This window comes from Cnephaeus nilssonii (assembly GCF_951640355.1).
Source record: "Cnephaeus nilssonii genome assembly, chromosome: 9".
Taxonomy (NCBI): Eukaryota; Metazoa; Chordata; class Mammalia; order Chiroptera; family Vespertilionidae; genus Cnephaeus; species Cnephaeus nilssonii.
The window spans coordinates 44903046-45047224 of NC_137080.1; the positions used below are offsets into that span (position 1 = coordinate 44903046).

Below are 144179 nucleotides of genomic sequence, written 5' to 3' on the forward strand. Positions count from 1 at the left end.
TATGCTTGCATTACATGTAGTTATACTTATTGCATTGCCTGGTTATAGTACAATATTATTGTCTATATCCATTACACTGTGCATTAAGTCTCTATGGCTTATTTACTACTTGTTACATGTGTTTACCCTTAAACACCATCACTTTACCCCTCTCCTATCCCCTGGTAGCTGCCATTTTCTCTCTATTTTTTACAGATTTAACTTTTTTAGATTCCACATATAAATGATGCACAGTACTTGTCTTTCTCTATCTGACTTATCTCACTTGTGCTTAAGGTCCATCCATGGTGTAACAAATGGGAGGATTTCTTCCTTTCTCATACCTGAATAGTATCCCATTGCACATTAAAGTTTGAGAAGTATTGGCCCATATGACTTCTACTATTTTTTACTGTAAGTAGTGTTTGTCAGGTATTCCACATAAAAGAATACCTGCTTAGCCCAGCCCTGTGGCTCAGTGGTTGAGCATCAACCCATGAACCAGGAGGTCATGGTTCGTTTCCCGGCAGGGGAGGGAGGTTGGGAGCTTGATCCCCAGTGGGGGATACAGGAGGCAGCCAATCAATGATTCTCTCTCATCACTGATGTTTCTATCTCTCTCTCTCCCTTCCTCTCTGAAATCAATAAAAATATTTTTTAAAGTTAAAAAATTAAAAAAGAATACCTGCTTAGATTCCCATCTGTAGTTGGAGGTACAGACAAAACTGGAATAGAAAAAACACAATTTGTTATGTGAAGTCCAACCCTTGATCAAAATGAACATAAATTCAAGGGAGAGAAAAATACTGATATTGTCCTTAAAAAAGGGCCCCTCCCATTCTCAAAATATGACCTTCAAAGAAAGCAGCTCAAACACCCACTCTTCTGAATTTCAAATACTTGTGTTGGTTTCCTAAAGAGATACTTCTGAGTGATTGCATTAAGCTTGCTTTCTAGCTATACTAAAGGCTATGGAAAAATATTCATTATTAGGGAAATAGGACACACAAATATGAAATTGGCTTAAGACCTCTCATCCTATAAAATAGTCCAACACCGTATGAGTAGCAATCTATTTAGTAAATAGTAAATAAAGTGCCCAGTTCCATAACAGATCGATCCCAATTGACCACTGTTAAATCTTGTCTGGCCCACCTCCAAGTTGTTTGTGCTGTCCTGGCAGCCGCAGGCATTCCCAGGGGGAGGAAGCCAGGAGGCGGGCGGAAGGGGGCACGCTGCCAGCAACCCATCCTGGCTTCTCACCCTCTGCTCTTAGTGACTTTCTTTGTGAGTCATTTGACTTGGAGGAAAAGACCCTTCCTCTAAAGCAATCAATTATCTCAACATTAAAGGCTGAAATGATAAGCAAGGAAAAATAACGAGAGAATAGTATATAATAGAGAGCTTTATCTTTGGTAACATTTTGAGAAACCATTAGAGAGGAAAGCCAATTGCTCCTCAAAATTTAGAAAACCTTTTATATCAATTTATAACCAACTGGGGGGGGGGGCGTGTAAGCCTTATTTTAAATTTGTTTTCTATATTTCTTTTTAAATGTCTTTCTATTGTTTGTTTCCATTTTCATGGAATATCTTTTTCCATCCTTTTACTTTCAGTCCGTGTGTGTCTTTCTATCTGAAGTGAGTTTCTTGTTGACAACACGTGTAAGGGTCTTCTTGTTTGGATACACTTCTTTATGTTCCAAAGCACATGGATAACCCAGAAAATCCCATTATCCATTTTTTGTTTTGTTTTAAATATACAGATTATGTTACAATGGGGAAGGGACAGTGACAGTTGTGCAAGGGTGCAAATAAATGGGTGAATATTGCTTGTTTATCTGGATAATCTAATTCCCTTAAATTTTCCTCTGAGGACAAAACAATTATGAGAGATTGAAGGCTTTGAATTACATGGAACATTATTATTGAAACTCTCAGATAATCACATATCACTTTTGCTTTACTTGTATGGATAGAAAATCTTTGCTTTTTTTTTTTTCTGTTGATTATTGTGTCACTCTGTGAGTAGACTATAGGGATTTGCCTAATACAGATACACAGGAACTCTCAAAAGTTCACTTGCACCCTAGTCAGTTTGGCTCAGTGGATAGAGCATTGGCCCAAAGACTGAAGTGTCCGGGGTTTGATTCTGGTTAAGGGCACATACCTTGGTTATAGGCTGGATCCCCGGTCCTGGTCGGGGAACGTGCAGGAGGCAACCAATTGATGTGTCGCTCTCATATCAATGTTTCTATCTCTGTGTCTCTCCCCGTCCCTTCCACTCTCTCTAAAAATCAATGGGAAAATATCCTTTGGTAAGGATTAACAACAACAAAAAGTTCACTTGAAAAATGAAAACGTATTAAGACGAGGGATTACCTGGGGCAATGGGCACAAGGTTCATTTTCACAGCTATGTGTTCCAGCCATTAAAGAACCATAGGCATGAAGTTACTTCAGGAAGAGATCTATTCTGCCCACTGTCTCCAGGTAGTATTTCTCCTACGTTATTCTTGACCACTGAAACTCTTTCATTATACTAAGTTTTCAAGTAAATGATCCAAGCTACATAAAAAAGGAATAGTACAAGTCAAAACAGTACAAACTATGTTAGTTTTTATTTTTAAAATATTTTAAAAACTATTTCGTGATATTCCTACGAGACCTGTGCAAATTCAGTCTAAAGTTTTTTTCAGATTATTTTAAGCCATATATTTGGTTTCTAGTTTGTACTCACTTACCAAAGATATTAGACATTATTCATTGGAAGCCACAAGTTAAGAGACCTACATTTGAGTCTTGGCTTTGCAAGCAACTTGCCATAAATTTTGGGGTAAATTATCTAGTCTTTCTAGGCTTTTCTCTCCTCTGATAACAATTGAAAGGCTTAGTCTAGAATAAACTTGAAAGTTCTATTCTGACAATTTGTACTGGAAAGACTCAATTTCTGGTCTTCAACACGTTTCAATCCTATATAATAAAAGCCTAATATGCTAAGTGTCCGGTCATCCAGTTGGCCATTCAACCAATCAAAGTGTAATATGCTAATGATATGCTAAGGCCGCTCAACTGCTCGCTAAGACCACCAGGGGGCAGACAGTCGACTGGTCGACCAGTTGCTATGACTTGCACTGACCACCAGGGGGCAGACGCTCCAACCGGTAGGTTAGCCGCTGGGGTCTGGCCGATTGGGACTGAGCAAGATGGGCCGGACATGCCCTGGAGTCCTCCTGTGGCCCCTCCCCAGCTGGCCAACCTCCCCCATGCCCCTCCCCAGCCTCGATCATGCACTGGTGGGGTCCCTCGGCCTGACCTGCACCCTCTTGCAATCCAGCACCCCTCAGGGGATATCAGAGAGCTGGTTTCGGCCCAATCCCACAGGCCAGGCTAAGGGACCCCACTGGTGCATGAATTCATGCACCGGGCCTCTAGTAATAGTAATAATATTCATACATTTGCATACTACTTTATAGCTCACAAAGTGCTTTCACATATATGATCTCTTTTAAATCTCTCCCATGCCTGTGAGTTGAGCACAGTTCACAGAACTGAGAACAAGTTCAGAGAAGTTGTAACTAATCCAAGATCACAGAGTTCCGTTCATGGCAGAGCAGCATAGACAGGTCCTCCTACCCCTACATTCAATTTTCTTTCTACTGTATTCAGCTACTTCAAGGTGATGGGGAAATGGGAGCATGATGAGTTCCGTTTTTGTTAAATCATAAAGTAATGTGATATCATTTTTTAAAACGTACTGATTTAAAGTCAGAGAATTAGGTTTCATTGACAGTTCTAACACTGATTTGGGGAAGTCACTTAACCTGTCTAAGCCTCATATTCCTCATCTGTAAAAAAGGGGTTTGGACTTCATGACTTTTGGATTTATTTCTTGCTTAAAATTTTTATTTTCTCCTTCATGACTGTAACTGTTTCTAGATTAATATTAGGACAGATCAGTATTAAAATGAAACTTTTTTATTGACTTCAAGAGGTTTAAAAAAGTACACTGAGAGATCACTCGTACTGGCTATTATTCATGCATTTTGGCCACTGGTATTAAAAACCTTGGACTAACATTACTGACTGGACACCCCTTTCCAACAAACTAGTTAACTTAAAATCTCACAGAGAGGTAAGTTATTTTCACTGAGTTGTGTAGGAAGTGTATGGAGTTGCATTTTCTGAGCGGTCTTGACTTGATAGAAAAACTTACTTGGGAACCAATGATAGAAAACCTCATTGTGAAGACATTTTTGGCCCTTTCGGCAGTGTGCTGAATGATGGTATCTCTTTTCCCTGACATAGTATCTTATTGTCATGCATACTCCTCACCCCGAAAGTTTCTAATTGGTAGACATTTCATTTTAAAATTTAAAAAAGCATTTGAAAATAGTGAAAGGTTATGATGATGAGTGTTTCAAGATTAGAAACAAAGAAGAGTTTTGAACCTGCTCCTTCTTTGCCCGCCTCCCCGTCTGAGTAGAACATTGTAACTTTTGAAGCTAACATAGAATGGATCATAACCAGCTTGCTGAGCTGGTGACTTTATGCACAATTAAGCTTTGTTTGGACTTACTTTATTTGTCATAGTGCTGTTAAGGCGTGGGATGCTATTCAGCTGCAAACAACATTCCATTTAATAACTAGGCATTAGTTCCCCCATTAAATCAGTGCCATCACTAACTGATAAGTATCGCCCTTTTCCGTGGCCTCACTTCACTCTTCTGCCCAGCGAACAAAGCATGGCAATGGCACAGACCTTGGGACAAGAACATTGGAGAGAGGGTAGATTGTGCAATGAAGGCCCAAATTCCATCTAGTCACAGAAATGGAACTTTGCCCTAGTCTTTTCTTTTCCTTAAATATAAACTTTCATACTTTATGAGCAGCACTTTAAGTGCCTTTAAAAACAAAACCTAAACAAGCACACTAAATAAAATAACAGCACCAACTACTACATCTCTTAAACACCAGAGATGAAAATGGATGGAGGGTCATGCACTAAAAGATATACATAAAAATGTTCATAGCAGCATTGTTTGTAACAAGCGAAATTAAAAACAGCTCAGTGCCCATCAGGAGAATAGATAAATAAATTATGGTCTATTTATACAATAGAAACTCAAGATGCTACCGCTACACTCAATGACATAAATAACTGTCACAAGACTAATGTTGAGAGAGAGAAGCTAGACTCAAAAGAGTGTATATTGTATGAATCCATCTTTTTAAAGGCCAAGAACTTAGCAAAATTAATCTGATATTAAAAGTCAGAACAGTGGTTACCCTTGGGGAGGAGTAAAGGTTATACATGTAGGAGAGCACGTGGGGGGTTCTAAGTGTTAGTAGTTATCATTTTTTTTTTAAATCTGAGTGCTGAATACATCAAACTATACTCATATTTTGGTCATTTTCTGAATATATTTTATACTTCATTGAAAAGTTTATTTGGAATTATGTTAGAAATGAGAAACTGCTTTAGGTAGATTGGGTCTGGGTGCCCTGAAGGCATCAACTCAATTAAGTCTCACCTGCAACCATGAAAGGGTCAGTTTTATTAACTATTTGTAATCCACTTTTGACTTTAGAATAGACTGAGATTTATAGAAAAGTTGCGATGAGGGTACCCTAGAGGGTTCATGTATACCACTCACCCATTTCCCCCTTATTCTTAACGTCTTCCACTATAATAGTACATTTGTTACAACTAAGAAACCAACATTGGTACATACATTACTATTAGCTAAATTCCACTCTTTATTCCAGTTTCACTAGTTTTCCCACCAATGTCCTTTTCATATTTCAGGATCCCATGCAAATTACCATATTACATTTACTGATCCTGTCTCCTAAGTCCCCCTCTGGTCTGAGAATTTCTCAGCTTCCCTTCCCTTCCCTCCCCTCCCCTTCCCTTCCCTTTCTTTATCTCATTAACTTGACAATTTGTTCAGGCATTTTGTAGGATATCTGGGTATTCTGATGTTATCTCAAGGTTAGAATGAGTTCATGGGTTTTAAGGAAGAATATCACAGGGAGGAAGTGCCCTTCTCATCACACCACGTCAGGGTGCATGTTATCAGCTTGGCTTATCACTAAAGCTGTTCACTTTCATCTGGCCTAGGTGCTTGCCAGGTTTCTCCACAATAAAGCTACTTTGCACTCCTCCATCGTCTTTGGAAGCAAGTCACCAAGTGCTGCCCTCACTCAAGGGAGGTTGACGATTAAGCTTCAATTCCTTTTTAAAATGTACTGTTTTGCAAACAATTTATACTGCACATCACATATCAGCTCAGTTCATATATATAATTTATAAATAAGTATCATTATTTTGCCTCTTTAGGAGCAATCAGAAAGCAAGTATGTGTAGTTCAACATCTCGTCATGATTAAATGTGTTGCTATCTTAACAGAAACCTTGTAATAAGATAAATATTGCAAACTTTTTAGAAGGTGATATTACCTGGTATATATACTGAAAATAAATTAACAAACGACCAAAGGAGACCAGGAGAGCATCTTCATCAGAGGTAAGGATCCCGGGCTTCTGAATGTTGGGAGGGAAGTGAGCCTGCAGGATTGATTTTTATCTGGGGAGTAGAAATTTGCATAGCTTTGGGGAGGAGTAAAGGGTATATACATTTAGTAGAAAACATAACTTTGTTCTACTTTTCCTCTTAGGATTTATCACCTGCAATCCCTGTGCATCACCCGATCCACCCACCCTGGACTGAGGAAGCCCTCGCAGGCCTGCACTGCAGATGACAGGGCGGTAGGAGAAAGGTTATTCCCGCCCCGGACTTGCAACCGCTGCCCACCCGGAGGAACGGGACCATTTATGGGGCCCGCCCAGGCCTGGGAACCCTCCGCCTAGGAGAGCGCGGTCTCGGCGCCTCCAAGGGCCCCCAGCGAGAGCCCCGCCTCCCGGCCGCGCCCCGCCTCCCCGCCTTTGGCCCCGCCCCCTCCGGGCTTCCGTGTCTGTCTTCCGGGTCGCGCTGGGCCGGGCCCGCCGCGGTGGTGCCGCAGCGCGGGAGTTTGGGGGCCGCCCTCGCGCCCGCGCCTCCCCGCGCCGCCTGGTCGCTGGCGAAGCCCACGGCGCGCGCCCTCCCGGACCCTGCAGGGTACGGCCCTTTCTTTACTTCTCCCTCCTGCGGGTCTCCATTTTCCTCCTTTGGCGCTGGGGCTGGGCCTGGGCCTGGGCCTGGCCCGGGCGGAGCGCCGCGCTGGGGGCGCCTGGGGGCGCCTCCGAGGTCCCGCCCGTCTCCCCTCCCCTCCCCTGCCGCCCACGCCGCGCTGGCGGGGCTCGTTCGGGGCCCTGAGAACAGCCCGCGGCCCTCGGGCGCTGCCTGTCTCACTGGTCTGCCCGCGGCAGGAGCGTCGCCGCGGTGTGCGAGCGGGCCGGGTGGTGTACCCCGGCGTCTGCGGGCCCTGGGGACCCCCGGCCCCTGGGAGGCCCTGCAGCCCCGCGTCCGCCGCCTGCGCGTCTGTACTGGCTGCTCCTGTCTGTGCTTCCTCGGTTTTCCTCTGGCGGCCGATGGTTGTTGCCTGACCTAGCCCCGGGTCTTTACCCAGGACGGCCACGGGATAGCCGGCAGCAGCCTTGTTTCTGTTTAGGGGTGTCCTAGAGTGCAGTGGTGATGGACACCCGCTTTGCTCCCTGTCAACACGTTAGCAGGGGGAGCGGTTTTGGATTTCCTTGATGGTTTTCCCAGGTACTCACGGCCTCAGTGTCGGGATGCTTTCACCAGTTGAAATAGACACATACTTAGGAAGTCAAGACCGTGTAAACCTGTGGTCAGGTAGTGGCGTGGCAGGGTCTGTGTCTGACTTGAAACCTTGGAGGACTCATTGAACACCAGGTGTGGGACCTGGCTTGTTCTGGTCTGTTCCAGGACGCAGGCTGCCTTCACTGCTTTCTGGAGTACACTCCTCTCTAGGTTTCTTAAGTTCGGATCATAGGCACATTTTTTTCCCCCCTTAAAGCTCACTTTTTTATGCTTCTGTTGTCCGAATTACATGTTGTATCTGTCGGTTGAGTAGAGGGAGATTTTCTGATACATCAGCACTTTATTAGAAACTAGAGGCCAGCTGCACAAATTCTTGCACTGGTGGGATCCCCCGCCTGGCCAGCGATCAGTGCCTATGGGGGAGGGGGCAGGGAGGTTGGCTGTCCGCCCCCCCCCCCCCCCCCCCAGTTGGGACCTGTTATGGGGAGGATGGGGAGGTTGGTTGTGGGAGTGCACTGACCACCAAGGGACAGCTCCTGCGTTGAGCATCTGCCCCCTGGTGGTCAGTGTGCCTCATAGAGACTGGTCGACCCATAGTTCGGTCATAACTGTCACTTAGGCTTTTATATATAGGCTTTTACATATAGATTAAGTTCTTGGGGGGGGGGGCAATATTTATATTTCCAGTGGCAATGTGCATCCCCTCATAGTAGGCACTCTAATTGTTCATTGAATTGGACTCTTCTTTCCACACCTCTTTTCGAGTACCAAGTTTAAAAAGTTTTTTAACTGCTATCCCAAATTTTGGCTTTTCTTGAACCCTGTATTTTCATGCTGTTCCTTTTTGTTATGGATTTGAAAATCGGTTAATTTCTTTTTACTAATGCCATGATCCAGTAAAGTGATCATAGCCCTCTGTATAATGGCAACTTAAAATGTTGCTAACTGGGTATCTTTTATTTTGAAATATGGTCAATTAACAAACACTGCCCCTTTTTGTGTTACTTTCATTGCCTCATCTTCTTACATAATCTATTTTAACTTCATGGTTCTAACTGATACCTTCTTAGACTGTTATGTAAATTGTGTATATCCACCTCTGTTTTCTTCTAGCATTTTTTAATGGTCTTATTCTTCATGTTCAAATCTTTAACCTACATCAACAATATTTAGGGTAAGAAAGAAAGTAAGTCTCTAACTCCCCCCCAAAAAAAAATTGTTAGCCAGTGACCCCATCATTATTTGTTGAATTCTATTTTTCCCAGCTGATAACAGATACTATATTTATCCTAGATCATAATCCTTCTTTATCCTTGGAACCTCAAAATTGTTCATTTATTTCTGACTTTCTTTGCTGATACCATGCTGCTCTTATTACTCTGACTTTATAATGTGTCTTTTTAAAAAAATATATATATTATTGATTTTTTATAGAGAGGAAGGGAGAGGGATAAAGAGTTAGAAACATCGATGAGAGAGAAACATCGATCAGCTGCCTCCTGCACACCCCCTACTGGGGATGTGCCCGCAACCAAGGTACATGCCCTTGACCGGAATCGAAACTGGGACCCTTGAGTCCGCAGGCCGACACTCTATCCACTGAGCCAAACCAGTTAGGGCTTTATAATGTGTTTTAATGTCTTGGGATTCAAACAATGTCTGGCATATTGTAGACACCACTAAATATTTTTGGAATGAGTGCATTTAGTGGGGTAAGTTGATTTACTATTTTAACCCTTTCTTTGAAGTTTCTTGCCTATTCCTGAAACTAGAAGCCCAGTGCACGAAATTTGTGCACGGCAGGGGGTTGTCCCTCAGCCCAGCCTATACCCTCTCCAATCTGGGACTGCTGGAGGGATGTCCGACTGCCCGTTTAGGCCCGATCCTGGTGGGATTGGGCCTAAACGGGCAGTCGGACATCCCTCTCACAATCCAGGACTGCTGGCTCCAACTGCTTGCCTGCCTGCCTTCCTGATTGCCCCTAACCGCTTCTGCCTGCCAGCCTGATCACCCCCTAACCACTCTGCTGCCAGCCTGGTTGATGCTTATCTGCTCCCCTGCCAGCCTATTTGCCCCCAACTTCCCTCCTCTGCCAGCCTGGTCACCCCTAACTGCCCTCTCCTGCAGGGTTGATCACCTCCATCTGCTCTCCATTGCAAGCCTGGTCCCTCTCAACTGCCCTCCCTTGCAGGCCGGGTGCCTCCCAACTGCCCTCTCCTGCTGGCCATCTTGTGGTGGCCATCTTGTGTCCACATGGGGGCAGCTATATTGTGTGTTGCAGTGATGATCAATCTGTATATTACTCTTTTATGAGATAGGATAGAGGCCTGGTACAGGGGTGGGGGCCAGCTGGTTTGCCCTGAAGGGTGTCACAGATAAGGGTGGGGGTTCCCTTGGGATGTGGGGCGGCCTGAGCGAGGGGCCTGTGGTGGTTTGCAGGCCGGCCATGCCCCCTGGCAACCCAAGGGGAGGCCCTGGTATTTGGAATTTATTTTCCTTCTACAATTGAAACTTTGTAGCCTGGAGCGGAGCCAAGCCTGGGGCTCCAGCAGCCATTTCTGTGGCAGTTAATTCACCTTCTACAATTGAAAATTTGTAGCCTTAAGCGGGTGAGCCCGGCCAGGGTGTGTGGAAAGCTTTGCTTCCCCTGTTGCCGCCGGCAACCCTGGCCTGCTCTCTCAAGCTCCATTCTGCCGCCATTTGTTTGAATTTGTTTACCTTCTATAATTGAAACTTTGTAGCTTGAGTGGAGGCTTAGGCCTGCAACGGCTATGGAAAGCTTGGCTTCCTCTGTTACCTGGGAAACCTTGCTCACTGTGGCTGTAGCCATCTTGGATTGGGGTTAATTTGCATACTCGCCCTGATTGGCTGGTGGGTGTGGCTTGGCTGGTGGGCGTGGTTTATGTAGCGGAGTGATGGTTAATTTGCATATTACCATTTTATTAGAGAGGATAATTTTTTAGCTTGCTTTTCTTATGGTCACTTGAATCATTAACTGTTGTTAAATCCTTGTTAACTCAGAACTCTCTAGAGTTGCTCCTCAGAGCTGTACTTGGAGAAGCATGTCTTTTGATTTGCACTGTGCATTATAAGTATTGTGTTTCTCTCCTCATCAGCTCTTACTCTGGACATTATGTACCTAGTTTCAGCAACTCTAAGGGATAAACTTCTATAGAGTGATCCCTGGAATAGCCCATGTCTGTTTGTATTTTACGATCCCAACTGGACATCTTAAATATAATAAATTTTCAAGTGTTGTTATAATAGACTAGAGGCCTGGTGCACAAATTTGTGCACAGGTGGGGTTCCTTGGCCTGGCCAGCGATCAGGGCCAATCGGGGCCAGCCGGCAGGGGGGAGGGGCTGTGGGAGGTTGGCCGGCCATGGGAGGTTGGCTGTGGGAGTGCACTGACCACCAGAGGGCAGTTCCTGCATTGAGCGTCTTCCCCCTGGTGGTCAGTGTGCGTCATAGCAACCGGTTGACCAGTCGTTTGGTTGTTTGGTGGTTTAGGTTTTTATATATATAGATACTTAGAAACTTTATGAGATCATAAAATAAATGTATACTTTTTAAAAAGTCAAAAATATGTACAGAAATAGCCAAAGGAGAAAGTAAATATGTTGTGTGTCCACCAGCCAGTAACCCCATTCCTTAGAGATTATTACCATTCATTTGTTCTTCTCCCAGACATTAGAAATAAATGTATATAAGTCTACATGTTTCATAAATGGCAGCGTAACTATATATAATTCCAGTTAGTAATAATTGATGACAATCTATGTTACTGCATATAACATTCTTTTTAAACTTAGTTTTTGGTATTTCACTGTAGGAATAAACCCAAAATCTTAATATATAACCAATCCCCTATTGATATTTAGCCAATTCCAAATTTATTTCTATTACAAACAAAACTACAGAGATCATTTTTGTATGTACATATGCACATTTGTTTATTTCTTTAGTGTAAATGTTTAGATGTGGGATTGCTGGGTCAAAGGCTATTTTTAAATGTTGATAGATTGTTCCATGTTGCTCTTCTAAAAGATGTAAGAGCAAATTTACACAATTTATGAGAACAGTGCTGCTGCCATATCATTGCCAAGAATGGTCAAAGCTGAGATTTTGCCCTACATGCTAGTTAACAATCTCATGGATGCTGGAAGAAGACATGAGACTCCTGGGTCAGAGGCAAAGCACGGAAATAAAAGTAGTCAGAGGATCATCATTTTCTTGTGCTGCTTCCTTGAGCCCTAATTTACACTGGGTGATGTGATGAGTGCCAGATGATTCTAGCACATGCAGTAGATGAGGAGAGGAACCCCGTGCTTAGGGAATCTGAATCTTTCATAATAGGCTGCAAGTAAACCTGCCTAACCTTTGCCCTAGGTCGAGACATTATCTTTATTATGCTAGACTAGAGTCCAGGTGCATGAAATTCATGCATGGAGGGCAGGGGTTCCTCAGCCCGGACTGCACCCTCTCCAATCTGGGACCTCTCCGGGGATGTCTGACTGCCAGCAGTTGGACATCCCTCTCGCAATCCGGGACCGCTGACTCCTAACTGCTCACCTGCCTGCCTGCCTGATTGCCCCTAACCCCTCTGCCTGCCGGCCTGATCGCCCCTATCTTGCCCCCCTGTCGGCCTGATTTCCCCTACCTTTCCCCCCTGCCTGCCTGATTGCCCCTAACTGCCTTGGCCTCAGCTCCCAGTCTGGCCTCCCCCTGCAGGAGATGACCTGGTGGATCAGGGGAAGGCACCACCCCCATTACCCCGCTGCTGCTGCCATTGCTGGCCTGAGCCTTGGCCCTCGCAGCCGCTGCGGCTTTGTCTGGAAGGACGTCCAGAAGATGTTCACTCTAATTAGCATATTACCCTTTTATTAGTATAAATTTGGGGACCATTACAACCATGCAGAACTTAAAGGAAACATGGTCCTGGCCGGTTTGGCTTAATGGAGAGAGCATTGGCCTGTGGACTGAAGGGTCCCAGGTTTGATTCTGGTTAGGGGCACATGCCTGGGTTGCGGGCTCGATACCCAGTAGGGGACCTGTGGGAGGCAGCTGATCAGGGGAGGCCTCCTAACTGAGGACGCCCAAGTCTTTTCTGGACCTAGGGCTGCGCTCTCCCCGCAAGCCACTCAGAAGCCACCAGTGTCTAACTGCCACGCCCCCAATCCAGGCGGGGCTTCCCTCATGGTGACTGTTTGTCCCGCTCCCTCAGCTCTCTAGCCTGCTGTTCAGTCGTCCGTCCGGTCGTTTTGTTCGTTATGGCTCCTGGCTTTTTATATATTAAGATAGTGAACAAACCTGCCCTCTCTTTCACAGGGAGACCTTTCTTTATCTATGGAGGATATTTGCTGTAGAAATACCCTTAAAATGACAGTCTGGAACAATGGCTCTCAGTGCCCCTGCTTATAAAACTGGTGAAGAATTGTCTCAGAATCATTGCTGCTAAGATGATACAATCACTTTTTACATTTTTGTAATTTTATGGATGAAAAATATTATTTTAGTACTGCTTTAACCCTTTGCACTCGCTTGCTTTTTTCTCGATTCCTTTATTCTAATGCTAACCGTGTCGAGTCATACTCGACATCCGAGTGCAAAAGGTTAATTGTGCATTTTTTTTGCTTATTGACAGAGTTGAATATCTCTAAATATTTATTAGCCATTTGTATTATTTACCTGTTTATATTCTTTGCTTAGTTTTCTGTGGAAGTGTTCTTTCACTTATTGATTTGTAATAGATATTTACATGTAATAGCTATTAATGACTTGGTATATCATTTACTAGTATTTCTTAGTATATTCTTTTAATGCTGTTTCTGGGAGCTTCTGCTGCATGGAAATCTTTACTATATATGTTGTGAGTTCTGCTATTCTCTTTATGGCCTCTGAATTTCCCCGCAAGGTTATTAAAATACTGGTGTCCCAGTGCACAAAATTTATGCACATTAAAAGGGAATTAATTAGAGGAAATATTTTAATATTGCTATTTGCCCTTCCTCTTTAATAGAAGTGTCAGAGATGAAAGAAAATTAGTAAAATCCTATCTAATAAAAGAGTAATATGCAGATTGATCATCACTGCAACACACAATATAGCTTCCCCCATGTGGGCACAAGATGGCCACCACAAGATGGCCAGCAGGAGAGGGCAGTTGGGAGGTACCCAGCCTGCAAGGGAGGGCAGTTGGAGGTGATCAACCCTGCAGGAGAGGGCAGTTAGGGGTGATCAGGCCGGCAGAGGAGGGAAGTTGGGGGCAAACAGGCTGGCAGGGGAGCAGTTAAGCATCAACCAGGCTGGCAGCGGAGTGGTTAGGGGGTGATCAGGCTGGCAGGCAGAAGCGGTTAGGGGCAATCAGGAAGTCAGGCAGGCAAGCAGTTGGGAGCCAGCAGTCCTGGATTGTGAGAGGGATGTCCGACTGCCCGTTTAGGGATCCGACTGCCCACCGGGATCGGGCCTAAACGGGCAGTCAGACATCCCTCGAGGGGTCCCATATTGGAGAGGGTACAGGATGGGCTGAGGGACAACCCCCCCCCTCCGTGCACGAATTTCGTGCACTGGGCCTCTAGTGTATATGAAAATCTTCCTCCTGTCAGAGTCTGGAGCACACCGCGGGACTCAGAGTCAAGTCCCCACCCACCCGCGCTTGCCTCAAAATTGCGTGAGACCCAGACCCGGCTGGCCCCACCCCCATTGGGTGAGATCCAGACCCGGCTGGCCCCACCCCTGTCAAGCCCTGCCAGGCGGAGGGTGCAGCCTCTGGTCCCCCGGTGCACGCCGGGCGGGGGGCATGGTCTGAAGGCTCCGGCCCGGCGCCAGGGCGGGGGACGTGCCTTGAGGTCCCCTGTCAAGCCCTGCTGGGCAGGCGGGGGCTGCAGCCTCAGGTCCTTTGCCCCAGCCCGGCACCACACAGCCTAAGGTCCCTGATGATTGCTCGTTACAGGAACCCCGCCTCTGCTGTGGGCGCAGCCATCTTGTGACGGCTTTATGGCATGAGGGTCAATTTGTATATTACCTCTTTATTATATAGGATTCTTTGTATATATTCTTTTATTGGATATTTTGTATTATGTACTTAGACTTTTTTAAAAAATGGTTGTTATGATAATATTCTAAATTTACTTTTCTAAATGTCTGCGCATTTTCCTAAGACATTTTTGATAAGCCATTCTTTCCCTGTTGTTTTGATTTGACACATCCATTATAACATACTATATCCTTATTATTTTCTCAAAACTGACAAATCAGTAAGCAAAATGTGTTTGTCTCCTACAGTGAGTATGAATTTGATTGAATCCATCTTATAGTTTACTATATGTAGTTATTTGTTCTTAGTGGATTTTAATCTTACGAAATATAAAATGTCTTTTTTTGCCCTATTTAATGATTTTTGCCTTGGAGTCTACATTGTCTGAGATTACTGTTGCCATCTGTGTCAGTTTTGTGTATACCAGATAGATCTTTATTGCCCATATGTTGATTTTCAATCTTTCTATATCATTTTGCTTTACTTGCCTCTCTTATACACCAAACATCATACAGCTGGACTTTCATTATCCTTTTAATCTTCACTCCTTCCAATTTGAAAGTATGCCTTTATTTATTTATTTGCATTATAAAAAAATCTGTTTTTAAAAAGATTATAGATTCACACGCAGTTATAAGAAATGGTACAGAGGGATCCTGTGTAGACTTCATCCAGTTTCCTCCAATGGTAACATCTTGCATAAAACTATAGCATATTATACCTAGGAAATTGACACTGATAGAATTGACAGACCATACTCAGATTTCATCAGTTTTATATGCCCACGTGTGTTTAGTTCTCTGCAGTTTTATGTAGATCTTGTGACTATAACCAAAGCCAAAATACAGAACCATTCTATCACAAGGATCCCTTGTGCGAAAGGGTTTATCTTTTAATAGGAAATTTTAACTTATTCATATTTACTTTTTTTTCTCCCCTGCAAGTTTTCAAATCTAGAACCATGTGTAATTGACTTTCTGTTACTCTCACACCTCTATTTAATAAGGTGAAACCTTCACTCCTTGGCTTCCCCCTTCTTGGCTCTATTGATTTTATTTCCTTTGTACATTACTTATCTTCTGTTTTTCTCTAACCATCCCTTTCAACTTTACCATTACTGTTTCAGTAATGATTTAGATTTAACTATAAGGTCACTGGTTACTTTTTATATTCTATCTTCCCCTTTTAAAATTATTTATTATTTATTTTAATTTCTTTGTTGACTAGTATACTTTGTTTTTATCCTCACCCAACGTTATGTGTGTGTTTTTTTAAATTGACTTTAGAGAGAGAGGAAGGGGGAGAGAAACAGACAGACAGACATTAATGTGAGAAACATGGATCAGTTGCCTCCCGTACGTGCCCCAACCAGGGATTGAACCCGTAACCTTTTTGGTATATGGATGATGCTTCAACCAACTGAGCCCCACAGCCAGGGCTTGGGTAATGTTTTTAAGAAGAGTTATGGGAAGTTTACTTGCATGTCCAGAAATATTTTTATTTTGTTGTTTGTTTTTAATGGGAATAAGAGTTTTAGTCTGTTTTAATCCTTTAGACTTTCTATAGTATTACATGATCTTCTAGCATTTTCTTGAATTTTTGTCAGAGTCAGTCTCTTCTTGAATTTATTTTTGGTAGATATTTGATTTCTTGCCTCTGTGTTCTAAGTCACTTATCTTTTTTTTTTTTTCTTCATTTTAACATTTAATTTATTTGGCCATTACATCTTTAATTTCTAAGAACTTTTTAATTGTGTTTTTTAAATTAGCTTGTTCTTATTTATGGATCCTATACCCTGTTGATTCCCACTAAAGATAATAGTTATTTTAAAACGATTTTCCTATATTTTGCTTTAACTTTTATTAGAGACCATTTGCACTAATTACCCAACTTGTTCCTCCTGTCTTTAAGATAGGTAATTCTACTCATCTTCATTAGTGCAGATTTATGTTGACTGATGTGGTCCTGGTCAGGAATCTCTCTCAAGTCGTAAAAGTCACTATTCTCTTTTCCAGACAGGTAGTTCCCTAAGGCCAGATGACTAGTTGAGGCTCTGTGATCAGGCAGGACATGGAAACTGGTAGATATCTTTCAGGATGTACTGGTCAAGAACAGACTAATAACCTAGGACACCCACAACAAGCCAGGACCAGGATATCAGATCTCCAGCTTGACTTGTTTTGGTCCAAAACAAAGATGGAAGACAAAAGCAGACAGGATAGTTCCATTCCCTAAGAATTCCTTTATGTGGCTCCTTTTCAGTTATTGTAGTCAGCCCAGTCTTTTCTCATGACTTCCTGCCAACCACTGATCTGATTGCCTTCTCTGTAGCTTTGGCTTTTCCAAAGTATCATGTAAATGAAATTGAACAATCTGTAGTCTTTGGGTCTGGCTTTTTTCATTTACAAAATACATCTTAAGATTTATCTATGCTGTTGCCTGAATCAGTGTTCATTCCTTGAGTAGTAGTACTTCATTGTATGGTTGTACCACTGTTTATCCATTTGTCTGTGGAAGTACATTTTGGATGTTGCCAGGTTGAAGTGATTATGAGTAAATCTATAAAATTTGTGTACAAATTTCTGTTTAAATGTAGGTTTTTGATACACTCGGGTAAATACCTAGGAGTGGAATCACTGGATGATTTGGTGAGTGTATGGCTTGGTAATAGACTGCCAAACTTTTCCAAAGTGACTATAATTTTGCATTCCCACTGGAAGTGTTTGCAGCATCCAATTTGATATCACCTTAAAATTTTATTAATCTGTAATTAACTTCCCAGATGTAAGATATTAAATACTATCTGTCCCTGAGTTTGCCCTTTGAAACTATTCTTGATACTACCTACTCAAGTGAAATGTTTGCTAGGACATACAAAAATAAGCCAAAAAAAAAAAAAAAGGTAAGTTGGACTTAATAAAAATTGGAAAACTTTTAAAAAATATTATCAAATAGATGAAAAGGCAAGTACAGACTGGAAGAAAATATTTGTTAAACATTTATCTTTTAAATATTGTATTTAAAATTTATAAAGCACTCTTACAAATCAATAATAAGAAAAAAACTGATTTAAACAATGAGCAAAATAGATGTTTCACTAAAGAAGATATAAATGGTAATTAAGGAGATAAAAGATGCTCCACATCACTATTTAGTCAATTGATAACTGCAAATGAAAACCACAAGATATCTAGGCCCACCCACTGGAATGGCTAAAGTCTGACAATATTAACTATTGGTAAGGTTGTGGAGCAGCTAGAACTTTCATATATTGCTGGTAGAAATGTGAAATGCTATAGCCCAGGGGTCCTCAAACTTTTTAAACAGGGGGCCAGTTCACTGTCCCTCAGACAGTTGGAGGGCCAGACTACAGTTTAAAAAAAACTATGAACAAATTCCTATGCATACTGCACATATCTTATTTTGAAGTAAAAAAACAAAACGGCAAAAACACCCGCATGTGGCCCGTGGGCCGTAGTTTGAGGATGTCTGCTATAGCCATTTTGGAAGCATTTTGGCACTAGTAACAACCGAAATGTCTGTGAACAGGTGGATGCATATGCCCCCATATAATGCAGATGATTCAGCAATAAAAAGGAACAAATGGCTGATACACATAACAGAGATAAATCTCAAAAATACACTGAGCAAAATAAACTAGACACACACAAAAATACAAATTTCACTAATATCTAACTCTAGAATAAAAGACAATCTTATTTATAGTGACAGGAAGATCAGTATTTACTAGGTGCAAAGAGTAGATGGGTGTCTGGGAGGTGACACCGGGGAAACTTTTGGGCTAATAGAAATATTCTGTGTCTTGGTTCTGGTGGTGGTTACATTGGTATATGATATGCCTTTGTCAAAACTCATTGAACTGTGCACTTAAAATGGAGTACATTTTTTGGAATGTAAATATACCGCAAAGTTAATTTAACAGTTTACACAATTTTAGTTCATTGCTCTTTTAGTTTGAATGGCTAGCTGTGACATACCTATGATCTTGTGCTTGGACTTTTGTTAGGAAAGCTAACTAAATTCAGTATATTTTTATTATGTAAAATGTGCTTTATTTTAATTTACAAAAATGGATAGCTAGTATTTGGCTAAAGTCAATTTATATTTACTTGATAATTTTAATAGAGACTTTTTTTCTTTTTGATGAATCCACTAAAATTATCCTCAACCAGATATCCCTCATTTTTAATATTCCAGGTTTTAGTTAAATATAAACTGTATGTCTGCCAAAGATTTGGGTTATTCTAATTGCGTAGTTCTTCCCATTCAGATGGTTTATTTGTACCCATCATTAAACAGTGAAGAAAAAGGTAAATACGGTATAGATCATGTAGCATAGTGACATTTGTACATAAAGTATTTTATATTATCAAAACTGTAATTAGAAACATGTTCTTCCCTGTTACTTTGTGATGTAGTACATTGGGCAGGAAGAAGATTTCCAAATTCCATTGTATGAGAACATCACAATTCACTTATTCTATAGCTCTGCTTTGTTTTTTAAAAAAATTGACTTAATTCTTTTTTTTTGCTACTAAAGATTATTATATTAACATCCCTTGCCAGCTTGGAAAAGGCCCCTGCAATATTTCATAAATTTAGATATGCTTGTTAAAGAAAGTCTAGAAAAGAGAGAAAACATTTTGCAAAACTGACCATTATTAATTTCTAGTTTAAATTAATTCTAAATCTTATCTCTTATTTCTGACAAGTCCATTGCTAGTTTGACTTACCACTTCTTCTTCAGTCCTCGCCATTTGTTCATTAACTCATCAGAAGTTTTGAAGTGCCCATTGTATCCCAATACTCTTTGTATATTCCTGAAAGAGAGAGGTGCTGTTTGCCTCTTTGGTTTTCAAGCTTTTCAGAGAGAGGTACTGTTTGCCTCTGTGTTTCAAGCTTTTCCTCGGCCCTTGTGTTGTTGTTTTTTCCGCATGTGCCCTGCCTTCTGCTTTACTTGCCTGGATTTCCAGGAGCTTTAAAGCTGCATCGGAGGCTGTATTCTCCTTTTTTATCCACCTGGTTCAGTTAAGAACTCTACCTATTTATCCTATATTGGGGACTTGTGATTAAAAACTATAACCCCAGTAAAAATGTTTTGACTAAAGGAGAATTTGCTTAGAGGAAGAGAAGCGCATAAAGTCATAATATTCCATCCCAGAACTCTTCTTACTGACCTTGTTACATTTCTCTTAATATAGCACATTGGAATGTAAATAATTATAATGAAGGAAAAGGATGCTTTTGCTAATAACAATATCAACCTGTTTTTTCACCCTTGCTTGAACTGCCTTTCTTGAACTGTTTTTCTCTCTCGTTCTTAAGTTATCTCCTTTTTTGAGAATTTTTTTTCAGCTATAATTTTTCTAGTTCTCCATAATCACCCTATGGTCTTAACACAGATTTGGAGTGTTAAAAAACAATACATTGTATTTGAGAAAATAACTTTCTTTTACCTCTCCAATCATCTCTTTCATGAATCTTTCTTAATTTCAATCAGAGCTTCTTTGTGACCAAGGCCAAGTCTTTTACATATTCAGGGGCTGCTTTTATACTAAGAGAAGTTACTACTATTTTTTTTTTTTACCTTCTCTCTGAACAATATGTGTATACTATTTTTTATTGGATGGCTTCAATGAAAGTCATACATTTGATTCTCACCTATTGTGCTTTGTTTTTTTTATTGTTTTCCCCTTTTTTTCTATATCAAGAACTTTTTTTGCTTCATTTTTTGGTCTACATGTGCCTTATCTTGAAGAGTCACTGACTTTATTTCTGTGTTTATTTTAAATGTCTTCTGCCATCTACTCTGCCAGTCTTCAAAAAAAAAAAACAAACAACAACAACACACACACACACGAAAAGAACAAATGTTTATTGACATGTACTAGGTCCTAAGGGTATAGTTATAATTAAGACACATTCTCTGAACTTGAGGAATTTATTATCTGCTAGGATAGAAAATTATCTCAGCATATAGGGAATGATACATTATTTGCAAGAGCAAAGAAAAAGTAGGTGATAGATAAGGTCTAAACCTGACTAAAGGATGGATAAGAGGGTGCCAAGCTGAGGAAGAGCAAGGGTGTTCCAGGGAAACCCAGCCTTAGTGGCAAAGCCTAAGTGCAATCTGGTGGTTGAAGCAAATGTGGGAGAAGACTGGTGCCAGGCAGGTGGAATGTTGTAGTGTATTATTTTATCAGAAAGAGAGCCTTCCTTTAATGGTACCTTAATACACTTGAGAATGAGGAAGAAGAAGACCCAAGAGGAGATTGAGAAGCAGTTATTTAAGCGATGGAAGGAGATACAAGAGCATGTGGTGCCATAGAAACCCAGAGAGGGGGCAGGCCTGCAAAGAGGGCTGGTTATGAGTGTCAGCTCTGCACCAAATTCAACCATAATCCACTCTTCTTGATCATTTCTTCCATTTGCCCATGTCTTGATTTCTATACTCAACCAGAAAAGTCCTTTCCTCAAAATAGTGTCTCTTGATCAGTTTCAGCAGTATACAGAAATAACAATTAAGATTCGGCCTGTTTTCTTGATTTGGTACCATATTATACACTCTTACCTTTTGGTACTATGCTACAAAGCTGCCTAAATGCTCTTTTTATCTCTCACTTCATTGACATGTCTCTGTGGGATATTTTGCAAGTAAGTATTGTGTTACGACTGCCTTCAATAAATGACACTGCCTTATTGCCTGTCCTTTTTATCTTTTTTTCTGTGTCTTCACTTTAAGTCGAGAATCCTCTTGAGTTTTCAACTTGTTTTCCAGGTTCCTTTATCACACTATGAACCTAGCCTTTGTGTGGTCCTGGCTCAAGTTCATTCCCATTGCCTCCTTTTGCTTATTTCATGAAAAGTCCTTTTCCTTCCTCCCTTTTTAAGCACAAGCCGTCTTCTCTGCAGTTCCTGCCATCCTGTTTCTCTCCACCTCATCGACTCCCCATCTCACTTCAAATCTCCGTGGTAAACATATGTTCTCCCTTGTCTGTACTGCTTAATTTCTCTTTCCCACTGTTACTGCTCTCTCTGTAATGGTATTATTTAACTTTGGTAAGCAGTTTATAATATGAAAGACGTAGTTGAAAATAAAGCATTATAATAAAATCATGTCCTATAAAGCAAGTTGTTTCCCAAGGAGTATGAGGGTCTCATGATACAAGTTAAATGTCTTTTGTTTTGTATTCCTTGATTATGTGAGTATAAAAGTTCATTGTGTTGCCGAGAAATTCTCACTTCATAACCATTGCAGATAAATGATTGGATTAAACAAGTAATAAAATAAAGGTCACTCTATTTTTAATTCAGACTTTTTGTTAAATGGAAAATGATATTTTTATATGTTGCAAGAGTCTTTAGAGAAGCATTTTGAATGAACTAAAAAGAAAATGTCTCCCAAAGATATATATTTTATAAGCGTCCTTTTGGAAAAATTTAATGTACCAGACTAATATTTACATATTTGCACCAGGTGGAAAAATAATTTTGTTTTTAAATCCCATTCTCTTAACAAAATAGAGTTATTGTATCTTGTGCATTGGTTTATTGCCCATTAGGATATACATTGGTTATCACAAATCACCTCCACTCCTTGGCAAAGGTCCAAACAATACATGGACAGTTTGGACTTCTGCGTTGGTCACTGCTGTCCACATGTGTCCCGAGACTATGACTCTGTTCCCCCTTTTCAGCTTCATTTCCCAGGGAAAAGTAGAATGAGTTATCCTCTCTCTTCCATATGTTCTTCTCCACCACCAGAACACTTTTATGTGTGATCTTAGTTATAGAAAGGAGTTTAGAATCAGTGAAAGATGTTAGTAACAATGGGTTTGCACATTTTTTTCTATACCTAGTTTATTTTCAAAAACAGATTTTTAATTTTATTTTTTTGAATAGTGTTGCTGTTTGCTTTTTCATTTTTTTTGGTATTTTTAGCTTTATCTCACAAAAAACTCTAAAGATTATTTATTGTTGGAAAAAATAAAGCATCCATTTACATTTCTCTTGTACACTGAAGATATTTGAACATGTAATACATATATTTATAGTTTGTAACTCACTTTTATATATGTTGCCTCAATGTGAAATTTTATTTAACAGCCTAAAAATGACATTGCACATATGACACTTGCTGCTTTTGCTAGTATCCCATCTCCATAGTGGTAAAAGCTAGCTGGGAAACAGTTGTAAAGTTTGTGGTTTGTATGTCAAATAGAATTTGATGACTTTAACAATTTGTCTCAATCTTTTCATCAAGAATATGAACACATGAATGATATCTAATTTGCAGATGTTTCTTTGGTTTTATAGAACTTTTGCTTTCTGATAAATGCTGTTTTATAAAGAGAGTGAAAAGAGCTTGGGTGAGCAATTTATAGGCTGTGGAGTGAGCAGTGATGTCCAAAGATTATACAGTCCCCTTCCACCTTGGCAAATGGTATTTCCTTCTCTGGAAGATTTCTAGGAATAAAGCATCTAGTCTCCCAAATTAGCTGACCAGTCAATTGAGTTGGATACTTATACATTGTTGTTTATTTCCTAAATTTCATTTTTGTAATTTAAATTTATTTCATTACTTTTTTTCCTTTAAGAAAGAGAGTGACTAAGTAACTTTTTGGAAAATTATTCCTCTTAATTTATCTGGGGACTTATTTTAAAATAAAATATACATGGTAAAAGAAAGAGCTGTGTCATTTCACATTTTGGTGTAAAAGATTTGATATTTGTGCAGTTGTAAAAAATCTTTTTACTTGACAGATTTATACTTGTGGTAGGTGAGATGTTTGCATAAGCAAGTGATCTACTATGTAATTATTTCCCCCCCCCCCCCCCACACACACACATTTATAACATGACCTGTTCTTCAGCACTGTAAATCTTTAGAAAGGGTTTAACCTCTGTCCTGTGTTGTGGAAGCATCCCTGCAAAGATGGTTCCCATCTGCCCCTAACAGGCCCTGAAGTATTACCAGGTCAGGACAACTTCTTTTTAAAGTTTTTGACTTGGGGATGGAGTAGGGACTCTAAACCATGAAGGAGGTATGAACTTAGTTTCACACTGTGTGCATAGTACATGCCTAATAAGGGTCTGATTTTACTCTGGTGACTTTCCCCCATTGCCTAGGTTGATATCACATCTTGGGATTCCTGGCCAGTGAGCTAAGTTTTCATATTCCTGGTTTCATGGATAGGGTGATCTTTGCTGAGTTTTGGCTTTCCAAATGGCACCTGTGGCACCTTATAACCACTAAGGCCTGTAACTGGTGCCATGAGTCATATTAGCTTCAGCTCCTGCTCTCTGTCTTTGATTTCCTCTGTTTCTCACAACTGTGGATTTTCCTCACTTGTTTCAAGCTCAGCTATTTATTTACTGTTTTACTTGTTACCTTTTGTCAAGCATTTCACTGGGTTTGGGTCTGGCTGGGATTGAGAAATAGAAGGATGCTGTTAGGTAATTTTAAATTATTTTAGACATAAATTCTTTGTGTGCTTATTACCTTTTCTGTCAACAAGTCAGATACTTTGTTTTTACTATGTGCTGAGTACTTTGAGAACTGAAGATCTTTGGCTAGATTCCCTCCTTCAAGAAATTTAGTTCTATGTAGACCCTTGTGGAACTAGGTTATATATCTGATACAAAGATGGTACCAGCAGAGAGCAGAAAATAAGCCTACTTATCCTACCTAATAAAAGAGTAATATGCAAATTGACTGCACCTTCGCCACGCCCACCAGCCAATTAGGGTAAGTATGCAAATTAACCCAACCAACATGGCAGTTAATTTGCATACATACCTGGGTCCAGGAAACCTCCTTGGCACCCAGGTCACTCCCAGCCGGCCATCAGGCAGAGGCTTTAGGCTTGGGAAGGGGCCGAGCCTGTGATCAGAGGTTCCGGGTGGGGGGTGAGGTAGACAACCCCTTCCCAAGCCTAAACCTGGGGAGGAGGCTTTAGGCTTGGAAAGGGGCCGAGCCTGTGATTGGAGGTGCGGGTGGGAAACCCCTTCCTAAGCCTAAACCTGGGGCGGAGGCTTTAGGCTTGGGAAAGGGCCAAGCCTGCGATCGGGGGGAAGGGGGGGACCCCTTCCCAAGCCTAAAGCCTGGGGTGGAGGCTTTAGGCTTGGGGAAGTGCTGGGGGGAACCCCTTCCCAGGCCTAAACCTGGGGCGGAGGCTTTAGGCTTGGGAAAGGGCCAAGCCTGCGATCGGGGGGAACGGGGGGACCCCTTCCCAAGCCTAAACCTGGGGAGGAGGCGTTTGGCTTGGGAAGGGGCTGAGCTTGGGATCAGAGGGAAGGGGAAAAAATCAATGGAAACGTATCCTCAGGTGAGGATAAAAAGAAAAATGAAGAAATGTCATATTCTATGAAAGACACATCTTGAAAATGCTTAAAGAAAGTTGTCATTTTTTCATGGTGAAGGGACTGGGGTCTGTGTTGATGAAAATACCTGGGCGGCTGCGGTGACTGGCAGTGGCTGCAGCAGAGGGTTGATGGGCGGGCACCTTCCCCTGATTAGCCCTGTCGCCTCAAGCAAAGGGAAGCCAGACTGTGGCTTGGGTCCGCTCCCAATGGGGAGTGGGCTTAAGCCATCCATAGGACATCCCCTGATGGCTCCCAGTATGTGACAGAGGGCAGGCTGGGCTTAGGGACCCCTCCCCAGTGCACGAATTTTGTGCACCGGGCCCCTAGTGTGTTTTATAAATTATAATATTTTATAATCTTAGAGCTAAAGTTTTAAAAGGCTAGCACATTGCTCTACTAAAGAGACGTTAGTACATTCCTCTTCTTTTATTTAGGAGAAGTTAAGCTCCAGACTTTACAGGTACAAAAATAAGCATGTTTGATTTCCTTGTTTGTGTAGATAAGAGGTTAACTACTCAATGTGGGCAGGGTCAGGCCTGGGCTGTGAGCTGGTAGAGCTGGCCAGGAATAATGGCAGATATGCAGAGAGCTCAGACCTCTTACTGGGGTCCTCTTGATTGTTAAAAATTGCAAACTAGTCATATTTTAAAAAACACTATCTGGTCCCAATAAAATGTCTGTTGGCATAGTTTGACTCATAAGCTCTGGGTTTACAGTCTCTATTTAGAAAGGATTCATTATTATATTTTTATACATTCTTTCATAAAATTAACAAGATATATTAGTTATTCATAATAGTCCACAAATTCAGAAAAGTGTGACCTATTCAGTTTGAAAGTTCTTTCTAACAAGTAGCTGTTTATCAATGATAAATCTTTTGGGATAGTTGACTTCCTAAGTTGAAAATTGAAATATATTTTTAAATTCTTATTTTACAGGTAAAAGAATGTCACATGTCAACATTTGTACCTGAAGTCAACATGCCATTTTCAGGCTGCATGGATGAGTGCCAACTTTTGCATATCCTGTGACCTTTCTATCTGGGGGTGAGTGATTTCTAAGAGTGGCTGGCAACAAACCAGATGCCAGCCAGCCGTAGACCGCCCTAACAAATAATGCTAAGAGCTATAAATTAAACACTGTCTGGTGATCTGTGATGTGTAAGGCAGTTAATTTAGTTGGTCTGGATTAACTGTCAGCTCCAGAAAACTATATTCCCATAATGTGAGATCTGTACTCCGCATGTTTTGGCATGAATAATAATTAACAATAGGGAATCACTTGTTAAAAAGTGAAATTAAAAATGTCTAAGATTTTTTGGATTTACAGCAATATTTTAGTGGTTTACCATATACTTTAAATAATTTTAATTTTTAAAGTTTAAACTAGTATTTCTTGAAGGATAGTTATAATTTTGTATAAAATGGGAGTTTTGAGGTGATACATCTTCCATTGTTTTATAATATTAGTTTTGCTTCTCATATAGCATAAAATTGTATCCATTTCAATATTTAGATTTCTTAAAAATACATTAGGTAGATTATACTAGAGATTCACATTTACAGTGAATTTTTTTTTCAGTTTCATTTTCGGAAATTACATTGGGTAAAAAGCCTGCTTATTACCTCATTTTTATGCATTTTTATGCTTATTTAAATTATTTTACTTTATCAAGCCATTCAATTTTTTTAGAACATCCTTCAGAGAGTTTATGCATCTTATGGAAGATACCTGACCTTTTGAAGCTTCATAATTCACATCTGCATGCCACCAGTCTTCCCCATGTTAACAGTTCTGACCATGTTTTATTATCTATGCCTGCGGCGCCGAGCCAGGACAGCTGCGAGGGGAGAAATGATGAACAGCCATAGAGCCATAGAATCAAACAGCCGGACTTCCCCTCTGAATGCAGAGGTGGTCCAGTATGCCAAAGAAGTGGTGGATTTCAGTTCCCATTATGGAAGTGAGAATAGTATGACCTATACCATGTGGAATTTGGCAGGTGTCCCAAATGTATTCCCAAGTTCTGGTGACTTCACTCAGACAGCTGTGTTTCGAACTTATGGAACATGGTGGGATCAGTGTCCCAGTGCTTCCTTGCCATTCAAGAGGACGCCGCCTAATTTTCAGAGCCAAGACTATGTGGAACTTACTTTTGAACAACAGGTGTATCCTACAGCTGTTCATGTTCTGGAAACCTATCATCCTGGAGCGGTCATTAGAATCCTAGCTTGCTCTGCGAATCCCTATTCCCCAAGTCCACCGGCTGAAGTAAGGTAGGACTCATTTTGTAATGATCATGTCATATGGCTGAAAGGTGTTGGTTGTTTTAATGTTGCAGGGTTTGTTTTATTGGAAGCATTCTCTTACGTAATTTAAACAGATTTGATTTTAAAAATGTTCCTTAGTTTTCTGATGGCAAAAGAAAGATCACATATATGAAGATTTAATACATTCTTCATACCCTTAACACCTCACATCATAATATTCAGAGATTGTGCAATTTGTGTGTCACAGAATTTACTATTTACATAATTAATTTGCATAGCAGTGCCTCTTTATTTCTCTTTCTCTTGTTTTTGTAGTTCAACCTGCTGGCTTTTTAATATATAATTATTTGACTAGTATATTCACATGTTTCATTAACCTAAAAAGTGCATAATTTTAAAAAGTACCCTGTTCTCCACGAGCCTGGGACTCATCTCTCCCTCCCTGAAAAAATACAAGAAATTCCACTTTTATCCACTTCCTTTGCATTTTTCCAGAGTTTATTTATATAAATACAAGCAAATACAAATATAGTCGTATTCTCTTTATACACAAAAATAAGCACACTGTTCATATTGTTTTGTACCTTGTTTCATTTAGTAGTACATATTGGATCTTTTCATAGAAGTGCAAAGAGTGCTTACTCATTCTTTTCTACAGTTGCAAGTAATGCACAATGTATGTGTACCCCACCTTGTTAACTACTCCCCTATTGATGAGTGCTCAGTTGTTTCCATACTTTTGCTGTTATAAACTTCAAGACAGTATATAACCTTGTCATGAGTCACTTCACATGTGTGCACATGTGTGATAAATTCCCAGGGTTGCTGGGCCAAGTTTCTCTGCATTTGTAATTTTAATATATAGGGTCAACTCTACCTCCAAAGAGGCTCTACCTATTTATATTTCCAGTAGCAATTTATGTGCATACATGTTTTGCCAAAGCCCCACCTACAGAGTGTGTTAATACATTTTAATATTTTTGTCAATTTGGTAAGTAAAAAAGTCTCATGTTAATTTTAAGTTAAAATTATTATCTGAGATTGAATATCTTCTTATGTTTAAGAATCGTTGATATTTCCTTTTCCTTGAGCTATCCGATTATATTATTTGCCCATTTTTCTATTACTTGTTGATATTATCACTTTTTAGATCTTTATTTCACTTTATTAATTTATTCATTAAATATTTGTGTGTCTACCATGTATTAAGCATTATGCTGGTTATTAAGGTACAACAAAGAACCAAATAGACAGAATCCCTGCCCTTGAGTTTATTCTAGCCCCAGAGCAGTTTGTTGGCACCTGTTAAATTGTAGGACCCCAGGTGCCAGTGGAGAAGCAGTAGGGGCAGGGATCAGCTGCCCCCTGACATACTGCTTCTTTGACTTCCCTGTCCCCTCAACTCCGAGGAACAACTCCCAGCCACCCAGGAAACAAATGCAGAGCACAGCTCAACTGAAGCTGGAGACTGCTGGTATGATCTTTATTGTTCTTTTCAGAACTGCCTTGATAATTCATTGTGAAGGATATTATTAATGAATCAAATTACTTTAAAAAAATCTTTGTTATTGAAAGTATTACACATGTCCCCTTTTTTCCCCCATTGACCCCTTCTAGTTTACCCTCACCCCCCACCCTAGATCTTCACCACACTGTTGTCTGTGTCCATGGGTTAAACATATAAGCATACAAGTCCTTTGGTTGATCTCTTCCCACATACCCACCCACCCCTGCTTTTCCTCTGAGATTCGACAGTCTGAATCAAATTATTTTAAACACAAAAAAACAGCATCTTTTAATATACAGGTGTGTTTTTTTTTCTAAGAGGAAATAAAATTACTTTGGGCAGAATCCTTTCTTATATAAGAATTGGTTTTTTGGACTCTGTCATTCTTTGCCTTGTTCCTACAAAGTTATCCACCTTTTTCTTAAAATGCTAACCAAATTTAGAGATTAAAAATCTATGAAACATGTAATGTCTTTCCTCTAATCTTTATGCTCTTGGTTCTTAGGTGAGAGCTCTAATGTGTGATAGTGACTAAAGTGACAGCTTTATTTACAGTGATATCTAATGTACTTAACTCATTTTTAGCTTTATTCTACAGAAAATACCATTACATTTTAGGAGAGAAAGAATCTAACCAACATTTATTATTGCAGAATAGAAGCGGTTCTTTTTAATTTTCCTGATTATGAAATCAATAGATGTTTCATTGTTTAAAAAGCTTGTTAGGAAATAGAAAAAAAAAGAAAAGAAAAGAAAAAATATACAGGGGCAAAAACACTTCACAATCTTCTGCCTGGATTCGGTAACTGTTCTCATTTTGTTGAATTTTTTTTTGGACAGTCAGAAACATTGTTTGCTCTGCCAGTTCAGTCTGAGAACAAAACAGAAAGCCAGACAAATATGGCTTGTGTTTTTTTGAGTTTACAGGCCAGCATGGAAGAGGACCCTGAGATTATAGAGAACATGTGTTGGTGGAAGAGCCTCATTCATTGGGCTCAGGGAAGTTTTCACCGCGGAAGTGACTTTGAGACTGAGGATCGAGGAGGCTTTAGTTTGGATGGGAAAGGTGACTTTGAGACTGAGGATCGAGGAGGCTTTAGTTTGGATGAGAGAGAAGAGCACATGCAAAGGTGAAATAATGAGCTGAGCTCTTGGGGTTTGAAGAAGTGAGAGTCCCAGAGTGTAGGAAATGAACTATTGAAGTGCCACAAGCATGGAAGTGCCATTCTTAAGCTCTAGAGTCGTGACTTCCAGACTTTGGGATGTCATAGAGTGCTTGGGTCCAGTTTCCCAGAAGCAGACCTTGAGAAGACTATTCCTATGCAAGTGATTTGTTATGGAAATCCTCTTGGAGAGACCAGTATGGGAGTGGGAAAAACGCTTTGGGGAAGGGAAGAAGTCAAGCAAGGATGCAATTTCATGTGTGCAGTCCCAGTCAGCCTGGAGGCAAAGTTTCTAGAGAGATGGGCTCTCACATTGCTGCACCTGTCTGTGTCAGCTATAGGCTATGGGAATGGAAATCTTTCAGGCACAGACCACACCCTGGCTGAAGAGCCTCCCCCAGTCAGTTCTCTGAAGGCTGGAGGTAGAAGCCCTTAGTTGAAGCAAGCAGAGCACAGGTAGGAAAAGTCAGCTACGAGAGTGAACCTAATAGTAATGATAATAAAAATTAGAGAACTGATACAGGGTTGTCAGATTATTTACTTAGCTAAATAAACATGTATTAAAAAGGCAAACAAATGAAATACCAACATCATTTATTATCACCATCATCTCATAGTAAAACCTCAGTTTATACTAAGAAATTAGCACAATCAGAATCTTGAAAAAAGAACAGTTGGCAATTTTACATGTATATATGTGCATATATATATATATATATATATATATATATAATCTTTATTTTTTACATTTAGCCATGGAAACCTCCATCACACACTATTGTTTGGGAATTGCTGGACTATACTGCCTATAATTAATTGAGCACCTGGTTTTATGCCAACCTTAGGAGGTAGTAACTGAGAGTGTGAATTGGAGTAGCTCAGGAGTTTGTTTGCAGAAAATGGACTTGTAGTCCCAGGACATTAAGAATTTAAAAGCAGCCTTTCCCCATTTCGTCCAGTTGCATTTCCTTGTTCAAAGAGTAAAGTAGAAAAGTTAGAGTCTATAAGGTCTCAAAGTCTTCTGACTTCTTGCCTAGCGCCCTATTAAGGGGAAAGAAAATAAGGTAGTATAGAGTGTCCTGATCCTGAGGATAAGATCTTCATGGGCGCTGGTGTAAGAGGCAGAAAATAGGCTAGCGCAGGGTTACACACTGGAAGAAAGATACAGAGGAATAAAATGACTAATTGAGGTCAGTAAAAAACTGATGGGAATAAAGTTATTTGGGGATAAAATTTAGTGGTATGGATCTCTTCTGGGTGTTTTTTGTTTTTTAGTATTAAAAGCATTTTAACCACATAATAGTGAAGTTAAGAAAGCAAGGAGAAAGAAAGTGGCTGTTGTGCAGAGAATGTACTGCCAAAAGGAGTTGCTTAATGAAGCAACGATTTCATGAATTGGTAATGGGATAATCTCATTGACTTTGTGGGCCAACAAGCATGATCTTGCCATTTAAGTCAGAGTTGACCAGACCCTTTACTGGTTGATTCTTTTTAAAGCAGCTGCCAGTTTGTTAGTTCCAATTAGAGATGGGCTGGGAGGCAAGGAGTGAGTAGGTACACCCATCAGAGTACTATTCCTTTTTCCTTGTTGTGTTCCTGTCCTTTCCTGTTGCTTTCACTTGCGCCTGGTGAAATAGAAGAGCCTTGGCAAGAGAACTTTCTTTTTGCTGGCGACTAGATATGCTTACTAATCAGGAGAACGTTTGGTTATATGGAAGCTTTTTGCATTTATATGCTGGGCTTCCAACCTGAATACATAGGAAACTTGCTTTCATGTGTTTCTATTAATCAACATCTCTCTTCCTCTCTTCTCTACCTGCTGCTTCCAGTGAACCCTAGAGAGACTTTCTCAGTGGGGTCACAACAGGTCAGGAGTCACACAGAGTGGCTTGTTTCTTAATTTCCAACCACTGGACACATAGTAGGCATTTAGTGCAACCAACAGAAGGAGAAATAGGTGTGCTGGTGAAGAGAGTGCTGTTGGTTATCATTCCAGAATTAAGTGCTCTGAATGCAGATTGAAGCAGAGCCTGAAAGGGATTCCAAGCTGAGTTCTGCATGTGTGTTATTATAGACTAGTGGCCCGGTGCACGAAATTCGTGCACATTAAAAGGGAATTAATTAGAGGAAATATTTTAATATTGCTATTTGCCCTTTCTCGTAATAGAAATGTCAGAGATGAAAGAAAATTAGTAAAATGTATATGAAAATCTTCCTCCTGTCAAAGTCTGGGGTGCATCGTGGGACCCAGAATCAAGTCCCTGCTCACCCATGCATGCCTCAAAATTGCGCGAGACCTGACCTGGCTGGCCCCACCCCCGTCAAGTCCTGCTGGGCGGGGGGCGCAGCCTCAGGTCCCCTGGCCTGGCGCTGGCTGGGCGGGGGGCGCAGCCTCAGGTCCCCCAGCACACCTTCAGGTTCCCCAGCCCAGTAACCGTGGCGGGGGATGTGGCCTCAGGTCTCCCAGCCCAGCACCAGGGCGGAGGGCATGGCCTGAGGTCCCCAGGCCTGGGCCGGGGCAGGGAGCATGCTTTGAGGTCCCCTGTCAAGCCCTTCCAGGCAGGGGACGCGGCCTGAGGTCCCCCGGCCCAGCACCAGGGTGGGGGGCGCACCTTGAGGTCTCCCGTGAAGCCCCGCTGTGTGGGCGGTGTGGCCTGAGGTCCCCTGTCAAGCCCTGGCCCGGTGCCGGGGCAAGGGGCGTGGCCCGAGGTCCCCCGGCCTGGTGCCGGGACAGGGGGCGTGGCCTGAGCTCCCCTGTCAAGCCCCACCGGGCGGGGGATGCAGCCTCAGATCCCCTGCCCTGGCCCAGCGCCACGTAGCCTCAGGTCCCTGTTGATTGCTCCTTAAGGCTGGTTACAGGAACTCGGCCTCTGCTGTGGGTGCAGCCATCTTGTGTTACGGAAACTCCCACCCCCCACCCCCCCAACCCCACCCCCACCTTGGCTGTGGGCGCCGCCATCTTTGTTGCGGCATGATGGTCAGTTTGCATATTCCCTCTTTATTAGATTAGATTTAAAATACTTACATAGAACGTTAGAGTTTGGCAGGTTTGTCCAGTAGATAAATATATTGTGTGAGCATATATAGTAAGCATGTAAATATACAGACTACAAAGGTCATGACTTAAAGCAGTTTCATCACATCAACACTTATTAAAAACATTGGTACTTTCTCGTAGAAAAGTGTATGTATGTATCTGTGTATGCATATGTACATTTGTTTACATTTGCTTGCTTGTTCTCACTACTCTTCAAGATTCTGACTTGAGTTTTCTGGAATAAAAAATATTGTTATATTCTTGTTTGATAAAATAGATACCTTTCTCTTTCTAACTTTGAAATAATGTATTCTAGTTCTATCAGGAATTTTAAACAAAAGTTCACTTTAATTCAGTATTCCCAAATCAATTTCTGTTTTGTCTCATAGTTAATGTTAATTTAATCAAATGGCACAAACCTATAAAATAATTTTTCCATCTTTTAAATCATTTTTCTTTACTTTGTAGGTTATCAAGAAAGTTCAAAAAATGTATAAATAAACTAATGATACTTGAAAGTTTTTTTATGTTTAGGTACAATTTTAAATATTTCTAAAAACTGATAGGATATATTGTTCTACTTTAAGTATGCTACCATATTTACAATTTATGATATGTGTATAACTAAATACAGGGTGGGTCAAAAGTGGGTTTAGATTTCATATGGAAAATAATCCAATAATTAATAATAATACAAGAATAAACTCTGTTTTGCATACTCACAACTGTAAACCTATGTTTGCCTCACCCTGTATATAATGTTCATGCTACATAGAAGTCAGAAGCAAGAATGGTGCTAAAATAACATTAACCCTGATATACTAGACATGTTAAGGAAGTCTATTTAAAGCATCATCTTTACATCCCTGTGACTATTTTGTAACTACCAATTTGTACTTCTTATATCCCTTCACTTTTTTCTTCCATACAGTATATGGCTCACTATGAAATTAGAGATTATTTTTAAATATAAATAATGATTTCATTGATCATTGTTATATACAATTGGCATATGCTTCTTTGAAAGCAGTTTGTTGTCTTTATTGAGAGACCTAAAAATGTTCTTAGTCTTTGACATAAAATAGTCAATATAGTCAGTAATATTGTGATAACTATGTACGGTGCCAGTGGGTACTAGAAATATCAGGGGGAACACTGTGTAAAATAGAGGATTATCTAACTACTTTGCTGTGCACCTGAAACTAATATAAAACCATATTGAAAATAAACTATAATTGAAAAATAAAAACTTTAAAAATTATTTTTAAATGTTAAAAAATAAAAGTAAAGCATCATTTTCACATTGTCTATTCTACAAGGTAGATAGAGAGGACTAGTACATTATTATTATTAGTTTAATCCTCACCCAAAGATATTTTTTCATTGATTTTCAGAGAGATTGTAAAGGAGGGGGGAAAGAGGAAAGAGAGAGCGAAGGGAAAGAGAAACATTGATGTGAGAGACACACATCGATTGGTTGCCTCCTGCACGTGCCCTGACCCCTATGGGGGGTGGAGGGAGGTGGGGGAATCGAACCTGCAACCCAAGCATGTGCCCTTGACCAGGAATCTAACACTCCATTCTTCTGTGTGCAGGCCAAGGCTCTAACCACTGAGCCATGCCAGACTGGGCTATTTTTTTAATTTAAATTTTATTTTTCAGTTACATTTTACATTTAATATTATTTTGTATTAGTTTCAGGTGTACAGCATAGAGGTCAGATGATCATATACTTTACAAAGTGTTTCCCCCATATTTCTAATATCACATGGCTCCATACATAGTTATTACAATATTATTGACTATATTCCCTATGTTGTATTTTATATCCCCATGACTATTTTAATACATTATTAAAATAGCATATTTCTGTTCTAATCACTGCTTTTCTTTAAGCTTATATTTGTGATTTTATAATGTAATTTACATTATACTGCAAATCAAGCTATACATGAAGAACATGCTCATGTATTTATTGCAAAGGACCTGGCAGAGGTGATTTCTGTATTAAATTTTCAATGTTTCTATTAAGCCTCATAAAAACTCACTGAAGCTAAAAACTAGGCTGGTTTAGTCCACATGTACTGTGAACCAGTACAGGCAATTATTTCAGATTCCTCAGTGGTCCTTATTTCTTGGACATGAGTTGTTCCTCCAGCATCATCTGATATCATTTTACAGTAGCAAGAAAAAGATGAGTAAAACCAAAGTTTGAATTTTCTCATGCATTCCACCATTTACCTCACGATTCTTGGAAATATACTGTCCAGAAATAGGAATACATTCTCCCACCAACATGGTTTTAAATGTTTAATACTTCTGTTCCCTTGTACCTATATGGCTAGCTCTGTTTAACCACGGAGATTTACATTAGAGTGTTCAAATAATTGCATTGTTAAGAACCCTCAAGATTTTTGCAGTTAACATTTGGGATCATGTCTTAGGTTTAGACAGGCATTCCAAATTTGCTTTCCTACCTTGTCACAGGAAGAAGAAAATGCCTAGCCTGCTTTCCTTTTCTCTTTAAATCTGCCACAACCGGCTTTATTCCCTAGAATTCTTCCCCTGCCCCCAACACTGGGTATAGAGTGGGAACAATCTCTGGATACAAATATTGTCTCTGAATACAAATAGTAACAGGTTCTTTATGTTTGATGAGTTTTATTACTAATTTTCAGTAAAGAATCAACAAAATTAGCAAATATGGGGGGTTAAAACGTTTCTAGAAACTGCAAAAGTTCCTATTGTTATGATTAGTGTTATCTTTGCTAAAATCCCCATTGAGGTTCTGTCTTATGCTTTTATTCTTAAAGTTAGAAATTACCATACTTGCCCTTCTTGCTCCCATCATGACCTGAAGACCATCAGGATTCCTGCGTCTATTTCAGTTTCCTAAACACCTTTCCATAATCAGTTTTTACTTAGATATAATAGGTCATTTACTTAAATAAACGGGAAAAGGGGAAAATCTTCATATGATTAATAAGTGTATAAAACAGTTTAAGTGTTAATAATCACTGAATTGTATATTAGGTAATACAAAGCTATGTCTCACTATGAAAGTAAAGATTATTTTTAAACATAAATAATGATTTCATTGGTCATTGTTATATACTATGGTATATGCTTCTTTGAAAGCAGTTTGTTGTATATATTGAGAAACTTAAAAATATTGTTAGCCTTTGACATAAAATCTTTGTTAAAAAATTCTGCTACCTAAAGTAAATTAGAAATAGAGGAAAGGTGTTTATTGAAGTATTTTCTATATTTCTAACTTTCTCTGATATATTAGAAAACAATATTAGAGAAATGGTTACATATGACAAATATGAAAATATTATAATAGTATATACTTAATGGTGATATGTTATAAGAAATCTTTAAGTAATTTTGGAAAATAGTTTTATAAGAAGACTTATGTGCTGTAATACTTTCAACAATAAAGATAAATTTTAAAAAACCTGACGACTTATATGAAGAGATGGAATAGGAGTTGGGCCTTGAATATAGGATAATCTGTAGGTTGGGTATTTCATTGGGGGTAGACAACATGAGTAAAGACACAAAGTTGGAAATAAGTTTATTTTCTGGAAAGTAATGATTAATCTCGCAGTAAAGGAGGGGTTCATTTGGGAGAAATTGGAGAAAATGTTACTCATCATTACATGTTAGATACTTGCTAAGTACTGAGGGTACAAGTATGACTAAGAGGAAAATTAAGACTTTAGGTAAAGGCACTCTGTACCTGCCTACACCAAAAATTATAGCTAGTTAGTAGGATATTGTATCATAGAGGGCTCTGTGGGTTTTACCAAGAAGTTTGCATTTTATCCCTTCAGCCAGTGGTCCTCAGGGTGCCTGGTTACTCCACACTCCTCTCTTTCCCCAACTCAAAATTTATAGCTAGTTAGAAGGATATTGTATAAACAATTCAGACTATCTCCCTTCCAAATTGGTGGGTATTTCAGGTAATGGCAATTTAAAAGAAGGACATATGTAAAAGACAATTTCATGAAAATTAAAAAAAAAACACACAATGAGTGGATAAAAATATCAAAGATAATGAAAGTTTTGATTTTATATGATATTAGTAACAGAAATGGTAAAGCTGGAAAAGAAGACCTTTGTGAGGCAAGATGATCAGTTTAGTTTTCACAGTTGGTTGAAGACTTGCACACAGGAGAGCTGTATTTATCCTGTGTGCTTTATTCTTACTTAGCTTTTTCTAGAAAAATGAATGTTGTTCTTCCTATACCTCTAACTATTCCAGTTTTTAATGTGAAATCTCCAAAAAAGACTTTCCAGGGAGTTGTAAAAGTAACTTAAGTAGTAAAAATATTTAAGCAATAAGGTCTATGGCATTTAGTTCTTAAGTTTTTTTTTCATGTACTGGAAACAGTACTTGTATTTGATTCTCTTCACCTTATTTAATGTCTTTGCTTCACACTGTAACATATTGGGCATGGGACCATAACCTTAAGGTAACAGTAAATCTCATTCTAAACTCTATTATAGGGAAGTTTCTTTCTTTAGCAGATGGGAGATTCTTTGGTCAGAGAGACCTACGAAGGTGAATGCTTCCCAGGCTCGCCAGTTTAAACCTTGTATTAAGCAGATAAATTTTCCCACAAATCTTATACGGCTGGAAGTAAATAGTTCTCTTCTGGATTATTACACTGAATTAGATGCAGTTGTATTGCATGGTATGAAGGACAAGCCAGTACTTTCTCTCAAGACTTCACTTATTGACATGAATGATCTAGAAGAAGATGACTATGAAGAAAACAATGATTGTGGAATGGACAATCTTAACAAAAAGCTTAGCAGCACTGCCCTCAGGGAAGGGCCAAATAATGGATATTTTGACAAACTACCTTATGAGGTAAGTCAAATTTATTCAGTAGCCATATTGCAAATAACACAATAATTTTTTAAAGTTTAGGTATTAATATTTATTTTGCTAGATACTAGAGAAATAGAAGTATTGGTGAGGTATACATAACCTGATATTGTATATTTTGATTTTGGAAAAACTAGACAAAATTATGTTGAGTAATTTCACCACTTTGGTTTTGGATTGACTTTAATAATTTTGGTTAAACTACTAAAAATATGTTGTTATATCACTGATTAAAAATAAGCAAACTACATAAACCAGTAATAAATTATATTCCACTACAATTCATAATTATACAATATAAATATGGACAATATGTGCTTAACTTTATACCAGTTAAGTTAAAGATGATTTGCAATTAAAAATAAGAGGACTAATAAGATTGCAAGAGGAATGCTTAATCTATTTAATAGTCCGAAGTTTCTCCAAGTGTCATTTATTTTTCTATGCCAACTCTATTCTGTATCCTTCTAACTAGCTATAATTTTTGATCTGGGCAGGTACAGAGTGCCTTTACCTAATGTCTTGTTTTCTGTGTGTCTCTGTAAGGGCATTTCTGCGGTATATTTAACATCCCTGGCTCCCAGGCATCAAATGCCAGTAGCATACCCTCTGGGGGTGGGAGTAGGGCCTGGCATTTCGGTACCTGGCTGAGAACTGCTGTGTGGTTAAAAATAATACAATAAAAAAATTTTTTTAAAGAAAAATTTATAACCTCAAATTTTAACCATTTCAGACTATCTCCCAAATTGGTGGTTATTTCAGGTTTCATTGTAATGACACATGTAGCTTAACTTGTGTAGAACAATAAGATAACCTCTCGAATGCCTCTCAGTAACTATAATGCCTGTGTAACATTCTATAGTTAAAATGATATTTTACAGTTACTTCCTGAGAAGTAGCTAAAATTTCCACATAAAGGCAAATTAAAGGATCCAAGATAATTCAGTCCATAAGCCATGGGACCAGGATCCAACCCAGGCCTTCTAGGTCAAGCTTTGTGTTATGGGAAGGAAACTTCTCAGATTGGACAAGACCCTCTGGCCCTTACCGGAAGGGAGAGGGGAAGATGAAGGGAGAGTTAAGTTGGGGAAGGAGAGGAGTTTGGGATAGTGACAGTGTTGTTCCCCAGGGATCCCATGAGAATTTGTCCTGGCAGCAGTGGGAGCAGTTCATCTGGAGGAAACGAAATCACTTCTTTGATTCTTACCCATTTCCTAAAACTACAAAATAGAAATTTAAATTCAGCAAATCTGTTTTAAACAGTTTATTGAATTTTATCCAGACCTGACAAAATGCTTGACACATAGCATTTAAATGAATAAGTGAGAGGAAGTTCAGAGAGAAGGAAGAGAATTCACAGAGGTAAGAAGTGAAAGTGTGTGACCTGTTTGGGAACTCCAGCATTTCAGTAGGGCTGGATCAGGATTAGATAGCAGAAGCTATAAGAGATGAAATTGGATGCAGGCTCAGGGCTGCCTCCCTGCAGAACTCCACAGGACACCATTCCCACCGAAGACAGTGATTGGGACATCCTAGCCTTGGCTGTGTCCAGCCTACTCTGCTGTTTCATAGAGGGCCCTGTGGGTTTTACCAAGAGGTTTGCATTTTCTCCTTTTAGCCAGGGATCCTCAGAGTGCCCTGTTATTCCAGTACACAGCAACATCAGTTGGGGAAGTCATTCATACTTTAAACTTTATAAATAATTCACTTTTCTGTATTTGTAATTTCACACTCACTTTCTTGTATTCTTTTGTAGTCTTCATAGGCTTTTTTTTTTTTTTTGAGTGGGAGAGAAAGTGTAGAATACTAACTAACATTCCAGGAATTATCTTTACTATGTAGACACTTTTGCATATGCTTTGGCCCACAATTATGTAATTGCCCAGGAGTTCAGTATCATGTAAACTTTGTGTTTCATATGTGTCATGATATAAAAAAAGATTGTGGACATTTTCTGTAGTCAGTAGGAAACATTGAAGGTTTTATTTATTTAAAAAGGGGGAATAACAAAATGAGATTTCTGTCTTAGATTACTCTGTTGGTAAATGAAGAATAGACCAAAAGGGGATCAGGGACACCAGTTAGGAAGCTGCTGCAGTAATTTGGGCAAGAAATTATGAAGCCTTGTGTATTGGAAGTTTTGGAAAGGAGATGAGTGGGAAAAGTACTCCAGAGATGTAGAAGGTAGAAATCATAGGTAACTAGTGAATATGGAGACGAAAGAGAACATCAGAGGGACTTAAGGTTTCTGGTTGAAATGACTCAGTGGGTGGACATGCCATTAATCACAAAACAGTGGGTGAAGGTGGGAAGGACATCCTAACTTTGAGGTGCCTGTGATTCATCAAAGCAGGCTTGTTGGGTTGGGGACAATAGTTTGAAACTCAGGAGGAAGGTCTGATTTTATATTTGAGTGATTCTACTCAAGAGAGGAAAGGGACACCATCCTATATAATAAAAGCCTAATATGCTAAGTATCTGGTCATCCAGGCAGCCGTTCAACTAATCAAAGCGTAATACACTAATAATATGCTAAGGCCACTCAACTGCTCGCTATGACGTGCACTGACCACCAGGGGGCAGACAGTCGACTGGTCGATCAGTCGCTATGACGTGCACTGACCACTAGGGGGCAGACACTCCGACCAGTAGGTTAGCTTGCTGCTGGGGTCCAGCCAATCAGGACTGAGCGAGACAGGCCGGACACGCCCTATAGCCCTCCCGCGGTCCCTCCCCGGCTGGCCAACCTCCTGTGTCCCTCCCCGGTCCCAGTTGTGCACTGGTGGAGTCCCTCGGCCTGGCCTGTGCCCTCTTGAAATTTGGGACCCCTCAGGCGATGTTGGAGAGCCAGTTTTGGCCCAATCCCACAGGCCAGGCAGAGGGACACCACTGGTGCATGAATTTAGTGCACCGGGCCTCTAGTGGTAGTTAAAATTGACCAATGAAACTCTGTAAAGTGTGAACAAAGGACCAAGAATAGAATTCTGGGATACTAACATCTAAGAATCTCGTAGAGGAAGACAAGTCAGAAAAGGCACTTAGGACAAATATGAGATTGTCTTAAAAACAAAGTGCTAGGAAGCTAAGTATAGAAAACAAGTGCCCACAGGCTTTGGTTGTTGAGGGGTCTTTGATAATCCTTTACCATGATCAGTTTAGTGGAGCCATGCCATAGGGTGAAAATGAGAAAACCTTACTATATTTGGTTAAGGCTTCAAGGAGGGAGGAAGGAGCAGAGACAAAACTTGCCAAGTCTCTACATTTAAGCAGAAAAAATAATTCTGTTAATATACTGTAACTGTGGGCTGTAACATGGGTAAGACTGTCTTATAATGACTAATGACTAATACTGGCATGCTAACACTCCACCCTTTTGTGTCACACTCAAAAAAGGGCATATCAACATGAGGGAGTGTATGTAGTTATGGGTATATCTCTTCTAACTTACCTTTTAAAAGGAGAAAAAACAGGTGAGTGGTATGGTAGAGGATGCAGCAGAGAGAGAAAGTTTCCATTTGTGATGTAGGTTGGGAGAGCTTTCAGCATGTTTATATGCTGAAGGGAAGGAGCAATAGAGAGGGAAAGCTTCCCAAACATGCAGGGGGTTTAATCAAAACTACGAAGTCATGTAGAGGAAACCCGGAGATAGAAGCAGTAGTCCTCGAGGTCATTAATTAGCCATGATGAAAGCAGTGTGCCATGTACAGAGGGAATGATCTCACGGTGAATAAAAAGAAAAACTCTTTAAAAAAAATGTTACCCAAATTATTTAAAGGTAATGCAGATTATTTCAAGGGGGGAAATCATACTTAAATATGTCAAGTGATCTAATGTTTTTATAGTTGAAAATAATTGTATTATGAGTAGAGTGGGTTTGAGGGCAGATAAATTGTGTTTTGGGAGTCGTTCCCAACACATCATGTCCTACATTCACTGTGGTATCAAATGGTACTTTATTCAGGCACACTCCAATGTAAAAGCACATTTTGACAGACACTAGATACTAGATTAGTAATGATTAATGGATGTTGTCTTGTAGGCCTGAAACCTGTTATCTTTTATTTAATCAAAATCCAAAAGTGTTTTTTCACATGTCACATGTCAATGTCATAGTCCCAGTGACTTTTCATTATTCTTTTTCTATTCTGATATTTGCTTAAAATGTAATATTAATTGTCATAGAGTGTTTTCACATAGTACACATCTTTTAATATTGGTGACTTTTGTTTGGAACAATGCCAGAAATTGCTGAGAGTTATTTAAATTACAAATCATCTGGAAAAAGTAAATTATGTATCCTCTGATACAGGGATATATTTAACTTTTAATGCCTCTTTGCACTAACTGCTTAAAATTATACTGAAATAACTTTTAACACTGTGGTTAAAAAAACAAATTTTTAATTCATTTTACAAATATTTAAGGTCCTACTGTTGCTGAGCTCAGGTAGCTCATAAGTTCTTTCAAACATTTAAGAAACAGATAAATCTATATTATTTCAACTCTTTTATAACATAAAGAAAAATAAAAGTTGTCACTGTTTTTAATGAAGCCAGTTTAACACTGTGGCACATAGAAAGAAAACTATTATCTATGTGGTCATCCCTCAGTATCCTCTGGGGATTGGTTCCAGCCCACCCCTCCATACCAAAATTCTCAGATGCTCAAGTCCCTTATATAAAATGGCATAGTATTTGCATATAACCTAAACACACCTTCTCATATACTTTAAATTACCTCTAGGTTACTTTTCCCCTTGGAGAGTATTATGCTAAGTGAAATAAGCCAGTCAGAGGAAGACCTATCTGTCTGTCTTTTCACCTAGTTTGCCTCTCACCCTTTAAGGCTGAACCTTCCTGATACAAGTCCTCTTTCATTTTGTGATGAGGCCCCTGTCTTGTGTTAGGCTCTAGTGGCAGCCTGTGCTTCTCTCTATCAAAGCTATTAAAACATGTCACTGTATTTACCAGTCCCCACTGTACTCTGAAAACTTTGAAAGTGGGAACTCTTTTCTCTCTATCACCAGTGTTTGATGTTTAGTAAATAGTGAATCTATGAAAATTTGTATTTTTCAACAGATTACCAAAATACATCTTTGCATTATAAAAAAATTAGTCTACTTGAGCTGAGTGTACTTTGAACATTTTGAAATGTAATTAAGTCTTAAGTAGGTATGGTTTCTTCTGTTTTGGATAATTCAGTTCAATGTTGATCTTTTTAGTATGTGAAAATAGTGTTATAAAATACATGATACTGTTGTTCTGTTTTTCAGTCTTGATGATACTGGTTTCTTTGTTTTATGTAGCTCATTCAACTGATTCTGAATCATCTTACACTACCAGACCTCTGCAGATTAGCACAGACTTGCAAACTGCTGAACCAGCATTGCTACGATCCTCTCCAGTACATCCATCTCAATCTGCAGCCTTACTGGGCAAAACTCAACGACACCTCCCTGGAGTTTCTGCAGGCTCGCTGCACTCTCGTCCAGTGGCTTAACTTATCTTGGACTGGCAATAGGGGCTTCATCTCTGTTGCAGGATTCAGCAGGTTAGTGCCAAGTTGTTGAGGTTATTTCACCAGCAGGCTGTACTTACTATGTAGTAGTTTCCACAATTAAGTTTGAAATCATATACTTTACAGAAATACAAAAGAAATACATTTTGTGCATCATCCTGTTCAGAATGCTTCTGCTTATAAAAGTGAATGAGTTTCACCTTTTCAGCTACACTTCATGATATAGGAAGGGAAACTATGCCCTTTACCTCATATTTTTAAAATCCCAAATAACTTTTAACAGAGCTCCTTTTTTTATTTCTATTTTTCCAGGACAGATGATTAACACATTTAAAAAACTATTTCTAAATCAAAATCCACCTCTCTAATGTGATTTGTCAGAAATGGAAAACAATTTATTATAGAACATTTTTAATTAAATCTTAATTACATGTGCAATACATCACCCAAATTTAGAAGCACATTTAAACTAATTATGTTGAAAATGCAATTGCATGCTAAAGAGGCGACCACACTTGCAGACCTGCCCAGGTGTTTCTGCTCCTTTCTATTTAAGCATTTAGTTTCTTTGCTATTAAATGTCACCTGTTAAACATGGTAAAGCTTGCATAAGTGCATATTCATTTAGTAATGCCAGAGTAATTTTTCTTATGGTACAAACAGGTGTTTTTCTCTTAACCTTGATGATGGTTATTCTCAGAGTGTGTTACAATCTAATCCCATCATTTCATTAAGCTAAATAATGAATAAGTAGAAACTTTGGGAAAACTACCTATTATTTTTGATTAATGAATAATCTCCTACCCTGTTTTTAGAAGTTAAAAATGAACTTCAGTTCTCCCAACACACATCCCTAGTGGCCAAATTCTTGAACAGTGGTTTATGAATTAGAAATTTATATATTGAGCCTTGTTTCCCCTTGACTTACATTATAAAAATAAGCATGAAGTTCCATAAAATAAAATAAATATTTGATACCATTATATTCAGATGCAATAATAATGTTTGAAATAATAAAAATGTGTTCAAAATGCTAACATTGATAGTTTATGCAATAAAGTGAAAAATTGACACAAGTATTTAATAGCTTATTAACACATGTTGAAACCATGGATGTACTGACTGCCTGTCTTTTCTGCCAGAAATAGAGCCAGGGGAAGTGGTTCTTCAATAAAATATTTTGGTATTGTGGGTCAGAGATTCTAAAGACTTTATAACATGCTCTGTACACGAAATTCTTTTTCATTAGGAGGAAATATCTGTAGTAGAAAAATAAAGCATTTATTTTAGCAGTGTGGTTTTGGTGAATTTTTTTAAGTTGCTAGACAATGACAACTATTTAGTGGAACACCATTTAGTCCTTTCTACTCACCCTTGCCCAAACACACACTTCATTCACAAATTTTTCTTTCTGCTAATAGGATCAAGAAGAATTGAAGCTAATGATGACTATGGGTATTTAGAGCATACACTATGGATTATAAACCAAGACAAACTGAGAGCAGATAGAACAGTTGGTGTCAGTAAGCATTATTTTACATTATAAGGACCTTTCCGGTATTTTAAATAGACATTAAAAGAAACATTGGTAGTGAATAGCTAAACTCCAGCTTCTTTGGCAAAATGTTGCCTATAAAAATGTTATAATGAGTGAAAGGTAAAGGTAATATTAAATCAATTTTTAAAAACTCTCTGAATGTAACTCATTCTGATGCATGAACAGAAACATAAGTTGTGAGAAGAAAACTTAGGAATGCTATTTTTAAAATTTTAGACTCATAATGACTAAAGATCTTCTTTTACAAGGTTAAAGCCCCAATCTACTTTCTCACCAGCAATTTCTGTTTCATTTTCAATCCAGCCATGTTAGTTGCTGTGGGGCTGTTCGAATAATCACAAAAGTACACATACATAAATTTAAGTTTTCCATATTTTACTGTAGTTTTCAGCCAGTAAAACCATAAATCTTGATGGCATTCCTTTAAGCATAGTCATTTTTCCCTTTAAGAAAAGAAAATGTTTAAATAACAAGGAGGGAATCTTTTTGGGGGAACGGAAGATGCTGAAGTTTTGCCTCCTGATTGCTGTTGGCCCCCATGACTTGACTGCTGAATTGATAGTCATTATGGCTTGTAGGCAGCATTCCCAGAATAAACAATAAATATTCATGGCTTGATTATTAATGAATAACCTATGAATAAGTATGGCCTATTTGTGCTCATTACTGTGAAGAAGAATTATTTATAATACTTTAAAGACAAAAGTACATTTTTAGACTAGAGACCAATGATGATGAGTTGCTATTTTAGCAAGTCTTTGGGAAAAGTTTGATACAGTTTATTTTTGTTGCCTAAAAACCGAATCCTCACAAGTTGGAACTGTTTAACTGGATTTTAAAGAATTTTTTAGGAGTTCATATTATTCAAAATAGCAGGGAAATAGGTTAAATTGAAATAACAAGAATTTAAAACTTTTAATCAGTTATTAAAATCCTGTTCTAGCTATAGATTTATGATTTGCAACTTCAAGTACTGCTTATGCATATTATTATTCATTAAAATCACATATATTATAATTCTACTTTTCTTTTATAATACAGTTCCCTAAAGTCTTGGCTATTCCTTAATCATATCATTCTGATGTTCAAAAGCCTAGGTACTATTTTTCTTCAGATAGTTACCCAAACTGATCACCTTGATCTCCACCTCAGTTAGGCAGAGATTTTTACTCTAACCTTCCACTTGTTTCCCTCAGAAACATTCTTGAATACTTTCTAGATTCAAGAACTTTATTAGATGTTTGACACAGAGCTACAGTTTTATGGGATAAAGAGCTTACTGCCTGTTTACATATTAGTTTATTCAATTGCTTGCCTGTACTTCAAACAGTTGTCTCTTGGCGATTGTCAATATCTAGAGATTAGAGATGACTTACTGACTTTCTTCTACTATTACCAGATAGTACCGTACACAGTTAGGCAGGAAGTCTTGTTTTAATGGCTTTATTTTGGACTAGATGTAATAAATAATGTTCCAAGTTATTTGAGATTAAAAATGATCTTAAATGTGCTATTTTATAAAATTCCATGAGGGTCAGCTAACAAAGCATAAGATTAGGAATCAGGGCGATGGATATTTATACCTAATTCTCCCCTTACCTTTCTATATCAGGAGGATTGTGGGGATTAGTGCCTTCTATTTTTGTGATGAGTAAACTCAGATTAAATCATTCATTCATGTGATGTTAATTATTTTAGGATGTAAGTTACAATTTAGTAAATTACTTCTTATGTGCTTACATTACTCTGGACAAATTAATTCACCTCATAAGGATAAGCAATTTATTTCTCTCTCCAGAGACTCCTTTTCTTATAGCAGGAGACCTAGTTTGGGATTGTTTATCTGAATTTAGGTCTTCTCATAATACCTTCAAATCAAGAAATACTTTATGAGAATTCATAACCTGGAATGAATAGGCTATAGGAATTAAGGAAGCTGTAGTTCTCTGTTCAGGTGACCAGTATCACAATTGAGATGAATAAATAGAGGATCATGTAATTATGCATTAAAATAAGACGTACATGAGCAGCATTAAGGAAGGAAATGAGTTATATTCAGCTAATTAATTGGGTCTGCTGCTACTTCTGCCTTCTTGGAATGGACATGCTATGAAAAAGTAGGTAATGTAGATCTTGTACATTTAGGAAGAGAGACTGGGGATGTTGACCAAATAATCTGCTCAGAGTAAAAATATGCACTGTAGGGAAAGAGAGACAGAAAGGCAGTATAGGCATGGCTATTACTGTGCTTTCAAATTCTGTCATACATAAATCAGTTTGGCAAGTTTTCTAGTCTCTTTATAGTTGGCTTTCTGGTGATTGGCTTGATGTCACTGTAAATTCTTTAGAGGGAAAAGTTCAATAATGAGAGCAAGGAGAAAAGGGATGTTAAAGTATCCCAAGTCCAATATGAAAAAGAATTGTAGAACAAAGTGCTTTGTTCTCTAAATAATGAAAACCTTTAAGAGATAAGATGCTTAAACATTTTAATTTTAAGAGAGCTAATATACTCATTTAACTTCTGTGAGCTACAGTTAATTTCAGAAGTATCAAATCAAAATAGGATATCATTAGTTCTCTGAAACTTTATGTCCATTTATTTCTAGATTGCTAGCTTATAAATAATGAAGAACTACCCAAAACTACTAAGTATACTAAAAAAAAAAGTAAAAATGCTAATTTTGTCATATTCCTTGGGAGTAATTTGACCCTATTGAGGGAAGAATACCCTGAATTCGTAGAACTTTGTCTGTCCCAGCATAGAGGGAACTTAAATTCTTCAAGTGAATTTTCATAATTGGAAGATTCATGTAACAGTTCTGATCAAATAAATTTGTAGCAACTGTTTTTATTGTTTGAATATGAGTTGGCCAAGATTTAACTTTTATTTTAGTGTTTGTGGGGAGCTTTGACCTTTTCAAACTGCTTTCACATATTATTTGATGTTCAAAACCATGAGATAGTGTGGTGAGTGCCATTAGATAGTTCTAGTCTGCCTTTTCCAGGCGAGGAAATGCTGGGTAAGTGCATTTTCCAAGGTTACACGCTAGGAAGTAGTGGAACGGGACAAAAAAAAATCCAACTTTTGATTTAAAAGTCCAGTGTTACTTCCTTTACTTACTTGATTGATTTAGTCAATTTTATTTTGTATGTGTATTTAATCATTAAATCATTTAGGAAAGAGATTGGCATAAATAAACGATTAGTATGTAACTAATGTGACACTGAATAGGCAAGAGGATGTCCAGAGATCTGGATAGGGGTGATTGGTGCACTGTTTAAGGATTCAATTTGCTTAGCTGATAGTTTCATGGATTCAGACACTCCTAGACTCACATTTACTTTTAGATTATTTTCAGATGATGATTATGGTCAGGACTGTTTTCCCCTATCTGGAATGTAACTAAGATAAAGATTGTTATTTTTATTCTAAGAAGGAACTTTGGGTCCTCCAGGTTGAATTGTTTCTGTGTATTTTATGTGAAGCTGCAATTGAATATCTTGTAGTAATTTCAGTGTCAGTCCAACTGCTAAATAGTAACAGTTACAAGGAGCATATCACAGCAGTACCGTTAAGCCAACCCAGAAATTTATTGAGTAAGAGTAGGCTAGTCTGATTTGTTTTGAGGTCATTTAATTAAAACGGTCACTTTACATACTACATGCAAAATAAGTTATCTAGTGTTGATTGGGTACTGTCTAGGGGGAAATATCTTCCAAGAGATTGGAGTTTTGTAATGTTTTGTTTTTTGGCTCTACTAACTTAGATGCAAATTTCATGTACGTTGGAGAAACACATACTCTGCTTTCTTAATTTTTCACTTAGCATTAGTTGAAGTTTTTTGTGATATGAGTCCATTTTATCTTCTCAGGTTGCTTTATTTTAGCCTAACCATGCCTATTTTAGTATGTATTAAATGAGGATTTGAGTGAAACAAGTTTTACATTTTTCCTCATGGAAATCCATTCTTCTGAAGGTATCTGCTTAGAGTTGATATAATTCCAAATACTTGCAGAAATACTTTTACTTTTATGAAATTCACAGAGAACATTATTTTTACAGGTTTCTCAAGGTTTGTGGATCCGAATTGGTGCGCCTTGAATTATCTTGCAGCCACTTCCTAAATGAAACTTGCTTGGAGATCATTTCTGAGATGTGTCCACATCTACAGGAGTTAAATCTCTCATCCTGTGATAAGCTACCACCTCAAGCTTTCAACCATATTGCCAAATTATGTGGCCTTAAACGACTTGTTCTCTATCGAACTAAAGTAGAGGTAAGATAACTCATTTACATCTTTGCTAGTGTCACAGGCAACTGCATATTTAGTTACTCATAATAATGTGATTTCTGGTTTTTAAATAGATTAAGTTTATGATGCCACCTGGCTATTCAAAAATCATTAGAACTGATTCAGTCATTTCAAAACTATTTAGCATCTTTTGTGTTATTTTTTTAGTTATAAGAAAATGTTCTTCTCTGTGCTCTTAAAATTTTTGTAATGCTGTTCATGTTTCTAGGTCAAAAAATAAGCAATGGGCTGGGGTGAGCTGAAATGCTGGCAGGGAATGAATTAGAGAAAGGAGTAGGAGCATGGTATGCAGGAGGACATTTGCTTGGAGCAGGAGGAAACAAAGTGGAATTTTTCCAGGGCCAGACTTAGAGTTAAAATTCCTGATGCCATAGCTCAGTGGTCAGCAAACTCATTAGTCAACAGAGCCAAATATCAACAGTACAACGATTGAAATTTCTTTTGAGAGCCGAAAACCGACTTCTGCACATGGGCCACAAAGTTTCAATCGCACTGTACGTGCGCGCCCGCACGTGGTATTTTGTGGAAGAGCCACACTCAAGGGGCCTAAGAGCCGCATGTGGCTCGCGAGCTGCAGTTTGCCGACCACTGCCATAGCTCATGAGTCTCATTAAAGAAAAATGGAATTATGTCATATATATTGATCTACTGGCTTTTTCCAAATAATATCTCTGTGACATCTTTCCAGGCCATTGCATATACCAGCTGACTGTTTTCATTAACTGTGTGGTATATGTTATGCAATCTTCTATTCAACTGTTCCCCAAATGATCAACATTTAGGTTTTCCCAGTCATTTGTTTTTACAAACGATCACAAAATTTTACGTATACAAGCTATCATTGCTGTGGGATAGAGTTCTGTAAGAGGTATTGCCAGGTCAGAATATGTGCCGGGCCCCTGCAGTCGACACCCTCTAATTGTTCTATGCTTGTTCCCTCTACTCCAGTCTTGCTGGTCTTCTTTCTATTCCTTGACATTCTGATCTGGTGCCAACTCATGGCTTTTCCTCTTCTGCCTGTGTGTAATATTCTTCAAGCTTATTACATGGCTGCCCTCTTCTTAGCTTGATGTTCAACTTAAATTGTTTTTTTCAGAGTTGGCTTCTTAGACATTGATAAAAGGTAGGCCCCTCCCCCCCATCTAGGTTGTCTCTTTTGTATCGCCCGGTGTTTTTTTCTTTCCCGCAACTTTATTACTCTGAAATTATTTGTTTTCTTGCTATTTTCTGTCTCCTTACAGTAGGAGGTAAGTTTCACGAAGGTAAGAGCTTTTATCTGTTTTTCTAATGGCCATCTTTCTAGCATCTAGAATAGACTTGTAAAGATTGGCCATTCAGTAAATGTTTATTTACCTTGATCAATGTATTCAGTCTCTCAATATTTCAGTTTCCTCATCTCTAAAATGTAGATAATAAAAATACAGATCTCATATCATCATTGTGAGGATTAAATTACATGTAAAGTGCTTACAGAGTGCCTCGCACATAGGAAACTCAGTATTAGCTGCTAATAACAGTAGTAGTAGTGACATATCATCATGGCAGTTTTGTAGAATGTTTTGCCATGTGGTAGGGGAAATCTCCTCTCTAGTCTTTTTGAATGTTTTTTTTTTTTCATAAATCCTTATATATTATTCTTCCAGATATATCTTTCCTCAAGAATTTTATTAGAAGTACATTCATTATATTTCATTTGCTCTTTAATAAGGCTTTTTTATCTGTTCATGTAGGTCTTGTTTTATACATCCAAGAGCATGTTATAGTTTTCTTCACCTAAGTTTTGTATTTTACTGTTTAAATTTATTTCTTGCATTTTATAGTCTCAAAAACTGATTTCTCTTCTATTTAATTTTAACTTATTATTAGTATAAGAGAAAATTTGGTTTTTGTGTTTTTATATTGTATCTGCTAACCTTACTAAATACTTATAATTGTTGTAACTTTTTACTTATGTCTTTTGTATTTTCTAATCATGTAGTTATATAATCTGGAAATAAATATACTTTCTTTTTCAGTATTTAAAGCATTACTACGTTAGATAGAGCTTCGTAGATAATGTGGAATAATAGAGACACAACAAGTATACCGGTCTTATTTCTAATATAATGGGATGTCTGCAATGCTTTATGTTTTTTATATTTATCCAAAAAGTACTTAGAACATATTACGTGCCAGGCACTAGTAGGCACTGGGACTTCAATAGTGAACTAAACAGACAACTCCTCATGCAGCTTACTAATTTCATTTGTTGTATTTGCAGATAAGTAGTCTTTATCGTTCTTGTTTAAGAATTTTTTTAAAATTATATATTGATTTCAGAGAAGAGGGGAGAGGGAGAGTTAGAAACATCAGTGATGAGAGAGAATCATCAATTGGCAGCTTCCTACACACCCTCCACTGAGGATCAAGTCCACAACCTGGGCATGTGCCCCTGACCAGAATTGAACCTGGGACCCTTCAGTCCGCAGGCCGACTCTCTATCCCCTAAGCCAAACCAGCTAGGGCTTGTTTAAGAATCCTATCTAATAAAGAGGTAATATGCAAATTGACCATCACTCCAACACACAAGATGGCGGCCCCCATGTGGTCAAAGATGGCTGCCCCCATGTGGACACAAGATAGTCACCACAAGATAGCTGGCAGGGGAGGGCAGTTGTGGGCAATCAGGCAAGCAGGGGAGGGCACTTGGGAGGGACCAGGCCTGCAAGGGAGGGCAGTTGGGGGCGATCAGGCCAGCAGGGGAGGACAGTTAGGGGTGACCAGGCCTGCAGGGGAGGGCAGTTGGGGGGGACCCAGGCCGGTAGAGGGGGGCAGTTGGGACCAGGACAGCAGGAGAGAGCAGTTAGGGGTGACCAGGCCTGCAGGAGAGGGCAGTTGGGGTGACCAGGCCTTCAGGGGAGGGCAGTTGGGGGTAACCAGGCCTGCAGGGGAGAGCAGTTGGTGGGGACCAGGACAGCAAAAGAGGGCAGTTAGGGGCAATCAGGCCAGCAGAGGAGCAGTTAGGTGTTGATCAGGCTGGCAGGGGAGTAGTTAGGGGGTGATCAGACTGGCAGGCAGAAGCAGTTAGGAACAATCAGGCAGGCAGGCAGGCAGGCAGTTGGGAGCCAGCAGTCCTGAATTGTGAGAGGGATGTCCGACTGCCCGTTTAGGCCCAATTGGGCCTAAACGGGCAGTCGGACATCCCTCGAGGGGGCCCAGATTGGAGAGCGTGCAGGCTGGGCTGAAGGACACGCCCCCCCATGCACGAATTTCGTGCACCGGGCCTCTAGTTCTAATATAAAAAAGCCAGGGGCCATCACGACCTAAATGACTGGATGGACGACCGAACACCAGGCTAGGGTCCCAGCTGGCACAGCGGGAGTGAGTCTGGGTCCCGGCCAGCGTGTCGGGAGTCAGTCCTGGGTCCCAGCCAGCGCGTTGGGAGTCAGTCCCGGCCAGCGTGGCGGGAGTCAGTCCTGGGTCCCAGCCAGCTCGTTGGGAGTCAGTCCCGGCTGGCATGGCGGCAACAGGGAGCTCTGGGCCCCAGGTTTGAAGGCAGGCCACGCCCCTGATCTCAGGAGACCCAGAGTTCCTCTGCGACCTGGCTGGGGCCCAGAGCTCCCTTCCGCCGCCACGCCCCGGAGGGAGGGAACTCAGCCTCGGTTGAGGCGTGGCGGCAACAGGGAGCTCTGGGCCCCGGGTTTGAAGGCCAGCCACATCCCCAATTGCGGGAGACCCAGAGTTCCGTTGCACCCTGACCAGGGCCCAGAGCTTCCTTCCGCCACTGCGCCCGGGCAGGAGGAGCTCTGAGCCCCCACTGGGGTGCAGCGGCAACAGGGAGCTCTGGGCCCCGGGGAACTGGAGCCATGCTGCAATCAAACTGGCCTCTGGGTCCCTCCTCCCCGCCCGCAGGCTCTGGGGAACCAGAGCCATGCTGCAATCTGGGAATCTTGGTCCCTACCCCAGGCCTGCAGGCTCCAGGGAACTGGAGCCATGCTGTGATGGGACTGGACCCTATCCGAGGGGTCCCAGATTGTGAGACCGTGCAGGCTGGGCTGAGAGACCCCTCGAGTGCACGAATTTTCGTGTACTGGGCCTCTAGTATTTTATAAGAAATGTATCCTTTTAAATTTTTAAAGCTTCTGTTAACACACTTATCTTTTTTCTTCTTTTATTTATTAACTAGAGGCCCAATGCATGAAATTTGTGCAAGAGTAGGCCTTCGCAGCCGCGGCTGCCTGGATCCCTCCCTCCAGCCATGGCTGGCTACCTGGATCCCTCCCTCACAGCCATGGCAACTGCAGCCCCAGCTTCATCCCAGAAGGATGTCCGGTCTAATTAGCATATTACGCTTTTATTATTATAGATTTATAGATATAATGGTTTGTGTTGACAATCCTTGCTTTCCCGGACTAATCCCTACATATTTTTAATATAATACATAGCTAGGTTAATTTCCCAACATTTTGGAGCCAAACTGTTTGGATTTAGATTCTAGTTTTATCACTTTCTAATCATGTTCCCTTTTGGATGTTACTTGATCCCCTGTGCTTCAGCTTTCCCTTCTATAAAATGGAGATAATAATAGTATGCATCTGAAAGATTTGTTGTGAGGATTAAATTATTTAATACACGTAAATTGTCTATAACAGTGTCTGATTCACAGTGAATATTTCTTTTTTTAAAAAGAATAGTTTATTGGTTTTTAGAGAGAGGGTAAGGGAGAAAAGAGAGACATTGATAGGAGATCAAAACATTGATGGGCTGCCTCTTCACACCTCTTACTGGGGATTGAGCTGGCAATCCAGGTGTGTACCCTGACTGGGAATCGAACCAGCAGCCTTTCAGTGCATGGGACGATGCCCAACCGAGGCACACCAGCCAAGGCCATAGTAAACATTCTTTAAGGGTTTACATGTATAAATACTTTTCATCTGCTTCCTGAAATGAGATTGAACTGTGGTTTTCCTTTCCATGTTCTCTTATTAGGTATGGGGCTAGGATTGTGACAGCATAGCAAAATGATTTGGGAAACGCCCATATTTTTATCTGATCTGTAATAACTTGAATAAATGGGAATTATCTGTTAGATAAAATTTACCTATAGAACCACCTGGGTTTATAGCTCTTCTTTTTTTTTTAATTGGCAGATCAGATTAGATACCTTTTTCTAGGCATAGCTTTTTTTCCTAATCCATAGAAGCCTGAAAGTGTGTGAGTACAAGAGCTTCTTTGTAATGCAGCATTCCTGATTTGGGGGAAAATGTTTAGCTAGAATTTAACTGGTGACCTGGTGTGGTGGAAAAAAGGCTGATTCTAGTGATGACCCTGCCAGTAACAAGCTTAATGATCTAGATTAAGTCACATTGTCTCTCACATTCCTAGATTCTTTATGTGTAAAACGAGAAAACTGTTGTCCCTGGGTGCCAGTGTAAAGATAATGTTAGTCCATGTTTCTATTGGTCTGTAAAATAGTGTATTATTGATGTCTAGGTGGTATGTTCTGAAGTGGTTAGGCATGGCCGGCATTAGCAGGTGTGATTACCAATATGAGTGAACATGTAGTAGCAGAGTCCGAATTGCCATATATGCTGGTAGGTAGGACCTGGCATGCTGATGTGGCTCCTTTGGTGAAATGGGCACTGGGCACAGGGGACTGGGCTTCTCTTACCTATAGATTTCACCAACATGGCTGCTGCGTTGACCACTGAGCCTCATGTGTAACTTTGTCAGGAACTGGGGATATATCCCAGTGCTTTATTGCTGCTTTGGTAGTAAGTAAAATAAGAGCAACCTTAAAACAAGTCCCATTGTCACCAACTTTTGGTCCAACATTTTATGGTGTACACGGCCTAGATCATTAAGAGTTTTCTCCCCAGCCCCGCCAATGTGGCTCAGTGGTTGAGCGTCGACCCATGCACCTCATCTTGGCTTTCCACGATTTATATGCTTGGGTAAATCACTTATACTAAGCTAAAAATTTTTTGTCTGTTAAATAAAAACACCACACCTTGCCCTTTCACATAGGCTATTGAGAAGACCAAATTAGGTCAAACATGTAAAAAAACAAACCACTCTATACATTAAATGGATTTGTGTAAATGCAAAAATGATTGTATAGAATTTATTCAGTATATTTTTACACAATTATCCTCACCTTCACAAACTATTCTTATAGATCTTCCTAAATAGGAATATATTTTCTATCATGTGCTAAGAGAGATTTAGGCTTCATTATTACTTTCACTATTAGGATTTGTTTCTGGTAAAAGAAATGTTCATTCCTAAATTGTAAACTTCATAATGGGAGGGACCATGTTTGACTGTTTACTTCTTTACAGCTAGTACATAGAACAGTGTCTGTTATTCACGATAGTGTATAGTAGTATATATTTAGCAAACGTGTTTTTCTCATTATTAGATAAGTTATAAGTTTGTCTTTCTACAGTATAACCCAGTGATGGGCAACCTTTTGAGCTTGGTGTGTCAAACTTCGCCAAAAAACTGAGCATAACTCGGGTAGTGTGTCACTTTGAGGAAAAAACATTGTTTCGCAAATGTTTCATCCTCAGGAGCAGCAAATGTTTCATCCTCGGCATGCGGCCGCCTCAGTGGCCGCGTGTCATCAGAAATGGCTACATGTGTCAGTGCTGACACGCGTGTCATAGGTTCGCCATCACTGGTATAACCACATTTACTAAGCAGATGGGTGGGTAGATCAGCAACTTGAAAAACTTGTAAGAAAATATGTGAACTGTATTTGTTCAGAATTTTAATCTTAAAAGATAGTGAAATATAGTTCACTGTGGTTTTGTTAATTTACTTCATGAGATCTTTTTCTTTCTTTAGATGTGTCTAAGATTACTGAAAAAATCACTTTTATCAGATAAATAACAATTGTCTTATCAAACAAAATAAAATGTCATCACTAAGTAAGGTATTCATTTGTAGAATTTAGGTAGATGCAGAGCAGTAAATATATGCCTAGTAAAGAATAAGGTACTAGTACATTAAAGAGAGATAAGTGGACTGTCTTTATAAGAAGCCCAATGCATGTTAACAATGTCACAGGTTTGTACTTGGTTTGAGAATGGTCCATGTTGGGAAAACATTTTAGAAGAAATGACCCTAGAGCTGAGATTTAGGCCTTGTTTACTGTGTGATCCCAGAATAATTAGTGAAATGGGTTGGTAAATAGGGTAGTTTCCTTTTCACTGAATTTGGGGATCTTTTAGGGTTGTATAGGCAACACTTTAGGGAAAAGATGGGAACTTAGAGAAGAAAACGACTTTTGTACTTAGTTTCTTCTACTGTCTGTGACAAGGAAGTAATTATAGTAGCGTTAGATGTATAATGATTGGAAGGACTTTGTTTCAATTCCTTTGTTCCTTTACATCTGTATTCACAAGATTCTTATGTATGATAAACATTGATTGCAAGTACTTCTTTAGCCCTACGTGATGGTGTATTTTCATGAGAGGAGTGATGTAAAATTTAACTCATTAATTAGGAAAAGCTTTTATTTTGAAATAATTGACTTAAAAAATAAAAAACGTTTTATGCAAAAAGTTGCATAAAAAGTAGGTTCCTCTACTATGTGCATTTTTTTTCCCTGAACCACTTGAAAATAAGTAGAAGATATAATTGTCCTTTACCCCTATGGGGCATATGTCTGCAACCTACATACTCTTTTTTTTTTTTTTAATATATTTTAATGATTTTTTACAGAGAGGAAGGGAGAGGGATAGAGAGTTAGAAACATCGATGAGAGAGAAACATCGACCAGCTGCCTCCTGCACAACCCCCACCGGGGATGTACCCACAACCAAGGTACAGGCCCTTGACCAGAATCGAACCCGGGACCCTTCAGTCCACAGACCGACGCTCCATCCACTGAGCCAAACCGGTTTCGGCACCTACATACTCTTAAATACTGTGTTATGGACTGAATTGTGTTACCCTAATATTCATATATTGAAGTTTTAACTCCTAGTATCTCATAATGTATTGAAGATAAGGTCTTTAAAGAGGTAATTAAGGTTAAGTGAGGTCATTAGTGTAAGCTCTAATCCAGTATGACTGGTGTCTTTATCAGAAGAGGAGATGAGGACACAGATACACATAGAGGGAAGACCATGTAAAGACTCTGGAAGATGGTCAGTTTCAAGCCAAGAAGTGAGGCCTTAGAAGAAACTAACCCTGCTGACACCTTGATCTCAGACTTCTAGCCTCCAGAATTATGAAAAAATTAATTTCTGTTGCTTAAGCTACATAGCCTGTGGTACTCTGTTCTATCAGCCCTAGCAAACTATTACAACCTGTAAAGGATGGCATAAGAATAACTTTTTAACATACTCCCTAAAAGTGTCTTTAAGGGAAGTCCTGTGCTTTTTACTAAACCAATGGGGATTAGTGTTAGAAGTTGGAGCCTGTTTAACTTTTCTTTGTTTGGAAAAAAAAAAATCTGGGGTAGGGGTGAGATGGGGCATGACAGGTAACTCAGTAAGAATATCGTTCTGTTGCTTAGCAGCAGACAAGAAAACCAAGAGTGTTTTTTTAAAAGTTGGAGTTATAAATGGAACACCTGCATCCAGTTTTGATTGCCTCACTTCAAGAATGATAGAGCATAAATTGAAAGAATCTGAAGAAGTGAAAAAACTGATTACAGGTATTGTGGGGGACTAGTATCTGACAGTAATCCCTAAATGTGGTTTAGCAGCTGTTTACTGGCTGGGACAACAGTTTCAAGGACCCTGCTGCCTTCATCTTCATGAACCAGAAGACAACAAAAGTAGTTGATCTTTACTTCTGTTGGATATCAACACTGCCCTCCTATTTTCTTCTTTCTGTGACAGTTTATTTGGCAGAATGCATATCTATAAATTAAGTAAGTAAAAATGCAAACCACCCTGCCTGTTGATGAAAAGCACCTGGGCTTTCCTATGAAAGACATATAAACTGTCATATTATAAAGTCCTGATTCTGAGTGGGGCAATCTGCGAGGTCCCTAGACAGGGAAGAATAAAGACTGAAAGGGGTTGGAGTTCAAAGAAATAAATGAAAACATATTTTTAAATAGAACAAGAAAAAATATTTTTAAAATAAACATAAGAAATTATGGACTATAAATAGACTAAAACAGCAAGATAAGTAGGTGTGAAAAAGAACGATTAGAAATCTAGAAAATAAATGGTAGTCATTATAATAAAAAGTAAGTTGATAAATTCTAAATTAGATACAAAAAACTGCTAAGTTGGAAGAGAAGTCTGAGGAATGCACTTAAATTTGTAAAAGCCTTGAATATCAGGCACTGCTGTAAGTAGCTTATATCTTATTTATTTATCTATTGCTGTCTGTCAGTTGCCCCCAAACTTAGTGATTTAAAAAAAATCCATGTTCACGATCGCACACAATTTCTGTAAGTCAGGAGCCTGGGAGTGTTTGCCTGGGCAGTTTTGGCTCAGGGTTCCCAACAGGGTAGCAGCCTTTTTTGCTGAGGTTGCGGTCATCTCAGGGCTTGGCTGCACCTGAAGAATCAGCTTCTAAGCTCACACATGTGGCTATTGGCAGAGTTCCTCTTAGAGCTGTTGGCCAGAGGCCTCTTTCTCTCTTCATGGGCCTCCCTTCTCCTGCCTGAGTGTTCTCACGTCATGACAGCTGGCTTTTCCTAAATGAGCAATGGTGGAGGCAGCCACAGCCCTCTTATAACTATTAGTTAGAGTTTTCCAGGAAAGCAGGAATGAGAGGGAGTGTATGTGTGTATCTTTATTGTAAGAAATTGGCTCATGTGGTTATGGAGGCTGGCAAGTCCCAAGTCCTACACAGTGAGTTGGGAAGCCAGAGACTCATTGTCAGGGGAGACAATGATATAGCTCCAGTGTAAAGGCCTACAGACTGAGACCCAGGAAGCTCTGTTTCAGTTTGAGTCTGAAATCGGGAGTGAGGGGATGTCCCAATTTACAGGGAGAATTCTCCCTTACCTGGGGGAGTGTCAGCCTTTTTGTTCTATTCAGATCTTTGACTGATGGGATGAGGTCCACCAACGTTAGAGAATAATCTGCTTTCCTTGGTATACTGATTAAACATTAATCTCACCCCAAAACACCCTCACAAAAACGGCCAGAATAGTGTTGGACCAAGTATCTGGGCACTCTTTGGCCTAGTCAGATTGATACATAGTATTAGCCATCACAGTAACCTAACATACTGTCACTTCTATGTTTTGTTTGTTAGAAGTAAATCACTAAGTCCATCCCACCCACAAAGGGGGAAGAATTACATTTCACCTCTGGGAGGAAGGAGTATAGACCAATCTGTGAGCATATTTTTAACACTACTATAGGCACTGGTACTTGAGTGACTCCAAAATTCATTATTTAATAAGAGTTCCAGAAGAAAAAATGGAGGAAATGTTGGAGAAGCCATATTTGAAGAGAGAATTGTTAAGAATCTTGATTGTTCATGAAAAAAGATGTAAGTCTTCAAATAAATGTTCACTTGGGATACCAAACAGAATAAATGAAAATAAATTTTTACCTAGACATGTCATGAAATTGCAGAATATAAATGAGAAAGGGACAAGAGCTATCAGAGAGAAAAGACATTACTTACAGAGGAAGATAATTAGACTGACAGTAGACTTCTTATCAAAAATAATTGAGGCTGATAGGTAATGGAGCAAAACTTTCAAAATGATGAAAGAAGATAACTGGAATCCATGTTATGCCTGGCTAACCTTTCATTCAAGATTGAGGAGATATATAAAGGCTCAACATATTATTTAACTTTCTGTGACTCAGATTCCTTATCTATAAATGGGAATAATGATGTGTACCTTATAGGTTATTTTCTGCCATGTAGATTGATATATCCCAAGTGCCAGAATAGTGCTTAACACATAGTAGGTATTCAATAAATATTTATTAAATGAATGAACAGGATGTTGTGAGGATTAATGTATATAAAGAATTTATAGCACCAATCAGAGAAAGACAAATATCACATAATATCACTTATTTGTGGAATCTAATGAACAAATGAATTGACCAACAAAATAAAAGACCTGAATCAGGGAGGCATGAAACAGACTGACATACCTTGATGTACGGGTCGGGGGACGAGGAGAGATAAACCAAATATATTTATATGCACAGCCCATGGACACAGACATTAGGGTGGTGAAGCCCTGGGGATGGGGGGTAGGGGCTGGGCAGAGGGGGGTAAAGGGGAGGAAATGGGAGATATCTGTAATACTGTCAACAATTTAAAGAATATTTTAAGGAAAAGAATTTACAGCAATGCTGACATATTAATAACTACTCAGTAAATGTTTGTTGTTAAGATTTTACCACTCATGGATGCTCACTAAAAGAACTATTAAAAATAGTTTTCAACAAGAACATTTCAGGAAGAGGGTATCAGATATAATAAATAATTATGACACAGAAATTGATAAAGTGCCAGTAAATTAAATAATGATCATGGGGAAGAAAGAAAAATGAATCCTTCATATTTTTTAAAAGGTAAACTAAAAACTTTAAGGTGATTCTAAAATATGAAAGAGCAAAAGGCTCTTTAGTGTTTTACAGAATTAAAAAAGGGTATTTTCCTTACTAGATTTATAGACTTATTACAAACTATAATAATTAAGACTAAAGTGTCAGCGTAGGAAAAGGCAAGTAGACCAGTGAAACACAATGACCCAGAAGTAGACTTACACATACAAGGGAACTTGATATATGACAGAAAGCATCACAAATCAGTGGATAAGATAGACTCTTCAGTAAATTGAATTGGGACAAGTGGTTATTCCTAAGGAGAAAGCATGAAATTTGGTACCTTACCATGTATAAAAATCAATTTCAGTTGGGTTAAAACCTAAGTGCAAAAAAGAAAAAATTTAAAGTTGTCATTCAAAAAATAATAGAAGAATATCCTTCTGTGGGCAAAGAGGGACTTTTTCGAAAAGACAACAGAGTACACATGTAAAGATTGATGTGACTTATTAAAATTTAAAATTTCATGTCTCAGAAGATTCTATAAACAAAGCAAAAAGACAAGTCTTAGATTTAGGGAAGATATTTGTAATGCATGTAACTGACAAAGATTGGTATTCAGCATAAAAAGAGAATTCCTACAAGTCAAGAAGGAAGAAACAATCTAATGGAAACATCAGTAAAGAATATGATTAAGGAATGGCTGCGGAGGGGGAGAGGGTCAATTAGGGAAAAAGAAGACATACGTAAAACTTTAGACACTAAAAAAAAAGAATATGATTAAACAGTTTACAGAAGAGGAAATATGACTGGCCCATAAACATGAAGATTTTCAAACTCACTAGGAATTATACTAATGCAAATTATACCATTCCATACTCATCAGACAGATAATAAAAAGGATGAGAAGACTATATGTTGGCAGAAATGTGGGGACCCCACACTCTTACACAGCTGGTGGAGTGTCAATTAATACAATCACTCCGGAGTGCTATTTTGGAAAATCTAATAACGTCGGCCACACATAAACACCTGGAAATTCTTCCTGTAGTATGTGCTCTAGTGAAATACTCTTCTATAAATGCACAGGAAGCACTATAAGAATGTTTATTCTAACATTCTTTGTTATGGTAGAACTTGTAAGCAAACTAAACATTCCTTGAGTGAAAGTGTATGCTGTATTATATTTGCATAATGGAATAGTAGACAATTAAAAAGTCAGAACTAAAGCTGTGAGTATCAACATGGACAAATCCCTCACAAACACTGTTAAGGAGGAAGCAGAAGTACATGCATAATAAAATGCCGTTTATATAAAAACCATGGAGAACAATATTATATGCTATTTATGGACACCTACTGTATAATAAAATTATATAATCTTCAGGCATGTTTTTAAACACTGAATCCTGATAAAGGTTACCTCTGAGGAAGTATGTGAATGGATGGAGAGATACACAAATAGAGAAAGATAAGCCAAGAAGGCAAAACGGATGTTTGTTATATGGACTCTATACTTGTCTGTATATTTGAAATTATTTGTAATAAGTAATTTAAAAATACATTACCAAACAAGTTCCATGATGAAGTGTGTGTGTGCGCACGCGTGTTAATTTAAATTTTCTTACAAGAATATGTGGAATCCTCTAAAAATTCTCTAATATGTTCTGGATCTTGCTCATGGGAAAATCTTACAAAGCATCATTGTTGTAAGGATCTGATACTTTAGTAAAAACAAACCATGTCATTTCCCCATCTGTTAATAAGTTAAAATAGCTAAGTATTATGGAGAATCTGAAAATTAACTTACCTTCATATATCTCTTCTATTGCCAACATTCTGAGAGCTACATGGGATTGCCTTTTATGTTATAAGTTGTGTTAAAACTTAAGCATGAAATCAATATAAACTTTTTTCTTAAATTTAAAGAAACACCCAACAGTGAACCAGTCTTAAGTCTAGTATCTCTCTAGGGCCGATTATAACTAGGGTTATTTTATTTTTGCCTTACGTTTATTTTATCTGAAATATTTCACTACTTTATTTTCTTATTGAAAATCTTATTTGGGGTCGAACCGATGTTTTGTATTGTCATTGACATATTGGTCATCCTCTCCCCAATTAATGTTTTTCAGATTCTGGACACTTGCAACAGATTAAACATAGGTTTTATAGTATCTTAACTTTCTTAGATATGATTTAGTTCAAATGTGTAGAAAGAAATTTTGCCACAAAGTTGGAGTAGCCTTTTTCTTCATTTAGAATATAAAAATTAGAAATTTGAATGTTTTGCATTGTTTTTTACAAGTTTTCATGGCAGACATGTCATCAAATGAAGTTATGACTTTAGAAATATTTTAGTTATCAGGATTATGTCACAGTCTAGCATTTCTTTGGCTTTCTTGAGTGATGAGAGTGTTTCATTGTATTGCACAGGATAGATGGGCTGAAATGGCAGGAACATAACTAGAAAGTGCACGTTATATATGTTTCAGTCAGCATGTTGCTAGTGACAGGTGTTCAATGGTTGTTGGGATCCTTGTCAGTGGAGAGAATCCTTTGACATTAAAGTCACCAGCTCAATCCTGATTTCGGGCAACTCTATTGGCAGTTCCATCAGGCTGCTGCTGATCGGTGAATGTCAGAGCTGCCACTGTTCCTCACAGTGTCACCAGCCCACTGTGGGTTTTTTTTATTTGTTTGTTTTTGGACGGGGAGGTTGTTTAGCTTGTCTTGTTGTTCAGCCTTAACCAGACTTTCAAATTGCTTACGTTTGGGAAATGAAATGAGAGGTCATGGGGAATATAGGTATCTTTAGGGCATGCAAAACCACATGCAGAGTGACAACTTACTTGGAGACTGGTAATGATTACCTTGACTCCCAGCCAATCAATGGTGGGAGCACCTGGGGACTCATTAAATGGCATTTGTGGTGTCTTGTAACCTAGGTTTTGAGCTCTGTTTCAGGAGAAGTAGTGACAGCCTTTAATGTCTAATTGACCTCTTCTCTTTGTTTCACTTTCTTTCACTTTCTGTGTTTGCCTCTGATGTGGTCCCTGGGGCAGCAAACAGCACTGCTCAGCATTTTGAACTTCTGCTCAGAGCTTCAACACCTCAGTTTGGGTAGTTGTGTAATGGTAAGTATTTGAAAATTCGTTATTCTCAGTTGCTCATTCTCTTTTTCTTCCCTTGGGTGAATTTTTTCCTGACTCATCCCACCCCACCCCCACCCACAGCTTTTCTGATTTACAGTTAACTATTGGACCCCACTTTCAAACATTTTTCTTAAAGTGGAGAGTATGTCTTTGAAACGTTGACATTATTTAGCCACGAGAGCAAGAAGGAGAAGTATAGTGTGGCAGAAAGAGTTTGGTTCTGCCTCAAGTCAGATGTTATTTCAGACAAGTTATCTTCTTCTCTGGTTTCTATATAAAATAAATGATCAATCATACCCAAATGTCAGTAGTTGAGTGAGTTTTTCACAAAGCTTAATTAATTTTTTAAGTTCTGAGATTATTTCTGGAAATGTTGATGATAGTAGATTTATTTTGTGTTTTGTTTGTTTGTTTTACTGGCCTTACTGGGTCAGATAAAAGAGTGGTTATTCTGTGTTGGAACTCAGGTGTGTTTTGTTTGTTTGTTTGTTTTTTTACTGGTCCATGAAATCCAAAAGCCTAGGGACTGTATGAGTAGATAGTCTCTACAGTCCTTCCAGATTTAAAATTAGTACTTTAGGGGTCATTGAAAGAGCTCATGGGATGAGTGAAATCTTTTTCATCTAAATTACATGACTTATAAATAATATTGACACTCAAGGGACTATAGAATTCTTCGTTGTGTTTGTGTGGCATGCATGTATGCTCACATTTCCAGGAAATGCATCTCCCAGTATAGTTGTGAGCAATCCATTCCTCTTCAAGGCAGATTTAGAGGATCCCCAACTATTTCAGTTTTGCATCCACTTACTAGGAAGATCAGAATAAGCAGGATGGTTGCAAGATTCCAGAGCGGTTCCTAGACTTGGCATCAACAGGGACAGTCACTGACCAAAAAATAGATCCCATTGAACATCTTTTAGAGCTCAGCAGTGGCTTCAGAGATGCCTCAGGGTTTGGCAATGTAGGCTAGAGAGGCCAATTAAAATGACATATTAGTCTCCATGTCCCTGTAGTTTTAAATTCTGGTGATTAGGCCTGATTAAAGCCTAACTATGGGCTCAGGCCCACCGTGGTCTCTGGAAACAGTGTTGTGAGCCCACTAATTCAGCCTTAGATTTTCCTTCTATTAATATGTAATACACTATGGTAAATGCTCTTTTAGAAAAATAAGCTACTTTTAAATTAAAGTATGTAATTACTAATAAAATATTGTTACCATTGATATTTGTTGTCAGGAAATTAAATATTAAGGACTTGACATTAAAGTTCAGAAATAAGACTAATATTGCTACTGCTATCCTAATCAAAATATTTCATGCCTGCCATAGTTCTTACTTCACAGCAGGTCTAGAGTTTACCAGGACAGCAACAGAGATAGCTCTTCGTTGATACTTTAGTACTATGTTTATCTCAGTTTCTTTTCTGTCAATTGACTAAAAGGTCAGTTTGCTATTTTATTTCTGACTATCAAAATAATAGCAATCAGAATCATGGGTTTCAGAAAGTTTTGAATGTTTCTTTCTAAAGAAGAAATCTCCTGCAGTTGCTAAAGACCAGAGACTATCACCACTATATCTAGTCCATAAGCCTTAGGTTCTGACTCAAGATATAGCCCCAAATCTGACTACTTCTCCAGTTCCTCTGTTATTTCCTTAACCCAAACCTGTCATCTCTCCTCTAAGCTAGTGCAGGCTTTTTCACTGGGCCTCCTCCCCCATTCTTATCCACCATAGACCCTCTTTCAGATAGAATAAAGAAGGATTTTTGTTTGTTTTCATATAAATTATATTTGTTTCTAACCCTCCATTGATTTCCTTAGCACTTAAAGTAAAAATCAAATGCTTTCATGGCCTAATGGCCTGGCCCCAGCATAACTCTCTGCCCTCCCAGCCTGTCCTGTCTTTCACTACCCAGGCCCACACCGATCTCTTTTCTGTTCCTGGAATGCACTGAGCTCACCCTGGAGGTCACAGCAGCACCTCGCCCTCCCTCAGCTAACTCCTGACTCTCCGATTGCTCTCACATCACCCTCTTTTACTACCTTCACACCACTTACCACTCTCTGAATTTATTTTGCTCATTATTTGTATGTCTTTCCCAAAAATGTGAACAGAGTGTTTGTTGGTTCACTGTTGTTCCTAGCATCTGGAGTGGTGCTGGCGAGTAGTAATGGAGAATATGATTAGCAAATAAACAAAAGGAAATTATCTGAGTGTTTGTTATTTTGTTTCCTTTTGACTTCTGGTGACAATTTTGATACCTGATTATAACAAAATCAAATGAACCTCTTAAAATGTAAGCACCTATTTAAAGAAACATTATTAAAGCATGTAAAGCCCATGAACTTAAATGTTTAATCCTTGGTTAGTAAAGGCTTATCCTGTGATATTGAGCTAAATCATTGGATACCTCCTGTAAATGACAGTGATTAACATACATAATCTAAGTTTTGTGTGTGTTGTATATCCAGTCCCCAAATGTCTACTTTTACCCAAAACTAATATACTTATTAGTACTATCAGATACTATTCACATACTGTTTTAGAGCCTAGTAAAGTGTACACCTTTATCAGGGAGATCTTATGTATCTCCCAAAGTTGATTAATTATATCTAAAATATAAGAAGCTAGACCTTGTCATCAAGTAGCAGCAGCAAGATCAAACTGGGAGGCATCCAGGAACAGCTCAGAATCCTCAAATTCTTCATGAGAGACTGAGGGTTTCAAACTGCTTTGGGATTTCATTCATTAACGTCCTCTGTCTGGAATTCTGTTAAATAGATTTTTAAGTAAGTGATTACTCTTGCTGTCTTATGAAACAGTGGCAGGTCTGTGAGATGAGTGGGCAGATCTATATTAATGAGAATGTGGGTATGTTTACATGGAAGCAAACAATAGGGGATGATTAAGAATGTTTTAACTTGCTCTCTAAACTGTTCGTATTTCTGAGCATAATATGTGAAAGATGGGAATTATTTGACTTCCAGATTGAAGACTATGATGTGATTGCCAGCATGATAGGGGCCAAGTGTAAAAAACTGCGCACCCTGGATCTATGGCGTTGCAAGAACATTACTGAGAATGGGATAGCGGAGCTGGCATCTGGGTGTCCGCTCCTGGAGGAACTTGACCTCGGTTGGTGTCCTACTCTGCAGAGCAGCACTGGGTGCTTTGCCAAACTGGCACGACAGCTCCCAAACTTGCAAAAACTCTTTCTTACGGCCAACAGGTCTGTGTGTGACACAGACATTGAGGAACTGGCATGTAATTGTACCAGATTACGGCAACTGGACATACTAGGTAAGGATGCAATATATCAGTTTGTTTTAAAGCCTTGACATAAGAGCTGATCTCAGACTTTTTGCAAAAAAAAAAACACACACCAAAAAACATAAAATTGGTTACAATAAAAATTTTGTCCTGATAAGACTGCTTGGTTTGATAGGAAATGCTCTGGAAGTCTAGGATGGGGACCCTAGCCCAGTTACTTCTTCACTCTCCAACTTCCTTCCCTGGCATTCTTTTAGGAGCTTCTAACTCACCAGGAAACTCAGATTGTAATGACCAAGACTGGCAAAGATAAAATAAACATGATCCTAGGTAAAAACAAAACAAAACAAAAACCACATAGCCAAGTGTCTTAGTTGACGTTCTCTGTTCTTACATAACAGAAACCTACTCAAGATAGCTTAAGCATAAGAAAAAAATTATTATGAAGATACATGTGTCTCCCTCGGGTCCCATCTCCCTCAGAATCATGCAATGGTAAATCCAGCATCAGTAGGAGCTTGCTATGGTCCAACCTCAGGAGGGACTGGAAAACCATCAAAAAGCTGGGAAGCTATTTTCTGTTTTCCCTTCCTTTTCCCCTGCCCCCATCCCTGCCTCTGCAGCTGTATGCACACAGTCTTTTATGTCTGCTTCTCGCTTTGGTTTGCCTTTTTCTTTCGTCTTGCGTGTTATCTCTGCTTCTCTAAGTAGACATGGCCAAATATAACAGACCCAACCCAGTTCTCCATGTCTTTAGTTTGAGGGATCTCTGGACACGGAAGGCTTTACTGAATTCCAATGATAAATTTTCAGGAGAATCTTTATTGGTTTGGTGAGGGGCCAGTCACAGCCTGGGTAGCAGTGTAGTTGCAGCTTCCACAGCTCATGTCAGGGAGAGGAGGAGAAAGAAGTTCTCAGAAAAAAGGCCTGGGTTAACATTTCAGAAACTGTAATCCCCATCCCAGTAGACGTATTATGTAATACAATTGTGATATTTTCCCCCTAGTAAAGCTGTAGTTAAAGAAAGGCATGTTCCAACAGATGACATCTTATAGCCTAGTGATAATTTAGCTTCCATCTGAATATCCCATAATTACTTCAAATTTAACATGGGCTAACTAGTACTCATCATCTATCATCTGTTTCCAGTACTGCCATTTTACACCCACCACTTGCCGTAAAACTTACCAAGTCGTGTTGTAGTTAATAGCCTTCAACCCTGGTCACTGAGTTCCTTGAATCTCCAGTGCTTGAAACAGAAGTTTCTACAGGGTAGTTGCTCAGTAATTGCATTGCATGGAATTAGAGGTTGAATCTAATTGGAGGTTGTAAGCATAGCTGCTATGGATGAAGAAAAAGAGATTCAAATGGTTTTGAACTGGGGTGACAGAAATAGGAAAGTCTGGAGGAGCTGATTAGAAGGGGCAGGAGGTGGGAATGAGGATAGTGGGTAAAGTGTTGACAGGAGATGCCAAATTGTCTGGGAAAATTCAGTGTGTATTTCTTTACAGGACTATTTCTATATGAAGTCTTTTAAGAAATGCTTTTAATTTTTAAAAAGCAATTTATTTGAAGTGTATTTTAAACAATCAGTAATAAAGGGACTCTTTATCAGAACATTATATAAATATTCTATTTAAAGTGTTTTATGTGGTTTTGTTTTTTTGAACAGGAACAAGAATGGTAAGTCCGGTGTCCTTAAGAAAACTCCTGGAATCATGCAAAGATCTTTCCCTACTTGATGTGTCCTTCTGCTCTCAGATTGACAATAGAGCTGTGCTCGAGTTCAATGGGAGCTTTCCAAACGTGTTCATAAAAAAGAGCTTTACTCAGTGACTTAATGTATGTTCTATAATAAAATCAGTGTGCTTTTGTGGGGTTATATGTTAGAATTGATTTTGTTTTGTTGTGTTGTGTGGTTTTTATAATGGTGGAAATGTCTTAACCTATTAAGACATTTGTAGTTTTAAAGAAAAATATGAAATATTATGAAATACAGATAGGTATTGCCAAATACATATGTTAATTCATGAGAAGAATATGATTCTCATTTAGCATATTTATCACTTGGAAGGCATTGATAGAATTCTATTACATTCCTTCTCCTGATAATTTTCTTTTAGCATGTTATTACATTGCAGATTAATCACTCCCAATTGAAGGTTAGGTTGGGGCTCCTTGATTTCACAACTAAATGGTTATTGGGAAATGGAAATTTCCTTTGTACTTGCATCAGGGTCCAAAAAATCCACTTGGACCTATAGTTTGAGCTTAGAAAACCTGATGCAGATTTATGTGAAAACAGAGAGCTCGCTTATTGTCTTACGTTTTGATAGCACAGGAAGTATATAAAGCAGCTTGATGTTACTTCATAATTCAAACAATGTAGTTGTCATCAGAATTACATAAGTATGTTTCATATATAAACACTGTTTAGCTCTACTCCCAGAACTTTCAATTCAGTAGAATTTGTGATTCTAATAAGTAGTCAGTCAGGTGCGGTTGCTGGTGGTGGTGGTCTGAGGGCTCCCTTTTGAGAATCACGGCTCTAGAACTTTCCTTGAGTCTGGAGGCTTTCCCTGAATCCCAGTGAATCCCACATACAGTGGGGATAACTGTTCTCATTATGCTGAACTGGTTAAATTTTGGGTTGAATTAATAAAAAAGCATTGTCAAGTCTGCAACAAAAGCTAAATTCCGAAGCCCTTTAGTGTTTCAGATAGTGGTTGAGGGTATTTCTTCTCCTTCAGAAAAATTTCAATATCAGCTCTGAGCTCAAAAACAATAAAACTACCACTGCTAAGCCAGCAAATTGCTGGGTGACAGTACTAGTTGAATAACACAAGATTGAGTCAAATATATTCCACAAAGTACCTGCTGATAAATAATACATAAATAGCCATGAATTTGAACACTTTATATTTTTATAAGCTTTGTAAATTTGACCAACTAAGTCTTCTTTTTGCTCCACATGTATTTTTACCATCACCAGTTCTAACACATCTTAGCAAATTCTACTTCAGATTGTCCTGAAACCATGTTTTCTTAACTTCTTAGAAAATATTCTTGCCTTTAATTGTTCCACACATAGTACTCATGGACACTAACTCTTCAGACACTTCAACCTTGGCATTGACTTATCAAATAAACAACAATCACTAGGTAGTATCAGTAACATCTTTGATTCATCAAGAACCATGGGAAACCACTCAGAATCATTTGATTTGCCTTGTTTGTTTTTATTGACTACATTGATGTTCCCAGTGTTCTCAATTCTTTCAAGCAACTGTTCTTGACAAACAGCTAATAGTCTTAAGCAAGTTTATTTTGGATACATCTCTTCAGCTGATGAATCAAAAATAATGTAATGAACTTACCATTGGTGAAAAGGCTTTCTTTGCTTGGCTAACAGATGAGCCACTCCGAAACTTACTTTACAGCTTTATTTTCATTTTTGTAAATAAATTCTGCTGTGATGAGATACCTTGTTTTAATTTTCTAATTTCTCTGGTCACTGCATTCTGTAAATTGAGAATACTTAGTTTGGTAATTCCAGTGTGTGTGTGTGTGTGTGTGTGTGTGTGTGTGTGTGTGTGTGTATACATATATATATATATATATTCTTTCAGAACAGCTACAGTGTCACTGCATGTTAAACAATGCTTTGCCATCTAATGCAATAACAAAATAATCCATCGTTCACTGTGCCTTAAACTTAACATGACACTTGAAGTTCTCTCTCTCTCATATTCTGACATTGGTATGCACTGAAAACTTTAAAATGTTGTGGTATGACAATCTATGTGCCATTCAAAATGCTAGTAGTTATAAACTGCATCACTATAATTTGTAACGTGCTAGGCAGCAATGCAAAGCAATGAGAGCACCATGTAGGTCTCTGTTGCAGTTACTCAGCTCTGCCATTGTAGTGTGGAAGCAACCATAGACAATACATACATGAATGCGTGTGGCCAGGGACCAATAAAAGTCTATTTTCTTATGGACACAAAAAGTTAAATTTCATATAATTTTCATGTATCACAAAATAATCTTCCTTTGATTTTTTTTTTGCCATTAGAAAATGTAAAAAAAACATATTTAAGGGGCAGACTGGGTTTGGGTTGTGGAGTGAATTTGTAACACCTGTTCTAAGATATTTTCAAATCAATTAGTAAACCCATGTTTGTCCATTCCTAATTTTATAAACCATGTTCAAACCTGTTCTTAGCCTTTATCTTTCTCATTTTACCATTCAGATTTTAAAATGAAGTACAGTATTTTATTGACTTAGAGAAAACCAAACTTGTTACCATAATATAAGAGTTTTGACATTTTTATGAGATATATTTGATAATTGTATATATTGTATACATTTATATTAATAATTGTCTATATTAAGGTATACAAATTGATGATTTAATATACATTTACATTGTGAAATAATAACCACATTCAAGCTAATTAACATTTATCTCTTCAGATAGGTATTACTTTTTTTTTTGTAGTGACACTTAAGATCTACCTTCTTAACAAATTTCAGTACAATAAAGTATTGTTAACTATAGCCACATTGTTATGCATTAGGATTCCAGAACTTACTCATCTTACATAACTGAAACTTTGTACCTTTTGATCAACATCTCCCCATGTCCCCCTCCCTCAGTCTCTGGTAACCACCATTATACTCTCTGTTTCTATGCATGTGACTATTTTAGATTCCATATATAATTAAGATCATACTTTGTCTTTCTGTGTCTGGTATATTTCACTTAGCACAATGTTCTCAAGGCTCTTTCATATTGTTGCAAATGTTAGTATTTCCTCCTTTTTAAGGCTGAGTAATAATAATCCATTATAATGGTATATATAATGGTATTCACACAGACACATACCATATTTATCCATTCATCTGTTGACTGACATTTAGGTTGTTTACATAACTAAATGTCTGAATATGGGAGGGTAGGTATCTCTTTGAGATCCTAATTTTATATATATATATATATTCCCAAAAGTTTGATTGCTGGGTCATATGGTATTTTCTTTTTAATTTTTTAAGGAACCTCCATAATGTTTTTCATAATGGCTGTACCAGTTTACATTCCCACCAACATTGTACCAGGATTTCCTTAACAAGAGAGAACATGCAGACTATCCATTAAAATTTGAAACCAGATGACCCATTGTTACTAGTATTGTCAACTGACTTAGTTTTTTATAATTATTTTATCTTAGCATTTTGGTAAGATAAATGATCTTCCCAGTGGCTAGTAATAGATAAAGACATGCCCCTGACTTCTGTGAGCACAATTACAGGAACCTCTCAATTTAAATTGCTTGAAATACGACCCTAAAAATACACATTTAGACAGTTAATATTCTTCCTTTCCTTTGGAGTGATTAGATTTGAGCCAATATATAACAAAAAATTGGCAGAAGTATTGTTATTTTTTTGGTGCTTTCCAGGAATTAACTAAATACCAAAACTCGTATTTGCAAGTGTAATAATACTAACCAGGGAGTCAATAAAAATTACACTTGGTTACCATATACTGTATGTTAATAATGAATGTTTGGCTTTTCATTTTCTACTTGAAGGTATTAAAAGAATACTATTAATGACAGTCATTTTCATTTTCACAGCCATTTACACACATTTATCAGTGCTTCATCTAGTTCCCCAGTCCTCTTTAGCACATTTAATATTGGTACTTCAGAAGAGTGTTGGTTTTTTTTTAGCCACTATGAAAATTTTGTCAGTGACCCTTAACAGAATATTAGCTATTGCCAAAACACTATTTTAGCATCTATCATTTTATACTTGGAGCCTAGTTCTCTAGCACTACATTAACGTCAATAAACAAATGAGGCGATGTTTGCTAGCAATAGGTAGAAGTCAAAAGGTAAAGGATAAATTAATCAGAGATAATGATATATATTTTTTATAAATATGAAAAGAGACCAAAATATTTCTTTGGTCACAGCAGAAATAATGTTAAAATGTTTGCCTATAAATTAATTTCTGGCTTAAATTTTAGTATATTTGAATACTATTAATGGTTTGAAAGAAAAAAGGTGCCATGGCCAGTGTGACTCAGTTGAGCGTCATCCTGGGCACTGAAGGGTTGTAGGTTCAATTCCCAGTCTGAGCACATATCCAGGCTGTAGATTCAGTCCTGGTGAAGAGGCAAGCAATTGATGTTTCTCTTTCACATCATTGTCCCTCCCCCATTCCCTTAAACTCCTCTCCCTTCCTCCCTCTCCAAAATTAATTAAAAAAATTTTTTTTAAAGAAAGGAAAAAATAATTGTGACATTTTAAGAGGAAGATTATTATCAACTAGTAGCCCTGCACACAAATCCGTGTGCCAGTAGCTTGCTGCCGCCCTCCAGTAGCTCTCCGCCTGCTGCCCCGCCCTCCTGTAGCTCCCCCCGCCCCCCATCATAGCTTGCTGCCCTGTCCCCTCCTGTAGCTCTCCGCTGCCCGCTTGTAGCCAGTAGCTCGCTGCTGCCCTCCTATAACTCTCTGCCAGCTGCCCCGCCCTCCTGTAGCTCCCTCAACCCCCCCCCCCCCCCCATAGCTTGTTGCCCTGCTCCCTCCTGTAGCTCTCTGCCGCCTGCTTGTAGCTCGCTGCCCCACCCTCCTGCTGATCTGTGATCCAGTCGTTACGCAGTAGGTCGTTAACGCTTCACGGCATAATGACCATTTGCATATTACATCTTTATTATATAGGATGTATTTGGTAAAGTAAATTAGTGCAGTCTTGGCTATAAAATTTTTAAGGAAAAATGTAAAAGCAAAGCAGATAAATTGAGTAGGTAGTCTTTCTGTTACAAGTGGGAATCTGTACAGTGTTTTAAATTTTATTTGTATAAAAATGCTGTTCTATATCTAATGGTTTTCATTGTTTATATTATTTTGTACTTTAGAATAATAAGATAAGCTTGAGTATCTCATTAGCTCACTTTCAAAATGGATCATGTCAAGACACTGCTGTATATAATGGAAGGTTTGAGTAAATATGTTTGTGTCACAGCTTCTATGAAATGAGACGAGGATAAGCCTGGAAGATGAGCCATCATCTGTGCTCTGAACACTAACAATCCATCCTCATGTTATGAAATGACATCAGCTGAGATGCATTTTAAACTCTAAAATTACACAAGTCTGCAATTAAACTACTAGTAAACTGAGTTCACACTGTTATTTACTTCTTTCTCCTTTCTCTAATTCCACCAAATCGGATTTATTGACTTAAAGTTTGGTTTGTCACATAAAACAAACCAAAATTTGATATAGTGTTTTCCTACTTTTACTTGTAAGGTATCATGTACTGTGGTTTATTTGATTTTTGTAGAAGCCAGTTCTTTCATTACTAATTAGCTCCTAAGTTGTCTCACAGTTCTTAGTCATGCCCAGTTTGCTTTTGGTGAGCTAGAGTGGCATAAATGGCAACAAATAAGACACATTCATCTATCCATTTAGTTCACAATAATATAGACAACAAATAAGTATTGACATCTGTGTCTAGGCACAGATTGGGATGGGGGATGGGTTTACAGAATGCATGTCTAATAACAGAGCAATTTTCAAAAATTGTTAGTGCCAAGAAAAAATTCTGTTATGATGAAATAAGCATGGGATACAATGGACTAAGCAATGTTAGGCATATTTCTTTACTGCTGAACTTCAAAACCAGTAATCTAATGGACATTGTGAAGGTGAGATGAGTTAAGGTCTGTAGTGTTTCCTAATTTTTGGTGGAATGCCTGTCAATGTGCTTTTGAAAACTTTAGTTTCTCAGAACACAGTTTGGAAGATGCAGCTAAGAAGCACTAAATGGTATATTTTGGAAGGTATTCACTACAGTGACTTTTAATATACTTGCTAAAGATTATGCATTGTAATTTGTTCCTAACAGATATTTTAAATTTATTTAAGAAGATGAGGAAGTTAAATGATACTTTGGTGATGTGATTTAAAAAAAATGTTTCTGAGCATGATTACTCTTTTTGGCCCATAATTTCTAACTCAACTTTTATTCTTATATTAGAGGCCCAATGCGTAAAATTCATGCAAGAGTAGGCCTTCCTTCCCCCGGCTGCCAGCACCAGCTTCCCTCGCAGCCCCAGCTTCGTCCGAAGTTCGTCCAGAAGGCTGTCTGGTCTAATTAGCATATTATGCTTTTATTATTATAGACTAGACTTTTAGAATTTTTGCTTACTTTTCTCTAAAATATAAACCATGTCTAGTCACTGGGAATGCCTAAAGGAACTGCCATACCATCTGTTGTTTTTTAATATTTGTAGGATTCCAGTCTCACATTGCTTTATTTATTACTAGAGGTCTGGTGCATGAAAATTCATGCACTGGAGTGGGGGTCCCTCAGCCCAACCTGCCCCCTCTCATGGTCTGGGAGCCCTCAGGGGCAAATGGCAACCGGAGATCAGTGGAAGGCGACAACCCATCACACCTCTGCTGCTGCCATTGCTGGCAGTGCTAGCCTCGGCCGGCCCTGGTTACCTGCACCTCGGGCCAGCCCTGAGCGGCTGGGCAGCTGCCATCCGAGGCTTGCCTGCACCTCAGGCAGGCCCTGGGAGGCTGGGGGGCTGAGGGGACTGCCATCTTTGAGGGCATGGCAGTCAATTAGCATATTCCCTCCTTATTAGCTTTGGGTGCTGCCATTATTGAGGGTGTGGCAGTCAATTAGCATATTCCCTCCTTATTGGCTGTGGGTGCTGCCATCTTTGAGGGCAGGGCAGTCAATTAGCATATTCCCTCCTTATTAGCTTTGGGTGCCGCCATCATTGAGGGTGTAGCAGTCAATTAGCATATTCCCTCCTTATTGGCCGTGGGTGCCACCATCTTTGTGATGGTATGAGGGTCAATTAGCATATTCCCTCTTTATTAGGATTTGTATGTTGTGCTAGTCCACCAACTATTCTAAAAAATAAATTGTGCATTTTTAAAAGTAAAAATTTTAAATTAACTTCTGATCAGTGACTTTTAAATTTGATATGTAATTTTTAAAAAATGGGTATAGTAATGACAATATATTACTAGCATTTATTTTCTGAAGTCTGTGAATGAAGGAAGGTGTTAATTTATTACAAGAATCATACTTTTGTGTGAACCCTGTATATGTGCAGTCATATATATATATATATATATATATATATATATATATATATATATTTCAGTCTCTCAAGTAAATGTGTTTCATTTATATTGTTAAACATTTTTAGGTGCAAATTTTATTGCACACATTTCTGCAATATGTGCTATAGAATATTTACAAATTGCTGCTAAGATTATAACAAAAGCTAGAGAATTGTTAATATGAACAAATATTGGCACACCATTTTTCATACTTGAGATGTTTTTGTGGATAGATACTTCAAATAAAGGATTGATAGTATTGAAGCCCTGTTTTCTTTGTTTAAAAGTCTAAGAAATAAACCTACATAGTAAAACCTAAACTATTTATAAGTCTTTATAAAGAGAAAAACTGAAAAACCTTAAGATGTGTGTACCTCGCATGTTATCCTTACAGTTTGTCAGCATTGTGTCTGACCACATGTAACTACCCAGAGAACAGAAACACTATTCAACTCTGACTGCTGTTCTGCTTCTGCCTTTCAAGTCTTCTGAGTTCCCATCTATATCACTCCTGCCAAAGCCAAGAGTCTCATTTCCTTCTGTAGGTGCATCTGTTTTACCTGGGCCTAGAGTCTGAGCAGAGCAGTGTTCCTGCACCAGCACCAGGCCTCATTCCTCCGCACTTTCAGTCCTTCTCGGCCTCTAAGAAGCCACTAGCCTCAGTTTTATGTATGCAGCCTTAAATCCTCCCTCATAAATCAAATTAGGCCATCTATTTTTTATGCTATGATATTAAAGTATCAAATGTTAAAGAAGGTGAATAGCCCTATCCGGTTTGGCTCAGTGGATAGAGCATCGGCCTGCGGACTGAAGGGTCCCAGGTTCGATTCCGGTCAAGGGCACATGCCCGGGTTGTGGGCTTGATCCCCAGTGGGGTCGTGCAGGAGGCAGCCAATCGATGACTCTCTCTCATCATTAATGTTTCTATCTCTCCCTCTTCCTTCCTCTCTGAAATCAATAAAAATATATTTAAAAAAAAAAAAAAGGTGAATGTTTAAGCCTACTGGTACATGGAAAAACGTTTAACCACCAACTCTGGTGGAGGAAAAAGCCCTAATTTGTAGTGCCTTCCAATTATCGTGTAAATTCTTCCACTATGACCAGTTTAAGCTACCAATGTGAAGTCAGTCAATGCTGAGTTCGGATGAAATGCACACACTTTGCTCTTTCAAGTTGATAGGAACTGGCTCTAGCTCACCACTGCCAAATGAAATTATTAAACATTGCATAATTTCTGAAAAAAATAGACATAATAATCTATAGCTAGATTTCCCCAAGTTTGTGTTATCTGTAGTCAAATCCTTCAGCATTATATGAAATTCTTCCTAGCCACTGAATATATTAAAAGAATAAAATTAAATTTCCTAAACATTCAATAATCATTAGTAGGAAATTTAAGAATGGTAAGGAGGAAAACTTTTTAAAAGTTAAGGGGAAGTAAATTATATTTGCTGATGTAAATCTGACATTGTTCATATAAATTGATAGATATCCCAAATATGTGTTTGTGGGATTATAATTTTCCCATATATAAACACATTCCCATATATTTCCATGGACTTTGAAATTACATCCCTAGATAAATTGTGACATTTTCTTTCTGCACATTGGTGCAATTTTACATTACAAAATTGTCATGTAGATTCATTACTCCTATTTTCCAAACACAAATGACCATAACTCAAATCCATACCTGTCATATACCAAAGTCTAAAACACATAAAAACATTCTATCACTAATGTTTATACAGGCACATTGATAAGATACTTACATGTCTTTATAACAAAGATTCTTGGCTTAGGGACTTCAGAACTTTTACTTTTGATATCTTTCTGGCTCAGGTACCAGATTTTTGATCCAGATTTGAGAGCAGAGTAACAATCTCCAAAATTTCAATGGCTTTCAGTAACATATATTTCTCACTCACGTGGCCTGTTGGCTGCTGGAAGTTGGTTGCTGGATTCCAGGTCAGGTCTGCTCCATCCAGGACCCAGGCTGAAAGAGAAGGCCTGACCCGGGCTGTGCCCTTCCAGTGGCAGGGGCAGATGCAAGAGAATTGGCAGCAATGTGAAATGGATCTAAAAGTTTTTAAGTGGATATACTAATCACCTAATCTGTTCACACCTGATAGCCAAGACAAGTCATGTGGCCAAGCCCAGTCACTGAGCAACAAGACTACTCTTCATACAGGGGGCCATTATGAGTTATAGCCAAAGGTATTGGGAAAAAATAATTCTGAACACTAATACCCTGGGTACCACAAATATTTGAGCTTATTCTGAGTAGCTATAGTGTGTCAAAATAATGAAAGGAAATCTTTTAATTTCTTTTAAAAAGAAAAATATAAACCTAGTTTAATAATGTAATAATGGGTTTTAGAATATAAACCTACTTAATAGGTTAGTTCAGAATTTTTTAGAAGGTTCTTCACTCTTTGTATTTTGCTTTTTGGAAAACAAAGAGATTTTCCCAAATATTACTGTTACCTGATCTGTGGTGAATAAAAAATATGATAAACTAATAGAAATGTTCCTAGATAATGGATGGTGTAGTCATGGTATCAATAGAGGGGAGACAGGATCATGAGGAGTCCATAAGCAGGACTGTGCTACTTTTTGACTGTTACTTAACTTTTCTGAATCTCAATTTACTCATTTGTCAAATAAGAAAGTTGTTCTACCAACTTCCTAAGGTCAGTCTTACTGTAAATCTTTTATTCTAGTGCTTTTTATATTGCCATCTAATTAAGCATATTCTTATGCAATTTTTGTTATAGTTTAACTCATTGTTTTTCTTAGAATTATCACAGAGCAATGGAATTTTAATTTTCCTTTAGATATATCCTATCCTATTCAAAAATGGATTTGAGATAAATAGACTATAATCCTCCCTGTTTTTAATCTTAATGTCAAACTAATACTCTTCAATTACTCTGAGATTTGCAGGTTTAAACATCATTATATATTAGAATCATCTGGGAGCTTGTTTAAAATGTAAATTTCCAGTCCCCAAACCCTTGGAGATTTTTAGACTAGATAGAACCCAGAACACTACATTTTAACAAGCACCCCAAGGTGTCTAAACCAGTCTAAACACAAGCCCTATAAATTATTTTGGTAATAATAATAAAAAAGCACCACATACTGGGATACTCTATACTTAGTATGATAGTTTAAAACTAGTTGTTAATATCATGTTTCTCAGTTATACATTGTTTATTTGGAGTGTGCATTTCGTCTTCAGGAACTTGATTTTTTATTTGTTACCACATTTAGTGTATTGGACCTCTGTAAGTGATGGACTTAGGTTCATGTATAAATTTTAGAAATGTGCAAACCAAAATATCTCAGTATTCCTTTGAAGTGAAAGTGCTTTGATTACTATTAGTGTTCTCCAAATGCATACAGAGTGGATTTATCTCAGAATGAAATATTACAATATTAGAACTACTGTTGGATCATTGCATCTAGTCTCCCTGCTTCTAAGGAAAGACGGTTTCCTTACCGTCTAAGCTCCACAGCCTTCGTATGCCTTTTAAAACACACTCAGATGTCATTTCTCTGCTTGAAAACCTCCAAAGCCCTTGTCCTGTAGGGTCCTGCCCCTTCCTGCTCCTTGCCCTCTACGCCTTGCTCCTTGCTGCAATGTTCTCCTTATGTCGTCACTATGCTAGCTTTCACTTTCTTCAGGTCTCTACTCCAATATTGCCTACCCAGAGAGGCCCTTGTTGACCATCCAAAATAAAATGGGATATTCCCTTCCACCCATCAACCATTAGCCTTTGCACACTGCTATATTTTTATTGATAGCACTTATGACTAGATGACATATTATGTATTGATTTATGTTTGCGCCTTTATAATTTTTAGTTCTGTAAGGACTTTGTTTCGTTCACTGCTATGTCTCCAGGACTTAGAATAATACCTGGCACATAGTAGGTACTCAGTTAACACTTGTTGAACTTTTTTTTTTTTTTCTGGAAAGTAACCACAGGTTGGTTTGTCTTTAGTATACAAAATAAGTAATATTTTTAAAGGCAGTTTTATTTTCTTTTAATTTCTCATCTATTTTGAAAGTCATTTTAATGTATTACTTTCAGATTTATCATCCCTTTTGCAAACTCTTTTCTTTCCGTGTTTTTCTAGTCTACTTTAAAATTATGTGTGATACTTTGTTTTGAATTATGGCTATTTAAAGTTGATATTTTATTTCAACAAGTTTTAATTACCTAATTGAGCTATGAAACTCCAACTAAGAATTCAGTTTTGGTGGAAGGAACCAGATTTACATCCCCATAAAACGGAGCACTTACCTTCATGTGATACATGTATGGGGTAGGTGTATGAATAAGCAATAGCATTCAGGATTTCCTCTGCAAGCTAGAAATCTTCTTGATTAAAAAACAAAGCTAAAGGATAATATATTCCTCAGCATCCTCTGATACATGCCCTCTAACACCAACTTACGTACAGGTAGAGGCTTTTATGCCATAAAACTATGCTTGACTGGAGCAGAACTGAGGTAATTTAGACAGTAGGTTCAAAACACTTTGAAAACTAAATGGGGGGGGTGGGGAGTGGCTGTTGCAATGCAATGGTTACAACATTTTTAGTAAAGTAAGATTAAACCACATTCAAACAGTGTACTTATTTGGACATTCTCTCCTCTCTGGCCTAAACTTGCCTACTTTGTTACTTACTCCCTGGTCTGGTGCCTAGAAATGCCCCTTGTGCCAGTAGCCTGTCAGGAATGAAGATTTGGGTCACCTCACCAGGTAACGAACAGGGACCAGCACTGAGTAGTGGAAGGAGGTAGTCATGAATACCAGCTGTAATCATGTGACCAGTTACAAAAACAAGGACTAATTCTCATGAATATTTACTCCTTATTTTGTTATGAATGTGTGTTTGTTTAGCAAATATCTTTATCTTCCTCCCCTTTTTATCCCCTTTTCGTGTAAATCAGATGCATTGGCCTATCATAGTGTTTACGTATTGTTAACTTTCCATCACAGTATTTAAATCATGGTCATCAAGAAGAGTAAACATCATTGAAGAACGTTTTGCATCCTCTTCTGGGGAAAGGGTTAGGGCATTTTTGTTTTTGTATGCAAAATAGTTGTATCTTAGGTGGAATTATGACCCTCTTATTCTCTTTATTTGAAGACTAATAATGGAGATTATGTGGGGGTTAATAATATATGGGATTCAGGAGATGTGTATGACTGCCAAGTTGACAAGGAGTGCACTTGAGATGGTCAACTTTATGTATCAATTTGGCACCACAGAGTGCCCAGATACTTGGTCAAACATTATTCTGGGTATATTCTGTGTTTGGATGAAATTAACATTTAAATAGGTGGACTTCAATAAAAGATAATGCCCTCCCTCATGTAGGTGGGCCTTATCCAAACAGTTGAAGGCCTGAATAGAACAAAATGCTTGGCCTCCCTCCAGCAAGAGAGAATTTTCCAGCAGGCCATGTTTGGACTTCATTTACAACACTAGCTCTTCCTGCTCCTGTTGCAGCCTGCTGATGGATTCGAAGGAACATTGAGTTCTGCTGAGTCTTCAGCCTGACAGCCTACCTTGGAGATTTTGGATTTGCCAGCCTCCATAATCCCAGGAGCCAATTCCTTATAATATTGTATAAATATATATATACATACATGCATACGTATACATCCTATTGGTTCTGTTTCTCTGGAGAACCCTAATACACTTCTCAACAAGGCCCAAAACCCTTGTGATCTACAAATTATAAAGGAAATGAAGAGATTTTACTCACTGGATTGAAAACATTTTATCAAAGCCAGTAGAAGTTTGTATTAAATATACTTTATTGAAGAGATCTAGTTATTCATTGAGCTTCAAGTGTAGATTTCAATACCTTGTTACCTGCTTTGTTAATTAACATAACTTTTATAGGACTTTCACTTTTTTATGAACTTGAGGCCCAGAATATTTCAATTAAATACTTTATCACTGCCAATAATTTTTGTAAATTCTGTTAGTTAACATAACACTGATGCACAATAAAACCTATTTTCAATATGTATTACTGATAATGATAATTTATTTCTTATCAAATAGTACAAAATGTTTTTGTTGTTTATGGTGCTACCTAGTATCTGTAGGCTGACTACAAGCCAGGAAGACAAAAAATCATTTAAATATGTTGGCTACTGTATTAAATTAATTACATATGAAATTGGGCCACAGAAGAAAGTACAAAATGATGAGATATACTTTCAGGATCATTTCAGAAACTTCTGTGGGATATTGAGGCTCTGTAGAACAGTTTACAACACAACATACAAGAAATTAGAGTATAGCATTAATAGGCTTCCTACAAGAAAAAAAAACACAATTTTTGAAGTTCCTTCAAGGACAAAAGATAATGGATGTTTTTATAGTTTGCATCTGGACTAACTCTATTAGCATCATTAGTGGTAATGTATTCCAGAAGCCATTTAATGTAATTATGCAGATAATATTTTTTTCATTAAGAATGTTGTGGAATTTCAAATAAGTACATTTTTAGATGAAATCTTTAATCTTCTAGGAGTAGTTTCCTATAAAGATCTATTACAGTAAAATATAAAGGAACTATAGGTTGAGACTAACAATCTTCACTTTTGTAACTCACTTAAATATTATATAACCTATTTAAGATGCTAAGTCAAGATAGAAAAGAAAAAGAGCTCCCCAAGTACCCTTACTTTCAGTTCTTAGACTAGAGGTGTGTAAAATATAAGCATTACTGTATTACAAGTACATTAATTATAGTAGACACATTTTTCTATTTAAAAATATTTATTATTTTTTGCCTATCCAGCCACTTTTTTTTTTTGGTATCTGAATTTCTTTTTTATTTTTATTTTAATAAATCTTTATTCAGATTATTACAATTGTTCCTCTTTTTTCCCCCATAGCTCCCCTCCACCCAGTTCCCACCCCACCCTCTGCCCTTACCCCTCACCACTGTCCTCATCCATAGGTGTACGATTTTTGTCCAGTCTCTTCCCGCACCCCCCACACCCCTTTCCCCCTGAGAATTGTCAGTCCACTCCCTTTCTATGTCCCTGGTTCTATTATATTCACCAGTTTATTCTGTTCATCAGATTTTTTTATTCACTTGATTTTTAGATTCACTTGTTGATAGATATGTATTTGTTGTTCATAATTTTTATCTTTACTTTTTTCTTCTTCTTCCTCTTCTTAAAGAATACCTTTCAGCATTTCATATAATACTGGTTTGGCGGTGATGAACTCCTTTAGTTTTTTCTTATCTGTGAAGCTCTTTATCTGACCTTCAATTCTGAATGATAGGTTTGCTGGGTAGAGTAATCTTGGTTGTAGGTTCTTGCTATTCATCACTTTGAATATTTCTTGCCACTCCCTTCTGGCCTGCATAGTTTCTGTTGAGAAATCAGCTGACAATCGTATGGGTGCTCCCTTGTAGGTAATTAACTGTTTTTCTCTTGCTGCTTTTAATATTCTCTCTTTGTCTTTTGCTCTTGGCATTTTAATTATGATGTGTCTAGGTGTGGTCCTCTTTAGATTCCTTTTGTTTGGGGTTCTCTGCACGTCCTGGACTTGTAAGTCTATTTCTTTCACCAGGTGGGGGAAGTTTTCGGTCATTATTTCTTCAAATAGGTTTTCAGTATCTTGCTCTCTCTCTTCTTCTGGCACCCCCATAATTCTGATGTTGGTATGCTTGAAGTTATCCCAGAGGCTCCTTACACTATCTTCATATTTTTGGATTTTTTTTTCTTTTTTCTTTTTCAGTTGGGTGTTTTTTGCTTCTTTGTATTTCCAATCTTTGACTTGATTCTTGCAATCCTCTAGTCTGCTGTTGGATCTCTGTATATTATTTTTTATTTCAGTCAGTGTATGCTTAATTTCTAGTTGGTTCTTTTTCATATCCTCAAGGGTCTCACTAAATTTATTGGCCTTTTCTAGAAAATTCTTGAAAAACCTTATAACCGTGGTTTTGAACTCTATATCCAGTCATTTGCTTTCCTCCATTTCTTTCATTTGTGACCTGTTTCTTTGTCTCCACATTTGGCTGCTTCCCTGTGTTGATAGAGTGGCTTTGTGTGCTAGGTGTCCTATAGGGCCCAGTGGCTCAGCCTCCCCAGTTACCTAAGGTGGACACTCTTGGTGCACCCTTTGTGGGCTGTGTGCATAGTCTTGTTGTAGTTAAGCCTTGATTGTTGTTGGTATCACTGGGAGGAATTGACCTCCAGGCCAATTGGCTGTGAGGATCAGCTGTGTCTACGCTGGGAGAACTTCTGTGCTGGAGACACCCTTATGAGGCAAGACTTGCTTCAGTGGGGCTTTGGTGCTCACTGAGTCTGCCCCCTCAGTGTGTCCCTTATGGATCTGAGGAGTTGTAATCTGGATGGTCCCACTTTGACCCCTGGGTACACTGGCTCTTGGATCACCAAGGAGGTGCTAATTTAGCCTCTGCCTGAGGCCACCCAGCAGGAGCTACGGAGAGATCTGCAGATTCCTCTTCTTTATTTGGGTTTTGGAGGTGCCCAGATGAGGCCCAGCTGTGAAGCAATGCAAGCTGTTGTGGGGCCTTGGGCCTTCTTTTGAATGTTCTGGGTCTCACTGACTCAGCTGCAGTTTGTTAGATAAGTTTAGAATTCAAAGGACCAGGCTATTCATATGCAAAAGCCTCTGTGCTCAGCTTGGATGGGGCAGAATCTCAGGGCGGAGCAAGCAGCAATTGCTTCATGGGGCGGAATCTCAGGGCAGAGCAAACAGCAATGGCTTCCCATCAGCCCTGCCCTAAGAGGCCCCTGGGTCTCAGTGTCCCACAGTAATTGCTGCAAGCCCCTCTGAGAGAAAGCTGCCCTCAAGTTCTGCCCACTGCCAGACAGTCCAGTTTCTCCCCATATGAGTCTGGGTCCCCAGAGACTCGCCCAGAACTGGAGTTCGGAGCAGTTGGGAGCTTTTGTCTCCCTCCCGATTGAGAAAGCCAGCTGCGTACTCAGTTGCCAGCCCTCTCCGTGCACGCGCACCTCCGTACCTCTGCCTTCCGCAGCTCCTGTGAGTCTCAGTGTGCTTTTCTCTTTCCTTCTAGTTGTCGAATTTCCACTCAGCCAGCCTTCCTGTGGTTCTGGATGATGTCCCTTTTGTCTTTTAGTTGTAGTTTGGAAATTGTTGTGCGAGGCAGCAGTTCAGGTGTTTACCTATGCCGCCATCTTGGTTTCTCCCCCTATCCAGCCACTTTTTAACCCTTCTTGAACCACTGCCCTGACTTTCTTTTGGGAAATACCCCTCTCAAACTCTCAGGACACGTTGTTTGAATGGAGCTGATGCCTTGGTTTTAAAAGTTGGCATGTGAACTCAGAACTGATCAATCAGAGCATTGCAACCTCACACGCAGGTAAACAAAGGTACATACACATCCTGGTTATTTAAAAAGATGGGCAATGAGATTCTGGGCCTTCAGTGGGACTCTTTAAGCTGGGGCCTCTTATAGTACAGAGTACAAACCTAACATGGTTAAGATCACGCCAGCAGTCCCAGGCACCAGAGAGAGTTCACCTGCCAGGAGATCCGGAGAGCCTGGCTCAGTCCTGATGATGCCCTTGTCCCCCTGGGTGAGGTCATTTCAGAAGCTTTGTGTTGCATGAGCCAATGAATTCCCTTTTCGTTTTGTTTATTTGTTTTTTATTTGTTAAGCCTGTTAGATTTAGTTTTAGTTACTTGCAAATGAAAGAGTCCTACTAGTCATAGACAATTGTTTTTTAATATATTTTTATTGACTTCAGAGAGAGGAAGGGAGAGAGAAAAAGAGATAGAAACATCAATGATGAGAGAGAATCATTGATCCACTAGCCTCCTGCATGCCCCCTACTGGGGATCCAGCCCACAACCTGGGCATGTGCCCTGATTGGGAATTGAATCCTGAACTCCTGGTTCATAGGTGGACACTCAGCCACTGAACCACACCAGCTGGGCTCCTGTACAACTCTTTTTTAAAATATATTCTTACAAGCAACTCATTCTCTCACGCATTTCCTATAAAGGGTAGGTTCCCTCTGTCTATTCCAGTGTTCGCTCTTAGGAGTACCATCCCTCTTCTTCTTGCCAGATCACATCTTCTCACTTTATTCAATACTGATAACACATTTTCTTGCATTACCCTTTCCAGCTTTGATCCTCCAACTAACAATTCTAATTGAGTCAGCTTACACAATACTCATATGCTTCTGTTGTGCTGGAAATTGGTATGTACTTGTATACTTGGATTATAAACTGGCAATTATAAATAATACCAATATCAGAGTAGCTCAGGGTTCTCCACATATTTAATAACAAGTACAGTTACTAAATATGTGGAGAATATCTGGATTGGTTGTTTGAAATTCTTCATTTAGTATAAAGTACCTCATTGACATTTGACATACCTCGGGGACTGTGAGTTGGGCAGGAATGACACCCAAGAACCTTTAAATACTAAATTTTACTGTGATGCAGAACTACTAAGACTTCCCTTTGTGGACATTTTCTTATGACTTTACCTTACAGTGCAAATATGCCAGACCTACAGCACAAACCTATCTCATATTATTCTTTCCCCCCAGTTGTTTATTGCATTGTAACCACTTCAAAATGTATGGCTCAAAACAATAATGATTTATTATTTTCCATAACTCTGTGGATGTTTGGGCAATGCTGTTCTTGCCTGAGCTCAGTACTGGCTGCATTCAGCTAGCTGGTTGGCTGGCCTGAGGTTCAGCTAGGTTGTTTGTTAAGGCATGTCTCTCCCATTCCCTCAGTGATTCCATTAGTGCAACAATAGAGTTTCAAGGTCTCTTAAAGTTTAGCCTTGCAGGCCATGTACTCATTTCTATGGCTGCATTTTCTTGAAAGTAAGGACCAATCCATCTTATCAGGGCTGAGCAAAAGTAGGTTTACAATTTTGAGTACATGATACAGTTCATTCTTGAATTATTTATTTGTTAATTATTGTATTATTAATTATTATTATCCTACCTTTGCCCACCCTGTATAGAACTAGTGGGGGAGAAAGGAATAGCTACCATTCGATGAGAGAAGTAGCAAAATCTCATTGCAGAATGTGTGCAGGACAAGGGCTATGGTGACCATCTTTGGAAACAATCTACTTCACTGTTGTTTTTTATTATTGGAGAATGAAACCAGCATGCCTTTTATTTCCATATCCTCTTGATGCATATAGTAGAATCCTTTCTGAACCATTTAATACATATAAAAGTACTCACAATGAAAAAGAAATGGTTTTCATTGGAAGCAAATATTTCTGAAGTGGCAAGTAGTAGGACACAGTCATTTATAAGTACACACATATGTGAGGCTATGTTCTTTGGCTTATATACACAACTAAGCTGATAATTGTTTAGGTTTTGCTCTTATTGAAAAAGGCAAAACATAAATATTGTAGTTACTATCCATTCTATCTTTTACTCTCCTCTATAGAGCTTCAGTTTTTGAAAACCTAAGAGCCATACAGGCCTTGGAGTCTATATATTGCATTATATAGTTCTAAAAAATGTAGCAGTGTATCCATGATGCCTGTCTTTTGTATTTGAGATAGTTAACATTGTTTCTACGACATGTGGTCTATCCAACAGTTTTATGTAACTTATATAGCGTTTTAAAATATGAAAAACTCTTAAGAATAAAAATATGTATAAGAACATAAAGAAATCCATGGATGATAAATACTAAATTCAGGATGATGATTATCTCTGGTGTGGGAGAGAGAAGCCATTAAGTAGCCATAACAGAGGAGCAAATAACATATTACAATGTTTTCTTCTTTTTAACAAATTTTTTATTGATTTCAGAGAGAAAGAGAAAGGGAGAGGGAGATAGAAAAATCAATGATGAGGGAGAATAATGGATTGGCTTCCTCCTGCATGCCCCCTCTTGGGGATTGAGCTGCATGTGCCCTGACCAGAAATCAAACCGTGATCTCCTGGTTCACAGATGGATGCTCAACCACTGAGCCATGCCAGCCGGGCACAAAGTTTTATTTCTTAAATGGTATGGTAGGAATTCAGGTATTTGTTATATTTTCTTTTAGATGAAATGCTGCAAAATTATAAAAAACAATTTTATACTTCCTATTTATTACCTGATTGAGATACCATTATAATCTGTGATACCTGAGATTTTCAGAAATAATTTCTTATTGGTTTCTAAAGTGTTGCCTTACTATACAGGTAGTTCTGATCATTCAGCCCCCAATACAGGCCCATTTCATAATACCTTTTTTTTTCTTCTTTCCAAATTAATTATGATAGTGACAAGCACAGAGCTAGGTAGCATCCAGCAGCTCCTCCACTATTCACATACACCTTCTAATTCGGAGCCAATAGCCCCTGCAGTCCACTTTGTTGCACCTAAGAGGATTTTCAGGTGGTACATTTTGTAAAATATGGCAAGGGGGGTGGGCTGGCACTAGTATGTCTGCAAGTGGGAGGAAAAGTGCGTGAAAAAAGACTCCAGAAAACTTTAATTCCCTTAACTAATTAAGGCTAAATCTCATTCTGACAAATACTGCAGAAAATAGTTTCTAATTTTTCCCCAGGATCCCAAAAATATTAATTTCTGACAAACATTTTTAGGTGAAAAGTCCTTTTCTGAATACTATGTAGGAAGCTTTGAGCCAGACAACAACAAAACAAAACAAGGTCTCCTAGTTAGCTTGACTTAAAATGGAAAGAAAATAGAACCAATGTAAGGTGACTATCTGTGGTATACAAAAGAAGAAGAGAAATTATATATGCAAGTCAGTTCATGCTCTGTCTTTTAAGTCGGCCGTCTCTGTTACTTTAAACTGTTTTCAAGAGAATATGGACATACTTGTGTTCTGTTGGCCTCTGTTCACATTGCCTTCCTTTTTTCCTAACTCAGAGTACTCCAGTGTGCCATTCCGGTCTTTTGAAGACTAGAAAATATTAAAGAGGGGGGTTTGCCCTTTAATTGGGAAATAATATTTATATAAACAAATATATTATCCCAAAATCTAACCCCTCATAGTTTTAGTTGACATGTTAAATAAGGAAAGTTTAATGTATATCTGAATTTCTTTAAAATAGATTCCTTCCTTTAACTCCCTTAGAAGCAAACAAAGATTTAGATAAAAATATGTGGTAGAAGACACTTGAAAAGAGAGGTACCATGGCTCAAGCAGGCCTCCCTTTGGGAAGTGACACGAAGCCTGGCTGTGGTCCTTCTTAAGGGTTTCTCAACACAGGACAGTGCCTACTTCCCACGAAAGAAGGTGGCCGCTGGTTTGTGTTCATTTTCTCTCCCTTCCTATTTTCCCCATCTCTGTCAAAGAAACACCACTGAGGAAAAGGGCTTAGCACATGGTAGGTACTTAATAACAATTTCCTGAATTGAAATTAAATTGATTTTTACTAGGCTCAGCCTTACATCTAGGTTCAATAAATAGATAAATGTTGCTGAAAACCTGCTGTCATGATGGCTTTATGATACTCGGTGTGTGTGTGTGTGTGTGTGTGTGTGTGTGTGTGTGTGTGTCAGAGAGACGGAAACAGAGAAACTAGTGAAGCCACCACATCTGAAACTGAGTCAGTGTCTACAATTCTCCTTTGTTCTCATCTCTGTCCCTGTCCAAAGGTAATCCTGGTCTCACCATTCTTTCCATCTCCTGTTTAGCCCCCTACAGCCATTCTGGCACCATCACCTGCCTCTCCTTTTCAGACTTCTCCCACCACTCTGCCAGGACTGTTTGCCCAGCCTTCTCCCCAACCTCCCAGCTTTTCATCCTCTCCAGCCTTTAAGGTGCACTGCACCGCCCCCCCCCCCCCCCCCCCCGCTCCCTGAAGTATGATTTTCATCGGATCACTCCTCTACAATGGCCCTTAATTGCCTTTTGAATCTAATTAAAACTTCAAGACCCTCTACCAATTAACTCTGTACGCAGGGCCCCTTAGCAGCCTTCCAGGCCTGGTGCCGGCTGTGTTCTCCGGCCCAGCAGACCAAACCCGCTCATCCTCTGCCTTTTCCTGCTCCCCCGCCTCACACTGGGCCGGATGCCCCTACTTAGAGTGCCCACTCCACCTCTTCCCGCGTTCTGCCAAAGGACTCCCTCTCCCTCTAACAAAACAAACAAACACAAAAAACTAAATCACCTTTCCTTCCACCTTGGATTATTCTAAGTAAGAATCCTAATGGATTACATTTGTGTCTGTCCTTTGGAAATGCGTGTGGGCTCATGTACCTGCATCATCAACGCCCTGTTACGGGGAGCAGCACCCACACAGCTCGGGCTCCAGCCTGTGGCAGAGATCCTGTCCTCGGGCTAGCGGTCTGGCTTTTCCTACAGGCAGGTGCAGGTGCGTCTGGTGCTTAGTCCTTGGCTCTTGCCTGGACAGTCAAGCTGGGGGGCTGCCCTCTCCCCCTACCCCGGGGCGGCGGCTGGGCAGGGGGAGCCTCGGGGGCTCCAGGCTGTCAGAGGGAAACCAACCAGGTGGAGTGCAGCGGAGAGCGGACCGGACCTTAGGCTGCAAGGCATTCCGAACCGGGCCACCTCGTGGTCCCTTGTCCGGCTGGGTCCCGGGGTGCTGTGGCGGCTCCATCCCCCGACCGCCTTTGGCCTCCCTGGGAGAACTTACGGGGGGAGGGGGGAGACAACGTGCTTGTGGAACAAACTGGCACAGCCCAGCCGCCCCCGCAAAGCCAGCCGGAAGAGGGAGGTCAGCCCCGGAGCGCCCAGGCTACTCCGTCCTCCGCCGCGTTCCTGCTTCCCCGCGCCTTCCGGGAGCCGGCGGGGACTCACGCGTAGCTGCCCCCCTCGCCTGCGCCCCATCCGCGCAGGGGTCCAGGGCTTCAGCACCGCGGGGTGGGGGAACCCCCAGAACCTCTCTCTCCAGCCGCACCCGGGTAGGTGCCCTAAGGGGACCTCTTGGCGCAAGCGAAGGGAGGGTCCTCTGGAGTGGCGCAGGGAGGCCGCCGGTGGAAGGACTGGAAGGACGTAGGAAGGACGCTCTGAGTGGGATAGGACCGCCTGGGTGGCGGAGGGTACCCAAGAGTGGGGGACTAGCTTCTGCCACAGCGCCCCTCCGGGCAACTCCGGGGGGTGTCCCCGAGCGCCTATTGGGGTCCAAACTGCATTTCCAAGCCCAGAGCCTGGATGTGGCCTTGGACCCTGGAGCTCTCCACAGGTGGGAGGCCTGGATCGGTTCAGGAGGAGCTGCTGCTGATCAGTGCTGTCGTTGCTGCTGCCATTGCTCTGTGGGTGTGTGATTGGTGTTACCTGTGTGGCCCCATTATCCCTTCCGGACTAATGCAGGCTGCCCTACATGACACCCAGAGAGGGACGCCAGACACGTAAGGCAGGGAGTGGTTCGCAGGAGTACAGGCCCTCGCATCACAGACGCGCTGCCATTCGTCCCTAAGGGCAGTCTAGCTACAAGCCAGGGCCTGGACCACCTAAATGCAAACTGTCCCACAGCCCGCGGTGGCCGCCCTGACCTAAAGCTCATCAGAGCCCTGGCGCCTTTCCGGGATGATGCCGCTGAGATGGCTGTGCGTGCACCTCTCTGTCCCCACGCTGGTAGCCATAAGGCAGCTCCATGATGGTTGAGCTAAAAACATTTCTCGCTGGACAGTCACAGCAGAGGCCTCCACGGGAGCTGGCAACAACGGCGCTTCCCATTGGACCGCCTTTGTGTGCTTTCGTGTACATCACTCCACGTGAGCTTTACTTAACTACTGCAGGGGAGAAAGAAGTGTTATCCCCGTTCTGCGCACGGAGAAACTGAGACTTGCAGGTGTCAGCTGACTCCCCCCCCCCCCCCCGGGGGACTCACACCTAAGGGCAGGGCTGGCACACGTTGTGGGTGTTCTGATGGCAATCCAGTTTCCAGTTCCGTCTCTACTGCAGGGAGCCGCGCCGGGGTGCTGGTTCTCTCCTCTCTCCCCTTGTCGTGTGAGGTGGGGTGAAGGCAGAGGGAGCGATCGTTCGCGGTGAGAATGCCTGTAGTGTGGGAAAGGGGCTAATTAACCAGGCTCTGAAGGGAGCGAAGTTCAGCTCCACGTGCTGAATTGATACTTTTGGCAGATGTTGGCGGAGGGGAGGGGCGGGGGGCGCTTGTTCTGGAAAGTTCTTCCCATGGATAGGTCTCTCTACAGTGACAGCTGGAAACTCCGTGTTGAACCCTAAAACGGAACAAAGCTACTCCACAGGAAGAAGTCACAGGTGGGCCCTGGGCTGAATTAAAGCTGCACTCCCTTCTTCCCGAGGAGGCGTTCTGCCTGTTGTTAAAGCTTTGTTTCTGGCCCGCTATTCCGCTATTCCGGTCTTGATGCTCCCGGAAAAGCCGGGGCTCCTCCGAGAGCCTGGAGACTTACCTATCACAGTCCCAACAGGTAGGAACCAAGGAGTGGGGAGCTAGTCTTTCCTCTTACCTTCGGGCACTTTTCTGCTGTAGAAAGTTTGGTCTATCCAGTCAAAGCTTTTCAAATCCCTACTCAGGAGCCATCTAGACCTGGCTGTGTAGACACCTTTGAATGAGTCCTGTGCAGAGAGTCACCTTCGTAAGTATTTGTCTAGGAGGAGTTGAGGGAACAAATGCAGAGTGAGGAGAGAGAGGGAGTGGAGGGGGCAGGACACTGGAAATCTGAAACAAAATATTTGAACAGATTAGGCTGTAAAATCAACAGTAATTCCGAGCCCGCTCCACTGTGGGGCGCCAAAGTTCTACTGGGCTTAGGCCTGCGGCGGTCCTGGGTGCCAGGACAGAAGTCCCGGGGAACAGTTGCGCTGGGGGACCAGCCGGGGGAGGAAAGGGGGGAGGGACAGGAAGGGAGGGGTGGGGCTAGGGTGTTCTTCAGTCTCCAGTTAAAGTCGCCTGGGAGACTTTGTTACATAACACGGCTGTGCGTGGAGGAGGAAGCCTTCGTTAGGAGGAAGGGAGGGTGTGAGTTGGGAAAAGCTCTTCGGAAAGAAACTCTCGGACCGCCGAGCTGACCAAGGAGCACAGATGCTCCTCTTGCTTCAGAAATTCTTGGGCTTCTCACACTGGGGCCCTGACCTCTTTTAGGGGGCATGCGAGGAGGGGACAGAGATTTGGAGAGGATCTGCTCCCCACAAGCTCAGCAGCTCCCTCGCCCAACGTCCCCCGCTTCCCACCCTTATTCGGGGTCTCCCCTGCGGCCTCAGGGTAGCCGGGCTATTTCCCCTGCTGGGCGCCGCGGGGCTGCCCAGTCCCAGCTGCAGCCCCGGAGGGCTCCTCGGCCGGGATCAAGGGCGGCTTCCCCCGTCCCGAGCGCCCTGGATGCTCAGCCCTCCGCTGCGGGAGGCGCTGATTTCATTCCTGAGCGGCTTTCCTTGCGGGCGGCGAAGGGCGGAGGGCGGAGGCCGGCGGGGGCGGGGGTGGGGGTGGCGGGGTGCCGACTGGAGGCGCCCTACGCGACCAGGGGAAGCTGAGCCCACCGGGGTTTATTACATCCCAGCCACCCGCAAAGGTTAGGAACGCGCATTTAGAGACGGGATAATCCGAGTTTAAATATTAACAGTAAAAGCAGAACCGGTGGAATATTTACCTAGAAACTGAGCAGATCTCTTTTGCCCGGGGAGAGGAGGCCGGCTGCGAGCCCGCGGCGCGGCGAGGCGCTGCCCGGTGGCACCGCTGTCAGGCCCAGACCCACGTGGGAGCCTCCTCGGGTGGCGGTTCAGGGGGGAGGCCTCGGACCCCCTCGCTCGGCCGAGTCGATGGGAGTCTGCGGGGTGCAGTCCAAATCTTCTGCTTTGTCATATTCTTCTTTTTAAGGGCCTCCCCGGCCCACACAAAAGGTGGCGGAAAGTACGTTGGATCAATAGCAAAGATTGTTATTTAGATAACGAATTAATCTCCCTGTTATAATACTTTTTATAGTGAACTTTGCACCCCTTCCATAAGAAAAAGGAATTTAAAGGGAAAAAGTCTCAAACAGGATTAAGGTTTTAATTACAATTCCCTATCGAAATAGTATGTTTGATGAGCTGATCTTATCAATTAATAGTAACATTAAAGCTCAAGAAACAGATTCACAGGAAATATGCTTAAGGGCGTCTTTTAAAAGTAATCACACCCGGGGAACCGGCAGGGCAGCGGGCCAGCGAGGCGGCCGGCCCAGCGGGCTGCGGCTCGGACTTGGCCGGGCCGGCGCGCGGCGCGCAAGTGGGGCTCGGGCTGGGGCTGGGCGGGGGCTGCTGCCTGAAGCTGGGGGACTTGACCTCGGAGTTGGGAGGGAAATGACGGGCGCCTCTTCCAAGCCGAGACCCACATCAAAGTTGGGGCCCCACAAGGGCCGTGCAGTTCACTGCGTTTGGGTCAGCGTTATATTCCAGGGGCACATAAAGTAATTTGAACATGCACCAACAGTTTTCCATAAAATACGAGTTAAAAGAAGTAATAGAACTAATCACTGTCTCCTCAAATCAAGTAGAAAACATTTCAATGCACTAATTAGAGTAATTAGAATAATAAGCCTCTGCCTATATGTGGTAAGACAATGTGTACAAACAACTTTATTTAATGTATACTGGTAATCAGCGATGCGTGCCTGCTTGAATGCTTAGCGCAATAAAACTACCCTCCGTCCGCCCAAACAATCAAATACAAATTAGTTTAATGATTGTGCCTGCTGAATGTCTTAGAAATCTTCCCGGCAGAGGCGAGTAAATAGAAGCATCCTTGTTTGCGTGCGTCCCCGGCCGGCTGGCCGCGGGGCCGGAGAGTGGCCGTAGGCGGGCTCGGCGGGGAGCGGGCAGGAGGCCCGGCGCGCGGGGCGGAGGCCGGGCCCGGCGCCAGCACAGACCCGCGCCCCCGCAGAACCCCTGCTTCTGCGCTGGCCGCCTGCCCACCCTCCCCAGCCGGCCTCCTGCCTCGGTGGCCTCATCGCGCACCCCAGGACCCAAGAGCCCTTTGTCCCCCATCAGGCCTCACCTCCTCCGGAGGCAAAAGGCCGCCTTAGAACTCCCAGCGAAGGTTCTAAGAATCGATTTCCGACCACCCGCGCCTCCTCCCCGGGACGCGGGGAGGATAGCGGGAGGGGGAGGCGGGGGCGGGGGCGCTGCCGTCTGCGCCGCTGGTGCCCAGGCCGGGGAGATCCCTAGGCCTCGGCTGGGGGAAGCGGCTCCTCCCTGCTCGCTGCCCTCAGCTCTGACTTGGGATGATGGGGTGTCCAGCGGGGCTCCCAGCCTCCCGTCACTGGGGGGCTGCCGGTCCTCCAGTGTAGACCGAAGAGCGACTTGAGGCCCCGCAGGGAGAGGTCGGTTGCGGAGGGGTGTCTGGCTCCTTGTCCTTCTGGCTTCAGAGCTGGGAGAGGAGGTTCCTCTCCGCTGGAGGCCGGGAGCTGAGGTCCCCTCCCGAGCGGGCAGAAGTTGGGTGGGTGTGAGCTGAGGGGAGCAGGCTTCAGAACTTGGCTTGCCAGCTCCGCTCCCTCGCTCCGGGCCTTGGCCCTCACCAACCTCGGACCCCTACTGCCCCCAAACAAACAGAAAAAGGACGCGTTAGTCCACTGGCCGCCGGCTTTCTTTCCTCCCCGGGTGTCCTGCACTTGCCTCTCTACCCTCTTCTCCTGGGGCACCTTCTCCCACGGTTGCCTCTCGAATGCAGAAAACAATGTCCTGGGACCAACTTTGCAAAGTCCCACGGAAAAGCCACGCAGCAGAAAGCTAGGAGATTGAGCCCTCAGTCCCCGTCCCAGGTTACACGTGTCCCCAGCGAGGCCCAGCCAACTCACTAGGACTCTAACCAACTGCCCCAGGGGTGGCGACCAAACCCACGGTCCCCACTCTTCTCCCAACAGCCACCTCTACCAACCATCCCTGCCTCCCCCCACCTCCCTGGAGGGGGAAAGGGCCCGAATGACCCAAGGCGTTGGGGCTGTCCAACTCCCCCCTAAGAGCTGGGCGGCAGAGAGTCCGGGTTCTGGGCAAACACTCAGGGACCTGGGCTGGAGTACTGGGGACGCCGGATCCTCCGGCCTCTCTCCCCTCCCAGCCCGGCCAGCAGGGCCGTCTGGGACTCCCCGTCAGCGGCCAGGGCTCCCCCAGGTGGGGCCCGGCCAGGCTGGACTCCCTCCTTTGCAAGCCGGCAGCCGTCACCGGCCTGGGCCAGGGGCGCCAACAACTTTGAAAGAATATTTTGTTAGGGGAGCAAACAAACAAAAAGTTATTAATGCCAAATCATTCTCTTCAAAACCATGTGCTGTGTGTGGGTCATAAAAACTGAGGTTTATTAAGGCATGCGATTTCTCAAGAGGAGGAGGGAAAGAACTCCAAACACTTCCTACCAGGATTTGCCTTAACCTTAAAGCCTGGTGATTTACAAGGGCTAATTTGTGTTACAAACCCGCAAGAAACTTTTTCTTTTTCCTACTCTCCTATGTCAAACTCGCCATGTGGCTTTTTTCCCCCTTTTTTAAACAAACCCGGAGGACACGTTGGTGGGAGGAAAAATATATGCTCCAAATAAAAAAAGGATGCAGATCCAAATTTACTCCACAGCAAGGTTTGTATCGCCTGAGTCCTGTACACCGAGAGTTAATCGTACACAATTTATAACAATCAAAATCCTCTCCGTATTGCTCAGATGGGGTCCTAAGCCCCCCTGTCTTTTTAAAATCAGTGACAAGTGAATCTTTGCGGGGCATTTACTTCCTGTTTTGTGGATGACAGCCCCCCGTTCTGCGAGCAGAGAGCGGTTTGCCGCAGCTCCCCACCCCGCCAGAGCCCAGGCTCTTCGCGCAGGAACCGCAGATGGAGGTCCCCCACCCTCCAAGCCCCAGACAAAGAGCTATAAAAACTCAGAAAGACGTGGAAGGAATAAACTTTAAGATATAGGTGCACTTTTACTGGTGTATTAAATAACATTTCAGACATTTTTAAAAAAGAAATACATCTTAATGTTATCAACAACCAGAATTATAGGAACAATAAGAGAGGCCAGGGTTGTTTTGATGGGGTATAATATTGTTTCTAAAACCTCTAAAAGCTAAGCCAAGCAGAGTTGTTATTAAGGTAAAGGAAAAGTACTACATGATAAAGTTAATTAACTTTTTTCTTAAAAAAAAAAAGAGAGAAAGAAACAAATTTCCTAGCTTCCCACCAAATACAAGAACAACGTGGAAATATTCTGATTGTTTCTTTATCTCCGTAACTAAGCAAAGCCTTCAAGAAAACAGAAAAGCCATTTTCTGGCACTCCTGTGCCCACACGATAAGGGGGTATTGAAATAGCTCTGGCCCAAGTTCTACAAAGGTGGGCAAGTTTATTCCATGATTTGCTAGTGGCGAGCCCCTGCCACTTTGAATTATTTCCCATCCTGAATCCAGTGTTGGGAATAGGAACCAGGAGCCCTGGTTCCCTCCTACCACCCACGGCCCCCTGTTCATAGATTATGTATCACTGAAAAAGTAAACTTTACTGGATAGAGAAAATGTTTGTGTAAAATTTAGGTGTACATCTCATTTAGTTTTATGGTCAAGATTCATTCCTAATATTTCAAGATGCATCTTTTACTTTCATTTCAAATGGACATGGTCCCCTTTGCCTCACTGAAATAAACAAGCAGACCCAAAGAAACACTTTTACCTTTGACCTTCACTTTACCATCCTTCCATCTTTTTCGGTACAAACTCCATTCTTTACCTCCTTCTTTAACTTGTCTAGGAATTTGATAGAATCTAGAACAGAGTCCTATAAACTGATTGAAAAACCAACAAAGACAAATCACAGAGGCCAATGATCAAAAGATAATTTCTCTCACCCAGCAGCCCAGCACTCCGGAGCTGCTTCCATAGTGAGGCAAATGAAAAGCAAATGAATGCAACATATAGACCTACATGTGCAGGTACCAGTGCACTCACATGCCACCCCCCCCCCCCCCATTGTTGCTGATGCATCTCTTTATTAACTGTTTTTGGAGAAATAAGTAGGAAGATGAGCGCCTTTATTAAAGCCATTTCACCAGAAAAATAATTGCCAACCGGTGTGTGGCTCCCACTGGTAGGAGCAGGAGGGCAAGGAGAGGAGTCCTTTTGTTGCTGCATCTGAAATATAGAGGAGGTAACTTCGTGGGAACCGAGAATGTTTAGAAGTGCCGAGCACAATATTATTAGTGGCCATTCCCTCCATCTGACCTTCACAGAACTCCCACAGGATCCTTTCTCCCTCATCTTACACCATAAATTTAAAAAGTGACAGATTTTGAGGAAACACAGGAATGCTTTCAGGATGGCTGTCTTCTGCATTATTGTCTTTAGGGAAAAGAAAGGGTTTGTCATTGTGTCTAGCCAACATTTTAGGGGTGACTGCCCCACAAATTTCTCCCAGAGGCAGTGATGGAGTTTTTTCACCTTAGCCTGTAATACACTCCCCCAAACGGCATGGAAACGGCTGGAATAGCTTAGAATCTGAGCGGCAAGCCTGGGTCAAAACCATGGCGCGTCCGTTTAACACGTGACGGTTTCCAGTCAGTAGCCCCTGTGGCTAAGAACAAAAAACGCCTTCTCAAGGTCCACTGAAATGCCCTGCAGAGGGCAGATGCTGCTTGTTTTCTGCCTACAATGGAGGAGGATATTGACCCAGAACTCAAATCTATACCCAGCTTAAACATTTTACCCATCAGCATGTCTGCGGTCACAAAACACTTCTTCTTTCTGTCACTTCGCGTTCAGACTATTGATAAGATCATTTGGCTGAATCAGTTTGGGACTTGTGTAATATTGACTAGGAGTTAGAAAAGATGATCAGATGTAATAAGCCCAGAAACTACCTTTCAAAATGGACATTTATACTAAAACCAATGTCCCAAGGAGGACTTGAAGTACATCAGCAAACTTGTAAACTAACCCAACACTGCTTGGATTTCTCACTAACCTTCAAACTGATTTTGGTAAGTGTAATGTTCATCTGAGACAATCTGTTATTAGCACCACAGTCTTGAGTGCTCCCTACGTTCTTTCCTTGTTTTAGAGGCTGTTTGTTTGCCTAATGAGAAATAGACACTATTGTATAAACCATCGCAAAATCCATCTTTTTCTCTGTAAACCTAACAGGAATAATACATAGGACCTGCCTCTGTCACTTGGTAAACAAACATATTGCATATAATCAGAGTTGTTTATTGAAAGATATTTGTAAATCACCAAGAAGAATAATTTCTTTAACTCAGCCTCGTTTTTCTGTAGATCCAAATTATGTGAGGGCATGTGGGTAAAGATTAAAGTCCACCTAGTTCCATTGATATTCTCCAAAAAACTAAAATCAGATCAGGTAAAGCTACCTGGAAAGAAGATGCAGGGACATCTGCATTTATTTAAAGGGGACAAACATCTCTTTGTCAGACTTCAATGAAATGGCAAGCAAATTGAAGCTCAAACCCAATGACCATTTCAATTTAATGCTATAGGCATAGTAGCTGAATGGTTTGGGATTGATGGGGGGGGGGGGGAGGAGGGAGGTGGTTTGCAAAGAAAAGTGAATGAGAATAGTAGTCTCACTTAATAAAAAAAAAAAGCCTCTGAAAGTTATTAACGTGAAACCTGGCAGTATATGCATAAAATTTATTCCAAAACTTTATGAAGTATAAAGGAAGGGAAGTGTTTTACATACAACTCAACTCAGTCAGTATAAGGTCTAGGGTTTTCCCCCCTTAAAACTTGGCACTATTTTTTAAAATAAAATAAAGATATTTCAATAATTAGAACAAACTATGAAAGGTATTGTGCATTTCTGTTTTATGTAGATAATAAAATATTACTTTAACATAAATATATAAGGATCTCTGCGTTTTTATTTTCCCCACAAGCACAACCAAATGTACCAAAACAAAGTATTTTTAAAGAGACTGAACAAAAAAAATTACATCCCATATAGATTTTGCTCACCTACTCATTTAAAGCTACAGAAAAACAGTTTTCCAGAATCTTTTTGCTTTAAAAGAAATAAATATACATTGAGGCAGGCCACTTAAAAATGATATGAAAATATTTCCCTGGGTAGCATTAAAAAAAAAGAAAAATAGACAAAGGAACATTTAAACTATTTCTGCATTTCAAAAGACAGATATTAAACATATATACATAGTGGGAAGGTTCAGTGGTAACTTTCATCTTAGTAAACCTCTGAGAGTTAGAGGAGCTATAGACACATCCCCTGAACCCCAGCTTCTAACCTTACCCACTTGGTAATAAGAATCTGAAAATTCATTTCCTCCCTTTACCCTTGGCTACTTGCCCTGCTCTGGATTGCTTCACTAAAGGCCAGTCCCCACACCTCAGGAACAAGCAGTGTGATGCACCCCAAGCAGCTCCATGCCCCTCTCCTTGTGACATTCATTGGGGGAAATGAAATACAGGCAAGTAAATATGCCCATTATAAGTCATCATTTATCTTGCAAAAACATTGAAAATGAAACAATCACTGGTGTTTGAAAAGACAATATAAAGCATATTTCCTAAAACCTTAACTACTGAGTGCAATGCTAATCTGATGCTGAACCATAATTTTATGGTATTGAGATTTAATTTTTTAAATAAAAATTTACCTAATACCTAACCAGAAAAAAAAAGCCCCGATCTTTTAAGATTAATAAAAAGTGTTTTCCCTTTTAGCGCCCTTTTGTGCTGATTACTTTTAAATATTTTAACTGATCACAGTTTAATGGCATTTATTTTCAATACAATTACAGTTTTGGTTTTTTTTTGTGTTTTTTTTTTTTTCACCTCCACTTCCCAGTAGATTCTTTTGTTATGGGAGTTATCCGTTTTCCATCAAGATAAGGTAAAAAATGCACTTAAAACTATTAACAAAGAGAGAAAGGGAAGGATTGAAAATAGCATTTTTTTTTTCCCTTCTTCATTTGGCTTCTTTAGTGAAAGAGGGGGTGGGGGGAGCTGTCCAAGTCAAACTGGTATTTTCTGTAATGAATTACAGGAGAAGAAGGTATGGGAACTTAAATATAATTTGATATACAAATGAGCTAGTGAAAACAAAACCAGTCTAGAGTAGAAATATTATTCTCTGTATGCATGTGGGTATTTGTGTGCTAAGAAACACAGTCGAGGCATACCCCATGAAGTTCCCAGGTTATTTTCTTTATGTTTTTTTTAAAGCTATTAAAGGAACAAAGTTTAACTGCTACTGTCAGCACAAATAATTCCTTCTAAATGAAGTTATTAAAACGGAAGGCAGAGAACTATACAGAGAGGGTGTCTGGAGATATATATTTCCCTAGTTCTCTTCAAAGTGCCACTTTCTTTCTGTTGAAAATATACTTAACCTCCACGTATCCTCTGAGCTCCTTCACAATGGGCCCGCTTGGTAAAATGAAGCAATCAGTCACTTACTATCAATTTTTCTTTTTCTCCCCTCTGCAACCTCCCCCAGAAACACTGCCTGAAAATGAAGTTTACTTTGTGGCTGATAACAAAAAACAACAACAATGCTTGACTCTCATTTTTGTATTCCAAACTGGATTTTTGCCTTGTTAAAGAGGGTAGACCATGCACATTTCCTGAAAGCAGAGAATTATTTATTTTGTATGGTGCAAATCGTTTTGCTTTGGTAAAAGAAGCAAATAAAAGTTACACCAATGGAAGGGAGGAGAGGGGATCTGAAGGTAACCAAAGTTCACAAACAGTAAGAACAAGTGGCTACCCGGGAACGTTAGAAATGGAGAGTGGCCAAGAGCTGGCTCCCACTCTTTCCTCTGAATAAACAAAACAAAACACAAACCACAAACCGCGGCAATTTCAAAATTAACGGTGGAAGAAAGAAAAAAATGTCTTCATGAATTTGTTCATGTAAATTTCCATTTTCTTGCAGTGCACATTTACGTGGTTAGATTTTGCCTACGCCAAAGAACGTGTGTATTTTTTCCTCTTTCCTGATGGGGATCCACATTAAATAAACACAGCAGCATGTGCCAACTCCGGGCATCAGGAAGCTGTGTTTTGTATTTATCACGGCTTGGTAGATTTTTGTTTTTGGTAATTTATTTAGTTTTGCCAGGTATTTATCTCACTCCTCCTCTCTCTCTCTCTCTCTCTCTCTCTCTCTCTCTCTCTCTCTCTCTCTCTCTCCTTACTCTGTGAGACACTCCCCTCCATTGCCTGGGTACTAGCCTGTAAAGGTCAAAACACATCATTACACCTGCTACCGTTTGGATAACCCAGTGCCTTAGTTGATTTCCTTATTTTTTTTGTTTTCTTCTTAAGGGACGGGGAAATAATACTTAAAAATAAAAGAACAATCAGAAGTTAGAGAGGGAACAAGGGGGCCGGGAAAGGGCGGTGGGCCAAAGGGGAGGGAGAGCCCCGCGCTCTGCCCCTCCCCCGCTCGAGTTCACTGGACGGGCGTCTGCACCCCGTGGTGTGGTGGCGTGTCCCTACTCCCCCCGTACACATCCTCGGCGCCCGGCAGAGTCCCTCCGGGAGGGGTCATCCTTTTCTCTTTCTGTCTCCTGTTACAAAACCAAACTCTCACCACCTCCTTCTCCAGCTGTAAGCTGTCCGCGAGGGAGGTGATCTCCTGGGCCGAGGGCTTGGGGCATTTGAGGAAATGGCTCTCCAGAGCCCCCTTGACGCTCACCTCGATGGAGGTCCGCTTTTTCCTCTTGCGCCCCTGCGCTGCGATCTTGTCTATGCTGGTGGGGCTGCCCGAGGACGAGTCCGCCTCCTCCAACCACTTGTTCAACAAAGGCTTCAGCTTGCACATGTTCTTGAAGCTCAGCTGCAGGGCCTCAAACCTGCAGATGGTGGTCTGCGAGAACACGTTGCCGTACAGGGTGCCCAGCGCCAGCCCCACGTCCGCTTGGGTAAATCCCAGTTTGATCCTCCGCTGCTTGAACTGCTTGGCGAACTGCTCCAGGTCATCCGAGGTCGGCGTGTCCTCGTCCGAGTGAGGGTCGTGGTGGGCGCCGGGGTGGCCTGGCGGGCCCTGAGGGGGCGGCGGCGGCTGCTGGTGCGGGTGCGAGTGCGGGTGCGGGTGGTGGTCTGCGTGGTGCGGCTCCTCGTGCGCGTCCCGCAGGCCGTGGTGGTGCAGCCCGGCCGGTTGCCCGCCGGCGCCCAGCATGCCGTTCACGGTGAAGCTGGGCTGTGAGTAGAGCAAGCCGCCGTTGGACGCTCCCATGGAGGGCGGGAGGTGCGCTGCCGCCGCCGCGCTCCGCCATGCCCCGGGCCCCGGGTGGTGGTTGGCGGCGTGGTGCACCAGATGCGGTGGCCGCTGCTGCTGCTGCTGCTGTTGCTGCTGCTGCTGCTGCTGTTGCTGCTGCTGTTGCTGCTGCTGGTGCTGCTGCTGCAGGGCGCCTGGCCCGTGCAGCTCGTCGCCGCGGCCGCCCTGCTGTACCACCACCGAGGGCTTGATGTCCGGCTGGCCCAAGGGGCTGGTGGACCACGGGGAGCCGTCGCCGCCGCCCCCGCCGCCACCCCCGCCCCCGCCGCCTCCACCGCCGCCCCCGCCGCCACCGCCGTGGGACAGCGCGGTGATCCACTGGTGAGCGTGGCTGAGCGGGTGCCCGTTGCTCTGCAGCGCGCCGTAGTCGCCCTGCACCAGGCTCTGCGCCTCGCGGTAGCCCCCGGCGCCCTGCTGCATGCCACCCGGCGGCTCGGCGTGCACGATGGAGGCGCTGGAAGTGAGCAGGCTGTAGTGGTTAGACGCTGCGGTCGCCATGACTCTCGGAGCCGGACTGAGCGCTCAGGTTAAAGGAGCCGCGCATTTGACAGTTACTTTTTCGCCTCGGGCTCTTCTCTTCCCTCGCTCTCTCTCTCTCTCTCTCTCCCCCGGCGGGCAGCTCGACGACGCCTGCTCCGACGCCTTCTGTTGCTGCTCCTGCTATGACTGCTGCTGCCGCCGCCACTGCCTCTCGCCCGCCCTCGCTCTTTCTCCTCCTCTCCCTCCTTCTTGCTTCGCTCACTCTCAGACTAGCTCTGCGCGCCCCCCTCTCCCTGTTCTCTCCAGCTCTCTCCCGCTCTCTTGGCAGAGCCGGCTTGCAGCGGCACGCGCCTGGGCCCCGCCCCCTCCGCCCCCTCCCATTGGCTCCGCGCCCTTTGATTTACGTGGATACCACTAGCAACCTCCCAGGCCGGCGCCGCTGATTGGCGCAGAGCTACTCCTCCTCCTTGCCCCCCCTCCCGGGCGCGGAGTCCTCCTAGCCCTCCTCCAGTGCCCCCTCGCCACTGATTCAGATTCTCTTAGATCTCACCTCCCCTTCTTCTCCACCCTGGGGCCTCCACCGCCCATCTCCAAAGGGCCCCGCCCCCCATCTGTCTCCCCAGCCGACTGGCCTGGGAGGGGGTAAGGGTTTGGGGGCAGGGGCTGGCCCCTGCGCACTATGGATCTCAACCACTTGGAAGAATTGGGTGGGTGGATAGGGGGTGTCGGTCCACCTTCTTTTCCCTATAGGGCTGAGGCAGGCGGGGGGGGGGGGGGGGGCGAGGGTGTGAAGAAGGAGGGAGGAAGAGAAAGGCAGAGTTGCACCGAGCCGGGAGGCGTCTGATTTTTATTCACCTTGGGACATACACATATCAGCGTCTCTTAAACCTACAACCAGAAGCCCGACTTCCTTTCCCCACACGGTTAGAATTTCAGCGCACGAATGTTTCCTGCTCCAGGGGATGCGGACACTTTTGCCCCCAATAAAGGTCTTTTCCCCTCCACCCCGACGCTAGCGCAGGCTCTCTTCCTTTTAGGTTCCAGGTCCGATTGTCTCCCAGCCCCTCCACCAGAGGCCCCCCCACCCACCCACCCAGGGGCAGGCTCAGCCCGCGCATCAGCTTGCGAGAGACTCCTGTTCTAAGGCGCTCTCTTTGACAGCGCTGCGGGCCGGACTGAAAGCAAAACAAAACTCTCAAAGTCTATGTCAGATTCCCACACTAGGGCGCGCGCACAGTTTTTAGTTTAGAAAACCCGGAGCCTGCGCGCAGACCGTTGCCTTGTGCGAGGCTACCGGAGCGCTGGCAAAGGGGTGCTCAGCCCCCGGGAGTGATGGAGGCACCAAGGGCCGCCCCAGAGAAGCCGGGCCGCCCCAGAGAAGCCGAGCCGCCGGTGCTGCGTGAGCGCTTCCCTGCCCTCCTGGCGCTTTTCGACGCCACTTTTCCGTTAGCTGCTTCGATGGGGAGGAAGAGTGTGTGATTGACGATGGGCTGATGCTAGAGGAGCTTCCCTAGTCAGGAACTTCTGTGGACGCCAGTGGGTGGGGTTGGTCAAACTCTCAGGCGCTCTCTGGCGAAGCTCCCTACTTAGTCTTCCGTCATGAACTCCACAGAGAGACGGAGGGACGGTGCACTAGCGGCGCCAATCCGCTCAGCACGAGCCAGACGCGCTGTCAGTTTCCTAGCCGAGCCCGGGCAGGTGCCTGCAGCAGTTTGGAGCCTGTGAGGCGGCTAGGAGAGGCCTGGGCGCGGACCCAGGCGGAAGCATCGGACTGCCATGCTAGGGCCAAGCTAATGGCGGCGCCTATACTTCGAAACGAATCACTGGTTGCTGCTGGGGAGGGGCAAAAAGACCTCAAGGAACTTGATCGCGTTTCCCCCTTTCCCCCTTGGCCCCGCGTGTTGTAGCGCTAATGCCAGGGCTGCTGGCAGTCCTGGGTTTGCGAAGGAGGCCGAGTCAATGCCCAAGGGGAGCACTTGGTTGGAGCTTCTGAGCATCTTAATCGAGACACCAAAGTAGAGCGGACCAGAGAATTCATCATGACTAACGAGGAGCGGAGCTCTTTGGGGAGTGGCTGATCTGTTTATAAATCACCACATTGAGCACCCGACGGGGCGAGGCACTGTGGCTGCGGATTTCCACGTGCCCTGTGTTGATGAGCGTGTGGGTGGGAGAGAGCGAAATGGTTCGGGGAGGGTCGAGCCCACGGGCTACCAGCGGGACGGACCTGCAGCCCCGACGCGCGCACCCGCGCGGCAAGGCGAGGACACACACAGTGTGCTGCAGGATCGCAGCGCAAGCCTGGAGCCGCTCTGGCCACGCGCCTAGGGGCTGCTCAGAATCCGGTAACTTTGTCCAGCTCCGAAAAAAAGGGGAAAACGTCCGAGGCTCGGAGCGCGCCGACTCCGCGGCTGGCCCCGGCAGCTCCTGCACCGGGAGCGAAGAGACCTGGCAGCTGCCTAGCCTCCCAAACGGTGGGCGCACGGCTCCCCTGGGGCTTTGGGAGCGCACTGGCCGCTTGCCAGCCGCGTCAGGTCACGGCCTTCGGCGGCCTTCTCACTCCCCCCAACCCCCTCCACGCCTCTCCCTCCCCACCTCCGGCTGGGAGATTTAGAGCTCCCACAGATTGGAGAATCCAGCCTCCGGGAAGGGCCGCGTCCGGACACGCAGCAGCTCCCCCTCCCCCTTCCGGGGCAGGTGTCTGCTTTTCTCCAGATTTGATTTCACATTTCTCCAGGGACAAGCCCCTTTGCAGCCTGTGGGGTGATACACTTGAGCGAAGAAAAAGGTTTCCAGGCGCCTCTCTGAGGGAACCGAAGCAGCAGGACTTGGAGTCCGTTTAAAAGCTCCCCCACCCTTCTCTCCTTCTACTCCCACCCCCGCCCCCAACTCGGGCTTAGGGCGCTGATATGTGTAAGTGGAGGTGGGCAAGAATAGGCTGCACGTGTACACGAAAACTTCCTGTCTGCAATGGGACTTCACTGGAGATTACTGTTCCACGATTCATCCTATTTGACGTCTCCAGTCTCCACTCCACCCCCACCCCCGCCTCTTTTTACTTGCAGGCGACAGAGCCAAAACGTTCCCAACCGGGTAAACTCTGGTAGTTCTATGAGATTAACACACCCAATAAATCCTCGGGAGTACACAAAGCAAGCTCTACCCCTGGCCTCAGACTCCTTATCCCACCCCCCCATCCCGGGAGCCGGGCCAATCGCCTGGAGGCGCGCACTGAGGCTCTGGGTACCACCTCCCCCCAAACCACCCTAGCCTCCCGGCCAGTTGCCGGAGGCCCGGTTGGCGCGAATGGCGGGTACTGAGTAGCTTCGGCTTCCAGTCTGCCTCGCTTCGGTGTCTCCCTGGGGCTCCGGAAACCTGGGCAATCGGAGCTTTTACCTCCAGAAGGGGTCTTCTCCGTCCGTTACTCTCCCTCCGCCCCCAGCGCCAGCGCCTGCGCCTTTCTTTGCGTCTGACCCCGCCAGGGCAGAATCCGCTTGTCCGCCTGCTATTTCCCCCCAAACGCATAAAGGAACGTTGAAGATGTCTCAGAGAGACACCTCCAGGTTTTGATTTAGCTCATTCCCTTTCACTGTTCAAAGCAGCTGTTCAAATACAGAGGCTGCTTAGGTTGACGTGGAGAGGATTTCAAACAACCCTAAAATGCTTTGAACTGACAAGGTGTCTCCCTGTCTCCCTCACTCCCGCACAGCTCCCCGAGATCACTCTCTAGGACAATGGATGAGCAGACGGTTCCTGCGGGCCTCGCTGCCTCGGGAGCACACTGCGGGGTCCCCTGGGCCCCTTCCTCAAGTACTGGCTCGGGGCACCTGAGAGATCTTGGCAAGAGTGCCAGTCCATTCCCTTTCCCTAGGAAGGACTCCCTCTACTCAGTCCGCATCCTGACTAGCCTGAAGAAATGGTGAGAACTCCCTCCTGCTGGCTTGGAGAGGAAAGAACTCAGCTAATCCGAGTTTAACCCCAAAGACCCGCATTTGTCCCACTTTGTCACCCCTCAGAAAGAATGAGGCGGGCCTGTATCAGTAGCCCCCAGCACCCTCACCCAAGGCCCCTAAAGTTACCTCACCTGAGCAGCAGTAATGGGACCGATCTGCGCACTCCAACTTGAACTCTAATTTATTAACTCATCTAGCAAACACACTCACACCATATGTAAAATGTCATTTATTTATTCCTATATCCTAGGATTTGACAGAAAAACCACCATACACTGAGCTGAAAGAACACAGTTATTAAAATAGAGGTGAGATGATATTCATTTGATAGAGCTTTATTTATTATGTATGTATTCCTAAGGTAATAGAAATAGAGATACAAAGGAAATTTTCTTAGGAGGTGGCAACACAGGTAAAACTGCCTCCTGGTATTTTCTTTTAAATGTATCCACCTTGGATGAGGATTGTTTGAATCCCTTCTCCTTCTCATTCTCCTCCATCTTCTGCCTTGTCCCAGTCATTCATTTCCATCTTTCTTCTCCTCTGCTGGCTCCAGGAGCTGATTTGGTGGAGAGCTCCCCCACATTTGAATGGAACTTCTTTGCTAAGGGCCTACAGAACGTCAAACTGAGGCTCCCACTTCAGAGCTGCAGCTTTAAACAGCCAGTGCACACAAAGAGGCAGCTGGCTGCTTTAATAGAAACCTCCTTAAAGCTTCAAGAACGGCAAGCTTGGGATGCATTTATAAGCATGAAAAATGCTTTTCCAAGTTGCCAGTTCTTTTGAGAAATACAATCAACATTTACTGTTAAAAAGGACAGAAATTAACATCTTTAACTATGTAGCAGCACAGTGTATCCTAAATTTAAAAAATATCCCATATAGGTTTATATGTTACTATCTATTCATACATTTTACAAGTTTCTAAATGTGCATCTGTCTCCATGTTATAAGTGGTCTTGAAGAAGGAAAAGTTTTCTGAAAGTTGAAACTCTCATTCTTCATCTGCTTCGCACGTCTGTTTGTCCATGCATTACATACAAATGATTATATTTTATCTTGACTACTGTGTCAACCAGTGAGATGTAATGTTGTAAGTTGAGTATTTGAAATAAAATTACTTGAATTCATGGATAGTAATCTCTTTCTGCTTTTATTCCAGTTCTGAATCTCATTATTAAAAGTGACCCCCCCTTTGTAGTCCAAAAGTCAATATTTTTATAGGCAGGCAAGGCATGAAGATTTCTAAAACCATATCACCCAGACAGTCTAGCTGTTTCAGGGATTCTTTTGAGTAACTTACGAAAGAAAACCTGGTAAATTTTGAGTGGTGAATATGAGGCCTTACAGGGGAGAAAGCATAAAGGACATTGTTCATCAATGTGCAAGATAAATTCTATTTGGAGTTAATATAGTTGTTTATACTGAAATATCAGGAAAAGAACTCGCGGTGATTGGTGGCTCCTAGTTCCCTTCCTGAAAATTCGTTTTCAAAGTACTAACAGTTAAGTGACTTCCTAACAATGGAGCCTGAAGGTGTCCCTCCCCACCCCAATTTCCCTACCCCCTCTTAAAGCAGGTGGGTGGCCGGCCACCAGGAGGAAATGACAACTCTTATAAATTAAAGTGATTTCAACAGAAACCACCTTAGCTCTAAAGCTTTGGGAGATGTACTAAGATGAAGCTTCTGCCTCGGTCCTTTCCCTCTCTGATCTTTGGGAGCAATTTAAGAAGCGGAAGGCCAGGGGCCAGCGTGGCCGCAAATGTCAGCGCACAGACGCGCTGGGGAAGAACGTCCTCAGCTATTTCATTGGTGCGGTGCCCAAGAGCTAGGACTGGGTTTCCATCGCTGGGGAATCAGGTTGCATTTGGTCGAGGTTGAACTTCGGATTTCTTATTACGGCTGCACAGAGCACGCGAATGTAAATCTCTTCTAAAGTGTACGAGTGCACTTAACAGTGGCGTTGCTAAGGGGGTCTTGGGGACCGCAGCCAACCGGGGGCGGGGGGGGGGGGGGTAAGGTGGAGGGAGAGGGTGATGCGCGGGGCGAATTTTTTCTTGAGAGCAGTTAACCACAGCGGTAATAGCTGTGGGCCAGGACGTCTGCTAAGGTCTCTGAGTGTTGGAACTGTCCTTTCGGTCACCTTTGGACTGAATGAAATTAGAGATGATTATTTTTTAAAGACAGATTTCCAGACTATGGATCCTGAGAATGGAGAGACTGACATTGTCTGAAGCCTTAGGCAGGATGAAGCAAAGAGAACACCTCACCCCCTCTCGTCTTTCCTGCGATTTTTCCGAGGGTAATCTAGGGCAGCTGGGTCCCAGCATTAAATGCAAAATAGGAAAAGAGGACTCGGCCCAGGCACAGGCCTGATCGCATTAATGCCCTAGGTCACAGGCAGAGAATAATGAATAGGCGCGGAGCTCAGTGCGTGGAAGGGAACTTAATTAACCTTGGGAGAGTGAAAGAAAGTCAGAGATCATGCCTAGGACCTTGGCTTTAGGATGCTTATATTTACGTGAAGGTGTTTGTGTGTGACCAGGGGTGTGTGTGTGTGTGGGGGGGGGGGGAGAGGGAGTAGTTTGCTTTGTGCGTTATACTAATAATTTTTTTAACCCTGCAAAAAGCAGGGATTTGTGCCACTCAGGACCAGGCAACCACTCACACAAAACCGCGGAGAACTCGGCGGTGGGAGCCCCTGAGCTCCGTCAGGAGGTTCTGGGTCCCGGCCTCGGCCTACGTGGGGGACCAGCCGGGAGGCAGCAGCGGCGGCCGCGTCCCGCGCCCCGGCCTGACCTCCCGGGGGACTGCAGGGAGCGCAGCGGGGTGGGGGTGGAGCCGTTCCGGCCACCGAGCCACTCCGCTTCTAGGCAGGTTCTGGCTGCGTTCCGGGGGAGGAAGACGGAGGGCGAGAAGCGGGAGGCCGGGCCATTGTCCAGGAAGGGCGCATTTTTGTCCTGATGCTGCTGGTTGCTATAGCAAGGAGGGAAATCCAAACAGAAGGGCTCAGTTCGCCTCCCTCGGGCCTGGGAGCAGTGTTCCCTCCTCTCAGCCAAAATAAAAGTGCCTGCCGGGGCCTGGCACCTCTTCCCTGGACAGCTGACTGCGGGCGGCAGAAAGGGGCCCAGAGCATCCCGGCCCCGAGCAGGGGAAGGGGTCCAGCCACGCAGAGAAAGGCCAAGCCGGTTACTGCAGGAGTGGGCCGGATGCACCAGCCACAACTCACTCTCTCTCTCTCTCTCTCTCTCTCTCTCTCTCTCTCTCTCTCTCCCTTTCTCTCTCTCTCTCTCTCTCTCCCTCTCCCTCTCCCTCTCCCTCTCCCTCTCTCATCCTCTCCCCCTCTCTCCATCTCTCCCCCTCTCCCTCTCCCTCTTCCTCTCCCTCTCCTCCTCTCCCTCTCTCTCCCTCTCCCTCTCTCTCCCTCTCCCTCTCCCTCTCTCCTCATTCGCCCATTCACCTCCAGACCCACACTTCACTTTTCCTAGCGTATTTTATCTTTTATTTAGGGAAAAGTCTCACAACCTTCTCAAACGCGTGAAACTTGCCCCGTGGGTGAAAACCCCTCTCGGCGGGGCTGATGGCAGGATTTGGGCGTAGGAAGAGCCGTCGGAGGACCGCGACCTGCGAGCGCCGCCCCCTCTGGACCCGGGAGGAGGGAGAATACCGGCGGCAGAATGACCTGTTTGTTAGAGTTTAAATATCACTCAAAGGAAGTTTTGCTAGAAAGAAGTGCAGATGCAAATTTCTCACATTTAAAGGAGACTCTTATTTTGCAGTAGTGTTTTTTTTTTTAAAGCCTTGCTATTCAACTTTGAAAACAGTGTGTGAAGGGAAGCTTACAATAAAGGCTCTTTGCAGCTTATAATTTCTCCAACTGTATGGCTCAGAATAACTGGAAGGAAACAGCAATATTTGGTCAATTGAGAGCTGTTAGCTTTAGAAAATTTTGAGTTGGTACTTTTAAAAGGGGAATATTAGTTTACTCCAGGTCAGGTAAAAAGTTAGAATTTTATTTGTAGGGACAACATATCTATACCAAAAAAGGACAGTAGGGAATTTAAAAAATCAATTATTTCTTACTCTCCTGCAACTTTTAAATTCTTTCTCCCTCTCCCCCATCCTCCCTCCCTCTCTGTCTTTCTCTCTGTCTTGCCTAGAAGCTGCCTGAAAAACTAGAGAAAACTTATTTGACTAGAGAAAGCCATTTGAAATTCATATTGAAAAGCATTTCTCTTCGTCCATTCAAATATATTCTTTCCCTCCCAATGACAAGTCCCTTAAAAAAAGTTCACATAACTTTGTAAGCATTTCCTCAACGTAATAATATTCACATTTTTAAAAATGCTTGAAAGAAATCATGTTAATAAAGAGAACATTTGCAGTAATTTGGTGATAATTATCTGAATTGCCACATATTCGCAGAGGCTTGAACAATACGTGTTCGGAGAAAAGCAAAACACATTATTTTAATAGTCTGATATGCAAACTATGGACCGTTCAATTACAAGGCTTAATAATGCATACATGATGTGATCTTGTTATTGGGATGGGAAGGTCTTCGGTGAGTCACTCCTAAGACCAAGTGTGCTCTCACATCCAGTAAAATCCATTGCCATGGATCAGGGGCCCCTGCCAAACTGCATTTAAGAGAATAAAAATTAATGACTGAGAATTTGAGCGTTAAATTAACATTAATTATATGACCTGCATGCTGGAAAGATTAAATTTCTTATGCCCTAATTAGATAACGTCTCCTCATACATCAAATCATTTCCATTTTCATTTCCAGGTTTCAGGAATACAATGCAAGACGGGGAGGGGCAGTAGTTGAGGGTTTTCCTTTTCTGAGGTCAGAGTTTGGGGGTGTCTAGCCACCATGTCCACTGCTTTCCTTTTCTTCTTCCGTTGGCTCTTCAGCGTGAAGAGCCCCTCAGGTTGGAGGCTTTATATAGAGAATTAAGCTCCTGCTCCACTTCCTACTGACTGGTAGCTGGAGAGCAGAGAGCATGGGGGGGGGGGGCGGTCCAAGTAGACCTGAAGCATTAGAGGGACCTGTTGCAGCTCCCCAAGAAGGTTGGGCCACCAGTCAGTGTCCCGGGCCACGCAAACAAGGCGGTAAGAACCGTGAGGGGACGGGAGGGAGGAAAGTCCAGCCCAAACGCACCATGGACCCTTTTGGAGTAGAAGTGTCTAAGCTAGAAGGGCAAGGATGCAAGTGATTCTCCATGTTGTGTTTGGAAAAGAAAAAAAAAAAGTTTTCTTAGGGAAGGAACAGCCAAAGACAAGGGCACTCATTTCCTTCGTGAAGAGGTTTGTGAGAGGTTTGTCTGTCATCTCACACCAGGCGCCCACGCCCGCGAGGCCGCTGTGGCCTCTGTCTGACCCCGTCTGGGGTGAACACTTGGTGGCCACAGCGTGCGGAGTGTGTGTGTGTGTGTGTGTGTGTGTGTGTGTGTGTGTGTGTGTCAGGGGGTGGGGGGGGGAAGGGGGGTCGCTCACATTTGAAAACTTGTTGCTGATGACAGGGGGTTAGGAAGAGGGCAGGATTAGGTCGAACAGTACCCCCCTCCCGGCCTCAGCCCCCAACTCCCAGGACAGATGGTCGGTGGTGGCGCGTCCGTTCTCTCTGTTCCTAAATCACGACTTGGGGGTCCCGGAACTCCAAAGAAAGCTGCCGTGTGCACTTGGTTTGGAAACAATGCACAAGGGCTTCAGTTCCCGGGATTAGGGCTCGGCGTCTTCTCGGGGATATTCCGCGTGGCCCCAGACCTCTCACGTTTCCCTGCCCGGCCTCCCGGCCTCACCTTCCCTGGGGAGAGCAAAGCGCGCGGGGACCTGGCGGACAGCTGCCCTGAGCACCGGCGGGATGAGCCCGGCGAGATTAAAACCTCCGGGCGGCAGATGCTAAATCACTCCGAATAGAGTTTTTACGTGTCAGTGTTTCCATTCAGCCACTTGCCGACTTCTGGGGAAAAGGGCAGGCAGGCGTGAGCGCGAAGCCCACGCGGTCGTAAATCGTGTGCAAGTGGCGGGGGAAGGGGTGGTGGAAAAGCAGCAGCTGCGAGCAGAGGAGGGGCTCTTTCGGCGGGCGCCCCTTCCCCAGCGCGGGCGGGAGGGGGAGTGGCGGCGGAGGAGGGTGGGGGCGGGGGAGAGGCGCCCCAAATCCCGGAGCCGGGCCGGTCCCTCCAGCCGCCGGGCCTCCGGCGCGCTGCCCAGCGTGCGCTCAGACTTGGCAGGTATGGAGACCACTCCGATCCCCGAGGGGAATCCAAGCTCGGGGTTGTCCGGAGCGTTCGCCCACCCCTCCTCTGGGCCTGGCCAGTGTCCGCTCAATTTCGCTGGAGGGTGGACCGCGGGGGGGGGGGGGGGGGCAGGGAGTGGGGCTGGACTCTGGGGCCAGGAGGGGCGCCTGCGCGCAGTCAGCTGGAAGCCGGGGCTTCTGGAAAGTTTGGCGACTTTGGAAACCCCGCACTCGCTCCCTCCCTCCCCCCCACTCAGCGCCAGCGGGTGGGTGGGCGAGGGAGGGCCGAGGTCTGCGGGGGAGGAGGGGCGGTGAAGGGCAAGGGGGTAGCCGGTCCGGCCCGCCTTCCGGAAGGATACAGAAACCGCTCTCTCCGGGCGGAGAGAGGTCTCTTCTAGCAGCTCCGCAGAACTGCAAAGCCTCGGCTGCCGTGGCCAGAACTTCTTCGCAGCCCCACTGCTGGGTCCGAAAAGCCGCCGCGGGCTCACCCCAGCGCGCCGGTCCCCTGCGCTGTGGGTTAGACCGTGTTTACAAGGACACCCCGCCCCCACGCCCCCAGCGTGCCTTTGCTTGAAATGGTTACTCCTTTTAGAAATTGGAAAATCAATACTAGTTTAGCTTCTTCCATGAGATGATGCACTAACCCTACGGATAGGGAACCGGCCGAAGGCCTGCCTCCAGCCCCTGGAGAATTTTACACAGAAATTTGCAATGAATGGTACTCCAGAGCGGCTTTGGTTAGTAGCATTACTGTAAGCCCAAGACACGCCTCTTACGTACTGTTTGTTTGGACATGGTTGGGGTTCGGTTAAAATGATCAAAAAGCTTGCACCGTGGGTATTTATCCTTCCTGTATTCTTAAATCACATCTTGGGTGGTTTTCTGTTAGTTTTCAGATGCCATTTGCCGCACAGACAGATTTCATATGCCAACTGCAGATTGTCTTCAAAGTTCTAGTTTAAAGAGCATTATGTAAGCCTCTCTCTATTTACATAAGAGCTTTAACTCAACCTCTCAGAAAACCATTTATTACCAACGGAAACTCATGAGGGGAGCAGCATAACAGACCTGTATCTTTAGGACACTCTCAAGAACAGCAGTTCATTCCTTTTGAGAAAAGAAAAAAGTAGATGTAAGAAGAATTGGAGTATTTTGCATTTTGTATTCACCTTGGCTTTATATCATTTGAACATTATTTTTAAGCTTAATTCAGTCAGCAGCAACATTTGTAGAATACACTTTAAATCTATGTAGTCAGCATTTATCTAGGCCACAGTCTCCCTCAACTTTAATCGCAAATGTGAGAACAAATGTCATTTTAGTTGTAGAATCAATCAAGTACAAAATTTTACAAAATTCTAAATTATATGATCAGTGTAAATAAAATCAAGCAACAATAAAATATATAGAATATTTTTTCTTTTTTACTATCTTCATCTTAATCCCCTTCCCCTTCCCATAGATAACCACTGCTAATAGTTTGAGTTTCTTTCTCCCTTCCTTACTCTGCTCCCCTCACCACCCCTTTCCTCCCTCCTCTCTTCCCTCCCACCTTCCCTTTCTTCCCTTCCCTTTTCTCCTCCCTCCCTCCCTCCCTCCCTCCCTCCCTCCCTCCCTCCCTCCCTCCCTTCCTTCCTTCCTTCCTTCCTTCCTTCCTTCCTTCCTTCCTTCCTTCCTTCCTTCCTTCCTTCCTCCCTTCCTCCCTTCCTCCCTCCCTCCCTCCCTCCCTCCCTCCCTCCCTCCCTCCCTCCCTTCCTTCCTTCCTTCCTCCCTTCCTCCCTTCCTTCCTTCCTTCCTTCTTTCCCCTCTCTCTCTATCTACTTACTGAAGGTTTTGAAAGATTTGTCTTGTTATACACTGCTATAATTAATTTTAGGAAGATGAGGCCTGGTGAGATAGGAAACGTAAAAAGAGTACAAAATTGGGACAGTATAAAGGACATATGGGAAACTAGTTTGGGGTATAGCTCTATCTCTGTTATTGCACTGGTTGAAAAAAAGCTAATGACATGCACTTTCATGTCATTTAAAAAGTTTGACAAAGGTCTTAGGGATATCCTTGTTTAACTATTAGATGATTAGAAGCTGGAAATATTTCAAGAGAGTTCTTAGAGTCACAGGTTCTTCTAGGTGACTGCCTTCTATTTAAACAACCTCCCTTCTCCCTGCAAACCCCAGGACAAATGCTGTTCTACAGCCATGCTTCCAAAATGAAACTTGTCTTGTTAGGGGAAGGGATTAGATTCTCACACATCCTCTCACAGGATGCCCATTCTAAGATGTAATTAAGTGGTGTTGTGTGTACTGTTGTTACCAAGAGGAATTGTGAGTCACATAGGCTGCATCTCAAGTGTCCTATCACCTGCCATCCTTCTCACTTTTTCCTATCACCCTGACCACACAGGTTCCTAGTCTGCCCTTTGTGACATTTTAACTCACTTAGAATCTTTCCCCTAAGGGACTCCTCACTGTTGCCTTCCTTGTTGTCATCAATCCGATAAGATAATCTATAGATACCAAGGTATTAAATGCTGTTAAATACTAAGTGGCATTTATATGTTTTTCCAAAGCAGCTTAGAGGATCCATATCATAGGCCTAAAACAATGAATCTCAAATTGGAATTTAAGACTGTGGTTGGCAGATGGGGAAGATATTTTAGGCAAGGAATTTGTGGCACTCCAAAAATATAGCCACATGGCCTCTCTTTAAAGACCAGCTCTACCTCTGTTGTCTACCCAGATGTAACATTTCTATGGGAAAACAGTATCACTGTAGAATTTTTTATTAGTAATTGAGCAGTGTTGGAAATGTTTTAATGGGATTTTTATTGTATTGAAGAATTTACTTCTTCCAGTAACAGGTTCCATGAGCCCGACCCTAATCTCTGGGGAGAATGACCATGATTGGCCAACAAAAGTATTTGCATCCCATAGTGATTGGTTCGGGAAGTGCACAGAACCTGAGCAGGCCAATCAGGGCCAATGAATTTTAGCCTCATAATTTTGGCCAGAATGGTAAGAAAAACAAGTTAAGGTTCTGATTACCACATATATTAAGGTATAAGCCTTCATTATCTAAGAGTGCTGTTGTACAGAGAATATGCTTAAGATAAATCAATACAAAGTAAAACAAAAGGCAGAGTAATAAAAGATGATATAATTGAGCTCTTGAATTTAGATGTGCCTAAAGACTACCCTTGGATTTTTTTTTGTTGTTGTTTTGTTTTGTAAGCCAAGAAATCACTTCTCCTGCCCTGAAGTTAGTTTGAGATTCAGTCACTTGATTTTGAAACAGCCAAGAATATGTTTCTCATATTCTTAAGGGCAAAGGGTTGAGTTAATCATACCTCTCAGTTCGTGGCACATTATCATCATTGGTTCATGCAAAACCCTTCTCAATCCTTCCTTCTTCCCTCTCTCCCTTCCTTTTCTTCCTCTTCCTTTATTCCTATATATCACGTCAATTTCTGTCTCTGTCACCATTCTAATATGTTTGTATGTATTCTTAAAATGTATATTGCTTTTCTAAAGGAATTATTTTTAATTTATTTAAATTACATAGTGTTGAATATCTTGTGTGTCTCTTGCTTTTTTACTCAGTACTATGTATTTAGCATATATTTATGTTGCTATGTGTACATCTAATCTGTTGCTTCTAATTGCTGCATAGTTCTCCATCATGTATGTATCAGCCAAGTTCCAGTAGGTAAAAACAAAAACACACTTGGTATTTCAACAGAGAGAATTTAACATAAAGAGTTGATTACCCAGCTGGAAATATAAAAGTTAAAGCATGAAGAAAAATAGAGGTAATTGCAGCAAATAGTAGGTCTAATGGAACAAATATAAAAGATTGGGTGATTAAAACTTTGATGTTTAGAGGAGGAGTCCCAGGGAGCTGGGACTCAGACTTCTGAAGCGGGAGTGCTACTCAATTAGTACTAATACCTAGAATCAGAGGAATAGTCTTGAAGAGTTGAGACTCAGACCTTGGGAGGCATTGGCAGCTCTTGCTGCTGCTTCTGAGGGCAGGGGGAGCTGATGAGGCTGCTTCGGGGTGCCAAAACCAGTTGGAGGTTGAAACACAATGCTGCTGCCAAGGTCAAGTACCTTTGCTTGGGTGACACTGACAAGAAGAACAAGCAAATAAAAAGGAGCAAGTGCCTCTGCCCTCTCTCTGTATAGCAGGCTCCCTCTAGGACCCCTTTATGACAGATTTTAATAAGAATTCAGCTGACAAAATAGTCTGGAGTCTCAGCCCTAGTTGTCCAAAGCAGGATCTAGAAGATGAAATTTGGAGTTAAAGGATAATAACATAATATTCTTCTACACATAACAGAACTTTTATACAAGAACTTTATGCTTCTACCTAGTAAGTTGCGACTATCCTTCACAAGAGTCTTCCTTCCCTCCAATGTAGACCCAATTTTCCAATAGGTATTGTTTCCATGCATGCACAACTAATTATTCCTGTATTTCAGTTACCTAAACACTAAGTTATAAATTTAACTAATACCAACACTCATTATATAAAATAGTAGTAAAAGAGAAATAGAAATTCTATATAATAAAAGCCTAATATGCAAATCAACCAAACAGGGGAATGACTGGAGAAACAACTAGTTGCTATGATGTGCACTGACCCCCAGTGGGCAGATGCTCAATGCAGCCCACAGGCTCCAAGCCAGCCAAGGGGGATGCTAGCAGGGGGGCCTCCCAATTGCCCAGCTGGTTGCCCCGCAGAGGGAGGTGACCAGCAGTGGCAGTGGGGGGCGGGACCAGCGAACGTTCCCCACCCCCCGCCCCCGCCCCATCGCCTCGTTGGTCGCCCCACGGATCGGCCCTGATCTCCGACCAGGCCTAAAGACCCTATCCATGCACGAATTTTGTGCACCAGGCCTCCACTACATTTAATAATCAAGGAACAAAATATACTAGCCAATGTTTCTAGAACTATTGTTATTCATAACTTTCTTTTTCCACAATCCATTCCATGTTTCTTTGACTTTCAGCCAGCACTTCAGCTAGTTATTTTCTTGGCCAAAAGACCCATACTTCCATTTATGAAAGGTTTTAATACTTAGTGGTTCTTTCTTTTTAAAAATACAATTAGTTTTCCATTAACTCTTACTTGTGAAAATGGAAGTTCTAAGAGCCATTCCAATGGGTCCCCTGTTTTAACTGCCTGCGTTATATATCAATAGCCCTATTTCTTTTTGTTAGTCAGGATCAGTCATCCTAGTCCAGTGGTTGGCAAACTCATTAGTCAACAGAGCCAAATATCAACAGTACAACGATTGAAATTTCTTTTGAGAGCCAAATTTTTTAAACTTCTTCTAATGCCACTTCTTCAAAATAGACTCGCCCAGGCTGTGGTATTTTGTGGAAGAGCCACACTCAAGGGGCCAAAGAGCCGCATGTGGCTCGCGAGCCGCAGTTTGCCGACCATGGTCCTAGTCAGTAGATTCCTTGCCTATTGGCTCAATAGCCTGAGGAACCCAAAGTGGATAAGTGTCTGTGTGAACTCTCAGTTCAATGGAACAATTATGCCTACTAGTACAAACATTCCTTCCATGGGAACTAAGACCTCTAAACCAACAGAGCACAAAGTTGTGGGGATGCAAAGCAAAACTTCTGTCAGGGGGTTACCAGTTGGAATAGTGACATAGATTTCTAGATCCCTGCATTCTGGCCATGGGAGAAACAGCACCATGTGTTGGTCACAGATTTAAAGCATATGATGACATTTTATAAGACATAGCTCCAAACTTTCAGGATGTTCTTAATTGGTGTAGTAATGATTCTTCATAGGTCATTCCGCTATTTTGTTAGATCAGCTATATCTAAGTGATGAGGGATTGTGGTAAGGCCAGTGGATTCCATGGATATGAGGTCATTATTGTACTTCTTTTGTTGTGTTAGGTTTTTTGGTCAAAAGTAATATTGTGTGATGTTTAATAATTAAAATATATGTTTTTATTAATTTTAGAAAGAGAGGGAGAGAGAGAAATATTGATATGAGAGAGAAACATTGCTTGGTTGCCTCCCACACACAACACCCCAACCATTGGGAATCAAACCTGCAACCTGATCATGTGCCCTGACTGGGAATTAAACCTGCAACCTTTTGGAGCATGGGATGATGCTCAACCAACTGAGCCACACTGGCCAGGGCTGAAAGTTAATACTTTTGCATTGACTATGGTGAATAAGTTTTCTATAAGTTTGCAATGGTGGTTCTGGCAGAAGCACTGAATAAAGACAAAAAAAATCCATTTCTAAAACACATGAACATTACAGTTAGAACAAATTGCTGCCACATCCATGAAGGAAGGGGTCTGATGTAATGTACATACCACAAAGTAGCTGGCTGGTATACTCAGGGAATGGTGCCATTTGGGGTGTTGAGCACTGGAGCTTGTGGCTGGCAGTTTGTGCATTCTGAAATGGCAATATCAGATCAGATCAGAGATGTTGTTGAACCAAAGCCTAGCTTCTACTTCTGCTGTCATGGCCACTTGGTACATTCATTCAGCAATCACCTGAGTGGCTGAGAAAAAGGCTGCCTGGGTTTTCATTTCTGTAAATCACCTGTTTATACCAGTATACATTGCCCTTTGTCTTGGTCTTACTTTGTCCTTGACCATCCAACCAAACTATTGGTCACTGCCTATGAGTCAAATCCATATCTCTGGGCATATCCAGTCCTAACAAAAGCAGCAAATATACCACTCTCATTTCTTTCTTTCTTTTTAAAAAATATGTTCTTATTGATTTCAGAGAGAGGAAGGGATAGTGTGTGAGAGAGAGAAACATCTATGATGAGGATCATCAATCGACTGCCTCCTGCATGCCCCCCACCAGGGATGGAGCCAGCAACCCGGGCAAGTGCCTTGTCCCGGAATTGAACCATGACCTCCTGCTTCATGGATCCATGCTCAACCACTGAGTCACACCCGCTGGGCCCCTCTCATTTCTTTTTATTAGGAGGATTTCCCTTTACCATGGTCTTTCATGGACACTCCTATTTGGAGCTATAGTGTTAAAGGTATCAATCTCTGATTACTGGGCCATACCTACTTAGACTCATCTCTTTCTTATTTAATCAAAACCAATTGATTAGGGATCTTAATTATATCAGCACAATCCTTATACCTTTGTTATATAAGACTAGAGGCCTGGTGCATGAAATTCTGGCACTGGGGGGTGGGGTCCCTCAGCCCGGCCTGCACCCTCTAGCAGTCTGGGACTCCTCAGGGGATGTCCACTTGCCGGCTTAGGCCTGATCTCTGCTCCTGTGTTGAGCGCCTGCACCCTTTGTGGTCAGTGCGCATCAGAGCGACGGGTCGACCGGTCGTTCTGGTCGTTCTGCTGTTCGGTCGCTGGGCTTTTATTATATAGGACTAGAGACCCAGTGCATGAATTTGTGCACTCGGGGGTGGTTCCCTCAGCCCGGATTGCGAGAGGGCACAGGCCAGGCTGAGGGACCCCACTGGTGCACAATTGGGGCCAGGGAGGGATGCGGGAGGTTGGCCAGCCGGGGAGGGACTGTGGGAGGGCTATAGGGCGTGACTGGCCCATCTTGCTCAGTCCCATTGACTGGACCCCAGCAGCAAGCTAACCTACTGGTCGGAGTGTCTGCTCCCTGGTGGTCAGTGCACGTCATAGCGATTGGTTGACTGGACGACTGTCTGCCCCCTGGTGTTCAGTGCACGTCATAGCGAGCAGTTGAGTGGCCTTAGCATATCATTAGCATATTACGCTTTGATTGGTTGAATGGCCAACCAGACAACCGGACATTTAGTATATTAGGTTTTTATTATATAGGATAATCATAAAAACTAATATCCCTTCATATGCACAGGTCCCACCCACAGTCAATTGGAAGGAATTATACAATTGTGTGGGTCAGTGAGGATCATCTTATCATATCATGCTATTAGAATTTTTTTCACAATATTATGTCTTTACTATCTACCTATGCTATTATATTCATATCTCTTGTGTTGCTCCTAACTTTCCCCAGTTATGAATACTCAGAGAGCTTCTAATTCTCAAATAATGCTACAATATAATAAATAATTCTGATTACATGTTTCCTTAAGAGCTTATGTGCTAGTTTCTCCTATGTATGTATCTTTGTATCTATGTATCTATATATCTATCTGTCTCCAGATATCCAGGTGGACCTGTACCATAAGGTTTTCAAATACTTCATTTGACCGAATACTATGTCAGATTATTTTCTTATATGGCTAGATCAGTCTACATTTACACCATATATATAGTTATCCATGAAATCATCTTCATTCAAATAATTGGCTAATTGTATGTTTTGGCTTTTATTTTATATACTTATTTATTTTAATTTATATTTTGCTTTTATACCAATTGATATTCACTTACATACACAACTTCTTGTGAAAATTTTCTTTTAAATGTCATGATACTTCTCTCAAGATATTTAATGGGCCCAATCAATGATTCTCACCACTGATGTTTCTATCTCTTTCTTCCTCTCCCTTCCTCTCTCTGAAATCAATAATATATATATATATATATATATATATATATATATATATATATATATATATGGTATATATATTTAAAGAAGATATTTAATGGGCATGAATTTGCCAACACATATAAATAAATAATAAGAAAAATAAATACACCTAGACTTTCAAGGTCTTTTTTATGCTGAAGAAAGAGTCTTGCAGGATAAATTCAGTAAACATTTCATCCTCAAAAAATGAGAGTCTCTGGCTTTGTCTTTAAGAGTTCAGGAACATTCCAGTCTTCTTTAGACCAGAGGAGCAAGCAAACCTCTTCTAATTCACACTGTTGGGGGAATATAAGATCAAGCATTCACTGAAACTGGAAAACTGGAATCAGGCATTACTGGCTACTCAAAACACTTGATAAGAAAGGGTGATCCGATGAATAATGCATTGTTTGCACGAGTGTTTGTGAATTGTGACACTGTCCTCCCTTTATGATGTGTTCTACTCTTCCAGGAGAGCCTAAGGAAGACCAGACAAAAGGCACAACGGATGATTGTCCCACTTGCTTCTTCGTTTTCTCTGAGTACTAAGTTAAGACCAAATTGCCTGCTGTGTACTGACTATTCAGTACATGGTGCTGTATTTATGGTGTTAACTCAGTACATACGAAAGCAGAACTCTTTGTTCTATTCTTCCACTGTAACCACATGAGCATAATCTAATCTTTTCTTACTATCTCCTTGTACTTTAAACAATTTTTTAAATTGACCAAGGAAACTTTTTTCTCTGTATTTCATGTTACTCTTCTTTGACCAAACATTGGACTCTTAATATATACCAAAGGATATAAAGGTGAATAAGACACCATGTTAGGAAATACAGATAGAAAACAAATACAACTTTTAGATACTCTCTATGAGCTCACAGCCCGGGTGGGGAAAGGTGGATAGGTAAATATTACAATGTGGTTTGTGACATCTTTCACTCATTTATTGACTAAATTGACCTATTCATTCTATTTAACATGCCTCCTGTGTGCCAGGTACTGAGCTGATCCTCAAAGGCAGTGGTTGTCAGCCTTGGTTCATAGTAAGAGAATGACCTGGGAAACTTAAGAAAGATGTCTTAGTTCACCCTCACAGGTAATTGTTTAAGTGATTAAGCTTAGGCACTGTGAGCTTGAAAAACTCCCCAGGTGATTATCCTGTGCAGCCAAGTTGGAGAACCCTTGCTCTAAAGAGAGAAAGACATTCCCCCTCACCCCAGAAACTCATAATTTCATGGCAGAAACAGATAAGTACCCAGGCAACTATAATCCAGCATGAAGAGCTATATGATGAGGTGAGTATGGGGAGCTATAGCAACGTTCTTCCTCCCATTTTATGGATGAAGAATCTAAGTCTCACATGTTAACAGATTTGCCCAACATCATAGTTTGAGTAAGGTAATAGAGCCAGGATATAAATCTAGATCAGTCAGATTTGACTGACTTATAAATCACTAGATGAACTCCCAACAAAAGGAAATTATACCTCCCCATAGAAGAAAAAGAATCAGGACTATTTATTTTCATTATTTTACAAAGGCATTCACTGTGTTTTTGTTCTACTATGGACAAAGTATGCATATGAATTTCTAGATTTTCAAGTGAAAAACTATAAGAAATGCAAAAGGAAAAAAAATACCCTCATGAGTCTATGTTCTCAAAAATATTTACTAAACTAAATATTCATAATATAATGAAATCTTGTGAAGGCAACATTTTTACATTATTATTCCTATGTTTCTTGGAATATCCACCTAACACATTTGGAAAATCGACTTACCAATTTGCTTATTAATGTTGTGAAATTATGATGATGATGAATACTGGAATCAGGAAAGGGGCATCTTTGACAATCTGATCCATAACGATTAAACCTTGAATTATACACCACCATGTAATTTGGTCATCCCCTAGGCCTTCTCAATATTCCCATTCTAGTTAGACTTTTTATCTTTCTCAGAGACTTCACAGCATCCTCTTATTTTTTTTATTAAGGAATCTGTAAAAAACCGAATGCAAAGTTTCTGTTTAAATTATTCTAGTTTAGGTTTTTATTTTTTTATAGTATTTCTTTAGGAAAATTTTTGCCTTTGGAAAAATATCTCAGCTCATCATAAAAAGGGTATACGCAGGCAAAAAGCAAACTACCTTTTCTACATTTTGTACTGATGTTTCATACATCAGTGAGGTTGTACATGGCATGTCCAAATTGAAAGCAAAAAACTGAAGCAGCATCTCTGAGATGTCCATCTGGATGTTTCCTGAGTAAGGATATCAGCCAAATTCTATAAGATACGCCTAGCCTTTGCCAAAACAAGATTGGAGCTGGAGCTGACAAAAAAATATGAAATTTTTTATTTATTTTAACTAGATTGCCGCGGTGATACAGGGAGAACAAGGCAGTTTAGGTAGAGAGTCAACTTCTAAAAGCTAATTTTACAAAGGAAAAAAACAACAACCACCACCCAGGGATGCAAATACTTTGTGAGAGAATAAATGTTTGAGTGTCATTGGGATATTTAATAGTTATATTAAAATGCTTTTGATTCAGATATTTCAGAATGTCTGAAACTTAAAAAATATCACCATGATTGAAATTCTGCCTATCTGTAGGGGTTCTTTTAAATGTCATATAGCTGTTTCATTTTTTGTCTGTGAGAGCCTATTGAGGTTCTACTGAGCTGATTGTATGAAAAGGTCCTATAAAGTTCAAGATAAATTTTGTCCTCTAGATCTCATCTTATAATAATAATAATAAGCAATGGTTACTGCTTTTGGTGATTCTATGTAATAAAAACTGTAGTTATTTCCATCCATGGGCCACACCCAGGAAGCAGAAGTCTGTCTTGTTTTCTTTTGATCTCAAAGAGACTGGGGCCTGCATGAAATTTAACTTGGGTAACTCAGCATGAGATGCCCTTCTGAGGAAGCGGTTTGTGGTGGTTGGAAAAAGCTATTCCAGGATGCAAAGTTATACATGTGATATGGAGCTTGTCTTATAAACAAATTATCTGTGTAAATGGGCTGTTATAATGTTACTATTGAGCACAGCCCTCTGTATCAGGAAGGATGCAAGTAATGACTCCCAACCCCAAAGCCAACTGTCTTAACAATAAGAAAGTTCTGTTATCCTATACACCACGAAATCCAGAGACAGGCAGTTCTAATGCTGTTGGTGCATTGGCTCATTGATTCATTAAGAATCCAGGTTCTTCTCATCTCAGCTTTCTCTAGGTTTGTTCCCTCAAGGCTACAAAATGATTGCTGTAGTTCCAAACACTAGATGAAGATACAACAATATTTGATAGTAGAAAGATCCTTTTAAAATATATTTTTATTGATTTCAGAGAGGAAGAGAGAGGAAGAGAGAGAGAGAAACATCAATGATGAGAGAGAATCATTGATCAACTGCCTCCTGCACACCCCACACTGGGGGTTGAGCTTGCCACCCAGGTATGTGCCTTGACTGGGAATCGAACTGTGACCTCCTGGTTCATAGGTCGACACTCAACCATGCCAGCCAGCAGTAGAAGGATCTTTGATAATATCTATCTCTTAGGAAGTTATCTTTTCCTGAAGTTTCCAGCAGACTCTGTTCATAGACTGGAACTGGGTGATATGCACATTCCTAAACCAGTTGCTAACCAAGGACACAGAATCATGCTAATGGGATTCCTAATCATGATTTACACTGAGTCATATGGGGGGGATGGACATTTGAATTACGTTGGAGCCACTCTTGGTAAGGAAGAAAGTGAATAAATATTAGTTGTGCAAAAATAGGTGACTCTTTGGGGAGAGTAAAAACAAGTAATAGAGGAGAATGAGAGAGGAAAAAATAATTTAAGGAAATAAAGCTCAGAGATGATTCTTTATAGGAACAGATGGACTTACAGCTATAGGAAGCAGGTGCCAACAAAGTAGAAGGACTCTATTTTCAGCCACCTTAAGTGGGTCTCTGTGCACACCAGCTCAGGAATGTGGATAAAACAGAATGGGGAACTGGAAGTTTCCTGTACTGGTCACTGAGTCAATGTCAATTTTGTTTTTGCATTAAGGTGATTTTATCATAAAATGATGAGTATGCAACGTTTAAGTGACTTGCTCAGGTTCACATGATAAATTTGATTAGTCTTTCCACCTATGTAGCCAGGAAACAGATGTGGGAATAGTCTGGAGTGAATGTCTAATTCTCATTCACAAATACTTAAGGAGCACCTATGTGCCAAATACCATTTCAGGCTCTGGTGTTAATATTGAAGTAAGTATAGAAAGTCTGTGTCTACATGGAGCTTACATTCTAGAGGGAGGAGACCAACAATAAACAATCGAATAAACATATAAAGAACAGATGGTGAGAAGTTCTATGGAGAAAAATAAAGCAATACAAGGTAGGGTGAGGCAAGTTTGGTATTTTACATGGTATAATCAGAAAAGGCCTTATTAAAAGGATTTATGATAAGGAGTGGCTATGAGAATATCTAGGAGAGGACTGCTCCAGACAGTGTGAACAGAAAAAAAAAGTTCCTGAGGTAGGAGATACTGGAAGGCTTAAAAGGCCAGAGGCCTGGACCAGAGACAAGAAGGTGGGAAGGAATGAGGGATGAGTTCAGAGAAGTGATGGATTTACGTAGGGTATTGTAGGCCACTGGTTCTCAAAGCGTGGTCCCCAGACCAGCAGCCTCAGCATGTCCTGGACACTTGTTAAAAATGCAAATTATTGGCCCCACCCAGGCTTCCTGAATCAAAGCTCTTGGGTGGAGCTCAGCAAAGGGTATTCTAATGAGACTCCAGGTGATTCTGATTCCGGTGCAGCTAAGGTTTGAGAACCAGTGTTGTAGGCTATTCTAAGGACTTTGGGTTTCATTTTGGATGAAACAGAGCCATTGGAAGGTTTTAAACACTGGACATAACCAGATTTCCATTAAATAACCACTGTGGCTTCTTTTTTAAAAATAAACTATAGGGAAGCAAAGGAAAAAGCAAATAAACCAGTTTTAGATGGTTGTAAAAGTCTGAGCAAGAAGAGATGGTAGCTTGGACTAGGATGGTGGTAGAGGTGGGGATCAGTGGTTGGATTCTGCGTAGACTTTGGAGATAGAGCCACCAAGAATTGCTGATGACTTACCTGTGAAGTGAGAGTTAGAGAGTAGATAAGAACAATGCCAGCATTTTTGACGGGAGACACTGGAAGGACATTACTGCTCTTTAACCATTATGCAGAAAACTGTAGGGGAAGATGGCTTCAGGGTTAAAATGAGGAGTGTGGTCATATTCATTTTGAAATGGATATGCCAAGTAGGGATTCAGGGGAGTGGTTTGGGGTGGAGATAAAACTTGCGAGTTGTCAGGGCATCTGTGCTGTTTATAGCCATGGGCCTGGATGAGAGCATTAGGCAGTCAGTGTAGATGGAAAAGAAGTCTTAGAGCTGAGTGCTCGATATCTAGAGATTGGAGGAGATGAGAACAGAACAGCAAAGGATATTGAAAAAGAGAAACCAGTGAGATTGGAGGAGAAAGGAGAGATGCTGCCCTCAAAGCCAAATGTCAAAGTGTTTCAAGAAAAAGGGCATGACAGCCAGGCTGCGGTAGGATGAGGAGAGCCTGGCACTGCCTTGGGTGCAACATTTAGAGGAGGTACCAAGAAACTCAGTAATCAAGGTAATTCATATCTTAATGTGATATTTAAAAAATAAAAACTTAGTTTAAAAATCCATGATAAACAAAATATCACAATTTAAATAAAAACAGAATCTGACCCTACATGGGCATCACTTACCTTACTTTCCTTACCTGGACGGACCTTGTGTTTATTTAAAATTTCAATATTTTATTCATCCTGAATTTTTTGTATTTATTTTCATATAAAAAGATTACATTAAAACATTATTTATCTCAATTTCTGAGGATTTGGCACTCCCTTAAATTTTGCGCCTGTAGTGTGAATGCCTCTCTCACCTACTCTACTCTCAAAATAAAGACAGAGGACTGATTGGGTTCAGGAGTTCAGAGTACGTGCTCACTCCGACCAAAGCTGACTCGGTGGTGTTGGGAGGGTAAAATATAACTGGGGGTTGTTCAAGAGGGAAGAGAGGAGAAGAATTGAAGACAGTGAACTTCAACTATTCTTTTAAGGAGATTTGCTGTTAAAGAGAAGCAGAGAATTGGTCATAGCTCATAGGGCATGTGGGGTCAAGTACAGGTTTGATTTCGTATGGAGACTATTGCAGCATGTTTGTATGTGGAGAGCATGATAGAACAGTTGAGGGATCAATAATACAGAAGAGGGGATATGTACCAAAAACGGGAGAAGCTGGACACCTATGTATGTGAATGTGTTGCTGAGAGGGCCCAAGGCTTGGAGTGAAGATGGGGATGTGTTTTCAGTTTTACTAAAAGGAAATCAAGTCCACTTTCAAAAGGACTATGCAATATGTTCCTAAAACTAACCCTTGAAATTATATGTAACATGTGTAACAGAATGGCCAAACATTCTTAACAACTATGTCATCACACATATAGAGGAGTGATCAATATGAATTAATGTCCTTTGATAAAGGTCTATGTCATATGTCATGCAGGGAAGTTGCCTAGGTAGCCAACATTTTGATGTTTAAAGTGATGTAAGTCTAGACCTTAGGCTTCCAGAGGAGCAGGCAGATGAGTAATCTTAAGTTTGTTTTCTGTCTATTGGGTTTTTGATTGGAAGTTAATGTCAAACACATCGAGGTGATTCTGTCCAACTCGGTGTGTGTCAGCTGTGCTCCACGGTGGATTAAGGACAGAGCTCATCTGTTTGAGAACCAGGTGGAGGTATCAACACATTTATTAAGAAAGTTAAGGAGTCTACTTTGTGTTCTAGCCTTGAAGTAAGGCCTCTGCACCTTCGTATGGAGGGTCATAGAACTACAGGCAAGGCCAGGATTTTCCTCAGAAGGCAGTTGAAGAAGTGTTTGGTTAAGACAGGAGCACAGCAGAGGTCATTTTAGCTTTAAATTTTTCTCAGAGGTGTTACCAGACATCCATGGCTGTATAAGTTGCTGCTATGTTTGTTTACCAGCACGGCATCCTGCTGACCCCCTTCCCCTAGGAGTATAGAATACACCACTCAACGATAGAATGCATTGGACTCATTTGTTATTGATGTTTTAAGGGTTGGAGACTATTGCCTTGAAATTACCATTCCCATTTAAAAATGTTTTTAGTATTTTTATCCCCAAAGGTAAGTGTCTACTAGGATCATTTGACACTTAAAAAAAAAGCCATTTGATCTTTAGTTCAGTCAAATAAGCAAATACTACAATTACGATATAGTCAAACAATGTTTCGTGCTTTATAAACAAAGTTAATATGCACTGACTAAATTTTTCAAATTTCAGCCCAGTTGGAGCATGTGTCTCAAATGCCCTTTTCTTTTCTTTATCTTTCTGTCATCAACAAAGAAACTGTGCTATAGGAGTGGGCTGAGGCAGTGCAGCCAGAGGAACCAGTACCAGCCTGACCAGGGAGCCTGGACATATCAAAGGCGGTGGAAGGGAGGAGCAAAGTCTTATGCTGGATGACAAGGGGGAAGACAGAGTGCCAAGGGGCCCAGAGAAGGGTAATAGGGTTAAACTTGCACACACACTGAAGTTCCACTTGGGAAAGACCACACACTGCTATCGCTGGATGAAAGTGCCACGATTCTTATGAAACCCCCAAGAAGTCCTGTCTTCAAGGGGAAACTATTCAAGTCTCTGGTCTCTTAGAGATGATGATTCATCTCTAAGTCATTTTATACTTTGAAATTTGTCAGTGATATAATGGGAGCAAAGTTTTTCCTGTAAAGAAGACATAGGCTGTTTGTTCCTCGCAAAGGAAGTGAAAAATGAGGAAACCATCTGGCATTTGCTCAAAATATCTAGATAATTGAGGCCAAAGTATCTTTTAGCTTAATTTTATATCAATGAACATCCTTCATTCCCCCTTCCACATTTGCTGTGGAAGAAGCATCTTAGGGAAAGACCCTGAAATTCTCTAACATAATTTTGAAATACAATGATTATTAATACTATTAAATTGTATTCTTCATTATTCCTAGCAATTCTGCTATTCTTGAATTTAATATATGAGTGTATATATATGAATTAAAGAGAGATTCTTTAAGAATCTTTATAGATTGAAGAGTCCTACCTTTATTGAAAATTTCATAGCATTGATCAGATATTTTTCACAGGTGATGTGATCTCTCTGTTATCTCTCAAAATTTGCATTTCAAAGCTGATTGATAGACCAAGTGAGATGGAGTTGATGTCCTTTTCCTGCAATAGAGGTGTTGGATGAATCTGCTTAGAAACATTATTTACTGCCAAGGTTATTTAATAAATTTAGTTTTACATTTCTAATTCAGAATTACATGCTTTGTACCACATGTAAAGCTCTGTTACAAAAGCTCACATTTCTTGGCAAAACAGAGCTGTATTTAAAAGACATTTAATAGATGGGTCCCCCCTACCCCCATAAGTGTATAAAGTATTGTATATGTATTCATTAAGAAATGTGATTATGTGATATCTTCTCATGTCAACAATGAGTACCACTGTTCATTCTTACTTTTAATCTGACTATGGATCACTTTTTATTTTATTGAAAATAAATTTAAAAAATTTGGAAACATTATAACTGTCTAAAGAAAAACCTTTATGAGAGGCATCATATTAACACCGTATCAAACCTGAAACCATTATATAAAACTAATGCCAGTCAAATAATTAATAACTTAATTAGGCTTGTGGGGGCTGGAGTTTCACCTGTTTGGTATTGTCAAATTTCAGTTATGGGGGAAGAGGATATACCTCTCAGAATGTCTGGGCTTGTGGACTCTTGAGAAGCACTCTAAGGCTTTAGCATAAGGTCTCAAGCTTCCATAGTTTCTATATGATGAGTATAAAGATGGCAACCTTCACATGGAGAGGGACTTGGAGCAAGAAAATAGGGAGCCAACACTTCGATGAACCTGACTGTGGGGCTACAGGAAAAGAGCACATACACACACTCTCTCTCTCTCTCTCTCTCTCTCTCTCTCTCTCTCTCTCTCTCTCACACACACACACACACACACACACACACACACTGGCCCTCCCCATCTCCACTACTCTACTCTCTACTCAGGACACTTATAAAATAGGGGTGCTGGGACCAGTGAAGCTGAGGAGAAAGTCAAACATGGTAGGAGGGGACCACCTCCTTTCTAGGTAAATCCTTTCAGGATTTGAGTCTTGTTTAAATGAGCAAGGTGGTCTCTTCAATACTTTCCTTCCTCTGGTTGATATTTGCAGTTTGAATTTGCTAAGCATTTGGCTAGTATTCTGTACAAGGTGCCGTGTTTGAAATGGCTGAGAGTTATATTTGCACTGTCTTGCTATTTGCTGAAATCGCATCTCCCTGTTTGAGGTGGTTGTTATATCATCCTTTGAGCTCATTGAGGGCAGGGGCCATATGTTGTATATCTTTCATAATCCATGAAATGGTTTCTTTCATAACACCACTGCAATCATGTTACTTACCAATGACCTAGGCTTGACAGTAGCAGCCATAGCAGCAAGAACAATGACACCGACTTCCATTTATGGAAATACATTAGATATTATACAAACTTGTACATCTATGTTGTTATGTCTTTCATTTTTCTGTGGTTTTCTTAAGCTTCATGACACTTGGTAGAGATGTTTTTACTTTTTACCTGCCATATTAGTTCAGGGAATGGACAGAGACAGGAATAGGAGTGATGCATATAAGGGTGTGGAATGTGCAGATTCACTACCAGTCAATCCATAAGTAGACAGATTCAGCCTGTGGGCCAAAACACAGTCAAAGCAATAAACCATGAGTCTTCTGATGGAAATTTGAGGGAGCCCTTCTGTTAGAGGAATTCAAAGATGGGGGGTGAATACTAAGTTTTCCCAACTAACTTCTAAGTCTTCCCAACTAACTTCTGATAATCAACTATGGATTAATTATGAATTAATGAATTGTGAAAATGAGTTTGAACACTTTAATAGTTTGTATTTTTTGCATTGGGGCAAGAGTCATAACAAAATTTACTGGTTTTTCTATTGGTTCTTTCTCTAGAGGTTGTTTTTTATTTCTTTTTCCCACTTTTGTAGTTCAAATATTACTCTAACATATTCCAGGACACTAGTCAAATACTTTTCACTTTTACTGAAATTTGGCTGCATTACATGATTTAGTTGGGCATTGTTCAAGTTTGGGAAATAAGTATTTTGTTACACAGAGATTTTCATTGCGGTGTTATTTGGAAATAGTATAAGAAAAGTAGCATTGCTTTGGACTAAAACCAGAGCATACCCAATCTCCTACTCAGTTCTTTGGACTTGTAATGAAAATTGACTTCCAGTGAATTTTATAGTCATAATTTCCCTCCCACCTCCACTGTCATTACTTTGGCTGCACTCCTCATATTCTACTATTTGATCAATCATTAACCTACTTATTCAATACTTGCAGAGTGTTTATTTTGGGCTACAGTCTGTCCTCAGGTCCTAAAGACACAAAAGTGAACCAGAAATGTATTTTATCCTCACAGAACGCCCTCTTTGAAGAGGAAACGGACATGTGTATCAGTCAATAGAAATGAAGGGACCATGGAGGAAGCACAGGGCTGCAGAGCAGCAGAAGGCATATTTCCATAGAATAGGGAAGCTGAAAAGCTGCAACAGGTACATTCTGGAACAGCAAAAGGCCTATATTTACAAAATAAAGGGAAGGAGAAGAAGAAAGCCCAAAGGGAATAGGAAAACAATAAGGAAGGAGCGGGGAGAACCTCACATATCCATGTGAGGTTTGACCATTGAGCCCAGGAATTACTATAGTAACCAGTCTAAGGGAATAGTGACCAATCAGAGGGGATACCAAGGCACCAGGATCTGTAGCCTTTATAAGGCTTGGGAAAAGAAACTCAGGGGGACCCTTTCCCCCTTCCCACGTGGGAGTCTGTACTTGTTCTTTAATAAATTCCCACCTTTGCTATACCACCTTCTGTCTGTGGATTCATTCTTCGACTCGGGGGACAAAGAATCTGGGTTCCAGTCCAGGGGAACTCCGCGTGTTCTCGTCCAAAAATTCTGTTTCAGACATATGCAAAGTTGTTCCCTCCCTCTCTCTCTCTCTCTCTCTCTCTCTCTCTCACACACACACACACACACACACACACACGCTTAATAGCAGAATTGTCAGATTTAGAATATATGAATGTTTAACTTTACAAGGTCTTGCCATATTGTTTTTAATAAATGGTGCTCATTAAAATTTTGTTTTATACTACAGAATTACCCATGTTTATCTCTAACTCCTGCCTAATCACAGTATTCCTGGTTCTTGGCTGCTTCTAGGAATCATTTTGATACAATAGTGTTAAGACCAACTAACCTCTCTTTATTGCTGTCTCTAATTATGAGGAAGATCACCTTTAATTTATCCCAGTGAAAGGATCTCAGGTCCTGTGTTGGGTGACTCAGAAGATAAAGGAAATTCCAACTCCTCCCAGGAGGAAGATGTACTGGGAACCACATAATGCTTGACCTTCAAGACCCTTTATTTGTCTGGGTCCTTACTAGCATCATTTGAAACTGTTCTCTTTTGTATATATCTTTTATTCATAATTTAAAATTCTTTTTCTTAAAAAGGCTCTCAACTTGTATAAGCTTAAGGTCTCATGAAACCTGAGTTTGTCCTTAGTTTCTTTTATATTATAATCTCTTTACTTTGGGGTTTAATTTACATTTTATAACCTTGGTCTTCCTAATCCTTTGCAATAGCTTTTAAGAGACTTTTTCTTTTTTTAAAGATTCAAAACATTTCCCCCCCTGAATATTTTTAAAATAACATGAAACAACAGACTAGTCATTTAACTCAATAATAGGTTCTCCCTAAGGGACATCATCCCCGTTTTAGTGAAGTTACTTGGGAATGAGTCACAATCCTAGCAGTTTTCAACACAGTAGATTAATTTAATCGAGTTAAATCATTCTTGGAACCACTCAGTTTACTTTGGTTATGATGTAGCTCTACATGCCAAATCAGATTTAAGGGTCTAATGTATGGTATTAGTGTTTCATAGACTGGTCCCAGGGCTTCCCTATAATCTCTGCCTGATTTCTCTGAATTAAACTACTAGACAATGTCAGGTGTAATAAATCAATTAGGTATTTATGAGAAAGCCCTGTGCCCACAAATAGCTAACAATCTACTGGTGGTTATTAGTATGTTTGATCACTAATTTAAAGCTATCTTTATTTACTTCTGAACACTGACACTGAGAGATAAGACTATAAATACGAGAGTAGCAGAGCTGAATTGGAATATCATCAGTGCCTTTCTGGGCAGATTATTTCTCAGGAATATACCTTGTGGCAGAGTCCTTTGATTTCCCCCCCCCAGATCTACAGGGACAATCAGAAAAATCACTGGTTCCTAACTAATGCCAGAGTCCTCTCCAGAGATTCTATATGATGGCGCGCTTCCCACACGGATAACCCAAATCCTTACTGCAATTCATCAAGGGCACCGAGGCCTTCCAACCCTTCCACCATTTCCCTTTTCAGCTCCTCACAGGTGAGTGCATCAGGCCAGCCGCCCCCCACTCCTCCCCCCCTCCCCCCGCCCCGCCCCGCTCCCCGCCTGCTTTTCCTTTCTGTCCCAACCTGACCAAATGCGGGTGCTTAACCTTCAAAGCTCCCTCTCTCTCCCTTCAAGTATTTCGGCTGGGTACCCCACTCCCGAGAAGAGGAGGTGCCCTTATATTTCTTAAAATCTTCAGCAACACCTCCGACTCTGACAGGGTGTGCCTTGATCTCTCTCCCCGCCTTTGAAAGTAGCACTATAATTCCCTGACCATCTCAGACTAGATAATGGGATACTCAGCCAGAGGTAGGATGTTCTTAGCCACAGAGTAGCAGCCAGTTAATTTGCACAAAATATCTTATTCCTACGTGTCTCTTATGTAACACTTCCCTTCTGGTGAATGTAAGACTCCTCAAGCAATAACAACTTGCATTTATACAGCCTTATGAACATGAACTCACATAAATCACATTCATTAGTACCTCTCCCCTTCAGAGGTCCCTTTCCCAGGTGGCTAGCACGCCTCCAGCCTGCCTCCCATCCTCTGCCTCGCTTCTATTATTGGTATAATCGCACTTGACTCTCCCAGGGGAAGCCCACCTGCCCAATCCTTTTCCTCACTCTTCCTTTAATCCCACACAATTTTAGCTCAGGCCCAGGGCTCTCTCCCTGCCGCGTTTGCTGAGCCCTCCTCACCTGCCCTGCCACTTACCTGTATCTCCTATTGGAGTAACCCTTCTATTGGGCTTTGTTGAGAGGACTGAAGTCTCCTGTCCCCTGTGAGTACCAATCTCTTACCTTTTCTCCAGCTCAAATATCTCCCTGTTTTGTTTTTTGTTTTTTTTGTCTCTCACCTTTTTCATATTGGTTATCTCATCTAATGAATAAATACAGTATAGCAGGGTAGTTAAGAGTGTAAGTTGACTCTGGCTTGACTATAGACATTTAAAATGTTCAAAATAGCCTCCTGTCCCTGAATATGTTAACTGACAGAAAAAAATTATCTGGGCTTTAGTTTGCTCATTTGTAAAATGGAATTCATAATAGCCCTCATTTCATAGAGAAGTTGTGAAGATTAAATGAGAAAATAAAGGTATTTACCACAGTGCTTTACACATAGTCCACAGACAATAAATGTAAGTTTTCATCCCAGACCTATCCAGCAAGATTCCTGTTTGATTTCTCTGTGCAAGAGAGTAAAAATGGTCACATTTTTTGTGACTTATCTAAACATTTAAAAATGTAAGATGTTACATTTTATGCAACACATTTGATTTATTTTTTATTAGGGCTTTTACTTTTTAACTAGAGGCCTGATGCATGAAATAAGTGCAAGAGTAGGCCTTCCTTCCCCCAGCTGCCAGCAATGGCTTCCCTCTGGCACCCGGTACCCGGACTTCCCTTGCAGCCCCGGCTTCGTCCGGAAGGTCGTCCAGAAGGACGTCCGGTCCAATTAGCATATTATGCTTTTATTATTATAGATTATACTTTACATTCAATATTATTTTGTATTAGTTTCAGGTATATAACACAGTGGTTAGACAATGCTATACTTTACAAAGTGATGCTCCCAATATTTCCAGTATCCACCTGGCACCATACATAGTTATTACAATGTTATTGACTACTAGAGACCCCAGTGCATGGATTCATGTATGGATAGGGTCCCTCAGCCTGGCCAGTGATCAGGGCCAATCGGGGCCATCTTGCCCGGTGCCTGATCACGGCCGATGGGGGCCAGCTGACTGGGGAGGGACCATAGGAGGGCTCCAGAGCGTATCCAGCCCTCTCACCCAGTCCTGATCGGCCAGACCCCAGCAGCAAGCTAACTAAAGGTTGAAGCATCTGCCCCCTGGTGGTCAGTGCGCATCATAGCAACTGGTCGAATGGTCAAACAAATGGTCAGACACTTAGCATATTAGGCTTTCATTATATAGGATTTCAATTTGTAGTTCTTAATTCCTTCACCTTGATTAAGGTTTTTAGAATGATTGTGTTTCTTTAAGTGTTTGATAAGATTACATTGTCTCCCCAACAGTTCACTTTCTATATAAGCTGCAATTCTTTTTTAAAAAAATATATTTTATTAATTTTTTACAGAGAGAAAGGGAGAAGGATAGAGAGTCAGAAACATCGATGAGAGAGAAACATCAATCAGCTGCCTCCTGCACACTTCCAACTGGGCATGTGCCCGCAACCAAGGTACATGCCCTTGACCAGAATCAAACCTGGGACCCTTGAGTCCGCAGGCCAACGCTCTATCCACTGAGCCAAACTGGTTAGGGCTAAGCTGCAATTCTTAATAAATATCCATTCATTTTATTCATACCATTTTATTCTAGGACAGGAGTCATATTTTATTATTACTATTCCCATTTCAAAGATGGAGAAATGAAGGCAGCAAGAACAAAGTAATATGCCTGAGGTCACAGGATGACTAAGTGGGGGAGACAAAGCATAATCCTGGACCTAGTTTGCTCTTTGTGCAATTTTGTATAAAAATTTAAAAAATTGCACCCAAAAAGCTAATCAAAATCTTCTGAATAGTAATCATGTGCTGAAAGATAGTGTATTCTTTTTGCATAAAAGATTTTCTGCATTACAGCAGGGGGCCCTACTCTGATGTGTCAGGAGGAAGAAGAAAATTCATTTCTTATACCAGCCTGTCAGCTGCCCTTTATGATTGAACCATATACCATTAGACAATCACAAACAGTGACAAGAGCTTTTGCTCTGTAGCGATTCTCATGTTTGAATTGCTTTGCTGAAATGTTGCACTATGCTGCTTTACTGGAAAACACTACAAAGAACAGATGTGGGGTACCATGCAATATTTATCACTTAGGTGTCTAATCTGGGTGTTTTAAATACTACTCCGATTTTGTTACAGTGTATTTGATACTTGAAGTGTTTCTTTTTAAAGAGCCATGTTAAAAGTACAATAAATGATATATTTTGAAGGTTTAAGTAAATCCTTTGTTGTTGACATAATCACATTCTGAAAGCGACTGAAAATAAAAATATTTTCAATTTTCATATATACATATTTTTGATGGTGTATTTGTAGCAATTTTACCAGAGCAAATTCACATCCTCTGCAGCTGGTGTAATTCTTACACCTACCTTCGGGAAGACTTCCCCTATAGAGATACAGAAGATATGTGCTCTTATATTGTCTCCCAGTAGATTACAAAAAGTAATCAGACCAAATGGAAGATATACTTTCCATCATATATTTCAGACTTTAAGTAGTATTTTTTCCCCCTGCATACTAAAGCAAGTAGGGACCTTTTACATTATCTCTGGTCCCTTTATAACTCCTTGAGTAAGTGTATTGCAAATAAGCACATTTATCATTGAAGACTGTTAGTAAAGAATATGGTATTTATTCAGATGATTCAGAGACACAACATTTGAAGAGTTTTTAAATTGCTTATTTGGTTTAGAGCCATATTCACTTCTTGACCAAGATATTGTTAAGTGATGAAAGTTAGAAAGCTACATTTCACTGATCTCTGCCAGAGCCAATGAAAATATTAATTTTAAAGAAGTAAAATGTAGGAGTAGGCTATATGAATTTTAATAATGTTTCATGTTTAAATTATTAGAAAATTTAATAGAACATAGATTCCTAAGGTTAATTTTAAAGACACTGCATTTCTTGAGTCAACATGTACATTATGAAGAGATTTCAGGATGAAAAATTAGTACAGAATAAAGCCCACTGTGGAGAATCACTAAGTACCAGCCATGATAATAACCTATTACAAGACATCTGGTTATACCATGGATGTGACCATGGAGGTCAAATCATGTTCTCTGTGTACATAGTGATGTGTGGTGCATCTTTTTTCTTGTAACTTGGAAAGCATACAATAAGGGGGCTCTGTGTGTTCACTGGCTCCTGCATTATAATAGGATTCTATGTAGTAAGGCCATTAAGACATTTATGAATGCATCAATGGCGACTTAGCTAGGAGATTGCAAAATGCTTGTGGGCAGAAAATTCTTGCTTACATATTTATTTGTTTAGGATTTTACCCTTATTGCCAAAACGGTATGAAGTGGCTTCCATACTTAGAGCAATGAAGTAAATATAATAAACAAATATTAGCCTTTTAGACAAACATCTTCTCATTAGTTTTCTCTCTGTGAAGAGAATAAGGTTAAAAATGGTTTGAAGTTTCTTAAGTCATTATGTTCTGTGGCTTTTCTAAAATTAGAGTGTCACACTTTCAGTAACTGTGCTTGTATTTACATAATTTTATTAATTTTTATAACAGTTCAAAGCAAACAACCATTTTACCAATTGCCTTTTTGGAATTAGCATGTTATATCTTCACTTCGTTTTGGCTTTCAGTGAATACAGTAACATCACATTTCATTAGCAAACACAGAATGGTATTTCCTGATGTAATTAGACAAGTGTATTTGGTGTTTAACATGATTTTTATCTTCATTAGAGAGAGATATGCTAGTTATGAGTCTCAATTTTATCACTTTGAAAATTTTTCCTCCTTGAAAAATATTTCTGTGTAATTTTACTATTCCTGTTTGATTTTTGTGGGGCAGCATGTTACCTGGATCTGAGGATGTAGTAAATCTTACCTTGTCTTGTGGAAGAATACAGGGTGTGTGTCTGTGTAAAATATAAAGAGAGCACATATGGAAAAATAACATAAAAATGATGGTTTGGGTCAATCTGAGAAAGTTTTTGGTATTAGACCTGCATATTTGACTGGGGCCTTTCCCATTTTCTCAGAATAGAACTATTTTTGGATGCTGTCTAGGTGGTTATGTAAGGCCCATTTTTGTGGAGGTTGATGGTAGTTCAGGGTTAAATAGAAGAGCATATGAACTAGTGCACAAACATCAGAGAAGCAGATTCTGTAATAGCCATTTATCACTGTATCTCCTATTAAAAAGGAATGACTTATTCACTCTATTTTATTGAGTTATAGAATCAACAGTGAAAGCACTTTCTTTTTTTAAAAAAAAACACAACAACAAATAAACAAGAAAGTCACTAATCACGTTGCTTATTCTCTTCCCCTTTTATTGGCAAAATGTGGACAATTAATACATTTTTATTTTTATCACCACTATGTGGTCAGTTTTAATTTGGGTTTTTATTTCATATAGAGGCCCGGTGCATGAAATTCGTGCATGGGGGCGTATCCCTCAGCCCAGCCTGCACCCTCTCCAATCTGGGACATCCTTCTCACAATCCAGGACTGCTGGCTCCCAACTGCTTGCCTTCCTGCCTTCCTAATTGCCTCTAACCACTTCTGCCTGCCAGCCTGATCACCCCCTAACCACTCCCCTGACAGCCTGATTGATGCCTAACTCTCCCCTGCCAGCCTGTTTGCCCCTAACTGCCCTCCCCTGCAGGCCTGGTCACCCCTAACTGCCTTCCCCTGCAGGTCTGGTCACCCCTAACTGCCCTCCCCTGCAGGCCTGGGTCCCCCCAACTTCCCTCCTCTACCGGCCCGGTCACCCCTAACTGCCCTCCCCTGCAGGCTTGATTGCCCCCAACTGCCCTCCCTTGCAGGCCTGGTCCCTCCCAACTGCCCTCCCCTGCTGGCCTGATCACCCACAACTGCCCTCCTTTGCAGGCCTGGTCCCTCCCAACTGCCATCCCCTGCTGGCCATCTTGTGGTGGCCATCTTGTGTCCACATGGGGGCAGCCATCTTTGACCACATGGAGGTAGCCATCTTGTGTGTTGGAGTGATGGTCAATTTGCATATTACTCTTTTATTAGATGGGGTAGAGGCCTGGTGCATGGGTGGGGGCCAGCTGGTTTTCCCTGAAGGGTGTCCTGAATCAGGGTGGGGGTTTCCTTGGGGCGTGGGGCAGCCTGGGTGAGGGGCCTGTGGTGGTTTGCAGGCTGGCCACGCCTCCTGGTGACCCAAGTGGAGGCCCTGGTATCTGGGATTTATTTATCTTCTATAATTGAAACTTTGTAGCCTTGAGCGGAGCCAAGCCTCCTGCTCACTCCATGGTCACAGCCATTTTTGTTGGGATTTATTTATCTTCTATAATTGAAACTTTGTAGCCTTAAGCGGAGGCCAAGGCAGGCCAGGGCTGGGGAAGCTTGGCTTCCTCCATCGCTGGTGGCAACTCAAGCCTCCTGCTCTCTCCAGCTCTGTGGCTGCTGCCATTTTTGTTGGGATTTATTTGTCTTCTATAATTGAAACTTTGTAGCCTTGAGCGGAGGCCTAGGCCAGCCAGAGTGTGCGGAAAGCTTGTCTTCCTCCATTGCCAGGGAAACCCAAGCTTCCTGCTTGCTCTGTGGCTACAGCCATCTTGGTTGGTTAATTTGAATACTCTCTCCTGATTGGCTGGTGGGCGTGGCTTGTGGGTGTAGCGGAGTGATGGTCAATTTGCATATCATTTTTATTAGATAGCATGATATTGTCCTTAGCCAAAATGTCATTAGAAATGCTGTTGACTATAAGTTTTACAGGATTAGGTACTAATTACGATAATTTAAATTGATGTTTGAAAGTATATAGAGGTTGAATACTTGTGATATTTTTCATATATAAAAATGCTTATGATATTTACTTAAATTTAGAACAGTCATTTTTGGTGAGGTCTTCCTCTATGGTGGTTTTGAATTAAATTCTTAATTAAATGTTATCAAAGGACATTTGTGACTACCTCAAAAATTCAGTATGATGGTATAAAATATGCTCTTATTGCACTTAGTGTATTTGTCACATATATCTTTTAAAATATTTATTATACTTTATTTTCTTAAGGAATTTAAATTAATGTATAAAATACTGTAATTGCAAAATACAAAACATTAAAAATATGATTTGGGAAAATAGGGACTAGAACAAGAGTCAAGGTCAGAAATAAAATAGGACACATTTGAAATAGCTATGCTCCATATGAAGGTTTAAGCTTTCTGGTGGCCTAAGTGAAAAGGGAAAATTAGATAACATTTCTAGGTGAGGAAACAAACATTTCCTATGGGGCACTTAAAGCTTTTTTTAGCACAAAGGCCCCCCTGCCCCAAATTTCCCTCATAGGCCCTGAATGGTGTTCTCAACAATGTTCCTAAAGCCAATACAATAAAGAGTTTTCAAAAACAAGGGTTTTCTCCTCCCCATTGATATGAATGAAAGCTAAGGGCAGGCTAGGAAAGAACCGTGTAGTATGACCAACTCCGTAAGGTCAAGGCAATATGGTACTAATAAGAGTTTTTGATATCCACCTTGTTTCCTCTAGATATAGGGGTGGGGAACCTTTATCTGCCAAGGGCCATTTAGATATTTATAACATCATTCTAGGGCCATACAAAATTATCAACTTAAAAATTAGCTTGCTATATTTGGTCAAACATTTAATTAACTCACCCTAATGCTTGGCAGGGCCAGACCAAATGATTTTATGGGCCTTATATGGCCTGCGGGCTGGACATTCCCCACCCCTGCTAGAAGAATAGCTAGCTAGCAAGTCCTTCAAATTCGTCTCTCCTGGCTGGTAGACAGTTTGAGGCTGATTCTGGGGGGAGGTATTCTGGGTTGTGCATTGAAGCCATGAGTACTCATGACATACCACATATGGTATGTGGGTGCTTACCACTTACCCACAGTCCTGTTATGAGCAAGGAGTTCCTTGTGTAAACATGCTCCGCTTTGTCATCTGACCTTGCTACTCTGACTACCTTGCTACTCTTGGCCAAGATCATCTTCCAGGTCAGCATTTCAGTGGCCTGGGAAGATAATTACTTCCATTGTGGTTGCTCTAATCTGGGTAAGGAGTGATCACTCAAATGACATCTTTGCTCTTATAGAGCATGACTTAAAATAAACAAAAAGAAAGAGATGAAGACCAAAGAGTGGCTCTACAGTGAGGAGATGCACTGAAAGGAGGCAAGCAGAAGCCATGGGGTAGAGAGAGGAGAGGAAAACTGAGGCCCACAAAAGGCAGACTCTTAGAGCTGCTGTAGAGTTTTTGGCATTGCAGTGGAATCGTGAGCGATGTGTAGCTTCTTTTAAAAAATATGTATTTATTAAATTGATTGGGGTGACATTGGTCAACATGAACATATAGGTTTCAGGTGTGGGTTTCTATGTTACAAGATCTGTATATTGCACCGTGTGCCCACCACCCAAAGTCAAATCTCCTGTCACCTTATATTAGGTCTCCCTTCTTCCCTCACCCCCTTCCCTCTGGCAATCACCCCACTGCTATTTGTGTTTATGAGTTTCAGTTTTATATCTCACATATGAGTGAACATATAGTTCTTAGCTTTTTCTGACTGACTTATTTCACTTAGCATAATGTTCTCAAGATCCATCCATGTTGTTGCAAATGGCATTATTTCATCCTTTCTTATGGTTGAATAATGTGTATATGTACCACATCTTCTTTATACAGTCCTCTATCATGGGACTCTTTGGTTGTTTCCTTGGCCACTGTGAATAATGCTGTAATGAACATAGGGTTGCTTATATCTTTGCGACTACATGATTTCAAGTTTTTCAGGTATATACTCAGGAGAGGAATTGTTGGGTCATATGGTAGCTCTACTCTTAATTTTTTGAGGAATCACCTGACTGCTTTCCATAGTGGTTGTACCAGTCTACATTCCCACTGGCAATGAATGAGGGTTCCCTTTTTTCTACAGCCTCTCCAACACTTGTTACTGCTTGTCTTGT

The 144179-nt window shown here is 41.2% G+C and overlaps 2 protein-coding genes across 7 annotated transcripts; one reads left to right on the forward strand and one right to left on the reverse strand.

Moving 5' to 3' along the window:
- Positions 1 to 6964: 6964 nt before the first annotated feature.
- Positions 6965 to 73926, forward strand: FBXL4 (F-box and leucine rich repeat protein 4). Of its 6 annotated transcripts, XM_079780416.1 has the most exons (10): positions 6965 to 7097; positions 26064 to 26171; positions 26818 to 27401; positions 28712 to 28869; positions 37788 to 37984; positions 43308 to 43552; positions 49141 to 49354; positions 63930 to 64001; positions 67009 to 67321; positions 68964 to 73926. In XM_079780416.1, the coding sequence occupies exons 3-10, from the start codon at positions 26890 to 26892 to the stop codon at positions 69125 to 69127; spliced, it is 1875 nt and encodes a 624-aa protein (XP_079636542.1). In that variant the 5' UTR covers positions 6965 to 7097; positions 26064 to 26171; positions 26818 to 26889; the 3' UTR covers positions 69128 to 73926. The 6 variants fall into 6 exon arrangements, with proteins under 6 accessions (XP_079636542.1, XP_079636541.1, XP_079636543.1 ...); XM_079780415.1 differs by lacking the exon at positions 28712 to 28869 and having other exon boundaries at positions 37618 to 37984; XM_079780417.1 differs by lacking the exon at positions 28712 to 28869 and having other exon boundaries at positions 37636 to 37984.
- A 28901-nt stretch (positions 73927 to 102827) lies between these two features.
- On the reverse strand, positions 102828 to 104153 carry POU3F2 (POU class 3 homeobox 2; the record flags this gene model as incomplete). The annotated part of the gene is made up of 1 exon (XM_079781436.1): positions 102828 to 104153. One exon carries the CDS (start codon positions 104151 to 104153, stop codon positions 102828 to 102830), a length of 1326 nt encoding a protein of 441 aa, XP_079637562.1.
- Between the last annotated feature and the right edge of the window lie 40026 nt (positions 104154 to 144179).

Excerpts from the sequence above, each read along its gene's own strand:
- FBXL4 (XM_079780415.1), top strand. The coding sequence starts at position 26,890 with ATGCCACCAGTCTTCCCCATGTTAACAGTTCTGACCATGTTTTATTAT. Across the intron at positions 49,355-63,929 it reads TCTATCGAACTAAAGTAGAG|CAAACAGCACTGCTCAGCAT; the intron begins GTAAGATAACTC and ends TCCCTGGGGCAG. Across the intron at positions 64,002-67,008 it reads GTTTGGGTAGTTGTGTAATG|ATTGAAGACTATGATGTGAT; the intron begins GTAAGTATTTGA and ends TTTGACTTCCAG.